Source organism: Malaya genurostris, chromosome 2 (genome assembly GCF_030247185.1).
Source record: "Malaya genurostris strain Urasoe2022 chromosome 2, Malgen_1.1, whole genome shotgun sequence".
NCBI lineage: Eukaryota > Metazoa > Arthropoda > Insecta > Diptera > Culicidae > Malaya > Malaya genurostris.
Window position 1 is genome coordinate 192,385,702 of NC_080571.1, and position 123,042 is coordinate 192,508,743.

The 123,042-nt window shown below is 36.3% G+C and overlaps 3 protein-coding genes across 7 annotated transcripts; 1 reads left to right on the forward strand and 2 right to left on the reverse strand.

Annotated features, from left to right (window-relative positions):
• Positions 1 to 2,566: 2,566 nt before the first annotated feature.
• LOC131432927 (pyruvate dehydrogenase (acetyl-transferring) kinase, mitochondrial) lies at positions 2,567 to 92,576 on the reverse strand. Of its 5 annotated transcripts, none has more exons than XM_058599526.1 (9): positions 92,431 to 92,568; positions 92,220 to 92,340; positions 40,021 to 40,228; positions 39,747 to 39,937; positions 39,491 to 39,652; positions 24,091 to 24,387; positions 23,889 to 23,998; positions 23,736 to 23,834; positions 2,567 to 2,762 (listed from the first exon to the last, which is right to left on the reverse strand). In XM_058599526.1, exons 2-9 carry the CDS (start codon positions 92,320 to 92,322, stop codon positions 2,691 to 2,693), a joined length of 1,242 nt encoding a protein of 413 aa, XP_058455509.1. In that variant the 5' UTR covers positions 92,323 to 92,340; positions 92,431 to 92,568; the 3' UTR covers positions 2,567 to 2,690. The 5 variants fall into 5 exon arrangements, with proteins under 5 accessions (XP_058455509.1, XP_058455508.1, XP_058455507.1 ...); XM_058599525.1 differs by having other exon boundaries at positions 2,568 to 2,762; positions 92,220 to 92,415; positions 92,496 to 92,565; XM_058599524.1 differs by having other exon boundaries at positions 2,568 to 2,762; positions 92,220 to 92,576.
• A 10,639-nt stretch (positions 92,577 to 103,215) lies between these two features.
• Positions 103,216 to 103,932, forward strand: LOC131432929 (dihydrofolate reductase). Its single transcript, XM_058599529.1, has 2 exons — positions 103,216 to 103,398; positions 103,452 to 103,932. The coding sequence occupies exons 1-2, from the start codon at positions 103,319 to 103,321 to the stop codon at positions 103,930 to 103,932; spliced, it is 561 nt and encodes a 186-aa protein (XP_058455512.1). The 5' UTR covers positions 103,216 to 103,318.
• Positions 103,922 to 104,880, reverse strand: LOC131432931 (succinate dehydrogenase assembly factor 3, mitochondrial). Its single transcript, XM_058599531.1, has 3 exons — positions 104,395 to 104,880; positions 104,223 to 104,332; positions 103,922 to 104,163 (listed from the first exon to the last, which is right to left on the reverse strand). The coding sequence occupies exons 1-3, from the start codon at positions 104,456 to 104,458 to the stop codon at positions 103,999 to 104,001; spliced, it is 339 nt and encodes a 112-aa protein (XP_058455514.1). The 5' UTR covers positions 104,459 to 104,880; the 3' UTR covers positions 103,922 to 103,998.
• Positions 104,881 to 123,042: the final 18,162 nt, after the last annotated feature.

The following is a 123,042-nucleotide window of genomic DNA, read 5'->3' on the forward strand; positions in this document are numbered from 1 at the left end:
AGTCTGGGAAAATTTGGAAAATCTGGCAAAAGATCTGGTTAGTTAGAGTATCTGGCGAAACGAGGAAAATCTGGCATTTGCCAACAAATCTGGCAACCTGGCAACGCTGCTCGCAAACAAATAAAAAATACAAGCAGTGCTAAAATTTTTGTTATGTATTGACTTCTATGACAGCTCACTTACAACCAGAGATGCCAGATATTTTCATAAAAAATCTGTATTGCTTTGTATAAAAAATATGTATCTGTATATTTATCTGTATTCACTAATGAAAGGAAATTTCGGAAATAAAATGATGTTTAAAGATGTTATTCCATTAGATTATTGTTATAGAATGGCAGATGCAAGGAGCATTCCTTTATATCGTAAGTCCTTGCCGCACTGACAAGAACATTCAACGACGAAATTTAATTGTTTTTGTTATCAACCACAATTGAATTGTATATCCATATACTTTTTTCGTTTGAAAATGATGATTTGGAATTCAAACGCCCAATACGCAACGTCAAGTCAGGTCATACAACTTTTCAATCTGACAATAAAGTTTCATGACGCCATGACTTCCTCGAACATCAGTTCAAATTGATTTCAGATTATGATATAAATTTATTTCAGCGTTCATCATTAAACAGCTGCACGAAAAAATTTTCATTTTAATATGGTCAATCAAACACGCTCAGACGGAAAAGTTTCATTATTTCTTTCTTACTTTTTGTGATATCTGTATAAATCTGTATTTAATTTGAGAAATCTGTATAAAATCTGTACTCTGTATTAAATCTGTATGCGCATGTAAAAATCTGTATAATACAGATAAATCTGTATAAATGGCATCTCTGCTTACAACCACAAATCTCGGTTGATTTTTCATTAGGGCGTATAAGCAAGCGACAGTTTCTCTTTAATCACTCTCTCTTTCGATTATTGTGATGTGATAAAAAGATTTTCTTTGATATCACTATTCTGTTTGAAAGTCGAAAGTTTCGAGTATCATTTCCTGCAAAGAGTTGAGTGATAAACGTGGAAACCGCTCGGTAATTAATAGAAGCGAAAGTAAACAAAGAGAAACTGTCACTTGCTTATACGCCCTTTTGAAAAATCAACCGAGAAATGCAAATGAGATAGTTTTTTTTTCATCAAGAACAGGGATGTCAGGTTGACAGATTAATCTGTGTTTCATAGATTTTGAGTTTTGTGCACAGATTTTAAAACTGACACAGATTTTCACAGATTTCTGAAAATGATCACAGATTCTTGAATAAATCACAGATTTTCACAGATTTTGGAAATCGAGTACAGTTTAGCACCAAAAATTACAGAGCGTGTTGGTATTAAAACTTTTTTTTTGTTTGCTCACTAAATTAAATTCGATCACCTGCAATGGTACGGAAAACGGGTGGTGAGACCTTTTTTTTTTGCTTACTAAATTTGATTTTGAACTGCTATTGGAGTACGGAAAACGATCACAGATTTTCATAGGCAGGTTTTGGGTTTGATCACAGATTTTTGAAAAAATTACCTGGCATCTCTGATCAGGAATACAGATTCCAGAGATGCCGGATATGTTCATAGAAAATATGTATTAAGCTGAATGAAAAAATTGTATACATCTGTATTCTCCAAAAAAAAACGAATTTTGTGTAATGAAAATAAGGTGAGGTAATATTATTTCAACATTTTTTGGTGTTATAATGAGAAATTCAATAATATACGACGAAATTGAATGTTCTCAAATTTTCATCAACAATCAGAATCAACAAAACACAATTTCGAGTTCATATACTTACATATACTCATAATGGTGTCTTGGTAACAGAGATGTCCATCTCTTCAGTGTGACGAAGAGCTAATATAATACAGATAAATCTGTATAAATGGCATCTCTAACAGACTCTCATAGTAGCAGACTGGTGAATACTTCTTAAGGCTGCAGACAGAGTGAACGCGGGAAGCTGGGCTGAGCTGATGACTGACATTAGTTGGTCAAAAGGGGGAAACATACTTGCAGCAAATCAAAGTGATCTGGGCAGAGTACAAGCGCTTTCTGCTCAGCTTTCACTCTGACTCCCTTTGATTTACTGTAAGTACATTTAACGCTTCGGTCAGCGCCAAGCTCGGCTCAGTTTCCGGCCTCCACTCTGTCTGCAGCCTAAGGAGCCAAACGAACACTCAAATTCTTATGTTTGAGAAAGGGAATTTGGGAATGGTTCGTTTGGCTAGGAAGTATTCGCCAGTCTGTTACTATGAGAGTCTGTAATCAAGAAACGCCTGCATGAAACGGATAAAACGACATCCATGCGAAATAGAACAAATATAAAATCATAGACCGTAACAAAACTATCTATTGAGATAAATTCACCATTTCGTATCTACGGGGGTAAGTATCATAACGGGAGTAAGGCTATCATCATCAAGAACAATGGGTCCAAATGTCCAAGGTGATGTTGGTTTTCATAAATAGAAAACTTATTGACTTGCGAATCAGTACACTTTTTTTTAATACTTAGACACATTTCACCATATTATATGTTCATCTTGTTTATTGGCAAATACAGAAGATTTAGTAATAAAACTTGATATGACATTACTTAGTTTTAATCTGTGTATATTATTATACAAAGTTTTCAGTTTTCACTGTTTCTGCATGTAATTTAATTAACAATTAAATGAACTAATATTGAGTTTACAGTTTAAAGTCCATTTGCACTTGTTGTACTACGTCTCGTTTGCGCATTAATTTGTTTGGAGTTCATATCAGAGTTCTGCAATGAAGAAAATAATTATTCAATTAATTCTGGTATGTTTGTTATGTTATTTATTTGTTAAATAAGCAACAAAAGTGGCATTGTCGAACTATTGATGTGGAACAAGGCAACCATTCGTGATTACGCTATTTTAGCAGTCTCCGAATTTGACACAAACGATTAGAGTTTTCTGAATATAGGGTAACAGAGGTATTTTGGCCACTTCATATATTTTAGCCCACCTAACAAACTATATGGATTCAATCGATCTTAGGTAATCCATGTTGCATCAGTTTGAAGCTAATCACATTAAATTACCTATTGCGGAAGGATTTTTCAAAGATATTAAAATATTTGGTGGATATTTTTACAAAGTGGGCCAAAATAAAATATATCCTAAAGCGGGCCAAAATACCTCTGTTACCCTAACATGAGTTCTCGAATTAAAATTGAAGTTCTTAGTTGGAGTCAATCAAAACAAATTTTGAATTCCTCCCGATTCTAAAACTTAACAGTTTGTCATGCAAAACTGTAGCATTAGCAAACATATCTAGATTATCACACGTTGGTTTGTTTCGAGAATCCAATCAGAGTGCTGCATTCGAAAATCTTGATAATACTTTGAAAAAATCCACTTTAAATTCGTATACTATCGATTCAATATTTAAGTACGTTCAGAATGACATTACTTGGAGAATTGTAAAGCATTGAGGCTACCAGTACCTCATAAGTCGAAGTTTGACTATTTTCTCGAATGTTTGTATATTATATTCTCGAAATTTTATTCCCAGATATCTAGATATATTTTCGGCTCGGTACTTTCTGTGATTTTGTCTCTCAATCGAGTACTTAAAACTGAAAACCAGGATCTTGGCAAGGTTATGAACTGGGCGATGCTGTGAATCAGGTTTTGATTGAAAGAAGATAAAATACCGAAGAGAACTTCGAATTTTTTTTTTTGCAAAAACACCCCCTTCCTCCCACAGCGACTGTGAAAAGTATCCATCTTGATTTACTAATGGGCGACTTTTCAAAATTTGCCATCAATGTTGCAGAGTGATAAGTTTTTAATTCTAATATATTTAGAATTTTACCAAAGGTAACAACATCATCCTTCCTTCATGCCATCTGAAATGTGATCAGTAATTTATAATTCATATTTTAGAAGTAAGAAATATTGAAAATGGCTTAAAAATTAAGATTCCTCAAATTCAAACTTGACTGCCGTTGATAAACACTAAGGCTTGGAAAACGAATGAATTGAATAAAAATAAGCATCAATCACACAAGATTGCTACGGTGCGAAAAACTCGGTGAGGAATATCGTTACCAAAGACATGAATTTTATGTCGGGTCCATACATGAGCACGCCGGCAGCTCAGTCATAACCGAAGAGCAAAAAAAGATCGGCGATGTCGACTTCGGTCATGTGCGGTTTGACCTTAACACCCACACTTCTTCATTCGTTTCTCTTCCACTCGAAGCTCAGTTTAACCACTGTCAGTTGATGTCTTGAAGTAACAAAATATCTTTCAATAGTATGAGAGCGGTCTTCAGATGAGGATCATGCAAACATTCTAATTGGTTTAATATAATAGATGGAAGGTAAACCAGACATTAGAACTGAAATATCAATTACAATACTTTGGAGCACATCTCATTACATTTTTTTCGATTTTACCTTTTTTATAAATTTTTTCGGTTTTTTAACGATATCAAACTAACTGGAAATTATAAGAGGAGAAAGAATATGAAATCATAGAGCCATACTACTCAAGGAAGAGCAAGGATGTGAAGAATAAAGTGCGGAAAAGTGAGACGTGACAAGGGTCATTTAAGTAAGCAGAAGGCTTCTCGTATCTAAACTTTTACCTTCTACCAGAGGAGTCGAACTTAGGCATCTTAGCGATACGAGTTATCCGAGTCTCTGATATGTCAGAAAGTAAAGGCAAAGGTCATTTGCCATTTACTGTCCGAACCGGCAAAAGTAAAGTTAGTTGTCACATTCTGCCCACGACGGTTTCTCAAACAATGTGTTTTCATTGTGTTGATATTTTCTCATACAGTTAGTTATAACACCGGAATGGAAGATTTGTCCGAAACTATTGCTTGAGTGCCTGGAGTTGTAGCGTATGGCTATGCGTCCCAGGGTGCAAGCGGCGCATGGACAGCGCTCCACTCATCGCTGTGTGTGATGGAATCTCATCAAATCTTTTTACTTTTTACTTTTTTATTTATGACTTCTGGTCAGTCAGTAATTTTTACTTTTTTCGGTTTTTTAACGATATCAAACTAACTGGAGATTATAAGAGGAGAAAGAATATGAAATCATAGAGCCATAGTACTCAAGGAAGAGCAAGGATGTGAAGAATAAAGTGCGGAAAAGTGAGACGTGACAAGGGTCATTTATTTTTATAAACGTGACAAGGGTCATTTATTTTTATAAATATAAAAAATAGGTACAGAATTCGCTCAAATTTTAGAGAAATTTTCCGAGGCCCGGAAGGCCGAATGTCATATACCAATCGATTCAGCTCGACGAACTGAGCAAATGTCCGTGTGTGTATGTGTGTTGTCAACTAAGAGGTCGAGATCTCAGAGATGGCTGGCGATTTTGATCAAACTAGTCGCAAATGCAAGGTCTTCCGGTCACCCTGAACGCTATTGAATGGTTTGAGATCGGATGTTTACTTTTTGAGTTATGCGAAGTTTGATGTCAAAATCTGTCACAATTGACCTTGCAAACAGAATATATTTTCAGACTTAGATTCCGCACGGTAATACCTATCCAACAAGCCACAGATTGTTAAAATCCGTCCATTTTTAACGGAGATATCGAACTTTTTGTGTAAGCGACTTCTTCCCCTATTCCAGCAGTAGAAATTTTGAGCGCTGTCTGTCAAAGAAATGCTTGGGAGCAACATAAAACACGATTTTTTATACTATTACATACGTTTGTTCCTAAGTACCAAGAAAGATTGTTATGAGTGAATTTACTACCGTAAAATCATTTTCTCCTATTTGATTCACCATTTTTCATCAAGAACTTGAATTATGGAAATTACTAAAAATTTATATACTCTATGTTTCAGCCCGTCAACTCAGGTTGGTGGCTTACAAGCCAGTTGTTGTATATTCGAGCCCCGACCTAGAAGGATTCTTAGTGTCAGTAATATCGTAGTACTAACAATGCAAATGCCAAATTCCACAAAATTAATTAAAGATTTTGACTTATGTTTCGTCTTCGACTCGTCAATGCATAACAGTTTATGTTAAACTGTTAAGCCACTCAGCAGCTGAACATAAACCGCTAAGCAGACGTAAATTTTCTGCTATTTGCAGAATACTTTTTCAATTTGCATCGAAGTGCAATGTCTTGACTAACATGCTGGTTTCATACCCCCCACCCCCTTCTATGGAAAATTTTTCAACATGAAGTTCCATTAACAATAGAGTACTTATTATATAAAAGTGTAAATAACTTTACTTTTCTTCCAAGTTTTTGGGCCTTCCCCACCTTTTGAACTCCCTTGAATCCCCCCTCCTTTTGAACACTCCTTCGAACCCTCTCTTGAACCCTCCTTGTAGGATTTCTGCGTACGGGCCCGGTTATATAGAACGGTGATGTAAAACGCGCAAAACTGTGTTGAAATCAATTCCAATTTATACTAGTTGACGGATAAAATAAATAACTTCAGCTATACCGGTCCCCGACTACCGGATACATTAGAAATAGTCGTCATAAACTCTGAAATGGAACACATTCACTTTTTTCATACGGAATTCCTAAATTTCATTCGGATCCAGCTTCTAAACTAAATTTCGGTTTTGGAATCACAGAGGGACGAATGTTACAAATTTTATACTGTTACTTAAAGTGGCGAAGCCAAAAACGCAAAGTTTTCAAATCTGATTACAAAACTATTCTAATCTGTAGTTATTATCAGTTGACGACCAAACAAACCGATTCCGGTTATACTGGTTCCAGATTTCCGATTACCGAAGCACCATAAAGAGTGGTCATATACTCCAAAATGGAATAAATTTTGCTCTGGGCCGACTTCCAGCTTCGAAATTACAGGGTGATGAGTGCTTAAAACTTCACGTCGTCTAGAGCAACGATACCTTAAAGGGAAAAATTGTTCCTAATTGGGCTCGAAGCTATTCCAATTTGTAGAATATATTTGTTGTTGGCAATTCGAATCGACTTTGGCTCTTGCGGCCTCCGGAGTTCGGTTGCTAAAAGGTTCTCACTCACTTTTCCCCGGGGTAAATAAATCGATCTTTAAAAGCTTAACCCAAGTGCTACTAAACTTTATCCAGATCCGAATTTCGACTCCGGAACTACAGGGTGTTTCGATTTGAAGGTTATGCTAGTCTACGACCAAAAAAAGTTTTCTGTTTCTAGTCAATGATCAGTTTTTCTAAGAATTCATCAGTAATATTTATGATAGTATGAGTAATATGAGAAAGGCATCATTACATCACTAGGTGGATTAAAACAGTTTGAATTCATAATTTTTGAATTACTGAGCCATCTTGCTTAGATTCAAGGAAAACTATGTAGATATGATAACGTTGGAGTTTTGTTTGAAAACGCCAAATGTATATCTTTTGTACTTCGAATACCAAGGGATATAAAAGACATTTTCAACTGAGAAATACTCCGTTACCATTTCCGGCTGTTAAGCGAAACTCTGGCACAGTGGACGATTTCATTCTTCGCAACTCGTGGGATTCAAATGATTAAAGCACTTAAAAAATCCTTCCATGCAGGCCCGTACCCAGGAATTCATTTCGGGAGGGGGTAAAAAATAAAAAAAAATAATGTTACTGACGATTGCCTATGTACCTAATTCTCGGTGTGCCTTTTACGGACATACACTTTGAACTTTTCCACTTAAACTGGTATTGCACGTCATTACATTACGTTTACTGACTTGTTATTTCTGTAACACATGTCTGAGGCCTTCTAAATAATTATATGTTTTTGATTTCTGGAGGGGCCAGGACCTTGGCCCTCCCTCTGGTTACATGACTGCTTCCATGGTTCGCTATAGGTGGTTATAAGCCAATATGTTTGGTTTCTTCCAGTTGTTGTACGATAAATGCTGGAGATGGAGTGTTCGTTACTTATTGATAATGGTTAGAGTAGCACAAATCAATCTCCTGCATAAATGCCTCGAGCATGCATACTTGCATTAAGTGCTCCCGATGTTTTTCTCATATCAGAGCTAAGAACTCGAGATATTTGGCGGTCACAGTTGCTATGACTATTGATGGCATAGACAGGCAATATGTCTATTGTTCGGCATATTTACCGCATAACCAACCTCCGTCAAGCAATGACTTCAAAAAGGTTGTATCATACTGCTGCAAAAGTGATTTACCACTTATAATCGTCAGTGACATCAATGCTCACCATAACATTTGGTGCAGCACAGATATAAATTCTAGAGATACAAATCTCCAAATATCAAGGGGAACGTGCCATTTGAGCCAATTTGTTCTGAACCTGCACATAGTCAATTCAGGAATTCGTTCAACTTTTGCGAGAACTGGAAGAGAGGAGGTTTTGGACATAACTCTCTGCTCTGATAGAATTGCGCATGAGTTGGTAAATTGGCTCGTCTCCGATGAACTCGAACCTTCGTTATCTGATCAATGAACAGGGTTTGGCTACTAGATCGACGAGACAAACTCACTCATAGTTGCAGCATATGAAGAGGCTTGGCCACTTCGGATTGTGCAAGCTACTAGAGGAACTCGTTGGTGGAATGCTGAACTTGCTAGACTAAGAAATCTATGCAGAAGAGCTTGGAACCACCGACGCAGAGATGGGTCGGAGGCATTCGTGTCGGTTCGAAGGGCTTACAAAATGCTCTTCGATCGTCTGAGCGAAGTGGTTTGAAAATCCTTTGCACAAATGTCTCTAATCTTAACGGGGCTAGCAGATTAAATAAGTTACTTCCGAAATCTAAAGACTTTAATGTCGGTTTCTTAAGAACTTCAGATGGTGAGTATTTGTTTGATGAAGGTGATGTACTTCACTATCTTTTTAACACTCACTTTCCAGGATATATGGAGCCATCACTGACAGCTGTTCCCGAGACTTTTTCGGGTAGTTACGATTCTTGGACCCTTGCTCGAAGAATTGTGACGATTAAATCAATCAAATGGGCAGTTGGGAGCTTCGCTCCGTACAAATCTCCTGGAAAGGATGGAGTTATCTCAGTTTTACTGCATAAAAGGGTATGAACATTTCAAACATGTTTTGAAAAAAATACTTACTTTTAGCCTTGCGACAGGATATATTCCACTTACGAGAAAGTGTGCATCCGCTACATGAAATGCAACATGCTTACCAGCGTGGAAAGTCCACTATAACCCTGTTACATGATGTTGTGTACAACTTTGAAACAGCTTTCTCACAAAAGCAATGTTGCTTTGAAGTTTTTCTAGATATTGAAGGTGCCTTTGATAACGTGTCTTTCAATTCAATTCTGGAAGCAGCCCGTGGTCATGGCATACCTTCAAGTATCACAAATTGGATACACGCAATGCTTAGCAATCGACTTCTTTGTTCATCGCTTCGGCAAGCAGAGATTAGAAATCTGAGTGTCTGTGGGTGTCCTCAAGGTGGTATACTATCCCCACTTTTATGGAACCTAGCTGATGGTTTGTTAAGTGAACTTAATAACCTTGGAATTTCGACTTATGGTTTTGCTGACGGTTATCATATATTGATGACCGGTATAGGCATTAACACTCTCTTTGATTTAATGCAGCAAGCCCTGAGGTCATTGTGATTGATCAAGTCAAATACGTCGGGGTTATTCTTGATTCAAAACTGAATTGGTATGCTAACATTGAATTCAGGATTAAAAGAGCTTGCATGTCTTTCGGCCAATGTAGACGAGCTTTTGGGAAATCATGGGGACTCAAACCCAGATACATTCATTGGATCTACACAACTATTGTGAGTCCAATTTTAGCATATGGATGTCTTGTATGGCGGCAGAAAGGAGAAGTTGCGACAGTTCAGTCAAAGCTAAATCATCTCCAAAGGATGGTCCTAATGGCGATGACAGTAGCATTCACGACAACTCTACTGCTGCTCTAGAGGCGCTACTGTGCATTAAACCACTACACTACTAGGTTACCGGGGTTTGGAACAGTAACCCATATACTAGCATGAAAAACTTGCACTCAGACAAAAACATTTTTACCAGATTTGAATCTGAAAATATCAAGGTGAATTTTCCCAAGCATTTTGTAGTATTCTGGTCAGAGCTCTGATTGGACATTGCAATTTCAATTATCACATGGCTACTATTCAGCATGCTGAGTATTACTCGTGTGATTTGTGTGAATGCGATTACGGTACTTCATATCATCTGATATGTAACTTCCCGCATTGACGCAACTACGTCTCCGGGTTTTGGTTCTCCATACATGGTTGAGTCTGTGTATGCGGAGCTAAAATTAAGGGATATTATATCGTTTCTCATCCAATGTGGTAAGGAGCTATAGTCAGAAGGGTTCATCGTTCTTCCTGGAGTGAATGAATTCTTCCTGTATCCACCTTAAATAGGCTTTTAGCATATTGTTTGGCATCCTTTATGGGGTGCCGAATTTACTTCTGTTCGTACATACTGCGAATCTCTAAATCCTCTCAGGGGTTGGAGGGTTTCTTTACTGTGTATTTTGGCACCTGTAGATCGTTTAGCATCCTTTCAGGGATGCAGAACGACTTGTTTCTTTATGTTTTGTGCTGTTTTCCCACCTCATACATTTCACAATTCCCTTCCATGTTCCTTTTATCCTTCCCTTCACATCAGTAAATTGATGAGAAGCTCCGGCAAGGCACAAATCTCCAAATAACTAGGTGAACGTGCAACTTGAGCCAATTAGTTATGATTCCTGATTCCAGGGGATGTATTTTTCTAATAGTTATAAAATTTTTATAATTGGACTACTGGACACATAGCCAGCTAAAGCAAGGTTCAAACTTTTTTTCAAAAGACCTCTTAAGATAACTTTGAATAGACAACACAGAAAGAAATTATGAATTTTACAGCTGACATAATTCTACAAACGATACAATTTATAACTACTTAACTTCTCAAATGATGTAATATTCCATTCGTACAGAAATTTACTGGCTCCGAGTGTAATTTGCAAGTCGCGTTGCGATGTTTTGATTTTTTTATTCATTCGATTTAAAGCCACGTAATTTTCAAATCACAACACAATTTTACATGTTCTTGAATATAAATTTGTGTGAAATATGACGCTCCATTTATGTGCATCTGATAAGATGTAAAATCACAAGAATTTTTCGAACTGTGAACTATATTATCCATTACTCTGAGTACATTTTATTTTTAATAAATTTATCTTTCTATTGGTGAAAAAAATGTTGAAATCGGTCGATAAATAGCTAAGATATAGTCAGTCGAAATTACTGTTCCAACTTTTTTTGTTCCCTTGGTAGTGCGTAACTTTTTACCCCTTGAGATTCGGAGTATTGAATTTTTTGCACCTTATTCTTTGAACCGAATAACATTTGAACAGAGGTGGCTGATCTCTCTTTAACTAATGGTTTTCTTGAATGGTGAGCTGAAATTATTGAGAGAGCAGTTACCCTATACAATAAAATTGGAACTTAGTGATCGAAAACGCTAAATGTACATATTATTCCAGTTTCCATGGTTTGTAGATAGATGGCGTTATATGTTTTCATATTTTCTTTTTAAAGTTTTAATTTATTTACATAACAATTCATTTTTTGTTTGTTTTCGAGTTATAATTTTTTAAACATTAACATATACGTTCTGCTTTAATGACTGTGCGCTTTCAAAAATATAGGATGGCTTGCTCCACTGCCGTAACATTTTGTTCCGTCTAACGCAGAAGAAGCAATGGTTGAACTACGACCAAGCTTTGTGATTTATATTCGTCAAGTGAAACATCAGGAATTAAATGTCGTTTACTGTCCAAACCGTCATCGGATACCAAAGTATTCGAGCAAACTTTAAATTGCAGATATTTGTGATTATCTCATATTACTGAGAGTTTCATTATAAATGTCTGATGATATTTTCGATGGCATGAATCCTAAACTATGTTGTTTCGTTAAGCTTTGCAAGAGATATTTACAATCAAAAATTCATCACTTAGAGAACAATTTTTTTGGGCGCCCAAAGCCTCTTTCATTGGGAAAGCAATTAGTCATGTAGCAACATGCATGGAGCTAACAATTCTTTCTTTTTCGAGAAGATCTGCATTCGGATGTGACCGGCGTCTCATTGCTCCCAAAAATGATCTTTGGATCCTCAATTGATTATTGCATCTTCAATTGTACGAATAAATGCAAAAACCGGATGAGTGTAAAACCCGGGTTTAAAGGTTTTTCGCATTGTAAAATCAGTGACAAGTTTTTACACTCAATGTTTTGATCCGGGGTTTTCAAACTAAGTTACACTTATCCGATTCTTGCATTCAGCTATTCAATTGGACTTGATAAATAACGGGGAAGCAAGGCACGGACAGTTATTAATATATATACTTTTAATAGGTATGTAAACTGAAAACAGTAAAATGATAGTTAAATTATTCAACTAAAAGAAAACACAACTTAAAGTTCAAAAAAATTTATTTATGCTTGAGTACACTGTATGTACAAATATAGAAGAAAGAAGACACATCTTTTTTTTTGATAGCCCAGTAGCCAGGAAATCTAAGAACGCTATATATGTCAATAGCATGATTTAGATTTTTGTTGGAGAATAGTATTTCTGGTTCTGAAAGGATACAAATTAAATGCATAAGAATTTTGACAAAAAGTTTTCCACCAAAAAACCATAGGCTGTTATTGAAAAGCAAACCCCACAATATGAACACATACGTAAATTCTGCACACGACACACAAACATGGTCACAAAATCTATCCTGTCTATATAGTGTAGGGCAGTGGTTCCCAACATTTTTATAACCTCGATCCCATTGAAATAACAACAGTTCCCCATGGACCCCCACTTTGAAATTAATTTTGTGCGGTGGAAATATATTTACACTCAACTTCGAACATTACTTAGTATCAACGGAAAATGATATACAAATATTTTACGAGGTACCGATTGTAGTAGTTTTGAGGCCAGCTTATTTTTTTTTCCTTTTTTTTTTGTTTCGCCGCTTCGAGTGACGGTGTTTAATACACTTTACTATAATTCCGGAGCCAGAAGTTGGATCCGGATGAAATTCAAAAATTACGTATGGGCTCGCAAGGCCTTTCATTTGAACCTGAGTTTGTCAAATTTGGTTTAGCAATCTCTAAGAAAAACCTAGTGAGATTATTTGACACATACACACATACAGACATTGTCAGTTCGACGAAATGAGTCGAATGGTATCTGACACGGTAGTCCGGTCCAATTTTAACAAGCCAATTTTTCAAGTGATTACATAACCTTTCTAATAAGAAAGGCAAAAAGAGCAACTAAAATTTAAAATCATGAAATCATGAATAATGTCTATCATGAATAATAAGTAATGATTTCATGAGCAAAATGATTGATATGAACAAAATTACATCTTTTTATTTGTGTTTCTGTCGATCTCCAAAAACAGTCTGCGTCATTACTTCTGAAAATTTCCAAAGATGAATTAAGTGTACTCAAGAAAAATATGTAATATGACAATTATTTTGTTTGAACGATTTTTTGAAAAAGATCTGTAAACAGGCTTAAAAATGGTAGTCATCCCCTTAATGGACAATTTACAATCTTAGGAAAAGTTGGAAGGAAATTATAAAAAATCATCAGTTTATTTAATTTTTCTGAATAAAATGATGTTTTACCTTTTTTATACATATAAAAATAGATATAGATTTCGTTCAAGCTTTGGAACATTTTTTCGAGGCCAGGAGGGCCGAGTGTCATATACCAATCGATTCAGCTCGACGAAATAAGCAAAGGTCTGTGTGTGTGTGGCTATATGTCAGGCATGGCAAAAACACGGATCCGTTCTGCACGGTACTCACCATCACTCGTGAGCACACCACCAGGAGTATTGACTGCTACGCTTCGTGCCCGTGTTGAAAAACACACACCGAACGCAGTAGAAAAAGCACCCGTACCGGTGGTCGTGTAATTGCCAAGCAACGGTGTTCGGATTTTCGGGCAGCACTGAAGTTGATTGTTCCTGACTTCGGCAAACACCGAAGCCGAGTGTTTCCGATTTTGCCATATACGTTGCTTGTACTATAAGCACCTATAGCGCCACGGTATGACGAAAAATGCGTTTGAATGATTAATTCTTTTTTCATCAATACGCGTCTGATTGAATTCAATTGATTGACAATATAACCAACGCATGGGTGCTCTTCGGTGCCTTCACGAAATTGAAAACACTCGGCTCCGGTGTTTAACGAAACTGAAAACACGCAGTTTCGGTGTATGCCGAAGCTTGAAACACCAGCACCGAAAATAAAACAGCGCCACGAGCACCGTGGCTTCGGATATTGCGTTTCGTGTTTCTCTTTGTGCACTGGCACGCAATGGCATTCTCAATACACGCGGTGGCGGTGGTTATATGAAGCACGCAGTGCAGTGCAGTGTTTGGACATGCCTGCTATATGTGTGTACAGAAGAAAAAGGCGTAGATCTCAGAGATGGTTGGACCGATTTTGATCGGACTACTTGCAAATGGACGATCTTCCTGTCAGCCAGAACGCTATTGTTTTCGATTATTGATCCGTTTTTTGATTTTTCATTTATAAGTTTTATGTAAAATTTGCCGTTTTTTGAAAATATATGTCTCAATTGATTTCAAAAACAAAATTGATTCTAAAAATTAGCCATCTCGTTGTAATATCATTTTTTCGTCTATTTTCAACGGAGATATTGACATTTTTTGTAAAAAAGTTATGAGCGTTTCATTATAAAGCGATGCTGGGAAGTGAAATGAAAAACTATTTACATTCATTTGAAAATCTGTGTGCAGCATCCTTTTCCATGTCATTTTGTGCAGCGAGATGAAACTTTTTTGTCTTCATATATATAAAGATTATGCAATCACTGAGAAAATCAACTTTCGAGTCGATCGTCATAAAGTATTCGAGTGAATTCTTCAAGATAACCAAATGTCAGTTTGTAGGTATGTGTATGTTCCAAAAACATGTTATCGCCTCTCTCAGAGTTGACTAGACAAATTTTCACAAACTTAGATTCAAATGGAAAATCTCTTGGTCTTATAGACTGCTATTGAATTCCAGCTGCATAAAACTTCTCAATGTTCTCATAGCCCTCTTAACCGATTAAATTCAAATGAAAGTCCCATCTACAAAATTAGATTCATATGAAAAGTCTAATGCTGCAAGACAAGGTTCTTGAATTTTATTTGCATCCGACTTCTGGTTCCGGAATGATATGTGTAACGAAATTAAAATAATGACACTCATTTTTTCTGTAGCTCGCTGAACCGATTTTCTCCATCTAACATTCAAAAGAAAGGTCTTAAGATTCCATGAAACCGGTTCAGGAGATGCAGGGTAATTAGTGTAAAAATTTCAATTTCACATAAATTAATTGGGTTTATCGGGTTTGCAGATTTTGATGATAAAATGAACTTCGGTTTTCGATCCTGGAAAGTACCCGAAAATTTAATTTGGATCGCACTACGATTTCCCAGAGATGGTTACACTTGTTTCCAAAAATATCGAGTCAAATGAAATGTTCCCTTAGGTGGATAGGGATTTGGTATGGAGGGTCCGTATGACATAATGATATATCCCACGCACAAACTGCGCGGAGATAGGATGAAGCGTTCCCTGAAGTAACACTCCAAGCGTTCCTTCACCGAGATGCTTAAGCGTCCCCTCCTAAACAGACAACGAATGCCTGCTTGTCAACTGTCAAGAGCGATTCTGATGACTCTATGAAAGATTCAAGCGTTCTTGAAAACCCACCTGAGAACCAAGTTGTTGTGTGCAAGTTCTCTGATGTTGTGGAGTGCAAGTTCTCTGATGTTGTGGACTGGATTTTTAAAAATTTCAATATTTCTGACCCACTTAAAAGCCTTTTTTATTCCTTTCATGCTTACATTGAAAACGTATTCGAAAAAGTTGACTGAAAATTGGCCCTTCTCTCAGTTCTTGGTTTCGGCAGGGGCAACATGTTTTCTTTGATATTAAGGGGGCTTTTGAATCAGTTTTCATAAAAAATCCTATCGACAGTTTGGAACTACTTTTTGTATAATGTATCGAGAAACACATGCATTTTGCACAAAGTGTGTTGACGACATTACGATTCAGTTACATGGGTCTTCCTCAGGGCTCATGCTTAAGCCCCCTTTTATACATTTTTTTTGCGTAAACAACAATGACGAATGTATCAACACATCTTGCCCGCTAAGACAACTTGCCAGCGACAGCATTGTGTCTATTATAGAACCCAAAGCTGCCGATCTCCAAGGACAATTACAAGATACTTTGGACAACTGATCTACACTGGGCCCTTCAAATGGGTATCAAGTTCTCTACAAAGAAAACTCAACAGGTTTTATTTTCATGAAAGCTAGAACCAGCATAACTACAGCTTCAACTAAGGGGTGAAACCATAGCTCAGGTTTTAATTAAAACATTTAAATATTTCGGGGTCTGGTTCGACTCCTGAGGCACCTGGGGATGTCACATTAGATATCTGAAATAAAGATGCCAACAGAGAATCAACTTTCTTCGTACATTAACCGGATCATGGTGGGGTGCTCAACCAGGAGACCTGATCAGGTTGTACCAAACAACGATATTGTCCGTGATGAAATACGGATGCTTCTGCTTCCTATCCGCGACGAACACCCATTTCATCAAGCTGGAAAGGATTCAGTATCGGCGTTTTGCCTTGAGTTGCATGCAAGTTTCATTTTAATCGACTCGTTTCACGACTCAGAACCAGCATCAATCAGTTCCTCCTATCCAGCATCAATCAGTTCCTCAAGAACTGACCGTTTTATTATCGTGCGTATTTGAATTTCCTTTACTACCAAGTGCGAATCTTCTTGTTTGGTAACCCTTGGTGCATAAATCGGGAAATTTTTTTGAATTTATATAAACCAATAATCTAATAATCCTATATGCAAAAGAATTTTTGACGATGGCCAGCATATCGTGACCCGGGGTGCTTCTTGGATAAGTTCCAACCTATCAACCATTACCGACTACCATCTGGACGCACGATCTCCCAGAGTGAATAACCGTAACCCCATTGCGACATCACCATAATGATTGAAATTATCCTAGTTTTAAGTAAATGGTTTATTAAGTTATCCTAGTTCTAAGTAAATAGTTTAAGTAAATAGTTTATTAAGTTTATTAAGTAATCCGAATATCGATAATTGCACGTACTAGTTTATTGATTGTGTGAATTTTGCAAACTGCGTCGCTTGCATAATTGTAACGGTACAATTATATGGCGGAACACACAAGAGCAAAAAATGAACACACGAGAGCAAAAAATGTGTAGGGAGCAAGACCGATTGAATTGAAAATGCAATTTTATAAATCATTCATATATTGAAAAAACCACAACAAATCTTTTTTTGCCATCTAGGATCTCTAAATCTAAGTTGGGAATTACTATGACATTAATTTCAATAACTTACTCGTCAAACCCGTCTCGAAAATCTTAATTTTATAGTGATTTAAAGAAATATCCACAAACCGAATTCAAGAATTCTAATTTATAAATTATTCGAATTCACTCGCCAAACGTGAACAAAAAGTATCTTTAATTGCTTCATAAGTTCATGCGAAATGGTAAAATATTATTCACTAATATACTGATATAATGTGCACTTCACATATTAGATATCTTTAGTAAACATCTTACACAGAGAACAGACATTCAATTAGAGATTTCAATTTGTGTAAGAAATACGGTTGTTTTAAAAAGCATCAATCAAGTAATAATTCTCCTGAATAGGCGTTTCGAGCAGCCCAGCCAACCCTTATGGGCTCTGGCATTCGAGGTTCCTACAATCGGTAGTAACATGTGATTAGGGCATATCGCACGATAGGCCCTTGCGAATGTTACAAAATATAATGCTCATTGCTCGGCTCTACAACCTTCATTAACACAATAATCGATATAATCTCGTAGATAGAAGCCCAATCTACGAAATTGTGCGAAATATGCTTGAATTTCATGTTTAAAACTTGAGTAATGAGCATTATTTTTCGTAGCTTTCAAAAGGGCATATCGCACGATATGCCCTAATCACATGTTAGTACCGCAATAGTAATTCATGCATGCGAAGTCGTGCGCAACGATGATTTTTAAAGGATTTTTACTTATATGCTTTACACAGCTTTTTTGAAGAAGTTTGTACTAGCTTGGATGTCTGTTCTCTGTGCATCTTACAAGCCAGTTGTAATTCCATATAAAAAGATTTTGTTTGGATATTATTCAGTTCTTCCATAGATTTACAGTTGGAATCAGTTAGGCGAAGTATTATCAAAATGCCAAATATTTTCATCTGTAACAGAAAATAAACAACTTCACTATAGGCGAGAAATAAATTATACCAGAATGTCGATAAAAATACTCAATAATATATAATAATAATAATTTATAAGCATACTTAGCAGAGCCATAGTGAGCATTTCTGGCGCCCACGGCGAACTCAAAAATAGTCGTCCCGCCAGTTGGACCATGAAGACGACCACACATTATTTCATTTTTCGTTAAGGTTATCAAGAAACAAACTGTTAACTCCACAAAAGCCTTCTTCATAAGGTTTATAAAGCAAAATGAAGAACAGGCATAAACCTGCGTTAAATTTATTTCAAAATGATTCAAAATTCAAGAAAGTTTTTAAGCCTACTTTACGATCAACATTACAATTATTCGAATGTACCACTTTAATCACACACAGTGATACGAAAGTAGTTTTGTGAGAGAATTGAATTAACAATGTTGAATTGTTCAATTTCCGCTCTAATTATTAGATTTTGATGAGTTGTTCAAAAACGACATGAAGAGATAGCTTCTAAAACGACATAAAAACTATTATATTACTTGTAAAAAGAGGAATTGATTGGAGCTGTCATGAAAACATAGGAGAAAATGCAGGAAATTTCCGAAACCGAAAAAAAATTCTTTGTCGAATATCGTAGAAATACATGAAGCTTCGAGAACTGAAATTTAAAAAAAAAAACATGTTTTGTTCAAGTCGAATTTCAAGTGAGATTTCCGAAATAATTTTTTAGATTTTCGAAACGAACAATTTTTTTTGATGAAAAAATGTCTTAGAATTTAAAACTTCGGAATATAAAATTTCAAAAATAAATTTTTTTTAGAACTTGAAAATATTTTGAGATTTCCGAAACCGAAAACACTGTTTTTATGCCAAATGTCTTAGAATTGCATAGAATATCTAGATGTGTCATCACGAAAATAATTTAAAAAAATCGACACACGTTCATAGAAAAATTTTCAGCACTCGATGATCGAGGTCGTTCAGCATATCGAATAAGAAAAATCAGCAGAACTCTAACAAAAACCATTGCCTTTCATGCAAGGCGAACGGCGCTTTAAAATCCACAGAAAACTGACGAGCATGGAATCCTTTTACACGGCACAAACGAACCACTCATAATGCAAGTCGATTCAATACTAATTTCGATTGTGTGAAGAGGATTAGTTTAAATAGTCGCGAAATACAGAGATTTAATATAAACGAAATTGTCGTCTCCATTAAGGGAAGCGATGAATACGGCTTGGTACACATGGAAAATTATACATTGTTCGTTATTTAATTAAGTTTCGTTTTTTTCGTATTTTGAATTCGCATACCTATATAGAATTCAACGAGTAGTCCTACGTCTAAGCTTGCGATATCAGTGCAGTGAATAATATTACAGATATCTACGCACTTGCACATTTGATTAAATTTGGATCTCCCAATAGTCAATTTTTGGGAATGGTAATTTCAGGGATCAAGGGGAACCTTCCTAATGGGTTCAAGAAAATCTAATTTTTGCTCTTTAAGAAGTTTGCAGGTTTGCTCTTCAAAAATTACATCTTAGGTAGGTCTAAGTGTACAACCACAATCGATAAGAGAGCGTCTCTTGCTCATGAAAAATAATTGTTACGGTCATCGCTAAATGGTGGTTCTGCATTCTAAATAATTGAAGAATTGCAATTTCATGTATATCAATGATAATGATTACGGCGACATCTCATCGGATGTTTGTAGTAGAATAATACTAATCTGGAACTTGATGTTTTCATAAACTAATTGTACAACAAATATTTACCAATTCCATCATGTTTTGGCGCCCCATGGATGTTGGCGCCCGAGGCGGTCGCCTCACTAGCCTCGCCCTCACTACGGCACTGATACATAGTTAAAGTCTGTTTCACTTGCGAACAAAACATGTCATAAGCCTACAGCACTCAACCACTGAAAATATTCCGTATTTCTATGTGTCCGTTTTGCACGATACGCTTTGTGTAACTATTCGTTCAAATCATGCGGTTGAGATTTTACTGAATTTCACCTTAATGCTAGTTCATACCAAACATTCCAGAAAACTTAAATTTTGGGTAATTTTGTGGTCATCTAAGTTGTAGGCCATTTTTCCGATCATATGGAGAAAAAATTATGTTGCTTCATTAAATACGACAAGAGATATTCGCGAATGAGTTCTACCCATTTTTGTACAGAGTAAATTTTGAAAAGGCACGCCAGAGTAAAGTAAATTGTATTCACAACAAAAATAAATACTTTCACTCGGATATTCCATCGTCGAAGTCGGGTAAAGAACTGGGCGAAAAAACTTTGGATAGAACCTAGATAAAAGTTTTATAAACTCTGCCAGCGAAAAAGTGTTGTAAAAATCTAAGACATGGGAGGCAGACGTTGTTCGTGTTTTTTTAATTCTAAGTCGTGACGTATGTATTAAATTCTCTCATCTAGCAGTTGGTTCAGACGCTTATTATTAGGTATTTCATGTTGAATAATGAATGGCTGAAGAAGTTAAAATATGGTAAAGTTTATTGGGTTTCGGCCAAGTGTTGGATCGGTTCAAATGGTCGTTAGTGAGTTGTTTGCTTTTGTGTCTCATCCGAGACATTTTGTAAATTGTGCTGCTTACGGGTGGGATGACCGAAACTAAGAACAATATTGTGCAGTGAACTATAAGCCCAGTTCGATGTTGTGATCAATTGTAGTCGAATTCGATCTTCTGAAAATAAACTAATTTAGCCTAAGGAGCACATGTATCTCGATATAAAATGAGATATGCATGAAATTCTTTACAAAACTAATAGTGTAATCTATATTCAATACTCCTGTGCGTGGGAGATGTGTTATAGAAGTGCGATTGCCAGATCATTCTTCATCCGCTATTGAAGATCATGTTTGAACAGCCATGTCGCAGTACGGAGAGATTATATCCATCGAAAGGGAGCTATAGATTTTTTTCTCGTCGTTCTTTGGCCCTTTACCGGTATCACACGGTAAAAACCAAGTGAAAAGATTGTGACCCTTATTATCAGTATCACTTGACATTGAAGTGAAGTGAGAACAGTAATAAAGGGCCTATACAGCGTGTGTTGCGCATTAGCCAATTCATTCTTCTGCACTTATTCGCCCTTATTCTGAATAACGATGTATTGGTTTTTCGATCGAATATGGTTCGGTCGAATCCTAGCTACCTTTGATTTTGCTAGCGTTATTAGGAATACGAATGAAATGCGATGGAAAAAACGATACGTCGTTATTCAGAATAAGGGTGATTGCCAGAATACGTTTATGACCATCAGCTGTTCACATGTCAATATAGCCAGCAATCCGTTCACTGCGTTAAACCTTCCGAAAAACTGAGTTAGAAGACAACTGCAATAAAAGTCAATCAAATCTTCAATTGTAACCAGTATACAATAAGGTACATCTGCAACAGCTAACAACGACACAAATAATCGGAAAAATAATAACTGAAACAAAAACCCACAACGCTGTTCTCAACAACAAAAAAAAAAAGGATGCGGAAAAGTAACCATTGTCCATAGAGTTCACACGGCAACTCTGGATTCTATGAATTCTTTATTACAAATGTTGCTGCCGTTAATACAAGTCGAGATATTCACGATTAAGTTCTGCCTATTCTTCCATATTACTAATTTTGAAAAGGCACCCCATAGTAAAGTAAGTCGTATTCACGACAAAACATATTTTTAGAAATTTCAAAATGCAAAAGCTCAAAAGATATGATGAGTCTAATAATAACTATAAATAAAAGGTTATTGATGCCCAACAGTAGATCCATTGGTCAAATTTCATTCAGACTTAAGTTCTGGCTAGTACAAGTAGTATAGGACTGCAATTCACATTCACTACACCCCTGGAATGGTAGTGAAAACTTTCTCATGCATAATATACGTTGATTTGATGGCTCAACAACTATTTTTTACAAATTTAGGTTCAACTGGTCGGTTTTTATGACCTACTAGTATGTGGTATTGAGTAGTTTTACTGTTTTGTTTTCAAAATAACTATTGTACAGTCGGATAAATGTTAACTTGACATAGAACAATGGATAGATATAAAAAATGCTCCCGGCATCTTAGAGCTAGTATCTTAATAAATATATTAATAAATGATTAGATATTAGCGAGCCAAAAAAGGTCATCTCTGAACTTTTAAAGCGGTGCTGAAATGATTTGAAAAATTAGAAAATGTTTTTGAATGATAGATATCATAGAAATGCAAGAAACGTCGTGCGACTTTAATTTTAGTTGGAAACGTTATGTTCGTGTAATTGGTCCAGCAACGTCTGAGAAATCGACGCGAGTTCTAGTATTTAATCACTACATCCAAAATTCAAGCCATCTGAAATATATGTTACACCTCGGACTCTTTAGCGCTATTTGTTGGGCTTCAAGAATAGAAAAACAGTGTTACCCTACAGCTTTGAGTGGACATATAACGATAAAATCAGGTAATCAAGGAAAATTGGTATAAATTAGTTTAGGTTATTCATTTCTTTTGCACCTTAATTGAAGAGTAGATTTGTCCTCCGGCTACATTCAACATGCCGTAAAAATGGAACCGGAAAACAGATCTAGTAGGAAGATCTTCAATTTGTACTTAAAAAAATCGGTTGTAGAACGGGTATCGGAATCAATGTTTTCATAGGATTTCCTTGGTGTCAGTTATACCCATGCCCTGTCAATTGAAGCGATTTGACGCTCATTATTCAGGATTCTCTCTATCACACACACAGACACAGACACACACACCTGATCCTAATAAACTAAATCGAATAGTAAATAGCACTCGTCACTGCGGACATCGGTTTTCATAATCTTTCTGTATATGAGAGAGACTGAAGATGATGACATATGCCAAATACACTGAGTTATGCTTAACATGTTCTTATGTGGTATTACATATTCACAGTTAAACATGAAGTTGAGAGTGGCTCTATTTATTGCATGAACTACTAAACAACAGGTGAAATATTAACTTTTTCGTAAAAAGCAGCATCGTGTGTACGACAAAATCATGTTGAATGTTTGGATGAATTAATTGTAAAAATTGACATTAAAAGCAAGCAAAAGCGCAATCTGAACACTTTTCGAATCTTTCAGTGTATGAATAGTAAAGCAAAAGCGAATTTCTGCACACACTCCGTTTATATACGGCGCTAAACAAGAAGTCATTGAACTAGTTTTTGGATAGAAGCAAAAGTGAACGATTAATATTTCGTATATTTTCAAGAACTGTATTGTCATTAACAAATTATATAAAATATGATGATATTGTAAACAAACAGCCAACATGTGATAACATTATTAACCTAACAATTGATGCACAGAAGAGTAACTTTAAATAAAGATATTGTCAAGGTGTTGGTGATTAGAATAGTATTAGATAGTTCTTGGCTCCACGTCAAATAACAATTGGTTTCACTTTCTTTGGTTTTACCTGATTGGACCAGTCACCAGTCGGAACAGTAGCTTTGTAAAAACGAGAGCTAGTTTTGTTGAAAATGGGCAGCAACTCGTTTGCCTCGTCAGAAAGAGCCTAAAATAAACGTAACTTATATATTCTCCTCAAAGAATTGGTAATAGGTTTAACCTTCAAATATATTACTGCGTCTGAGCCGTAACCCTCACAAGAAAAAAGAACTAAGTCGCCATGAAAATAACGCGCATAAAGCCTTGAAATTGGCAAACCATAGCCATAACCTATAGTAAAAATAAAGTTAATTTGTTGAACTGAACTATTGAGATAGATTGTATTTGAGTAAACATATTTTTACATACAACTTATACCTTACCGGCTAAAGGAACAAGCGGTAGATCAGATTTTGACTTTGGTGGTTGTGGAGCAGTGCTGTACATGTATTTGAATAGTTGATCAACCTGCGATCTAGGAATTCCTCCGCCACGGTCGGACATTTTCACGCAGATGTCTTCTTTTCCCTTCACAATGGTGACTTTGATGGCAGGAATATCGTCTTCAGCTCCATGGTATTCCATTACAGCCCGCATGGCATTTTTGAACAGTTCGAAAAGCATGTGGTATAAATGTGATGGAACATACACGATTTTAATTGGTTTCCCTTTTTCTAAATCTGTAAACAGAATTGTAATACTGTAAAATGCATACATATATATATATATATATATATATATATATATATATATATATATATATATATATATATATATATATATATATATATATATATATATATATATATATATATATATATATATATATATATATATATATATATATATATATATATATATAATTTAAAATATCTACCCTCGCAAAGGGGTTTTTAAAAAGAGAGAACACTTTTCACTTCTAAGGTTAAACTGAAACTAAACTTTATTTTTGTTCTAACTTTACTCTAAGCCTAACCTAGCTAGCTGCCGATCGTGAGAACCCTGTCGATTTACTATTCCCTAGCGCCGGTAACGCGATACAAGATTTGTTTACCGTGTACGTGACTGATGCTGGGGCGACGATTGTTGTTGATGCTGCGGTCTTCATTCTGTGGGAATCTCGATCGTCTGCTATTGGTGACGTTCTTGGGAAACGCTGGCTGTTAACTCCTCCATCCCTTAAAGAAGCACGACCCGTGCGTTCGACTAATGCTGTTGAAGATATTTTGGTTTTATGATAAACGATGCCTAGAATTGTTGTAATCAGGATAACTGCGCATATGAAGGAACCAATTGATAAATGTTGTTTCAATTCCAAAGATTGAAGGTTCTTCCTGTTTTCGATATGTAGGTCATGTAACTGGGTTATGTTGACGTATTTTTCCAAATGTGTTTCTGCGATTTGGTTTGACCTTAGAGGTGCGATAATAGGGTGACGGAATTGAATTTCATAGTTTTCGAATAATTTGTTTCCAATAATGATGGTACAATTGTGGAATGAGACGAGAAAAATGCCTTTCAATTCTTTTTGATTAATTCCACACGTGCTGCTCAATGTAATTTTGTTGGTGAGCGCTTTGACTATTATGGTACCAGGTGCGGGTAATTCATATTCGATGGTTTGTGGCAATTCTGAGAAGGGACATTTTCCGTTCAAACCTCTAATCAATGGTGCGATGCAATCATCTGCACTGATGTTTGTCAATAGTTCTCGTTTACAGATAGTAATTTTGGGCGTTTCTTGGCATCCTGTAGAAACGGCTAACGTCTCGTTTACATGTTTGAAGATTACTTTGTGGTCAATGTTCACTGTTTTGTTGTTCACAGGTAGCGGTAACAAAAGCATTTTGTCAAACACAATAGGCTGTACGTTAGGGATATTGATGCTGATAATGATGTTATCTCCTTGATAAAACGCTGTAGTTGTCAGGTACACGCAAACTTCGTCTAAACTATCAATCTTGAATCCTTGCTTGGTTAGCTTTGCTGCTATGACCTCTAGTTCACTATTTGATAAAATTTGTTTGTTTATTATGTTGACCTTGACGAGTGATAAGCTATTTTCTATAGAATGTAATGAGTTTAAGAGCATATCTAATTGAAATAAGATTGAAATTTTAGTGGATTCAGTTATGATATAATCTTCTTTAAGTAAAATTTTAGCTAAACTGTTCTCATGATCCTTGATCTGATTGTTTACAATATTAATTCGTTCTTGAAAATTTGCATTGATAGATATTTGTTTGTTATTTTCATTTAATAAGCTATTTTCATTGTTTTTCAGTGCATATAGATCTGCATTAATATTTCTCAAATCCTGGGCATCTAAATTTCCGGTGATTAGTTTGATAGTGCTTCCTAACACTTCTATTGATCTTTTTACCTTTCTGTTTCTTGGGAGAAGGCTCATGAATGTATCATTTATCATTGAAAGCTTTAATTCGATTAAATTTGAAAAATCTCCTGTTTTATTGTTGATTCGATTCAACACATTTTTAATTGTAGTAATTGAATTCTGGAACTGGTTTAATTCTATAATGTGCAAAACCTTATCATAGCCTAAACTAATTCTTCCTTCTCCAACTTTCATAATTAACGCACCCGGATTATTCGAAATGTCATGTATTTGAATGAATTGAGGATAGGAAAAGGGAATGAGAGAAATGAGTGCGATGATCCGAAAGTCCATCCTGAAAGAAAGACAAATATTAATTTCAAAGTCTTTTTATGTTTTCTTTGTGAATTTCCCGGCCGGACCTATCGAGGATCGTTCTTTGTTTGTCCTCCATAGCTTCAGTCGGTGAAAATCTTTCTTTAGTTTTCTTTTTGATTCCTTGAATCCTTTTGAAAACTATTTCTTCGTCTGCTATGTGAGGTGCTTCTTCTCTTCCTTTATTGTGGAAGGATAAATTTTTTGATCGTGTCTTATCGTTTGCCAAAATTACCTCATCATAGAAGTTGTCTCTTTTTTCTATCATTTTCTGAATGTCAAGAGGCCGTTCGTGTTCGTCCTTTACCCCAAAGAAAATCTCTCTCGGTTTGAAACCGGTGGCTGAATGAATCGTGTTGTTGTACAAAGTACAAGCAATTAAGAAAATTTCTTTGTGCGTAAGGTCATTGTACTGGGGCTTTATACATCGAAAGATTTCTGCAACTGTTGAATGAAATCTTTCGACCAAACCATTACTTTCACTGTGATTAGCAGGCACGAAATGCATCTGTACATTCAAATTATTTACCATACCTCTTATGTCGGCTGATCGAAATGCAGGTTCGTTATCACTTACGATAAGCTCCGGTGTACCATAGGTCGAGAAAAGTTTCAGCAGGCCTCTTCTAACATCGACTATATTCCTGGATTTTATTGGGATCAATACTCCGAATCTAGAGAACTTATCTACTGCAGATAAAAAGATGTACGGTTGAGTTAAAAATATGTCAATATGAATTATTTCTAATGGTTTTTTCGTGTTCGGTGTTGAGCCAAGTTTAATTTTGTATGGGTGTCGGTCATATTTGTTTCGATTACATATTTCGCAAATTTTGATGAACTGTTGAATTTTATGCTTCATTTTTGGAAAGTAGAACCGATTGGATATTTGTTTTTCGTTTTCCCAAACTCCTCGGTGGGCTGATTCATGAGTTTGTTCAATGGTGGCACTTTGTTCCTCGAGGGTTTTTAAGTCAACCAAAAGTTTCTGCGTGATGAAAATTTTGAAAGTCTTACATCGACTAAAGTAATTTTTGTATACTATTTGAATCGTATTTATCAAACTTTCGGGACACAATATGCAATTATTGCGTTTCAAGTCCATAAAATCTTTAAATATTGTTATCAATTGGGGGATACCAAATATTAATTTTGTAATGGTTCTTCTATGAACTCTCGGAAAAACCTCTTCGTGAATATTATCTTCTTCGGGGCCAACTTGAAGGATTATTTGATTACTGAAATAATTTAAAGGTTTTTCTGTACACGGAATGTATTCGGAATCATCCGTGTCTGCGGAATGTACTGTTGCGTTATCTGATGATAGTTCATTTTCGTTAACGTTAATTTCTTGAACAACTCTAGACAATCCGTCTGCTACGACGTTTTGTTTTCCAGGTTTGTATTGAACATCGTAATCGAATTCTGCTAAGCTTAAACGCCAGTGGATCAATCTTTGATTCGGTTCTTTTAAATTCAAACTGTAAGTTAACGGTTTATGATCGGTGTAGAGCGTAAATTTTCTTCCATAGAGGTACGGTCGAAAATGTTTACAACTCCAAACGATCGCCAAGAGTTCTTTTTCGATCGTTGAATAATTCTCTTCAGATTTATTCAATGTGCGTGAAGCAAACGCGATGGGTTTGTCTTTACCCAAAGGTCCTTGTGAAAGAACAGCGCCAATTGCATGATTAGAGGCGTCCGTAGTTAAAATGAAGGGTTTATCAAAATCTGGGTATTGGAGTATGTCATTACTAGTGAGGATTGCTTTACATTTTTGAAATGATTTAATGAACTCTTCAGAATGAATGATGGTTTCGCCTTTCCTAAGTGAATTTGTTAAAGGTTTCGCTATTTTCGCAAAATCTTTTATAAATTTTCGATAGTAACCCAAAATTCCAAGAAAGCTTCTAAGTTCTTTTTCGCTCTTTGGCAATGGCCAATTTTTGATAATATTAATTTTGTCTGGGTTTGGCTTAACTCCTTCAGTAGTAACGATGTGTCCTAAAAATGCAACTTCTTTACATAGAAACTCGCACTTATCTAATTGTACTTTCATATTGCATCTAGATAGTGTATCGAAAATTTTTCCCAAATTATCCAGATGTTCTTGAAGACTACTTGAAAAAACGATGATATCATCCATATAGATGAAACATCTTAGGCCAATGTGTTCTCTTAGAACGTTGTCCATCACTCTCTGAAACGTAGAGGGGGCGTTCTTTAGTCCAAAGGGCATTCTCAAAAACTCATAGTGTCCATTCTCGACATTAAAAGCCGTTTTGGGAATGTCTGATGCTTCAACTTCGATCTGGTGGAAACCGGATGCTAAGTCTAGCGTAGAAAAATAATTGCATCTCCCGAGTTTATCGAGGATGTCGGTTATGTTCGGGATTGGGTATCGATCATCGATAGTCTTTTCATTTAACTTCCGATAGTCGATTACCAATCGCCATTTCTTTTGACCGGAAGCGTCCATCTTTTTCGGGACGATCCAAACCGGAGAAGTCCAAGGGCTGACAGAGTGTCTTATAATACCCTGTTCAAGCATTTTGAGAATTTGTTTTTGTACTTCCTCCTTATGACAAAAGGGGTACCGATACGATTTGGAGTAAATAGGCAAATCATCTTTTGTTTTGATGCTATGTTTTATTGCGTTAGTAAAGGTAAGGTGTTCTCCTTCTAACAAAAATACACCCTGATTTCTACTGATGACGTTCAACAATTTCGATTTTTCGTCCGAGTTAAGGTGATTCAATCGCAATTGATCGAATAAACGCTGGTTTATCGGCTTGGCAAATTTTGGTGAAGGTTGGGTTTCAAAATTATTTAATTCAAATTCCATGGGTTGACTAATATCGATTCGCGATAACTCGTTCGAACTATTAGTTATGGCTAAACAAGCTCGACTATTCACTGCGCTATACAAGCCTGAGTGCAGGAGTATATTGTTGCAAATAAAAGTATCTTCTGATACTAGGAAATCGCCGTTATTGATATTAACAGGAAAGCTTACGAATTTCGTCTCGTTAGAGTTTAATTGTATTCGTTGAGAATGAGGATATTTTCGTTGCATTTGAATTTTTCCAGAAGCAAATTGAAGTTCGTTACTAGCAGTAAGAATATTGGCTTTAAGCAATTGTAACGCCTCGTATCCAATTAATCCATCAAAATAAGGATGAAAATCAAAGATATAAAATTTCAATTTTTGTGTGCCAGGAATCTGAATAAAGGGGTTAAATTCAACAAATTGATTTATTTTATGACAACCATTGATATTTTGAACAGAGGTTGGCTCGGTAAATCTGCATTTTTGAAGGTTTACGTGCTTGGTACTAATGTAATTCTTGTTTGCACCTGTGTCTATGAGAAATTTTAGTAAGCCTTTGGAAGTGTTTATTTCGATGTAAGGGATGAAATTATTTACGTCGGATGAAAGTCTGCCGCCACTTGATGAAAATTTAGATCATCAATTTCGGCTTCCTTGCTATCGGTTTCTTGATTGGATTCTAAATGTTGGGGGTTTGTTTCGACTGGTGGAGGTTCGTTAGTGTTTTCATACGCAGTTTGATATTGTTGGTTATAATTATCGTAATAATAATATTCATTGGGATCATAGAAATAGGAATCATCACAATTTGTTGGAAATTCCTCTATTTGAAAATGTGGACGGTTCATATAATTTATCTGCCTACTTCTAATGGAGCTATCCACTTCCATTGGAGTTGGCTTTGGTTGTGGGTTTTGAGTCACTCTTTGAGAAAACGGAAATGGTCGTTGTTGGGGATTTTGAAATTGTCCTTGCGGTGAGAAGGAAAATGGTCGTTGTTGCGGGAATTGGAATCGTGGTTGTTGGAAGGGAAAAGGTCTTTGTTGTGTGAATTGAATTGGTCGTTGTGGTGGAAATTGAATGGGTTTTTGTGAAAATGGTGGAAATTGTAATCTATTGTTAAACGGTTTAATGGGCCATTGTGGAGATGAATTTGGCTTTTGTGGAATTGGTGGAGGTGTGCCAAATGGTTTATTTCGTGTGTGAGAGTAATTGCCTTCTTCGATGCATAATCGAAGAGCATCCTTTAAATTTGTTGGGGCCTGAGCCCGGATTATTGGTCCTAACGGATCCTTTAATCCTCCCAAAAATACTTTTAGTCCTAGCTGCTGATAAAAATTGTTCTTCGCTGCTTTCACAGCTGTGTGCTCTTCACTGATGTTTAGCAAATTCACTAACAGAGACACCACATGCGAGATTTTGCTGTAGAATTCTTCTACAGTGTTCACTTGGTGAATAGCGAAGAGGTCGCGTGTCAAAGACACCTCATCCCGTCGGTCGCTATAATGTGTGATTAAATTTTGCTTTATGTCGGTCCAATTCAAATTTGTACCGTACAATTCTAGAATATTGTCTGCTTCTCCCACTATTTTGGTTCGAATTGCTTGAATCCAAACTTGGTGGCAATCTGTTCCAACAGCTCTATTGATAGTTGGCATTAAACTATCAATGGCTCTAATAAAAGAATGCAATTTTATTGGGTTTCCATCGAAACTGGGAAGGTCTCGAATGATCTGGGGAGTCTGGAGAGATTTTAAAATACTCTCGGGATCTCCTGCAGCTCGAGGTAGCATATTTGTTCTAGCCTCGGCAGCTGCTACTTGAGCCGCTTGGGCAGCTTCTGACGCATCTAGAAGCTCCATTCTTAATTGTTGAATTTCGTCCTCCTGTGAGGCGATCTGTTGATTGAGAGCAGCGATGTGCTGTTCCATTTTCACTGATTTGTTTAACTAAAATTAATTTCACTTCACTACAATGTCAATAGCTCACTTTTAGGCAATAGCTAAGAAATGTTAAATGCGTTAAACTTATGTGATAATAGTTAATTAAAAGATTAAAATTACTTACGGTTAGGTTGCGATATTCTCTCGCTGTTAACTAGATGATGGGTCCGGTGCAGCTTCTTCTGGATCTCTTCACTAATCACCGATGTACATTCGGGGATGGCTCTTCGTGCCGAAAGAAATCACTTGAAAAAAAACCGCACTACAATCCGAACGACTGCGCCATTTAAAATATCTACCCTCGCAAAGGGGTTTTTAAAAAGAGAGAACACTTTTCACTTCTAAGGTTAAACTGAAACTAAACTTTATTTTTGTTCTAACTTTACTCTAAGCCTAACCTAGCTAGCTGCCGATCGTGAGAACCCTGTCGATTTACTATTCCCTAGCGCCGGTAACGCGATACAAGATTTGTTTACCGTGTACGTGACTGATGCTGGGGCGACGATTGTTGTTGATGCTGCGGTCTTCATTGTGTGGGAATCTCGATCGTCTGCTATTGGTGACGTTCTTGGGAAACGCTGGCTGTTAACTTATATATATATATATATATATATATATATATATATATATATATATATATATATATATATATATATATATATAAATATATATATATTTATATATGTATATATATATATATATATATATATATATATATATATATATATATATATATATATATATATATATATATATATATATATATATATATATATATATATATATATATATATATATATATATATATATATATATATATATATATATATATATATATATATATATATATATATATATATATATATATATATATATATATATATATATATATATATATATATATATATATATATATATATATATATATATATATATATATATATATATATATATATATATATATATATATATATATATATATATATATATATATATATATATATATATATATATATATATATATATATATATATATATATATATATATATATATATATATATATATATATATATATATATATATATATATATATATATATATATATATATATATATATATATATATATATATATATATATATATATATATATATATATATATATATATATATATATATATATATATATATATATATATATATATATATATATATATATATATATATATATATATATTATATATATATATATATATATATATATATATATATATATATGCACACTTCGTAACGCAATAATATTAGATTAGATGTAGAAAATCAAAACTACTTTTCAATTTCAATGACAATTGAAAAAAAAAATCATATAATGCTCTATGATAGTGGCCCCAACCTTTTTATATCGCGGACAACAGGACAAAATATATAAAATCGATGGTTTGCCGAAACGCGTTCAGGCAACATACAATTTTAATTCTGAAAAAACTTCAATTTCTGTAAACTGCCTTAAGAAATAAACGTATTTATGTAAAAAAAAAAACTTCAATTTCACGCTACAGACTCATAACGATTATTGACGGTAACGGAAAATTTAAACGGATGAGAAATTGACGTTCAAATTCAACATATCACATATCAGTGGGCATCATTGGAAAGCGAGGAATGAAAACTTTCTCTTCTTCTAATTTGCCATTCAAAATTGCTGCCTCGACATTTGCGATTACCTTTTGAACTTTAAACTTTTTTCTGTAAGTTGTGTGTTTGTTCCTGTACTTTCTGTGCTTGTTTCAAAATTAGTTGCTGTACTTTTTGTACCTGCTCCAGTATTTTCTGTATTTGGTCCTGTAACTTATGTACTTATATCTGTATCATCTGCACAATCTGTACCCTTTTCTGCACTCTCTGCACTTGTGCCAGTACTTCTTGCACTTGTTTCTCTCATATCTGTACTTGGTTTTGTACTTTCTACACTTATTCCTGTATCTTCTTTATTTTCTCCTGAACTTACCTTATGTACTTATTCCTTTTAGCTGTCCCGATGAATTTCTCACAGCTCAAATATTATATTTGGATGAAAATTTTTTCGAATACTCTAAAGTCAGAATAATTGAACGACCCTCATTATTGTTCTGGATGAGTGAAGTTGAATAGTATTTTTCTCGCACAGTGAGAAGTATCATCCTTAATGTTCCGTAAAAATGAAATAAAAGACGTTTGGACTCAAATAAATAACCGGACTTGCAATTTCAAGCGAATGACGAAATTTGGAGGTCGTTTCTAGAGAAATTTACAAAATATTTCGTCCAAAGAATCCTTCAAAGGTATAGCATGGGAAATGCTTATGAAAAATTTAAGCCGAAAAACAAACAGAAAACATCTTTCTAATTCGAATGGAATTTTTCCAAAAAGTAATGAATCGAATAGTTTTGGTGTTTGAGTTAACGGTGTTAATTAAAAGTGACAGCACATCTCAATCCTGTTGTCTCTGAATAAAATTTCAGCGCATTGTGATAGCAATAATTATATCTATCGTGAAGAGAGGATTCTTTTCTCAGAAGTTTTAGGAGCAACGAATCATAAAAAAAAACATTATTCACTTTCTTTTCTTATAGTCGTTCTATAATTTTACTTGACCGCATTGAACCCAAATTTATATATCGGAAAATGGAAACCTGTATGCTGTTTATTTGGCGCCCTTACTTAATCGAACATGTGATTCGAAATAAAGAAACTAGTAGGCTCAGTAAAATTTTTGCGCAAATCAGCTCGTTCGGCGTCAAATAAACTATTTCAATAATAATCTAGTATTCATATTTTGCTCTACTTTTTGTCTGCTAGCATAAATCAAATAAACATAGATTTCTCAGTGTAATAGTAATGTAGTTGTGCAACCCGTGACACCAAAAGCGCCGTCTGGTGGAGAATGGCTGCGTAAATGCTCGTAAAATGCATGCATAAAGTTGCCTGCGCATTTAACCCAACCACAGTAGCTAATGGAAAATAGTACACCCGTTACTCACTAGAGGTGCTGTTAGTGTCACCGTACAGTGGGAAATCTATGTTTATTTAATTTATGCTGCTAGCATTTCAACAGCTCCATACACGTCAAACTATCATCGGAGATCTAGCATGCATTGAGCGGAAAATTTCCAATTCCAAATGAACCAATTTTCTAGTTTTTCTCTACTTTCCCGAAGGATTTTTGTTGAAGAACAGTAACCTGTGACTTAACACTTATTATGGTAGGCATAGATAATAAGATCTCATTGAATAAAATTATTATACTTCTAAACGTCAATCAGAACAGTTCAGTTTCTTTTCGCTCTCTCAATAGGTTATGGGCCTATACGTTTTTTTTTTAAATTGAACATTCAAGAATTTATTGAAGCAAAATGACTTCAAGGGGCAGCGGTTCAAGCGCAGCTGGTAGTCAATCTATTTCAAGTCTTCCCGGAATTGAGCGTCTCATCGGTCGTGAGAATTGGGCCACTTGGAAGTTTGCAGTGCAGACGTATCTGGAGCTCGAAGAACTGTGGGATGCAGTGAAACCGAAATTGAAGGCGGACGGTACCTATGAAGCTATCGATGCTGGAAAAAACTGCAAGGCGCGTGCGAAGATCATTCTGCTTCTTGACCCGGTTAACTACGTCCACGTCAGGGAAGCACAAACCGCTCAGGAAGTTTGGTCAAAATTGGAGAAAGCTTTCGAGGACACGGGCCTCACCAGGCGAGTCGGGCTTTTGCACAAGTTGATCAAGACAGAGCTATCATCGTGTGAATCAATGACTGACTACGTTAATCAAATCGTGACGACAGCGCACCAGCTGGACGGAATTGGGTTTGCTATTTCTGCGGAATGGGTCGGTACTCTACTGCTAGCTGGACTTCCTGATGAGTATCGTCCGATGATCATGGCACTTGAAAATTCTGGCATACCTATTACTGGAGATGCCATTAAAACGAAGCTTCTTCAAGAACTACAAGTATCATCAATGGAGTCGGCGCTTGCGGCAGGCAAGAGAGGAAACCACAGTGGAATGCGAACCAAGAAATCTGATTCTTCAAAAGGACCGAAGTGTCGAAAATGTCAGAAGTTCGGGCACATAGCGAAAGAATGCAAAATGCCGCAACAAAAAAGTAATGCGTTTTGTGTAGTTCTTTCAACATTCAGTTCCCCTCAAGATGATGACTGGTTTTTTGATTCGGGTGCAAGCATGCATATGACCCGGAATCAGAATCTCTTGAAGAATATGAAGCAATTCTCTGGAACAGTTGTAGCTGCTAACGGAGGTAATATGAAAGTGTTGGCAACTGGCTCGTCAGTTCTGAAACCACGTTGTCGCGAAGTCATACCGGTAGAGAAGATTCAACTGTTACCAGAGCTCAGTGTAAACCTACTGTCTGTGAGTCAAATTGTGAAGAAAGGACATACTGTTATTTTCACCAACCATGGATGTAGAGTGGTTGATAAGGATGGCGACGTAATAGCGACCGGAATCCATGAAAACAATCTCTTTAAACTGGATCAGGATCGGCAGGATACAAAAAGCGCGTTAGCTTGTTTGTCTGCTGTAAGCTTGGAGGTTCGGCATAAGAGATTGGGCCACTTGAATATCAAAAGCATTCGACAACTAGCCAATGGCTTGGTGGATGGCGTGAAAATCAAAGGCGGCAGCAAGGAAAACTGCAGAGTTTGTCCAATGGGGAAGCAATGTCGACATCCTTTCAGTAAACAAGGATCTCGTGCTACCGAAATGCTCGAGATAGTTCACTCCGATATTTGCGGCCCGATGGAGCTAAAGTCACTTGGAGGTAATAGATACTACATTGTCTTCGTAGATGATAGATCTCGTCGTATGTGGGTGTACTTCCTCAAGTCGAAATCCGAGAGAGATGTTCTGGATGCGTTCAAAGAATTTCATGCGATGGCGGAGCGTCAATCGGGTTCGAAACTCAAGGTAATTCGAACCGACAACGGGAAAGAGTATGTAAACCGAGGATTCGAATGCTATTTGAAACAACACGGAATTCGACATCAGACCACTAACGATTACACTCCAGAGCAGAATGGCATGGCAGAGCGAGCCAATCGATCGATTGTGGAACGAGCTAGGTGTATACTGTTTGAGGCAGGACTATTTTGGGCAGAAGCTGTTTCGACGGCCGTGTATCTGCTAAATCGATCTCCTACCCACGGGCACGACGTCACGCCTAAAGAAGCATGGAGCGGAAGAAAACCGAATCTTTCTCACGTTCGAGTGTTCGGGACCAAAGCGATGGTGTTCATACCGAAGCAAAAACGCAAAAAGTGGGATCCAAAATCCCATGAATGCATTTTAACTGGTTTCGACGAAGCTACAAAGGGATATAGGCTGTATGATGAAAAATCTAGGCGCATCATCAAAAGTCGAGAAGTGACTTTCATTGACGAAATGGTTCGCGAAAATATGCAAGTAAAAAACGAATCCACAAGAGATCGTACACTGATTCAGTTAGATTTCGAGGAAGTTGTGTCCTTGTCACCCGAAGAAGACCCAATGCAGTCTCAAGAAGATCGACCTGATGAAGACGAAGATGAATTTTTCACCGACGATGAAACTAACGCGGCGAACGAAGATAGTAGCGGTGAGAATAATACATCCATAGAATCTGTGAATGATGTGACTTCAGTGCTCTCACCGCGACAATCTTCAAATCCACCTCAGTCACAGGTGTTGAGGCGCAGCGGTCGGGAGCACAAACTACCAGGCAAGTATGACGGTTTTCACCTATCGAGCAAATGTCTGCCGCATATCAATTCTTTACAGCCTGATGATGCACACACCGATGCCAGTGGACCACATATTGCCGTCCAAGGTCATTTAAGTGCGGTTGTTCAACCCTCACCCCAAGCCGATGTCAGAAATGATGATGATCCGGTCACACATCAAGAAGCGTTATCCAGGAACGATTCTAGACAATGGAAGGCTGCCATGAAGGAAGAATACGAGGCACTAATGAACAACGACACTTGGCAGCTAACAAAGCTACCGGAAGGTAGAGCAGCCATTAAATGCAAGTGGGTCTACAAGACGAAGCATGATGCCAATGGAAACATCTGTCGCTATAAAGCACGGTTAGTCATAAAAGGATACTCGCAGCGAAAGGGGGTTGACTACGACGAAACCTATTCTCCTGTTGTTCGTCACAGTTCACTGCGGTATCTGTTTGCACTAGCTGCCAAGTACAATCTGCAAATAGACCAGATGGATGCCATAACGGCGTTTTTACAAGGAGATTTGGAAGAAGAAATCTACACCCCCAGTTTCGTAAAATCAGGAGAGCCCCGCCTGGTTTGCCGCTTAAACAAGGCGTTGTATGGACTCAAACAGTCAAGCAGAGTCTGGAACATTAAGCTCGATACTGCATTGAAGAGTTTCGGAATAATGGCTTCAGAATACGATCCATGCCTGTACTACTGGATCCAAGATGATAAGATTCTTTTTATTGCCGTGTATGTTGACGATGTGCTGATATTCTCCAACGACGACCAATTGAAGAATAATGTCAAGAACAAGCTAAGCAGTAGATTTCGCATGAAAGATTTGGGACCTGCTGCAAGCTGTTTGGGTATTCGGATCGTTCGCAAGAAGAATTCTGTTATGCTGGATCAAGAAACTTACATCAATTCCATCTTGCGTCGTTTCAACATGCAAGATGCGAAAGCTGTTACCACACCAATGAATGCCGCAGACAAGCTAACGAAGGAAATGTCACCAAAGACACCTGAGGAAACTGAGAGGATGAAGAACATTCCATACCAAGAAGCTGTTGGATGCCTTATGTATCTTTCACAATGCACTAGACCAGATATCCTGTTTGCTGTTAACCTTTTGAGTAGGTTCAACAATAATCCTGGACCGAAGCACTGGGAAGCAGTCAAGCATCTCTTACGTTACCTGAGAGGAACATCGGCGCTATGCTATTTTACGAATGCCAACTCAAAACTCATTGGATATTCCGATGCAGACTGGGCATCAGATCTAGATGACAGATCAACGAGCGGCTACATATTCTTGCTGCAAGGAGGAGCAATATCCTGGAGCTGTAAACGGCAGACTACTGTTTCGCTATCGACCTGTGAGTCCGAGTATATGGCTCTGTCTGCTGCTGTACAAGAAGCATCCTGGTGGCAAGGACTGATGTAACAACTGAGAGAAAAAGACCCAATCGAATTGCGATGCGACAACCAAAGCATAATTTGTATTGCTCGCAACGGCGGATACACACCACGAACGAAGCATATTGACATCCGTCACCACTTCATCCGAGATGCACTGGATCGAAGAATTGTCAACCTTTCTTACGTTCAAGCGAGTGAGCAAGTAGCAGATGGTTTAACTAAACCACTTCAACGAATAAAGCTTGAAAATAATCGAAAGGCGATGGGATTGTTGATTTAAAGTCAACAGCTTAAGGAGGAGTGTTGAAGAACAGTAACCTGTGACTTAACACTTATTATGGTAGGCATAGATAATAAGATCTCATTGGATAAAATTATTATACTTCTAAACGTCAATCAGAACAGTTCAGTTTCTTTTCGCTCTCTCAATAATTTTCCTTATGTACTATATCCTAAAACCTACGCATAAACGTCAAAAAAATCTTTTTCCGCTATTATATATATATATATATATATATATATATATATATATATATATATATATATATATATATATATATATATATATATAAATATATATATATATATATATATATATATATATATATATATATATATATAAATATATATATAAATATATAATATATATATATATATATATATATATATATATATATATATATATATATATATATATATATATATATATATATATATATATATATATATATATATATATATATATATATATATTAATTGTACCAATTTATGTGTTCGAAGAGCATTATTTTTACGTTTCGTCTTTAACTCATCAGTGCAGAGCAGTTCAAAGTTCAATTTGAACTGCTCTGCGCTGATGAGTCAAAGACGAAACGTAAAACTAATATCTTTAAATTGCCAAAAACGTCGAGATAACAGCAGCTCTCGAAGGTGCAAAGGTTTTGGTACTTCTAAAACATTTGGCATCAAAAATATATTTTCGATTTTGTTAAAACGATCCCGTTTCGATTGAAAAAAAATAATTTCAAAACGACACTAGATCATTGGCATAAGGAGTATTGTTTACACTACCGCTTTACGAAATTAGAGAGAAATATATATAATTTATAAGTTGAATCGTAGAGTTGAGGTAAACTAACCGTTGTGCTCTATCACTTCTAATTCAGGGCTAGCCAGGTAGTATTGGTCACATAAAAATCGAGCATTATCATACGCATCCCGTACAACCATGTGCGGATCACAAAGCGGATCTATACATCCTACGTGTCTACCCGATTGAGGTATTTCGCCAAACAGAATTGCTGTGGAAATAGAGAAAAAAAGTTTAAGATTTATGTTAGCACGCTATCTTGTGTTGTATTTGTTTGATTTTGAAGCAACAAGTGTCAAACATACTGTGCTGATTGATTAGCATACGAATGCTAACGCGGGACATATAGAGTCGATCCAGAAAGTACTGCATGGAAAGTTCAGTGGATGGCTCAATATAACCATTACGACTTTCCTTCAGTTCCAGAATACCCTGGGCCATGGTTTGTACAACATCCGAATGCCTGTCACGAATTCTGGATAAGGATTTGCAGAATCTGTTATTTAAGATAATAAAAAGAGAGAAAAAATTCGTTATGTTATGATAATTTCAAGTCGGAATTTTAGTTAGAGTATTTACTTTTCCAAGTTATCATCAGAGGGATCGGTTTTCTCAAACGCTAGCATTTCTTCGAAACTTTTCACATACCATGCACTAACCAAACCCACTGAAGGCATCCGTAGCAGACTATCTGGAAGCAACGTTATCTCTTTCATAATATTAGCCAGTCGCACCGGTAGCTCTTTGCGAAGAAAAATAAACGATTTTGTTGGGCACGCATTAAGACCTGTAAATAGAAAATAATGATTTTCATATTAAATTATTGAGTGAATACAGTTCTTGAAAATTTTATGCCGTCGACTTTCACCGATTTCAAACGAATTCTTGGGACAATATCAGGTAGGATTCATGGAAAAGTGTGCTACTACGGACCAAGTGTTCGCCATCTGCCGGTGTTGCGAAAGTGCCGCTAATACAATGTGATGATGTGATGTGTGGGCACCTATTCATCGACACCTATTCAGCCTACGACACAATCGATCGAGATCAGCTATAGCAAAACATGCAGGACAATGGATTTCCGGACAAATTGATACGGTTGATTAAGACTACGATGGATCGAGTGATGTGCGTTGTTCGAGAATCGGAGATATACTTAAGTCCCTTCGAAACTCGCGGAGGGTTACTGTTCAACATTGCTTTGGAGGGTGTAATAAGAAGAGCGGGGATAGATACGCTGATGATATTAGCATTAAAAAGCTGAAACCAGGTGGATCGGGCTTGATATCAATGTGTCAAAGACAAAGTACATGAAAGTTAGGGGCTCGAGAGAAGCTAATGTCAGCTACCCATTACGAGTTCTGATTGGCGGTGATGAAATCGTAATGATCGACTAGTTCGTGTACTTGGACTCACTCATGCCAACTGACTGCCAACAATGATACCAGTGAAGAAATTCAGAGACGCGTCTTGTCAGGAAGTTGTGCTCGTACTTTGGACTTCGAAGGAATTCGCCGTCGTACGAAGTCAACTATCTACAAAACTGTGATTAGACCGGTTATACTCTACGGGCACGAGTCCTGGACGCGAGTTGTGGAAGATCAACGTGCACTGGGTGTTTTTATGGTGGAGTGCGGATGGAATACGCTACGTAGAGAAGACGAATGAACCATGAACCATGAACTGTTCATTTTTATCGATACTAACTTTAAAATGTTGTATTTCTTCAACTTCAACTTTAACAGTCATCTGTAAAAGAACTAGGGATATCGGTAAATCCCATATAAACAATACTGAACATTTAATGACATGGTCTGTAATCTGTAAACCAAACTCAGTAAACGTTATGCCAACTTTCAACTAATCAATATTAATGAACGATTTCAGTAACCAAAACATCTCGTAGTAACTCAAATCGAGAAAACTACTTGGTAAAAATTGATTACTGCAAAAATAAAAATGAATAAGACTTATTCCTCATGATATGGTTTTTTGTGTTCTAACCAGTGTTGGTGATTGCCGAAAATTTGACAGAAGCTGCTATATTGCTATCTATATTGTAAACAACATTTTTAATCCGGTAGAAGATGCTACAAGAACTCGAGTCTCTCAATGCATGAACCGCGAGAGAATTTTGCTACATTTCTTCGCTCCACTTCATACTCTGAGTATTTCACGCCCTTAAAAAAAAATTACAGTCTGATAATGATCGTTGCTGTGTGGAATTTCCAAGAGAGAATCGCAAGTTGCCAATTATCGCAGAAAAACGAATCGATGATTCAACTTGATGGTTCTCATACTAGGTAGCAATATTTCAAAACCCTTGTGTGGAGCATTCACAGACATTTTCATAGACACAACTTATACAAAGTTATATGCACATAGTTAGAATAAGCGGCAATAGTAAAATGATTTCTTGTATGTTACAGAGTGCAGTAAGCAAGACCGGAGGGAAACAATTAAAAGCAATTTATTTCTGAACTGTTCTGATCGGTGGTTAGGTTTGTACTGATGAAAAGTTTTGTCGTGAATACGACTTACTTTACTATGGGGTGCCTTTTCAAAATTAGCCATATGGAAGAATGGGCAGAACTTAATCGTGAATATCTCGACTTGTATTAAAGGCAGCAACATAATTCTTTCACCATTTCTTCAAAAATATGATCAGGAATTTAGGATAATATTTTGAACAGTGTGAGATAACCACAAACAACTCAAATATTAAGTTTTCTCAAATTTTTAAAACAACGCGGAAAACTCTTTACTTTTGCTTGGCTTTTTCGCGCAAGGACGACGATTTTGAGGTAGTCAGACACATACCTTCAACTGACTGCGTATAAAAGGGGAACCGTGGTCGAAATTCGATCATTTCTTCTTGTGCGTTGGATGCAAGCAGACGTCGTGGGACCAGCAGCTTCGGAGAGTGCACCTTCTGCGTGGTTAAAAACCTCAAACGGTCAGGTCGCAACTCTCATTTGGACTTAAGTCGTCAGGTGGAGCAGTCGGCAATGAAAGCAGACTTTTTGCGTGGTATAAAGCCTCACACGCTTAGGTCGTGCTTTCATTTGGACTTCAATCGTCGGGAGCAGCGGTCGTCAATAATGAGAGCAGACCTTTAGCGTGGTGCCAAACCTCAAACGCTCAGGTCGTTGAACTTCAGTCGTCAGGTGGAGCAGTCGTCAATGAAAGCAGAACTTCTGTTCTAGTTCTAAATTTAGTTCTTGAACTCAGGTCCAATTCGTTATTCTACAATTCTGTTCGGTTCTTTTTAGAACCATAATAATACTCTCAAAGAATTATGCGAAATTTTGCTTTACTGTACTCTATACGGCCCATTTTTATTATAAAGAACTATCTAGTTATTTCATTATATTTAATTGCGTTTCAGAATGATTAATGTAACTAATCTGTAATTTAGTCTAGGCGCGTCGTTTGAAATTCAAGTAGTGAAAAAGGGGAAAGTTCCACAATTCACACAATCGATCAACTACCAATTCGAATTCGGAAGTATAAAGAAAGTGTGTCAGTTTTATTCGTATTCACGACATCCAGTTATGTCTCTGACATTACACACCCGTACTTTTTTTTTCTTCTATAACAGCTACGGTTGTTATAGCTGTTACTGTTGACGACAGTTGGAGTCGTAGTAACTTGTCAGCTACTGCGTTAACACCCCCTCTCAATCCGACAATCCGAGATGAGACCTAAGTTTTCGAAACTGAGTGGCTTCTAGTGGTTTCGTGAAAAGATCCGCTAACTGGTCCCGTGTTCCAATTGGCTTGATATTCAGTTTTCCATTTGCAACTAGATCCCGGATGAAGTGGTGCTTTACATCTATATGCTTGGTTCTTTTATTTTCCAAGTTTTTCGCCATACACACGCATCCTTGATTATCTTCATAGATCGTTACAGCATCGTCACGAACTACCTGAAGATCCTTCAAAATACCAGTTATCCACACAGACTCTGCTGTTGCAGCACTAAGAGCAACATACTCGGCTTCACTTGACGACAATGACACCGTGGATTGCTTCTTGCTACTCCATGATACAGTACATCCAAAAACTTTGAAAATGTATCCACTGATCGATTTTCGGTCCTCGAGATCAGCAGCCCAATCCGCATCTGCATACCCGACTAAAGCTTCAGACTCGTTGTTCTTTTTATATACGAGACACATTTTTGTACTTCCACACAAATATCTCAATACTCGTTTCAATGCACCGATGACACAAAGCATGATGTACATCAGGCTTCCAAGGTAAGGTTCGCCCGCACTTTCACCACCACGAGACAATTGAAGTCCTTTTTCCATAGGAGTCTTGGTCGGATTGCAATTGTTCATGCCAAAACGATTAAGCACCTTCACGATACTGGATTTTTGTGAGAGCTTCAGGATACCTTCACTGTGATTATACTCAATCGTTATCCCGAGAAAATGGCGCATTTTTCCACAATCGGTCATAGCGAATACAGACGCAAGCTGCACCTTCAGCTTGTTAATCGACTCTAAGTTTCCTCCAGCTATGATTAGATCATCGACGTACAGGACAACATAAAGCTCGTCAGCTTCACGAATTCTAATGTACAGACAGTAGTCGTGCATTGATCGAACGAATCCCGTTCCTGGTGGAGCTTTGACTCCGTCTGGAACCGAGATGTAAATCGTCTCTTTCAGCTCGCCATGGAGAAAAGCCGTCTTCACATCCATTTGATGAAAGTAGAAGCCTTTGTGTACACCAACCGCAAGTACGATCCTGATCGTTGCAAGTTTGGCTACTGGTGCATACGTTTCCTCGAAATCCAATCCTGGTTTCTGCTGAAATCCCTTGGCGACAAGTCTCGCCTTGTATTTCAATATCCTTCCAGTCTCGTCCTTCTTTAGCCGGAACACCCACTTGGTTTTTAGTGGATTTACATTAACAGGACATTGAACCAATTTCCATACTTGATTGGTCTCCATTGATTTCAGTTCGTCACGCACAGCCTCCAGCCACTGTTCTTGATCATCACGAGCGTAAATTTGCTGATAGCTTTCAGGAACATCTACGACAGAGGAGTTTACGGCAGAAGTTGCTCGGTAACTAGTAAAAAAATCAAGCAACTTACCAGGTAGCCTGCGCTCCCGTTCGCTATGCCTTGACGATGAGTCCATGTTAATCTCGTGTCTTTCTGATTGCGAAGGGAGCGCGCGGGCAGCTGAAGATTCAATTGATTCATCCTCTTGATCACTGACTTCTTCGTTAACTTGCTCTTCTTCTAGATCATCTGATACTGGTTCAGCATCCCCCTCTTGCTCGAGTGGCGGTAATACTACTAATGGTTTTTCGTCTTCTTTGGACTCAGCTGAGTACGGAAAACAGTCTTCGTCGAAACGAACATCTCGAGCAATTACCATCTTTTTGGTTTCCTTGTTCCAAAGGCGGTATCCGTTAGGAGCGTAGCCGATCATTACCATGCTTTGACTCTTGGCATCCAACTTTTTGCGAAGCTGCGATGGAATCCATGCATAAGCCTTACATCCAAACACACGAAGCTTTGCTAGATCTGGTTTGGAACCTATCCAGCTTTCAGCTGGCGTAACACTTTCAGAGAAAGGACTGCGATTGATCAGGAACACTGCGGTTAAGGCAGCTTCATTCCACATCGACTTCGGCATTGACGCATCAATCAACATAGTCCTTACTTTTTCAACAAGCGTTCTGTTGAACCGCTCAGCCACACCATTCTGTTGGGGTGTATAAGCCACTGTAGTTTCTACTTGGATACCTTTTTCTTTGTAGAATGATTTTTGCGCCGTAGAGCCATACTCTCGACCTTGATCTACGGTTAGTTTCGAGATCCGCATACCGAACTTAGCGGTCACCAGCGCTTCATATTCTCGAAATTTCTCAAAGACCTCCGACTTCCGCTTCATGAGATAAATCATTGCAAAATGTGTCTTGTCATCGATGAATGACACGAAGTATCTTGAGCCATCCCAGGCAGAGGGATCAATCGGGCCGCACACATCAGAATGGATACGTTCCAAAATTCGCTTTGCTCTATCACGTGATCCATTGAAATGGTCCCGATAATGCTTACCTTGAGCGCAAGCATCGCAGAACTGAAGTTTCCCAGGTTTGAAATTTACACCAGTTGCTAGCTCTTTCCGATCCATTGAAATGATCCCGACATGCTCTATCACGTGATCCATTGAAATGATCCCGACAATGCTTACCTTGAGCGCAAGCATCGCAGAACTGAAGTTTCCCAGGTTTGAAATTTACACCAGTTGCTAGCTCTTTCCGAACGATCGTAGCCATACCACTTTGACTGAGATGTCCCAAGCGTCGGTGCCAAAGCTCATTACGATCAACTTGACAAATGTTCGCAGCAGCTACCATTACCTTGATGTCGAGCTCGTAAAGATTTCCTTTCTTCGGGGCAGTGGCGACAACATTACCATCTTTTTTCAATACCGCTTTATTCTTCAGGAACAGTACTTCCATACCAACGTTCGCGAGCTTTTGTTGCTGTCGGTTATCTCGTAGATTCGGTACATACAGCACCTTCCGAACGTTGAGATGTATGCCTTGGTTACTTAAACCATTTATTTCACCTTCTTCCCTTGCAACTAGATTCTGCCCATCCTTCGCAACATTTATCACCACGGGAGTCGTCAAGGTTTCAACCTTATCAAAGAAACTCTTCACGTTCACTAAATGATCACTCGCTCTCGAATCCAGTTTGAAGCGGATAGTCTTTTCACTCGGTTACGTAGCTACGTCGCGACTCACCATAAAACTGACAGCCTTTTCTTCTGTGACTGCATGTGCTTCTCTCTGCTTACAGTCCTTGTTCATGTGACCAAGTTTTCCACATTAATGGCATTTTCCCTTGAACTTGATAACATACTTCTTTTGCTGGTTACCTGCAAACGCTGCTGGTCTTGCTTCAGAAGTTTCATCCATGCGATCGGTACGCTTTTGCTCTTCCGCTAACAGTCTTTGCTTGACAAAATCCAGGTTCAAATCTTCTTCCCTGATATTTTCAAGTGCCGTAACCAACGGATCATACGTATCCGGTAAACTCAGAAACAACTGAGAGACGAGATCTCCATCGGATAAAACCGCACCAGCCGTTCTCAGTTGTCTTACCAAATCTTCGAACATCAGAAAGTGTGACCGCATTGAGGTCCCCTCCTCCATACGCAAACGACCCAGTCGCTTCCTTAGGAGAGTTTGACTCGCCACCGACTTCTTGGCATAAACTTCGCCCAAGCTCGTCCACATATCCTTTGCGCTTTGTTTGTTCCATACCACTTCCAGAACTTCATCAGCCAGGAATCCAACGATTAAGCTTTTTGCCTTCCGGTCAGCTTCCTCGAACTTCTTCCTCTCCGCTTCCACAGATGGAACATCGGTTGTCAAGGCCTTCAGCACGTCCACTGAATCCAGAAACAACTTGACGCGGAAACTCCAATTTTCGAATCCTGGTCCACCGGAATATTGTGGAATTCCGTGAATTTGCGGGGTGCCCATAACCTCTTGTATGTTACAGAGTGCAGTAAGCAAGACCGGAGGGAAACAATTAAAAGCAGTTTATTTCTTAACTGTTCTGATCGGTGGTTAGGTTTGTACTGATGAAAAGTTTTTCTTCTCTAACAGCTACGGTTGTTATAGCTGTTACTGTTGACGACAGTTGGGGTCGTAGTAACTTGTCAGCTACTGCGTTAACATGATTCTATCGCAATTATCCACTGCCCATACAGAATCGGATCGCGAAACGAGAATAAGCGAGCGTTTGTTGCTTCAGAGAGGATCCCCACAGCAGCGTGCTAACCTTTGATTCTCAGAAATGTCATCGAGAGAAATTCGCGCTCGCACTGGTGTCGATTCTATGTTAAATGAGCCATGACAGGTTTTTGATGTTGCGATGATTTCAGTTTCTCTTTGATGGCACTGATTCAATCGTTGAAGAGTTGCCAGTGAATGTTCTTTGATACGATAAAAGCCATCCTTGGTTCTAACTGTTTCTAAGAGTTTTTCCTTACAGTTAATTCATGCTAATAAAATGACCACTAAATTTAAACTGAGCTCAAAATAGCTTTTTTGTGTGCTTTTTTTTAAATCAGCGATCTTGGTTTTACCGGCCCCCTGGAGTACTATAATAACACTATAAACTTATATCTATCATCAGTCTTGACAATACTATATATCAGGTGTACAACTTTGCTTCCGCCGTTTTCCGATACGTGGCTGTACCGACTGAGGCTGGTTAAAATACATAGATGATAATGCCTTTAAAGTGAGTGTGTATAGTGCCTAACGAATTGTCATCGCCGTTTCAGTGATAGTTGTTCTTGTTTTCGTATTATTCACGCTCGAAAATGTCTTTTTTTATGTGCCCAATTCTCGCCATTTGCGGGAAGTTTTACTTTTCTGTTACAATTCGAAAAAAATGCAACTGAAGTGCATCGAATGCTTTCAGAAACTTACGGTGATGCTGCTCTGAGTAAAAGAACGTGTCGGGAGTGGTTTCAACGTTTTAAAAATGGCGATTTCGATGTCGAAGACAAACATGATGGTGGAAGAGAAAAAACATTCAAAGATGAATAACAATTTACTACGAGCTCTTAAAACCGGGTGAAACCATCACAGGAGATCGCTACCGAACGCAACTGATGCGCCTTAGTCACGCGCTAAAAGAAAAGCGGCCACAGTATCAAGAGCGACATGACAAAGTCATCCTCCAACACGACAATGTTCGGCCTCACGTCGCAAAAGTGGTCAAAAAGTACCTGGAAACGCTGAAATGGGAAGTCTTGCCCCACCCGCCGTATTCCCCAGATGTCGCACCTTCTGACTTCCACCTATTCCGTTCGATGGCACACGGCCTGGCAGATCAACATTTTCAATCCATCGCAGAATGGATTGCTTCATGGATAGCGCCAAAAAAGGACTCCTTTTTTCGAGCCGGGATCCGAAAATTTCCGGAAAGATGGGAGAAAGTTGTCGCTAGCGACAGACAATACTTTGAATAATACATCTGTGAGCACTTTTTCGCAATAAAGCTTTAAATTTTGGAAAAAAACGGCGGAAGCAAAGTTGTACACCTAATACTATTTTGTTTTGATGTTTTAAAGTAGCTGTGGTAGTTAAATGATATTTTTATTTGGCTCTAGATGAATATTATTCACTATTTGTGATAGACGACATTTTCTTAGGAATGCATAGTGACCGCAGTCCCTTGATTCAGTTCTACACTGGACCCTTGATAAGATTTGCTTTTATGAGCTTTTATTTTAAATCAACACACAGACGTTCCTAGGCTATGGTGCACACTTGGTCACTGTTTTTTATGCTGATTTAAACAGATTTTATAGAATTTGTTGCTATATACACACATACATACATACATACAGGGATTTTTGTGGAAGCACACGAGGATACGCAGTGCCCCTAACGAAAATTTGGCATTTTTAAGCTTATCATACTTATCAATTCGTAAATGATTTTGTTCATCAACTAACCAGACCAACAAATCGAAACAATGTTGATATCAATCTTTATGATAACGTCTATGTTTTTGTGTCATCAACCATATGGAAGTTGGGATATTTAACACATAAATTTGGAAGCTGCTTTAAAATTTGTTACGTATATTGTAAACAAAAGTTACTATTTTATAGCAATAAAACCTGAAAAAAAGTTCTGCTATCATATTTGACTGAAATATCATCACTCGAAAAACGTATCTGTATTATAACGTTTGATACACTTTCGTGAAAATAGTGACTGTGAGAGTGTAATGATGTGACATAGTGGAATTAAACGGCACAACAACAGTACTATTAGTGACAATATTATGTTTTTAGGGTATGAAACAAGAAATGATAACAATATTTTATCCATAAAACATTTCTATTATTTTCTTAATTAAATATTTCTATTCTAATCTAATTCCATTCTAATGAGTAGAGTCACTATGTTCTTTTGCAGACTACTCGACTCAATCAATGAATTGTGATTAAATCGAATACAATATCTTTGCTTCGGCTCTGTAAAGCAATATCGCAGAAAAAGTAAATCAGATGTGCAGGACATTCAATAGCTGCTCCAATGTTTTCGACTTTCATCTATTCCGAAAAATGATCAAACGATTGTTTCATTGCCACTTGTCAGATTAACTTTGGATCAGGATTTGTCTGTAACCGTTTGTATTTTTGTTCAACCTAGTGATGGTTGAACAAAAATACCAAAAGTTCTCCTAACACCGTTGGAAACTAATCAGATTCACTCGATTATACTAACCCTTTCGCTTCCCTTTTCATTTTATTCGTCTTCTTTATTTCTATTGGAAACTAATCAGATTAGCTTGCAAATACTAACCCGCTCGCACTTCCTTCTTTCCTCCGTCTTCCACCATCTTTTCGATTACTAATTAGATCTACTTGCCGATTCTAACCCCGTCTTTCTCTTCGTCTTCCACCATCTTTTCGATCACTAATTAGATCTACATGCCGATTCTAACCCCGTTGTTCGACCATGCTTACTTTCCACCCCCTCCACCTACCTTCATCATCCATTTACCTATCCCTTTTTCTCCGCCAGTTGAAGCAAGAACACTATTGCTGCCCTGTAGTGCTTGGTGTCATCAACTAGATATAGGGTTATAGGTTTAGTTTTAATTATTAGTTTTTATCGTTAGTATTAAGCCTTATTGTATCTGTTGGATCATTGTAAACTGTTGATACGAAAGATGAGAAGGTTTTATGCCTGCTGGAGAGAGAGATTGCCAAATTTCATCTCCATCGGGCTTTTCCCTGCTCCCAAAAAATAAACAAAATAAACAAAATAAACGAATGATGTAATAAATGTTTATAGTGGCAGCACTGTAATTAAAATCAGCATCAAGCCGTTTTTCTTTTCAGTGAATTAAAGTGTAAACTCGTAAGTGTGTTTAGTTTTACGAGAAGAATGAACTGTTGTGTTCCACACTGTGGTCGTACTAAGCATTTCTATCTAAACTTAACTTTTCCGGTTTCCAAAAGATCCGTTAATACGTCAACAATGGATTCGATTTTGCGTTCAACATGAGATATTTCGTGTTTTGCCATCAAAGCTCAATTAATTGTTTTTAAGTGTTGATATATAATAAAAATGCATTCATCGAAACATTTTTATGTTTATTGCAGATCAAAAACCGAGGCTAAAAATTTAAATTAAATAAATATTTTTTCCTTAGCATAAAGTTATAAAAAAATTGTAAATATGGCTACACTGCCGATACGTTGGTATTTATCCCACAGGGCCAAAATGACGAGAAGGATGATCCGGAAGGAAGAATAAGAAGCCAGTTGTCGAGGGGTTCGATGACAGCGATCTTTGGCAGAATCACGTTAGTGTTTTAGTGAAGAAACGCGGAGCAGGAGACTCTGCACGCGCGTACAGGCCGATAAGCTTATTCAACTATGATTGCAAAATTCTCGCTCGGATTCAGAAATAGCGCCGCGAATATATACACTGAGCAAAATACCATAGTAACCGTAGCCTGTTTTCCATTGTCATTTCAACTATACGCTTAAATAGTAGCAACAATCATGATATATGACTATTCATAATCTGTATTGTTTAAATTACTAGACAACAAAGACTACGACTTGACTAAACTATTTGTATTTATGACTTTTCTGGCATGGTCATCCTGACAATGGTAGTCATCTCAAATATAAGAACAAATAGTTAAAATCACAATTTATAGTAAGGTGAAATTGCTCTCGAGCCTTGATATATATGAGGAGCTAAAAAGTTATTGCTACCATGTAAATATGTCCACAGTATAATAATGTTACCATAAATAGATACATGGTTTAAAAGAAATTATAAAGTTTGAAAACACTATTCATGTAGTCCATATCAACAGAATGTATGTAGTAAGCACATTATCGTATCGTTTTTAACCGACTATGTTTTTCATTTGTGCTGACTATACAAATTGTCAATAAACGGATGTACTCTGTTATTGTCACATAAAGTTACAATACAGCAGACAATTTCGTAACACATCAGTGATTGATTTGAAAAAAATGTATATTGTGACTTATATTGTGCAATTTGGAAGGTCTTGCAAGTGAGTAAATTTTGTAGCCTTACTAGTTTCCGTCGTTGAAATTAAATTTTTCAACAATTTTACCGGTAACGGTTGTTTTCTAGTGAAATCGACGTCCTGTATAATTTTTATTATTCGTTATCGGTCGCTGTAGAAACAACATCAAGCGATTGATGAAAACGACGAACATCATCCGATTCCCGGATTCAAATCGCTCGAATCCGACGGAAAAAATAACAATATATGGCAGGTGGGTGTTGAGGTTTGCATATAGACTTGGCTATTAATTTCTTCCATGCTGCCCATTCCTGCTTCAGGAAAAACTTCACCGAACTGAGCCTGGGATCAACAATTGCAACCAAGCAATGCTGCTCCGTGTCTACGTTGATAGTCAACCAGGCACATCATCATTTGATTTGATGCAAAAATAAAATAGAATTCAATGAAACTGTTTTGTTGTTCTTGTTCTAGAATTCAAATTCATAAAACTTTTTAACATTAGCTCATGTTTTGCTGATCTTCAGCATTGTTGAATCAACCACTGCCTTTAGTTTCGAAATAACTAGAAGTGAGATGTCAAAAATACCATGGCTCTGGTTATAGCGAAAACTACAATGTAAATAAAGATTCGGTCATGGTTAGCCTAACCATCTCAATTGTATTAGTTATTCATACAATATACTGTTCAATATTCTAGAACCGATATCATTTATAGTAAACATGAACTTAACAATTGTTGAAATCATCTGATTTAATAGTCGGCTGAAAACCACTATACTCGCATGGTCACGTTGGCCCTCTATATAGTAACTGTTACCATAATATTTTTCTGAGTGTACTTTAATCTCATAGTGTGATATCAAATTCGCAAAAATGCACTAACTCTAAAAGAAATATATTTCAGGCCACACTGGCTCTGAAGAATAAAATTTCTCAGCTAATAACTAGCAAACGAAGAGACTAGTTGTTATCGTTTGGTCTCGATCACGCATTCGATAGAGTGAATCACGATTTTTTGTTTCGTATCATGCATTCATTGGATTTCAACACGGCTCTGGTAGAGTTACTTAGTCGTAAAGCTTCAGCATCTACATCAAGATTACTATTATAGGGACATCTCTCCGCCCCCTTCTCCACCCAACGATCGGTGAGCAGGGCTACCCTCTATCGATGTTATTGTTCACCATACAACTTAATCCACTACTGGGGAGGTGGAGAATGGCGCAGACGCATGAATCATGAGCTGTATCAAGTAACAAAGATGCGGACATTGGAAGGCTAATAAAACACGACAGACTACAGTGGGCTGGAATTGTAGCAAAATGCCGGAAGAGAGAATGGCCTACGTGATGCTCAGCAGAGAACCTGGAAGAGGTCGTCGACTGCGGGATAGACGTCGCACTCGCTGGCTGTGCGCAATCGAAGAGGATACACGTAGCGACTAGAGATTGGCGGCTACAGATCGAGTATCCTGGAAAGCTATAATTCGTTCGGTCATGTTCCGAAGACGGGATGTGCACCATTAAAATAAGTAAAGTAATGTGGAGGCTAGAACAAGTGTGCGGAACCGACCGTCGCATATGCAGACGACATTACCGTCGTTGCCAGCAGTGCGAACCAATTGGATGAAATAAGGATTTTATTTAGGCGATTTGAGTGTGTGGCAGGCGCCCGTCTAAATGAAGCCAAAATAATAGCGATTGGCGTAGGTCATACGCCAAATCCAATAACACTACCATGGATTCGCACGAAAAATTGTGTCAAAGTACTTGGTGTAACATTCTCTAACTCTCTGCGACAAATGGTGTCGCTAAACTGGGATAATATCGTATTAAAGTTTTCTCGCACTCCTTGTGCAGTTTAGCCATGCATCAAAAGATAATATTGCTAAATACATTCATTTAATCGAAAATGTGGTACATGGCTTCAAACGTTCCCCCAACTACTGTACGCGTGGCTAAGTTGACTGTTCCGTGGCGCATGTGCGATAGTACTGATGCAGCAATTAACTTGCAGTATCGAACAATTGAAACTGCAACTACCAGCGATTAAATGCAAGGCTTTGTTAATGAATTGTCATCTTCTGAAAAATCGTTTATTTTTTTCTTTGTATTTTCTTATAGTAAAATATTTCAAGAATATTCCGTGAAATTTTCAAGCCTATCGAAACAAAACACAGCAAGTTATGAGCCTTGATCTTTGCTTATCTCATACTGCGAAGAAGTAAGAGCATGGCGGACAGGCCCAAGATTTCTGCTTTGATTGAGTTAAAAATTTGACAAAACATGAATGTTTCATTTTAACAAAATACAAAAGAAAAAATATGATTTTTTGAAAATGTTTGACCCTACGGGCACCCTAGAGTTGTTTCCTTCGATTTCATATACAAAAAACTTTGAACGCGATTTTCTCGAAAGCAGGTTTTGAAAGTCCGTGTCCATCGTCATTCAAAAAATACTGTTTTAAATCGTAGTTTTCACTTTGAACCACCAAAAATTTAAAAAAAATCAAACAGAAACTAGAAAAACTTTTACTCTAATTATGCTGCTTTGATTTGTTCACCTCTGATTAGTCTGCGCTGAGATACAGTAGACACAGCAAATCATGATTTTTCAGAAGCGTCCTCAAAATACCTCTTCTCCGACTTATTTCTCAATATTTTTCCACGAAAAAAAAACAAAATGTTGTTCGAATGATGCTTTTTATCATGCAAAACATTTGTTCGACGATAATTCTGAAAAAAATCGCAAAAATGATTTTGTTCATAAAAAAAAAAGAATTTAGAAAAGAACAATTCAGAAAATTGTTCAAAAACATAATCGTTGTTTGTAACTGTGAAAGCTCCTTCAAAAACATAATTTTCTAAATCGTCTTCAAAACTACACTAATCGGTAGTCATTATCAGTAGACGGCCTAACAAACCGATTCCGGTTATTTTTTCAAGAATCGAAGAAAATTATTTTAAAGAATACCATAGTAATATATATATATATATATATATATATATATATATATATATATATATATATATATATATATATATATATATATATATATATATATATATATATATATATATATATATATATATATATATATATATATATATATATATATATATATATATATATATATATATATATATATATATATATATATATATATATATATATATATATATATATATATATATATATATATATATATATATATATATATATATATATATATATATATATATATATATATATATATATATATATATATATATATATATATATATATATATATATATATATATGATAGTATGATCGCCGGTTTAAGTGACGGTATGATATTTTTTAAACTTTTCACCCTGTAATTCCTGAACCAGTAGTTGGATCCGGATGAAATTCAGGATTTCCGTAAAGGACTTCGTCCTTTCATTTGAGCCTAGGTTTGTAAAAATCGATCAAGCCATCTCCGAAAAAGTGAAAGAGTTCCCATCGGGCCTCTGTTCAAAAGTCGTCTTTCACCGTGATTGTATAACTTTTCTTCGTGAGATAGGCAGAAATGATTTTTGTTGTTATATCGATCATAACCTTGTGATCTATTTCCTGACCCTATGTGCGGGCTTAGAAATCGAATCCAGGTAGGTTCAACTGCGGACATTATCGTATAAACGAGAAGTCGATACAAAGTTTCGATAGCATTGGGGAACTTCTTTCAGCTGTCGTTGCTATTTATTCCTCCGTCAGCGTACGTACGGTTTTATATTTATCCTTCTTTAATGCTGCTTCTATTGGGGAATCGATCAAAGTTTGGATAAATCGGCATTCACTACTTGAACGCTCCTTTGTGACAAATCCTACCAGAAACTTTGAATACTAGAAGGTTTGATGGCATTTAATTCATTAAATCTTGTAATCATCTTTACTATCAACAATTTCTAACTTTTAATGGTTCTAATTTTACGAAAAGTCATGATTTACAAAAACAATAGTATAAAGTAACACTGGAAACCCTTATATCATTTTGTAAGGTTTTTAATAGCCTTTTCAACGAACCCCGTTTTCGGGAATGTGAGTTGATTCGTGTTACGTAATTACGAAGTTTCGCCGGTATATGGGCGACCTAAAACCACAACAGATAATTTTCATAAAAGACACTCGGCCAACTTGCCTCTTCGGTCAACTAGGCCCGGTGCCTCCTACTTCAAAAGGAATGTTACCTGCCTTTTCGTGGTTCTGTACATTAAAATAAAGAAAACGGAAATTTTTTTCCACCGCTTCGTAGGGTGCTCCTCTTTAGACGTCAATATATTTAAGAACTATTTTTAAATTTCGCCGAACGTCGGTATTGAGTGATGAACAAGTCAGTATAATTATAACAGATAGACGTTCTGCCCATCATGTGACTGCAGTTAGAGTCGGAACAGGGTTAGGAAAACAAAATTGGTCATTTTTATTTGGTTTTCGAATAAAAGCTGACAAAAAGAAAATCAGCATGCATTCATGGTTGCTTTACAGTACTTTTATTAAATCTCCGAAAATAAAAAATTAGATGATTATGTTTCTCCAGTACAACGAAATGCTAAAGACTCTAAAACAATATATGTAATCGAAGATAGATGATTATATTATGTAGGTGTTATTTTTGTATGTCCTGGTTTTGTGTTCTTCTATTGTACTCTCGTCAAACGTCAAACAATATTGTGTCACTGTGTTCTTTTGTATACCCTGTTTGCTCGTACTCTTGTAACCAGTTGTTATTAATTTACTTCTATTGTAAGTGCATTTTCTGTAGTTAAATTGTTGATCCTATTTTTCATTCATTCATTCGTTCATTCATACATTTCATTCATTCACTCACTCATTTAACCTATTCATTGCTTTTGATACGGAAAGAAGCGGAGGTTTTTGTGACCTTTTGATTAAGTGCTGTTGTAACGGTCAGTCCAAGATGGTATTTTTTGATCCAGTAGATCCAAATAAATAGCATTTGTTGTAGTATTTTTTTTTTACAAAGCTAATGCCTGTATAGGCCTGCAATCAGCTCCGAATGAGAGCGTTTTAATGCGAAGCCAATACAACAAAAAATAGCAAATTATATCAATTTTGTCTACATTTGCTGAATGTCATTGACTGTTCCGTCGCTTCGTCGAAGTCGTTGTCCAGTATTTTCCGATTGGTAAAAACTCAGGGCAATTTGACGGTTCCACTAGCTTGGGGCCAAAATCGATCTTTGTGGCAGCATACCACCCCAGAACCACCTTGGAGCAGTGGCAGCTGACCAAATCGTGCCAATAGACGACTTGGCCCATACGCTTGCAGATGAACGACAACACTCACTTCTTCAGACATTATTCGATGTAAACTTGTCATGTCATCGTCATGAACTTGAATCTTCTCGCAGTGGCGTACCGAGGTAATCTGGCTCCCGGGGTGATATAAGATTTGCTGCCCCCATCGTTGGCATAGTGAGCAAAAAATCTCCGAAGAGATTGCTTGGACGAGCAAAAAAAAGCTCCCAAGGATTGATTTGTCCCCCCCCCCCCTAAAAACGTTGCGCCCTGGGCGAATGCCTCCTTGCCCTCCAGTGGTTATGTCACTGTCTTCCCGGCATGTTCCAACGTAAAGTCGCGATGTAAAATTTTTGACCGAGAAGCTGCTTGAAATAGAGTTTGATGTTGTTGTTTCGTCATCGATCAAAGTACGGCCGTTGTGTTTCGTCAAAACTCGCCGAGCCTTGCACGCTTTGTGGTCACAGAATTCTGTTTCATGTGCTGGTTCGGATGTTTACTGTTATGGTTATTTACACTTGGTTTTGGTTATTTACACTAAAAACTGAACTAGTTGTTCTCTACAGAAGTGTAATCAAACCCATTGCCAGGGATTTTCCATTCCTGACACTATCATTTCATCTCTAAGAAAATAAAGCAAAATTCATTTTATAGTTGTTCGGGCCAAGAAAATTTCTTCGAATGAATACACTCAAAGCTGCAAGATAACATATCGGCTGAAAAGTTCGTATAATTTCTATGAGAGGGAGCCACTAGAATTAAATCTATACCATTTTCAGTTAGTACCAACCTTCAAAAGATACGTGTATAAATTTGACAGCTGTCTGATTATTAGTTTGTGAGATATTGCATTTTGAGTGAAGCTACTTTTGTTATTGTGAAAAAAATGGAAAAAAAGGAATTTCGTGTGTTGAAACACTACTTTTTGATGAAAAAAAGTGCCGCCGATACCAGAAAATGGCTTGATGAATGTTATCCAGACTCTGCACAGCAACAATTCGTAAGTGGTTTGCAAAATTTCGTACTGGTCATATGAGCACCGAAGACGATGAACGCAGTGGACGTCCAAAAGAGGCTGTTACCGATGAAAACGTGAAAAAAATCCACAAAATGATTTTCAATGACCGTAAAGTGAAGTTGATCGAGATAGCTAACACCCTAAAGATATTAAAGGAACGTGTTGGACATATTATTCTCGAATATTTGGATATGAGAAAGCTTTGTGCAAAATGGGTGCCGCGTGAGCTCACAATCGATCAAAAACAACAACGAATTGATGATTCTGAGCAGTGTTTGGAGCTGTTATATCGAAATAAAACCGATTTTTTCGTCGATATATAACAATGGACGAAACATGGCTCCATCACTTCACTCCGGAGTCCAATCGACAGTCAGCTGAGTGGAAGGTTATGGCGTCTGTATTTTGGGATTCGCATGGTATAATTTTCATCGACTACCTTGAAAAGGGAAAAACCTTCAACAGTGACTATTATGTAGCGTTATTAGAGCGTTTGAAAGACGAAATTTCAAAAAAACGGCCTCATTTAAAGAAGAAAAAAGTTTTGTTTCATCAAGACAATGCACCGTGTCACAAGTCGATGAAAAGCATGCTGAAATTGGACGAATTGGGCTTCGAATTGCTCCCTCATCCACCGTATTCTCCAGATTTGGCCCCCAGAGATTTTTCCTGTTCTCAGACCTCAAGAGAATGCTGCTGGTAAAAAATTTAGAAGCAATGAAGAGGTAATCGCTGAAACTGAGGCCTATTTTGAGGCAAAGGACAAATCGTACTACAAAAATGGTATCGAAAAGTTGGAAGATCGCTATAATCGCTGTATCGCCTCTGATGGCAATTATGTTGAATAATAAAAACGAATTTTGGCAAAAAAATGTGTGTTTCTATTAAACGATACGAACTTTTCAGCCGAACTGTTATTTATTTTAGTAACCGGAGTATTTGAGATTATAATGTTGCTTACAGTTATAGTTTTCTTATAGCGGGTTGGAATGTGAATCTCAACATGGCCAGCCTGTTCGGTGTTTCTATAATGCGAGTAAGCTTAGCAGCTATGCATTAAGGTTATTTACATCATACACATGAATAATTCATTTAACCGTTCTTTTAGCGCTCGTGTTATCTAAATGCAAATTCTGTCTCCTACAAATCCTAATATAATATAAAATTCGTGTCAGCCCTAATCGTTGAACTTTAAATGTGTAACTTACTCGGAATTTCATATAATTCACACAATAATTTCAAAGAATAAAAAAAGGACAATAATATTTGTAACGATTCTATACACTAAATATTTTAACACACAGATTCTATCGTTTATCGAAGATCATATACTCCAATTAAATATTTTTACTAGATATACTCCACTAATTAACAGGGTCTGAGTGGCCTACAAATTCGAACAGTTTTCAGTCCAATTAAGATTTTTTTCCCACTAGTATCATCGCATCGGATCAATCGATCGATATCAGCTATGGTAGATAATGCACGAATACGATTTTCCGGATAACATGACGCGATTAGTCAAAGCAACAATGGAGTATCTTGGACGTTCCCTTCGAATTTCGGAGAGGGAAACAGCAAGGTGGTGAACTCTCTTGTCTCTTGATTTATTCGGATGGTGTGATTCGAAGAGCGAAGGTCGACACGACGAAGAACGGAATATTACCAATAGAAAAAATGTTAATCAAAATTTTGCTATATGCTACCATTTTCGAGATACACCGGTTTGAAAAACTCGGGAAAGGTTATTTTTGTAACAATTTTTGGATAGTATTTTGAATTTATAAAAAAAAATTTCTTATTATTTCATTTATTTATTTATCTATTTCTTTCCATCTGACCTGGATTGATCTCAATGGAGTTTTTGGTGAAGTGGGAAAAGCCCATTTGGAATTCATAAAATGCGCGTAAAAACCCATCATCTTTTAACCATTTCACATAATTACAATTCAAAAACATTAGCCTAACGAATAAAGGTACAAACATTGTCCAGTGCTAAAAAATAATTAAGTTCTACTCATAATCTATCTGAGTCTCTTAAGTCTATTCTTGAAAACAACACTAGATACACAAAAGTCAAAAAGGTTGTACACACTATTGAAAATATTGCACATTGCCCTAATCGGTTCGTTCTGACAGTATTCCGTTCTTCGTAAGTCGAGTCGCAAGAAATTCCGCGCTCTTAGCGTTCTTGGAGGGACATTAATACATATTTGCGAGAGAATCTCAGGAGCATCAATTTGTCCATTCAGCAATTTCGCTATAAATACTGCTCTTAGAATATTTCGTCGTTTATCTAGTGTGTCCATGTCGAGCAAACGACAGCGCTCAATGTATGGTGGAAGCTCTGACGGATTACGCCATGGCTGAGATCTAAGAGCAAATCGCAGAAATCGTGATTGTACTGCTTTAATTCTATTGATCCAAACACTGGCTTAATGACACCAAATATGCACTGCGGCTTCAAGGGTAGACCGTACTAACGCGTAATATAACGCTCGCAAGCAGTATGGATCAGTAAACTCTTTGGCGATCCTCATAATGAAACCTAAGTTTCTATTTGCCTGAGCGATATGCGAGTAGTGATGTCTGAAGGAGAGCTGAGAAACAAGAAGCACACCCAAATCTTTGAAAACAGTTACTTTTTCAAGTGTTTCCCAAGAAATAGTGTAGTTCCAGTCAATCGGGCTTTTCTTGCGTGTGAAAGAAATCACAGAGCATTTGGACACACTTATAGTTAAGAGGTTGAGATTGTACCATTCATAAAAATTGTTCAGGTGCTCCTGAAGTTCCATGCAATCAGCTGTCGATTGTACAACAAGAAACAGTTTCAAATCGTCTGCATACATAAGTCTGCTTCCTGGTGGAATGACAAAAGAAATGTCATTAAAAAATAATGAAAACAGCAATGGTCCGAGATTACTTCCTTGAGGAACACCTGATTCGTTAATGAAGTTTTGTGACTCGACATTTCCTAGCTTCACTGATAAAACTCGGTCTACGAGATATGTTTTAAGCCACTGAGAGAAACTAGACGATGCACCTAGACGCTCCAGTTTCGCAATCAAGAGCGTATCTACACGGTCAAACACGGTTTTCAGGTCGGTATATTTTGTATCTATCTGTGATCCAGTTTCAATGTTCTTAATACAAAGGGAACAAAATTGTGTCAAGTTAGTGATTATAGTCTTTGTTTCACGGAATAAAACGTTCCCCACTAAAATCTCCAACGGCGTTGATCGAGCACAGAGAGAAGTTATACCTCGGTAATTTGTAACATTTTGTTTGTGTCCTTTTTGATGATCGGGAACATGTACGATTTTTTCCAGCATGCAGGAAACTGTGACTGCGACAATGATTGGTTGAAAATTAATTTGAGGGGCGCACACAATGCTCTTGAATATCTTTTCAATACTATAGACGGAATTCCATCTGGCCCAGCTGATGTTGAGGATTTTAACTTACTTATTGCCGCCATAATATCCTCATCAGAAAATCGAATGTTTGCAATATTTATCACATTACATGGAACGTTTTGAAGGCATCGTTCCACCTGAGTTGAATTAGTCGAGTCTGTATTGAATACTCTCGAGAAATGTTGTGCGAATAAGTTGCAGGTGCCTCTTAGAGTGTTCGATGTTTCATTTTCAAGGAACATGCTGGAAGGAAGTCCGTTTTCTTTGCGTTTGTCATTAACAAAAGACCAAAATTGCTTCGGATTTCGTTTCAGATTGGATTGAGTTTTTTGTACGTGCTTAGAGTAGAGATAGCGGTTGTACGACCGATGATTGTTACTAGCTTGAGCAAAATCCCTCCTTGTTTTTAGGTTTCGTCGATTGGAATAGTGCCGTAGTGCAGCTGCTCGTAACCTTTTAAGCTCACGTAGGTTTCTATTGCCCCAAGGTGGCTTTGGACGAGTGCGGGAACATGTACTAAGAAAAGGTCCCGCAAAACACAGGAAAATTTGTCTACAGCTGTATCCACGTCAGCAACATTATCCAGTAGAGAATCCCAATCGATAACACACAGTGCATTATTGAGTCCGGAAAAGTCAGTCTTCGAAAAGTTGAACAGCGTATCTTCAGACACATCGTCAAACCGCACAAGCCGAGGACAAGTCAAAGTGACAGAAAGCGGAGGATGATTTGCGTCAACGGCTACTAAAGGCTCAATTGCTTCAGTAGTGATGCAGTTCCTTGAATTTTCCTCGTTTACGAAAAGCAGGTCTAGCGTACGGTTTCGCAAGTTAGTAACAGTGTTTTTTTGCACCATGTTCAGTAGCGACATTCCATCCAGCAAAGAAACGTTCGGCCTTGTCCAGGTTGATCCAGATGGATCAGGGAAAGCAGAATCGGAATAAGTTTCCATCCAAACTAAACCTGGTTGGTTATAGTCCCCAAACAGTAAATGCACTGTGCTAGGATCTATAGATTGAGCGATGTCAAGTGCGGAATCAATATGACTTTGAATAACTTCCACGTTATCGGCAGAATCGGGGGAATATATACCACACCTACACATATGTCAGTATTATGGCTGCGAATGTTTACCCAAAGCTGTTCAAGAGCATGATTCAGAACAGATTTACGTTTGGACGAAAGCCGGTTGGAGAAAGCAATAAGCACACCACCGCCGCGTTTTTTCCAGCATTTACTGGATCCCTATCGTTACGGTACATCAAGCCAAATAATTGAAGTGAATTAATTTCACTATTCAGCCACGTTTCAGTTAACACAATTACATCATATTCCACATCAGAAGCTGCAGTAAACAAATCGTCAATCTTCGTACGTAGCCCTCTAACATTCTAATAATACAATAAGATGTTTGATAAAACTGGCTGAGAGCGCGAACGAGAACAATTTGTGCTGGAATCAGGAAGGTAGTGAATGCTTGAACTGTACAAGGTACTATTGTACTTGCCGGCAGTGGCTGATTGGAAGACCTCATTTCCGCTCTCGAACTCAGGGCCGGGACGGCTGTCGAACGCTGGCTGCAGTGGCACGACTGGGGCGTGGGGGTCAGAGGCTTCCATTATACCAACTTCGGTGCGCCCCAGCTGCCGGAGGATTGATGACAACAAACTGGGACTAGAACACGATTCAGCGCGTGAAATACTGGAAACGAATGGATACGTGCCCAGGCTAGTGGTTTGGAAGCCCCCTTCTCCGCATTTGCCCTCAGGACCGGGACGGCTGTCGATCGCAGGCTGCAGTGGCACGACTGAGGCAGGAGAGTCAGAGGCTTCCATAGTATAATTTACGGTGCGTCCCAGTGTGCTGCATTCAGTCAATGCTGAGATATTCCTGGTGCGGGCGTTAGAGACGAACTCACCAAAGGTTTCCAAAATTTTTGGGTCGATTTTTCCTCAAATTGGCGAAAATATATTCCTTGCGGCCAAGTTGAAGGATCCAAAGCGATAGATTGCAATACAGGGTCAAGGCCAACTTTGAAAGACACAAAGGTCATGTTCCTAATATCAGAACCTTTTGCAACCAGTTTAACTACCACTGGGTCCTGGCTCAGCTCAAGGTTGGCTCGCACCATAGCAGAAATCTCGTCGTTGGTGACATCCGGTCGTATACGAGACAAATACAGCCAAAATTTGTCTGCTGGTCTACGATTCTTTTCGATCCAGCTATACACTCAGAAGCGTCCAAATCAGGCCCGCGATGCCTTTTGGCCGGACGACGATGCTCGATAGAAGGCCAGCGAAGATTTAATTGTGATGGTGTCGGTTTTGATAACGACTTGATTTCTTTTTGTAGAGCATTGATAGCTTCCGTAAGTGACACAAGTGGCGAATTTTCGTCTGCCGATTTGGTGATAGATCGGAGATGCGTTCTCAAACAATTTGGCACATTCATCACACATTCAAAATAGATTTTGCTGATGCTAAAGTACCCCAACAGAGTGTGGGAAACACTCGAGCATGCCAAATGGAACATGCATACACAACATCCGCGACAAGCAACGGAATCAATGCCAGTGATAATCTGACTGCAAAGTCCACAGATTTTTTCCATACTCATAATAAATGCAATAGAACGCCTTCAGTTAGGCTTTATATAAAGCACAGTGTTAAACGATATTGTTTGTTATCAAGACAACAACACGACGGCGGCAAACAGACTAACCGTAGGCACAACACAACTGAACCTGATTCACTGTGCGATCAGCAGTCAAATGTTAAGAATAACACTCCACACAGGCTCGGGCAGCAAATAGTCACTAACTGATAAAAACTTTAGTGAAGAACTAACGTGTAAACGGTTTAAAACCGCAAATAATACGGACTGCAAAAACACAAGCTCTATTTGAACAGTGATGCCAAAAAATAGTATCTTGTTCAATAATATCTACAATTTTCATACTAGCATTACAATTTGAAAATCGTCTAATCGTCTAATTTTGTCTACAAAAGCTGTAATAAATAAATGGTATTTTTGTGTTCCTTGAATAGTAATTGCTTTGGAATATTGTTAACTAAGATGTTGCTTTGTATCTTCATACTCTATTGTAAATGCAAAGAAAAAGAAAATTAGTGTTAGTGCATAGGAAAAGAAAATTAGTGTTAGTCCCTCTTTCGCTTTATAACCCAATTGAATAGTTCCTTTTGCATTTTTAATGGGATGTTCTCGTTACATAGCAAAACTTAACCTTGTAACCATGCGTTTTTTGTTCGTCCATGATGTTGTTAAAAAATGCCATTAAACAACTATCTCGTAGTTATTCTTATATTGGCAAAGACTGGGAAAGTTCTTTCTATTTTTATATTGTGATGCAACTCCGTCAAAAATGAAATAAATTTTGTTCGCATGTAACTGTTTCCTTATCGTATAAAACTAATCCTTTTTGGGATAAATAAATTAAGTATAGCATCGTGACGCGAATCTTGGAGAATAACTACAAAACTTAAATGATTGAGCATGTCGTTTCGCTTAAAGTGAACCGCAAATAGATGAATAATGGCTTGATGCGCATTCTAGTGATTACTTTGAACTTCATCTTGCAGTACAAAAAATCAGTTTTCTGAAAAATCAGATATAACTAAAAACTCTCCTTCCTGCAAGTTATTTTTTGTGCTTTTCAAAAAAGTGGACTGCTCTCTTTTAATTGAATCATGTGGTATCAATTTTTCTAACTTTTGAGCAAAATAGGAAACAAACTCTTCCTATTTTCCATTGTTTAAAAATAATTTCGTCAATATATTTTTCATCTATTTCTTCTAATAAACTTTTTTTCCAATGAGGTTGAATCAATGCAATTTGATGTAAAAACCCAACCTACTGTTACATTTTCACATGCTAAACTATTTGTATACACTTTCACTTTCATTGGATAAGCCATATATTTTAAACTATGGATGATGTGATTCACATTTTCGTGAATGGTACATACATACACGTTGTGACTTTCTAAGCCTGTTAATAGCCATGTCTCTATTGATGTTGTTGAAGTCGCTTCTAATGTTTCCCGACTGAGAACAACCATGTTGGAATTTGTTGACTCTATTGGTGTTTCTGTTGTTGTTTATTGGTTCTTAACTTTGAACATCCATGAAAACATATTTATCTTTACTACTCGATAAGTCATCGCTACTCGATAGAGCAGTTTGTTTGTTCAAGTCAAAACGACATGAAATGAAAATTTTAAAGTTTTTTTTAAGCCTACAAATTCAACAAATCCTAGTTCAACTAATTTGGCAATATCACTTTCCGTGAGATTTCGACAATTTTTGGAACACTTTTTAGAAAACACGTTTACGCAATGCAGAAGAAGCTATTCATTTTGTACTACATTCTTCAATTTGAGCTGTTTTCACTTATCTCTTGCCTATCACTTGTTCCTCACTAGCTTGTTTATTCGCAGTACCAGATTGTTTTATTTACATGGGTAAGGGCACCTGCCACAACCAACAGGTACATTTTTGTAAGTTTGGGAAAAATATAACAACAGGTTTACCATAAGAAAATAATAGGTATATTTATATCAGAAAACAGGGAAACATATTTTCTGATTTTTTTACAAAAAATATTTATTGCCTTTTATGCATTCTAATATTAGGAAAAAAAAATTAATGGCTTTTGCTTAACAATTTATCTACTGTTTCAAGAAAATTTGCATCTATGTTAACAAGATTCAAAGATCATTTAAAATCGTCACAAATATTTTTTTTTTTCAAAACCGTTGTATCTCGAGAACGGTAGAATGTAGAAAAAATTGATTAACATATTTTTTTTAACTTAGCGTTCTTCTGCTACAGCATATCAAAATATAAAAAAAATCAAAAATACATATTTTGAGATATTTGTATTTTAAGTGCATTTTTTTAAATTAAAATCAACAATAAAGTTTTTCAACAGTACTAAATATTTTTACATATAATTACCTAAAATTAAATTTTTATAAAACCAATGCACTGAAGAAGGATGTAAATAGCATTCCGAAATACGTATTTGTATTATAACGTTTGATACACTTTCGGAAAAATAGTGACTGTGAAAATAGTGACTTTGTGAGAGTGTAATGACGTGATATAGTGGAATTCAACGGTATAATAATAGTACTATTAGTTTTTTAAAGAATTTTTCTTAGTTCCTTCTCAAAAGTAAGGTAAGAGATATAATTGCAAACTAATGATAGAAATTGTTTCGTTTGGCCATAAATAACTCTTATGTAAAATTTGAGCCAAATAAAAAATACATAAATAAATTTAAAAAAAAATCTGGCATTTGCGGTGGAATCGCTCTCCACCAGTACAGTAATACCTTTCATTTGAATCTATACGTTTAGGAGCTCGTTTGAAAGGTACTTTCGGACTGGGAATTAGGGTGAAATGTAGCGTCATAAAATGCGCACAAAATTTTATCCGCTTCAGTTGAACGAATCGTCGCACAAAGCGTACCAAGAAAAACGGACACATAGAAAAAAGAACTTTTTTCAATGATTGAGCGCAGTGGCTTACCTCTCGTTGGCTTGTAAAAAAGACTGGACGTAATGGATTTTTGAATCCCTCACACTTTGAATATATTCCAATTCAATCATTATTGTTAGTGATTACTCTTACACTAGAGTTATAAATCATGAGTAATTATGAATGATTAACATGAGGTTATATGTATATGTATTGACTAACTTGCTAACCATGTATATGCCTGAGTTTAGTAGCAAGCATGGATTCTCCTTCAAAAGAACGATTGAAGACAAGAGAACATTCAAGTATTTTCGATATTTCTGCCAGTCGTTCACCAGGCTTCAGCAACATCAATGCATTGAACTGAACAGAGTTGGACATTATTAGCATTATAAATGACAGCTACTTAGAAAATAAACGATTTCTTACAATACTCATTTTATTGTATTCAACTTGCTTTTATTTCAACACAAAACCCAATACTGAATAATTTCGCGTCATTATTCGATATGTAATTTTTGCTCACAATATAATGCCACCGTGTCCACCGTGCATTTCTCACACCACCTCAATACGAAACAGCAGTGCGCAAGCAATAAAAAAATGCAGAAAAGTTTATGTAAACTTTTTCAATTTTCGGTTGTTTTAGCTAAAATTTAATGATTTTGAGTTGCTTTTTCAGATTCTTTGTGAAATTCTGCTACAACCACTACTTTTCAGTTCTAAAATCATCCCCGTGGGACGGAACAGTGACAGTTCATACATTTCAAAAGTCAATTACGGATCGGCAAAGCAAAATTTCAAAATTCTAAGAATACTTAGTTATGATAAATTTGATTTCGAAAACTTAAGTGTTTTTGGTTTTTCGAAAATCGGTCTAGGTTTTGAATAATTGATCAAAAACGCGATTTTCACATTCCGCTACATTTCACCTTAAGTTTGAAGATCAATCGGCTGTCACTTCCGATTCCGGGGATTTAAAGACATAAGTGACGTAACAGACAAACGCATTTATTTTTTCTGTTCTTCGAGATATCTGAACTGATATCTGCAAGCTTGAGTTCGTTGGAAAGTTACCGTTGGATTATGAATCAAGTTCGAAGATCAATTTGCTGTCACTTCCGAATATATACCCGAGTAAAGTCTAACATCAAAATGAGAACAAATTGAAATCTGATTATGATAGCAACACCAGATTGAAATCCTAATATGATATCGACTCAGCAAATTTTCAATTAATATCACATTATGTTATCATTTTGCTGTTTAAAGGCAAAAGTTTCGTGAAACTCAAAAAATGAAAATATTAAAATCAACAACTTACTGAATCCACTGAAATTGAGCAAATTTCAAATGACAACACAAAAATACAAAGTTAAGTTTCAATGGAATAATTATTCCTTCAATCCTATGTTGCCTTTTACAAAAATGCTTTGACATCCTGCCGAGATCCTGCAGTTGACCGCAACCATAACCGCGAAGAAACGATTTTTTTCAACATTTTTTCAACTTTTACGCAAATAATGCTCCTTCTTTTTAACCACGAGAATATTGGTGTCAAACCACACGTCTGGAAGGCATTAGATAAATTGGCGATCATCGGTACCACGTTTGTGTGAAGCAGGTCAATCGAAATAGTGGCTTTGGCATTCCCATCTTGCTGATGGTCTGCCGTAGAAGGAGCTTATTTCAGAATGTGATATGAGAAATATATTTGACGTCATCAATTTCCTTCTAGATACGTTAAGTATCCGATCCTGTAACAATTTTTAAGGTTTTAAGGCCATTATTTTCAGTGCATCCAGAAATCAGGGACCTGGATGACGAAAATAATGTACTCGCCAAACCCGTTCTCAAAATACCCATAGTATGAAAAAAATCATTGTTTACGAAGTTCGAACATCGAATATTGAATGTCTCAGATTTCAGAACTTAAAGTTAATTCTTAATAATACTTTAGTAGCTTAGAGGAGCCACCAAGAAAATATATGTTTAATTTGTATATTCCTAAGTAGTCCACAAACTGTGTCGAAGACACTCTTCAAAACAATTCTCATTCCTAGTTATAAATGCTTAGAGCTTCATATACTCACTAACGCTAGATACTATGTGAAGTATTTTATCAATAATCTAATAGATCTTGGAACTTTAATACACATTTATAAAGAAACCGTCTAACTGAATCTTCATAATTTTGAGTCACAGGACTAATACTGCTTCAAATGAAAGTAAATTATAAGTCTACACAAGAACTAAAAATTTACTGAAGAGATTCTGGTTCTATTTGTGGTCAGAAGCAAGATAATCGTTCATTGTCTCAATTAGTCGATCATGTTTTATCTGGGATATTTAATGCCTAATTCCTAATTCACGTTCCCTGGGTTGTAGGACACTTCACTGTAAAACGCTCGGTCTTCAGAGCCTCTAAATTAGCATTTCAAAGTGATTACATGTGCGAGTTGTGTGAGATCGAGTAGATAACTCAGTTTGATTTTATAATGTTCGAATGCTACAGCTTTAGATATGAGAAGGACAAAGAGAACATTTTTATACTGTGCTCAAATAGCCACACTGCTATTCACGGTGGATGCGGGATGGAAGTGACGCAACGAATGTGCATTGACAGAAACTACCCGTATACAACTTTGTTAAACAACATTGCTTGTCATATAACCGAACATTTTCGTCCCCTTATAGGCACTTACAGTCCATAGCAATCGTAAAAAGTTCGCATTCCAAATCACCTAAGTTCGAAACCGGATTCTCTCCGCAGTGTGGTGTGGAGATTTCATGACATTTTTTTTTTCTTGCTTGCAACTAATATGGAGATGCATAAAATCTTTTTTCTTGCTTGCGAGTAATATCGCCTAAATGTATACTATCCCGGACCTTTTTTGGCTGTTCTATTTTAAGCTTATGCTCGCGACGTGTCATTTCGAGAAAATCTACATCATATAAAGTTTTCAATGTGCTTTCACTGAGAGCAAACCTAGTTTTCAGATTGATGTCACAAAGCATTTTGTTTTTATTTCGTTTTTGATCTTTTAACCGTTAAAACGACCAAAACGATTGCAAATTAAGTAATCGATATATACGAACAGCACAACATCAAATTGAGTTTTCTTTTTGATCTAACACTCTACTCGGGTAATAGTATAAGTAACGTAACCGGCAAAACACGTTTTTTCCAACCGCACTTTCTTTTCAAAAAGTAACCAATGATCAAGATCAAATGTATTATTGCTGATGCTATTGGTTTCGAGAATTTGTGGTATTTGCGAAGCCGGAGTACGAGAATCGGAAGACGGTTTGTATGGCCAGCAACAAATATGATCTACGGATTGGAACAATTAGAAAGAAGTTTTCCTTTTTTTGCATCATCACTCTTAACGAGGGCTAGAAATTTTAAACACTCATCATACTGACTTCCGGAATCAGGTCAGATCAGGACAAAATTGTGGAATTATGTATGGAATCGTAAGACCTTTTATTAAAATCTACGTTTTTGAAAATCGGCCAAGCCATCTCTGAGAAAAGTGAGAAACTTCCATTTTTTTACCTATATCTATAATATTGTTAAACGCAAAACGTTCAAGAGTATCTTTAGATGGTACATTGAATGGTTTACTATGTAGGTTTGGTGGTACGTTTACATATGGCGTCTATTCGTGGCACTCTATGAAACGGTAGAAAATACGGTCCATTTTCATTTTTTTTTAATTCCTTGGAGCACCTTTGAGGATAAGAGGAATAATTTTTATTTATTACAACTATTCAAAATGGCGAACATATCTAGCATCTCTCGACACTGGTTTTAAATAAGTCGACTTCCCATTTACACGATATCTTCCGAAGTTTCGAAGTCTGATACATCCAAATAATTCATCAAATTGATCAGAAAACTTGTCTCAAGTGCATGAGCCTACGAATACAAGAAAAACAAAGCGTTTGCTTGTTATTTTTTTATAGTATTAAAAGCATTTTTTTTACATATTAGAGACTCACGCACATCTCTATACTTCGTCTTACAAAATAAAAAAGTTTCGTGTCGATTGAAACAGTGGTTTTATTTTTATCGTGTAGACGGACGGTTCTGAGAAACGCGATTCAAATTTTAAGTTTCAAAGGAATTGCATGCCACGAGGTGATGATGAGCTTACTTCGTCCGCGCCTCTAGTCGCATTTACTTTTCAAAAAGCGATTCGTAATCATTTTTCGATAATTTCAAATATCATTGCAAACTTAAATTGGGTTATGATTTGGTCATCAGCTGCATATTTTATGACGTATGTCTGCGAAAGTGGTGGCATTGTAAGGGAACACGCAACCACCGGGTGACGAAAATCGAGCACACACATTTTCTTACTAAACTAGCTGTTTTGCTGCTGAGTTTATTTTTTATATGTATATACATGAATATATTGAAGGCATTGTAATGAATTGTGTTACAGCATATTATATTGTATTATATATTATATTATTGTTCTAATATATTTTTATAATATTATAATATATTTTATTATGTTATGTTATATTTTATTGTATTATATTACGTTATGTCATATTACTTTACTTTATATTGTTTTATATTATATTGCGTTATCGGGGTGATTCCTGGTATTCCTGGTTTTTTTCCCGGACAGAAATTCCGGTTTTTTTTTATTTTTAAATTATTTTATTAGTCATCCAGGGGTTTTGTTTAAACGTAACCGGTTTGTACTGAACGCACATGAGTGTTTTTGTTATTTTTGGTATACCTAAGGTTGAAAATGATTCTATGAGGAACAACATGAACATGTACATTTAATGATTTCAAATTTCAAATAACGCAAAACCGTTCTACTGCCACACCTGACTCTTCTACAACACCCTTTTTCTTCTAATGTACCTGTAAATCACTAAACGATAGGTACATCCGTCATGTCATCTCATTTTTAAAATGTGCTATGCTTACAAATTCAAAATGAAATTTACGAAAACAAAATAAATAAATAAATAAAAACGCACAAGATGTCTGGTTGTAGAAGATCAATGTAACATTTATAGTGAACTTTGAGTGACTTTGATTCATATCATCTATCAATAATATTCAGGATTTCAGATCTAGCAATGTTATATATTCTTCCACCTTAGAATCGGAAGCAATATGAACGATGATATTGTTTTGGTAAAATCGGCTGATATCGATACAGAAATATATTTTTTAAAATCATTACATGATTGAAGATTGAAAGTTCAAACTAAATTTAAATCTCCTATCATGGACAATCTTCAGTTGTTCCTTCGCCGACATCAATATCAATATTCTTGTGATACTAAAGCTTGGTTCAGATAGAATTGGAACAAAGACAATTGCCTGTATTTCAGTTATTTATTATTAAATTCAAGATCTTTTTTTATACAAATGTAGCGTTTTCTTCATACTTTTAAGAAAAAATACGAATAAAATTATTCGCCACGGTTTCGAAGGAATTCTCTAATTTTTCCTGTAACACGGCGCACACCTTCTTCGTTCATTGTTTTAGCTATCTTATTCCACCAGGTCGTCATCTGATTGATGTCTTTAACAACCTTTCCCTTTGCCTTGAGTCTCCTCTTCATGATTGCCGAGTATTTCTCAATAGGGCGGAACTGGGGGCAATTGGGTGGGTTATGGTTTTTCGGAACAAACTGGACCCCTTTCTCTGCATACCATTCTTGAACGACTTTGCTGTAATGACAGCTTGCCAAATCTACCCAAAACATTACGGGATGCTTCGTCTTTGTAAAAATAATAAAAACGGTTATGTGCCCTAGCACAAAATTTGGCTAACCCCTAAATGATTACGGGATGGTTGTGGGATTGAATGAACGACAAAATTCGTTTTTGGAGACACTCTTTTTGGTATAGTTCCGATGTCATTGTCCTATTTGTAACGAAAACTTTCGTCGTCATTCAGTAAAAACCATTCAAGCGAAGAGGTTGTGTTTCGATTGTACTGGCTCGTGAGTTAACGGCTGCTACCGAGACAATTCTAAGCTTCAGGTAGTTAAACTGCCCATAGCAAACGCAATATTCGGGGCGTTTCCCGACTGGAAAGCTAGCAACGAAGGCCATCCCGTTCATACGCACAGAGGTGTAGAGACACAGAGGTGCGAGAGCATAGAAGTGACGAGTCACAGAGGTGCCATCGCATAAAGGTGCGAAGACGAAGGGGTGCAAAGGCACAGAGGTGCTAAAGCAACCCAGTGCTGATCTACCAGGTACCAGAATTTGTACGCTGCGTAGGATCAAAAGAGACGGCATATATCGCGAGGTGCTACACTGCAAGCATCGCATTTGATCGCCACCAAGAGCAAAAGCACTGTACCTGGGGTCAGGTACAGCAAGTGCAGTGGTGTTCACAACGACGGCAGAGCAACTGAGATAGCAGTAAACGACAGAAGACTGCCAATTGGAAACAGCAAAAGACTGCCAATTGGAAATCGTTGGAAGAGCTTCACGTCGTTCTTCACGATAAAGGAACAGAGACATCAGCTACAAGGTAGATTTAATTTAATTTATTTTTTATTTCTTATATCTGAAATTTTACTAAACATAAGTTTTTATTTTGGTATTATTAATTTACAAAAAAAATTTAATGTAATGGATGATCTCATGGAAGATCATCCGAATCCGATTCCGGATACTAGTAAAAGTTTAAATACTCCGAGGGCTAAACATTATCCACAGGGTACCACTGGGCCATGGATAGTCTATCTTCGAAAAAAAGAAAAGATTTTAAACTTGATGCAAATTACAAAGGATTTGACATCACATTTCTCTGAAGTTAAAGAAATCTGTAAGGTTAATAGAGATAAAATTCGAGTTGTAGTTAACGACTTGAAACAGGCAAACGATATTGTAACCTGTAAATTATTTGCTATTGAATATCGAGTTTACATTCCATCGAAGGAGGTAGAAATTGACGGTGTTGTGACTGAAGCAAGTCTGACAGCAGATGATTTACTTAAAAATGGAGTTGGCCGTTTTAAAAACTCCATGCTTGAGGGAGTTAAGATACTCGAGTGCAAACAATTGTACTCAGCATCTATTGTCGATGGAAAAAAGTCTTATCGTCCCTCAGATTCGTTTCGCGTAACATTTGCCGGATCTGCATTGCCTAGCCATGTCTATATCGATAAAATTCGTCTTCCTGTTCGGCTTTTCGTACCGCATGTTATGAATTGCACGAACTGTAAAAAATTCGGACATACAGCTACTTACTGTAGTAATAAGTCCAAATGTATCAAATGTCAAGGGCCTCATAAGGATAATCTTTGCGATAAAGATGTTGAAAAATGTGTTTATTGTGGGGAAAGCCCTCATGATGATCTTTCAGTGTGCGCTGCATTTAAGCTGCGTAAAGACAAAATGAAGCTTTCTTTAAAAGCACGGTCTAAGCGCACATATGCAGAAATGCTCAAAACGGTCATACATGTCTCCCCTTTGGAAACCGAAAACGGTTTTTCAAATCTTGCGGAGCCAGAGGAATCTGACTCTGACGGAAATAGTGAAGATACCTCGTTTGTCACTCCTCAAGGGTCTGTTAAGAGGAGATTAACAAACCACAAAATACCAAAAAAGACACCTAAAATTATACCTTCAAAAAAAGATCCCCGTGTTAAAGCTAAAAAGCCAAATTTAAAACCAAAAACTGTGCCTCCTGGTTTGTCAAATTCACAAACCAATCCAGGAACTAGCTCAAGAAAAGACAATAATCCAGTGGGCTCCATTTCACATTCACCAACAGGATTACTGAAATTTTCGGAAATTGTAGAATGGATTTTCGCTGCATTCAATATTTCTGAACCTCTAAAGACCATCATAACAGCATTCCTTCCAATAGCTAGAACTTTTTTGAAACAGTTATCAGCTCAATGGCCAGCTCTTTCAGGTTTTGTATCATTTGATGGATAATTTATCATCCGCCGCAAATGATTCAATCACTGTCCTGCAGTGGAATTGTCGAAGCATCATGCCAAAACTTGATTCATTTAAAGTTTTGTTGCATAGTCAAAAATGTGATGTATTTGCTTTGTGCGAAACATGGCTTACATCAAACATAGCCTTAAATTTTAATGACTTTAACATTATACGTCTCGACAGAGACTCCCCGTATGGTGGAGTGCTTTTAGGAATTAAGAAATGTTATTCCTTTTATAGATTAAACATTCCTTCGACTTCTAGTATAGAAGTTGTTGCTTGTCAAATAAACATTAAAGGAAAGGACATTTGCATTGCTTCGGTATATATTCCTCCAAGAGCTCAAGTTGGACAACGACAGCTTAATGAAATTGTCGAAGCCCTTCCTGCTCCACGTTTGATTTTAGGAGATTTCAATTCGCACGGAATGATGTGGGGTTCCGTTTACAATGATAGCAGATCATCTCTAATATATAATATTTGCGACAATTTTAGCATGACGGTACTAAATATGGGTAGCATGACACGGATCCCAAGACCTCCTGCACGTCCAAGTGCATTAGAATTATCTCTTTGTTCGACTTCAATTCGACTAGATTGCACCTGGAAAGTATTTCCTGATTTACATGGTAGCGATCATTTACCAATCATCATCTCAATTAGCAGTAACAAAGGCATTGCTAATTCAGTTAATATTCCATATGATTTGACAAAAAATATTGACTGGATTAAATACCAAAGTAATATTTCAAGTGTCTTAACTTCAATGGAAGAGCTTCCCCCACTTGAAGAATATGACTTCCTCGTTTGTTCGATTCTGGAGGCCGCAGAACAAGCCCAAACCAAACGATTTCTTGGTCCATCGTCTAACAGAAGACCTCCAAATCCTTGGTGGGACAAAGAGTGCTCAGATGCTAAACACGCGAAACAAAATGCTTTCAAGACGTTTTTAAAACGAGGAGGAGGAACTCCTCAGAATTTTGAAAAATTCTTGGTTTTAGAAACCAAGTACAAGAACATACTTCGGGTTAAGAAATGCAGCTATTGGAGACATTTTGTGGAAGGTTTGTCAAGAGAAACCTCAATGAGCACTCTTTGGAATACGGCCAGACGAATGAGGAATCGTAACGTAGGAAATGAGAGTGAGGAGTACTCGAATCGATGGATATTTGATTTTGCGAGGAAAGTTTGTCCAGATTCCGTTCCTACGCATAGCATTGTTAGGGAGTCTTCTTCAAATGATGATTCCATTGATAGCCCCTTTTCAATGATGGAATTTTCCATAGCACTCATGTCTTGTAACAATAACGCTCCTGGATTGGACAGAATTAAATTCAACTTGGTGAAGAATCTGCCCGACCTCGCAAAAAGACGTTTGTTGGAATGGTTCAACAAGTTTCTTGAGCAAAATATTGTTCCACCTGACTGGAGACAAGTGAAAGTTATCGCCATTCAAAAGCCGGGGAAACCAGCTTCCAATCACAACTCATATAGACCCATTGCGATGTTGTCCTGCATCAGAAAATTGTTCGAAAAAATTATTCTACGACGTCTCGACACTTGGGTCGAGACGAACGGTTTGTTGTCAGATACTCAGTTTGGCTTCCGTAGAAATAAAGGGACGAATGATTGCCTTGCATTACTTTCGTCTGACATCCAAATTGCCTTCGCTCAAAAGCAACAAATGGCATCTGTATTTTTAAACATTAAAGGAGCATTTGATTCAGTTTCCATTGATGTTCTTTCAGACAAGCTCCATCAACATGGACTCCCAGCGGTTATAAATAATTATTTGCACAACCTTTTGTCAGAGAAACGCATGCATTTTTCACATGGCGATTTGGCAACAATCAGAATTAGCTACATGGGTCTCCCGCAAGGCTCATGCCTCAGTCCGCTCCTCTATAATTTTTACGTGAATGACATTGACAGCTGTCTAGTAACCCCATGTACACTAAGACAATTGGCAGATGATGGCGTGGTTTCAGTTACTGGATCCAAAGCTATTGATCTGCAAAAACCATTGCAAGATACCTTAGATAAATTGTCCGTTTGGGCTGTTCATCTTGGTATCGAATTCTCTGCGGAGAAAACAGAGCTGGTCGTCTTTTCAAAAAAGCATGATCCCGCGCAACTTCAGCTTCATATGATGGGAAGAATAATCGAACAGGTTTTGACTTTCAAATACCTCGGGGTGTGGTTTGATTCCAAATGCACGTGGGGAGGACACATTAGGTATCTGATAACGAAATGCCAACAAAGAGTAAATTTTCTTCGAACAATAACAGGGTCTTGGTGGGGTGCTCATCCGCAAGATCTAATAAAATTGTATCAGACAACGATACTTTCAGTGATGGAATATGGATGCGTTTGTTTTCGTTCCGCTGCAAATTCTCATATTATCAAACTTGAGCGAATTCAGTACCGTTGTTTGCGAATTGCTTTAGGCTGCATGCATTCGACACATACAATGAGTCTTGAAGTTCTGGCGGGAGTTCTTCCATTAAAAGATCGATTTTGGGAGCTTTCATCACGCCTGCTAATAAGATGTGATGTGCTGAATCCCATGGTAATTAATAATTTCGAACGACTAGTCGAGCTTCGATCTCAAACAAAATTCATGACAGTATATTTTAACCATATGTCACAGGAAATCAACCCTTCAAGATATATTCCTATCCGTGTCAGCCTCCTAAATGTACCTGACTCAACTTTATTTTTCGACACATCCATGCAGCGCGAAGTGCGTGGAATCCCGGACCACCTACGCTCTATGGAAATCCCAAAAATATTTTCAAGTAAGTTCAGGCATATTAACTCTGAGAAAATGTTTTACACGGACGGATCGCGAATGGAAGAAGCGACAGGGTTTGGTATGTTCAACAATAATGTTTCGGCCTCATTCAAGCTTCAAGAACCTGCATCTGTTTATATAGCAGAGTTAGCAGCAGTTCATTATAGCTTGAATGTAATCGTCACATTATCTCCAAACCATTATTTCCTCTTCACAGATAGTCTGAGTGCAATTGAAGCCATTCGCTCAAACGCTGCTGGCAAAAATGAACCGTTTTTCTTGGGTAAAATAAAACAGTGTCTGAACGACATATTGAATAATAATTATCTAATCACAATAGTTTGGGTTCCGGCTCATTGCTCCATTCCAGGCAATGAAAGAGCCGATATTTTAGCCAAACGTGGTGCTATTGAGGGTGAAATTTATGAGAGACCGATTGCTTTCAACGAATTCTATAGCGCGTCTCGCCAAAGAACACTTGCCAGCTGGCAAGCTTCTTGGGATAAAGATGATCTGGGTCGGTGGATGCACTCAATTATTCCTAAAATATCGACAAAGGCATGGTTCAGGGGACTGGATGTGAGTAGAGATTTCATTCGTGTGATGTCCAGACTCATGTCCAATCACTACACGTTAGATGCACATCTCCTTCGAATTGGACTTTCCGAGACTAATCATTGTGCTTGCGGCGAAGGTTACCGCGATATTGACCATGTTGTTTGGACATGCGTGGAGTTTCGTGATGTCAGATCCCAACTAATAAATTCCTTGCGTACCCAAGGTAGACTATCCAATGTCCCAGTTCGCGACATTCTTGCTTGTCGTGACCTTCCATACATGAAACTTCTTTATCATTTCATTAAATCCATTGGAGTTCCAATTTAAATTTTATTTTATGTTAAACTGTTTTCTCTTCCATGAGTTCAACCAATAGCCAACTATAGGATATTGAATATAAGTGGTGAACTGATACAAACAATCCTGAAATAGTTATAAGATCATGTACAAAATAAATGTATTTTATTTAATGTAATTTAAAATAGCAACTCGCTTGATAAAAACAGTGTTTAGATTAACTAATGAGTACCAACATACTAATATGATATTCGAAATGTATTAGGTTTAAACTACTATGTATTGTGGATGCCACGGCGAAGAAAAACTTATGTATATTGCCTATGAAATAAACGTATTTATGAAAAAAAAAAAAAAAAAACTTTCGTTTTTTTCGCCACAGCTGCAAATGCCCTGTCAAATCATAAATTTTCTTGCAAATTTGTCGGCAAAAACAAATTTAAATTTGAATGGAACATCCCCCGAGCCGTTGCCAATTAAAATTTGACCTGGGATTTGCCCAAAGTCAGCTATAGGTTTCATCGTCCATCAGGTGACATAGATTTTATCGTCCATCAGAAGACACCCGTCGAATTGGTCAGCACCTGGTCATATAGTTTCCGAGCACGAATTTTGACCACACTATTCTGTTTTATGGTCCGAGCTGTTTGCTAGCTCGATACGACTTGATTCCTTCCCGGAGTCGAGTTCTCCTCACGGTATTATGGGCAGCAGCCAAATCACGGTCCGTCAGATTAGGATTCCTCTCAATCGTTTTCAATATCTTACCACGCAGTTTCGTCCGAATCGTCGTCAATGTTTCCTCATACCGTTTGATAACGCGCCATACGGTATTTCTGGGCAATTTCAGCTGTTTAGCTAGCCTAGATGCAGACCACAATGGATTTTCCAAATAACTGTACATTTTTTCCCTTCTTTTGGCTTCCATGTTGATTGTTTACAAAGTACAGTCGATTTGCGTAATGTTAAAATGTTTATTATGGAATCCATGAATGATGAGGACTTTCAAAAGAACAGACTCACTGAACAAACCTAGCTAAGATTCATTAGACTAGAATGAGGGGGTTTTGAAAATCAATTTTCATCTCAAATTGTTTGTAAAACAAGAGAGAATTTCAATTCGCTATTGTTAATATGAATGCAAAGCAAACATTTTTAAATTATTTCAAAATATGTGGTTCTATTTTGCCGGAGAATTAAAAAAACTAAGGGAAAATAATCTTTATCCGTCTATGAATGCAAGTGTATGTAAGTTTCAGCAAAGCTACGAAACAAATGAACGAATCGTGACCAAGTTTGGCCAAAGGTAAGAAAAGATACATTTTAAAAGCACACATATACTTTCTACACTACTCAGAGGTGGTCATAAGGGTAACCAAGGAGATGAGCAGTAGTCAGTTCATTAAAAACCCTTCTTAATCCACCTAGTAGTGTGATAATGCCTTTCTCTTTCTTCAAAGCAGTCTCATGAATTTTTTATCATTCCACGAAAAAAATTCTGACACTAATTTTGGCTCATTCTTGACACCAATTAATTCAGATTGATTCGAGTGGGTCACAAAAGCATGCTTCAGTGTTTATGTCACATACTCGGTATCGTTTTTCCAATCAAGCGCTTGGCATTTACGTTGCCTTTTTATATGAGAAGAATGATGCTAATCTAAAAAAAAAAACCCTTCTTAGTCCACTTAGTGGAATTTTCATAGATCTTGAAAAATCACCAAAGGGAGGGTAATTCAGCTAGTATGAATATAAAACATTGAAATTAACAGATCGGCTGAAAAGTTCGTATCGATTCTATGAGAGGGCGCCACTAGAATTAAAACCATGCCATTTTCAGTTAGTACCAACCTTCAAAAGATACGTGTATAAATTTGACAGCTGTTTGATTATTAGTTTATGAGATATTGCATTTTGAGGGAAGCTACTTTTGTTATTGTGAAAAAAATGGAAAAAAAGGAATTTCGTGTGTTGATGAAACACTACTTTTTGATGAAAAAAAGAGCCGCCGATACCAAAAAATGGCTTGATGAGTGTTATCCAGACTCTGCACCGGGCGAAGCAACAATTCGTAAGTGGTTTGCAAAATTTCGTACTGGTCATATGAGCACCGAAGACGATGAACGCAGTGGACGTCCAAAGGAGGCTGTTACCGATGAAAACGTAAAATAATCCACAAAATGATTTTCAATGACCGTAAAGTGAAGTTGATCGAGATAGCTGACACCCTAAAGATATCAAAGGAACGTGTTGGACATATCATTCACGAATATTTGGATATGAGAAAGCTTTGTGCAAAATGGGTGCTGCGTGAGCTCACAATCGATCAAAAACAACAACGAATTGATGATTCTGAGCAGTGTTTGGAGCTGTTATATCGAAATAAAACCGATTTTTTCGTCGATATATAACACTGGACGAAACATGGCTCCATCACTTCACTCCGGAGTCCAATCGACAGTCAGCTGAGTGGACTGCACGCGATGTACCGAACCCAAAGCGTGGAAAGACTCAACAATCGGCCGGTAAGGTTATGGCGTCTGTATTTTGGGATTCGCATGGTATAATTTTCATCGACTACCTTGAAAAGGGAAAAACCTTCAACAGTGACTATTATATAGCGTTATTAGAGCGTTTGAAAGACGAAATTTTAAAAAAAAAAACGGCCTCATTTGAAGAAGAAAAAAGTTTTGTTTCATCAAGACAATGCACCGTGTCACAAGTCGATGGAGAGCATGCTGAAATTGAACGAATTGGGCTTCGAATTGCTCCCTCGTCCACCGTATTCTCCAGATTTGGTCCCTAGTGACTTTTTACTGTTCTCAGACCTCAAGAGAATGCTCGCTGGTAAAAAAATTAGAAGCAATGAAGAGATAATCGCTGAAACTGAGGCATATTTTGAGGCAAAGGACAAATCGTACTACAAAAATGGTATCGAAAAGTTGGAAGATCGCTATAATCGCTGTATCGCCTCTGATGGCAATTATGTTGAATAATAAAAACGAATTTTGGCAAAAAATGTGTGTTTCTATTAAACGATACGAACTTTTCAGCCGAACTGTTATGTTCTCAGACAGTGTATCTATCGATTAAAACAATAAATGAAAAATCAATTTTCCACAGTGCCTCCCTCAAAGAGACGTTTGTTTTGTTTCAATGTTTTGAATTACTTGAGTAATGCTATTTACATTCGTTGCGAAGTACGATTAAAGTTGTATTTGCTGCTAGGTGCTAATACGTTACATTGCTACGGGTATGTCATTATCTTATTGCTAAGTGTTCGATGTTTTCCAATGAATTTGTTTGAAACGGATAGCATCGGTAACTCATCAATTTCATTAACGCATTTAGCATATGAACAACAAATGAGTAAGTCACTGCAACAGCTAGAGATATACAATTTTAAATGTGACGAATGTGACGCTTCAGTAACAAGATCGCTTTATCGAAAAATCAGTATCGATTCTCAGAATGAAGGGATGCCGAGTGCTAAACCTAAAATCGATTCATTGCAGAAATTGAGTTTGGTCAAACCTGGGAATATCTGTACTAACAAAAAAGTCCCATTAGTTCCTTTGAGTGCCTAGCGAATTGTCATTTCTTTATGTGCCCAATTCTCGCCATTGGCGGGAAGTTTTACTTGTCTGTTACAATTTGGAAAAAGATGCAGCTGAAGCGCATCGAATGCTCTCAGAACCTTACGGTGATTCTGCTCTGAGTAAAAGAACGTGTCGGAAGTGGTTTCAACGTTTTAAAAATGGTGATTTCGATGTCGAAGACAAACATGGTGGTGGAAGAGAAAACATAAAAAAATGAACAACTGGAATGAAGATGTCGCCCCTTCTGACTTCCACCTATTCCGTTCGATGGCACACGGCCTGGCAGATCAACATTTTCAATCCTTCTAAGAGTTGGAAAAATGGAGTGCTTCATGGATAGCGTAAAAAGGACTCCTTTTTTCGAGCCGGGATCCGAAAATTGCCGGAAAGATGGGAGAAAGTTGTCGCTAGCGACGGACAATACTGTGAATAATACATCTGTAAGAGCTTTTTCGCAATAAAGCTTTTAATTTTGGAAAAAAGGGCGGAAGCAAAGTTCTACACCTGATATATTATAGTATATTGTTAGAATATATTGTATTATCTTACATTATGTTATATTATATTATATAATATTATTTTATATCATGTTATATCACAGAGAACAGTTATCCAACAAACATTCATGCGTGCAAAGTCGTGTGCAACTATGATTTTTAACGGATTTTCACTTGTATGTTTTACACAGCTTTTTGAATTGCACTAGCTTGCATGTCTGTTCTCTGTAGTTATATTACATCATGTTATATTGAATTATTTTATATTATATTGTAGTATACTGTATTGCATTATATTATGTTATATTATATTATATTATACAGGGTGATTTTTTAAGAGCTTGAGAACTTTTTTAAACAATAAAACGCATAAAATTTGCAAAATCTCATCGGTTCTTTATTTTAAACGTTAGATTGGTACATGACATTTACGTTTTGAAGATAATTTCATTTAAATGTTGACCGCGGCTGCGTCTTAGGTGGTCCATTCGGAAAGTCCGCTTTTTTATCGACAAATTTTGTTCAGCGATGAGGCTCATTTCTGGTTGAATGGCTACGTAAATAAGCAAAATTGCCGCATTTGGAGTGAAGAGCAACCAGAAGCCGTTCAAGAACTGCCCATGCATCCCGAAAAATGCACTGTTTGGTGTGGTTTGTACGCTGGTGGAATCATTGGACCGTATTTTTTCAAAGATGCTGTTGGACGCAACGTTACAGTGAATGGCGATCGCTATCGTTCGATGCTAACAAACTTTTTGTTGCCAAAAATGGAAGAACTGAACTTGGTTGACATGTGGTTTCAATAAGATGGCGCTACATGCCACACAGCTCGCGATTCTATGGCCATTTTGAGGGAAAACTTCGGAGAACAATTCATCTCAAGAAATGGACCGGTAAGTTGGCCACCAAGATCATGCGATTTGACGCCTTTAGACTATTTTTTGTGGGGCTACGTCAAGTCTAAAGTCTACAGAAATAAGCCAGTAACTATTCCAGCTTTGGAAGACAACATTTCCGAAGAAATTCGGACTATTCCGGCCGAAATGCTCGAAAAAGTTGCCCAAAATTGGACTTTCCGAATGGACCACCTAAGACGCAGCCGCGGTCAACATTTAAATGAAATTATCTTCAAAAAGTAAATGTCATGTACCAATCTAACGTTTAAAATAAAGAACCGATGAGATTTTGCAAATTTTATGCGTTTTATTGTTTAAAAAAGTTCTCAAGCTCTTAAAAAATCACCCTGTATTATGTTATATTGTATTGTATTATATTATTGCGGTTTTTTATGCGAATTTTCAGAGTTATGCGGTTTTTTTTATGCGAAGTTTCAGAATTATGCGGTTTTTGAATGCGAATTTTCAGAGTTATGCGGTTTCCTTTCTGCGGTTTTTTTATGCGAAGTTTCAGAGTTATGCAGTTTTTATGCGAAGTTTCAGAGTTATGCGGTTTTTTATGCGAATTTTCAGAGTTATGCGGTACGTAAATTCGCATAAAAAAGACTTCAGTGTATTCTATTATATTATATTATGTTTATTGAATTATATCATATTATATTGTTTTGAATTGCAATAGGATGTGATATATTGTATTGTTTATTTGGATCAGGGAAAAGCCCACTGGAGCTGAGCATCACCAAATTTTAGCTCTCTCTCCAGCAGGCATAAAACCTCTCATCTTTTGTACCAACAGATTATAATTATCCAAATGATACATTTCCTTTTTTTTTTTTTTGTTTCGATTATAGAGGTTTTAACCATAAGGTCATTCGCCTCTTCGGGCCAGAAAAATTTTCTGACCCTATGTGCGGGGTTGGGAATCGAACCCAGGTGGGCTGCGTGAAAGGGTATCGACTTACCCATCACGCTATACCCGTCCCCATACATTTCCTTAAATTACATTGGTTACTACTACACACAGCATCATTCTTATCTCTAATAGTGATACAATACTAATAGCTAGCGAGACAAAAATTTTAGAAACAAATTCTTTATGGTGTTATGAGTTAAGTGAAAATCGAAAACATCAAATGTATTGCAACGATTAAATAGACGGCACAAACTAACGAAAGGCTCGTTGTGACCGTAATTGGTTCTAGCGGAAGGAAGACGGAGAAAAGTATGAGTTCGATTAACACGACGGCGAATATTGAAGTCTAGTGAGCGTAAGAGTTCAGAACAATCGATTCGAGATTGAAGCAGATCTGCGACGAAAGTTGCCTTAAACACGTCTCTACGAACAGACAGGCGGGTTGAAGTTGGTGTAGTGAAATTCTTTATTATATGGCTGGATGTTCTTGCTGAAAGGCGCCGGATCCTCAAAACCCATTTTGGACTTCTTAACAGCATTTATATAGTAGCTATCTAATAACCAAATTCGGATCTACTGTAAGTCCACCCGCATACACTGGTAATGTGTTGAACTGATGGTGGCTTTACACATACCTACATACATACATACATCTTTGATGTCTCTCTACTCCTCATGAGAATCGATATAAAACGAATTTCAACGTTGAGCCTTGTTTCTCGAAAGTTGTTGAATTGGGAAGAAGCAACTGTTTATTACGACTAGTCTTTCTCAGATTGAAAAGAGTAGAACAGCTACCGATGAGAGCAAACGGCGACATTCACGAGTGAAAGTGTCATGAGACCTATGAGATTTTTCATCAGCTACAATCACGTCGAAATACAGTAGGTAACTGCTGCCATTTGTGCGGTTTGAATAACTGCTGTTTTGTGTCTCCAATACCGTTCGCAACCCTGATTGAGATCTAGGATCATATCGAATGTTCCTTTTCGATGATTTTTAAACACTACTTGCGGGGCAGCAGTCTGATAATCACAAAAATGTAACTATAGTGTGAGGTAACATCCGCCCATCGACAAATCATCAACTAAACGAACGAACTAATTCGAATGTTATATGTTATTATATTGTTATTTGGTACAAAAAGGAAAAAAACTGAAAAGATACAACACCACCAGAAATTTCTATTATTCAATTTAGTCATTTCCGTTAAGTCATTTTCCGTTATTCTTCAGCACTCAAAACAAAAAGCTTGCTCATAGCTCTAAATCGTTGAAGCGACGAAAAAGGTGGGGGCAATAAAGGTCATTCCCGCAGCGATAGAGGTATACACTAGTTATTATATATTATATTAACACATGGATCAATAAGTCTCGAGACTAAAGCAGAGATGGCGCTCGTAGTAAACCAGTAACCACTAGAGTACTAACCTTTGCTTGAAACGGGTCAAAATTTTAAGTCGATCCGACCAGAAACAGCTGAGTTATCGAGGTTGGAGTAAAGTTGTTTTGTAGTTTGTTTAAAAAATGAAAAAAAAAAACGAGTTTCGTGTTTTGATAAAACATTGTTTTTTAATGGGTAAAAACACCGTGCAAGCGAAACAATAGATTAAAAAATGTTATCCGGACTCTTGTTCATCAAAAGCAACGATTTGTCGGTGGTTCGCCGAGTTTAAACGTGGTCGTACCGACACAAATGACGCGGAACGCTTGGGTAGACCTGTGGAAGTCGTTACACCGGAAAATGTGAGTGAAGTGACAAAAATTATAATGAAAGATCGTAAAGTGAAGCTTCGTGAGATTGCTGAGATGACACAGATATCATATGGAAGTGTATTTACTATCCTTCATGAAAAATTGAGCATGAAAAAGGTTTTTTTTTTCCAAGTGGGTGCCGCGATTGCTTTCGATGGAACAAAAATAGCAACGAGTCGATGATTCAGAAAGCAGTTTAAATTGAACGAATTGGTCTTTGATCTGCTTCCCCACCCCCCATACTCGCTAGATTTAGCCCCCAGTGACTACTGGCTCTTTGCTGATCTTAAAAAACTGCTCCAGGGAAAAAGATTTGGCTTAAATGAGGAGGTCATCGCTGAAACTGAAGCTTATTTTGAAGCGAAAGATAATTTTTTTTATAAACATGGTATTGAAAAAATGGAAAAACGTTGGAACCATTGCATCACCCTAAAAGGTGATATGTTGAAGAATAAAAAATATTTTTGCCAAAAAAATGTCGTTTCCATTGTTAGTCTCGGGACTTATTGATCCATGTGTTATGTTAGTTGGTACTCATGCTCTGATGCAAACGCAGCGTATGCTAGCGATTCAAGACTACCAGGGTTCGAAACCAGTTGTCGTAGCTGCATGACTTTTTTATGGCACGTCAAATCACCTAAATGTATGCAATATCTTTTTTCTATATTAGATTACACGGCAAAACCATTCTTCCCAAAAAATTGGTAATAACAGTTGAAAAGTTTGTTACCTCCAAGTTCGGTAACACTTGATAAAATATGCACAATGTGATTAATATTTGTGAATAGGTGAAATAATAGGTCCTGAATTTAACAATTCATATAATCAGTTACAAAATGCATTTTGTAACTCATTTCGTGCAGCGCGTGTCACTTTTGATTCTTTTATTTACGTTAGATCAAGTTTCACTTTCTTACCTTTTTCTCTAACCTGCTCGGCTCGGGTCGATTTTACCCGGGAGAATGCGAACTAACTTCCCTTGCATTTAATTAAAAAAAAATAAAATAATATCAAATAAGAAGCAATATTTTAACATAAAAAACCCTAATTTATATGCACAATGAGAACGAATCATTTATTTAAGTCTTTCATTTTATAAAGTTTAACTATTAGGAATTTAAAGAAAAATGAATAAAGTAGCATCCGCTTACGATTTTGATGCGATGTCTTCTAGCGACGATCTCCAGCGGCCGCCTCTGCGATGCTTGAAGTCCACCAGGCGGAATTGTAGTCGTCCACCATCAACGGCAGCAGAAACAATGGCTATCGTTTCGCAACCGTTTTGCTTACACTATATCTAGGCGGATTTCTTCCGTCGAATTCTACACTTTTCCTGCGGTGAATGTCGGGGGACCTTCGTTAGGCACATTAGGTTCCACCCGATGCAGGGTTACTCACAATCACTTATTTTCAACACTTTTATTACTGGAAGAATAATGCGTACTTATTAATAACGCCAGACTTTTGTTTCCAGAAAAGAGCGCGAATGATCATTCGCTGGTATACCCGGCGGCGTCCTGACAGAGAAATCGAACGGGCCGAATGACATTTCATTTTTGGTTGGTATCGGGTAATGCCAAATGATAGGGATTTTATGGTGTCAGGGAGTTCGGGAAGTTTTCATAGCAAACTTTAAATTAAAATTGTTGATAATATAACAAGGTGTTTGTTTCACATTAAATTATGTATAGAATTGCAATTCATTTGTGTTTATTTTTTTAGGGGAAATCACACCGTATATGGACAAGGATGTAAAATTGAATATTAAAGAATAATTTAAAGTAAATATTTAACAAAAGAATTTAAAATTAATTCAAAGGTGATCTAAATTCATAATGAGGATACAAATTTAAGAAAATGGTAGTAATAATAAATGAACAATAATAATAATAATAATATAACTACTTATAAAAAAACATAATTATAAAAAAATATGAATAATATATTTGTTAAATTCAGGAGCTATTATTTATAAAGTATTTATTTAGAAATATTAATCACATTGTGCATATTTTATCAAGTGTTACCGAACTTGGAGGTAACAAGTTGTACAAGAATCGTAACAAATTTGAATATCATATTGCTATTTACATATCAATATTTGTTACATATATATTGATCATGTATAGGTATCGTCTTCGACTCCTCAGTGCATCAGTAGATTATCAGTTTCAGTTCAGTACATCAGCAGATATGAAGTTTCTAACCGTGCCGATATTTCTTGCGACCTTGCTTAACAAGGACGTATGTAAATATATTTCAGACTGCAAGGAGGATCGGTTCGTTTCTATTATTAGTTTGGTTAGGGAATAGATATCGACATTACTTCGTATCGCGTAAGGCGTTATGTTTGAAGCACATATTAATGCAAAACACGATAACATTGCAACGTATTCTCGGTAGCCGGCTACCCAGGGCAATGAACACAAGATAATATTATTCGAGATTTTACTAACAAGCAACCCCTTCCTGTGATGCATGTAGAAATGCAGATAATTCCTCGGTTTGTAGTAGCAACATGCACAGAATTTACAATCCTTCCTTTCCAAGTAGATCTTTTAAAATGAATGTTTTAAAATGATTTTTCAAGCTATTGTCACACTTTCTCATTGTAAGAAATGGATTTAAAACCTTCGGTGATTGTTTTTTGCCTTTCTCATATAGAAAGGTTATGCAATCACTTGAAAAACCGACTAGTAAATATTGGCCCGGAGGGAGGGCTCACAGTCCCATACGGAATTCCTGAATTTCATCCGGATCCGACTTCCGGTTCCGGAGTTATAGGGTAAGGTGTGTTCAATATTGTACACCGTCACTAAAACCGGCGAAACAAAACACGTAAAAAAATTCCTAAACTGATCTCAAAACTACACAAATCGATAGTCATTATCAGTAGGCAACTAAACAAACCGACTCTGGCCATCCTGGTTCCCGGTATCCGATTCCAGAAGCACCGGAAATAGTGGTCATATATACCAAAATGGATCTCATTCACTTTTCTCAGAGATGGTTTGACCGATTTCCACAAATTTAGATTCACGGTCCCATACGGAATTCCTGAATTTCATACGGATCCGACTTCCGGTTCAATATTGTACACCGTCACTTAAACCGGCGGAACCAAAACGTAAAAAATATTGTAAACTGGACTCAAAACCGTTATTCCCAATCTTAGGGTCAAATGAAAGGTTTCATGGTTCTACCAAAAATTACTGCATATTTTCGGATACAACAAATATTTAAATCGTCGTTTAGAGTGCGATGGCGAAATTGTATAAAATCTTATAATAAAATGTGAATAAAAAACTAGTAGAGTTTGTACGTCATGTTAGTTGGTGGCCGTACGAACCGACTTCGATTATACCGGTTCTCGGGTTCCGGTGCCAGAGGTGCATATAATAGTGAACCCACTTCGTTTTCCTAAGGATGACCTACGCGAGACAAGCACTGTTTCATTATGTATGTTATACTAGTTAATGCACAAGCAATCCCTTGGTTTCTTTCAAAAATCGAAGAGAAAATTTTTGAATATAATACCACAATATTATACATGAGAAAGGCATAATTACACCACAAGGTGTATTAAAACAGGTTTTTCATTTAAAACAAACTCACTTTTCAATTTAGGACACATTTTCGTCTCAAGATTTACAGTTCGTCATGTTTCTGAATATGTACTAATCGATTCGGTTCAAAACATGATCACTTTTTCGCAGGCCCGTGCGCAGGAATCATCCATGGGGGGGGGGGGGGGGGGGGGGGTCTCAAGGGGAGAGGGGGGTGTCCAAAAGGCGAAAAGGCGGCTCATCCACTATATTGATAATGTAAAACGAATTCTGACAGGCTCGTGTGCAGAAATCATTGAAATCAATGTTCTATGCTTTTTGATGATTACTATGTAATATAATTATAGTCTTTAATAATATAAAATGATTAAATGCAATTGGCTTTTTAGACCGGAATTCTGAGAATGGTCGTGGCAGTCAACGTGTTAATATAATAAGTACTCCATTGTTCATGAAACTTAATTTAAAAAAAAATCTTCATGGGGGGGTTAAAACCCCCAAAACCCCCCCCCCCCCCTGCGCACGGGCCTGCTTTTTCGCACAATTACACTACTATTGAATGCTGAATGACTTCATAATTAATAATGTTCACTTGCCACTTGTTTAATTAACGATCAAAAACTTCAAAAATTACTCGACATGCAATTAAATTCTTCAAGAATATGAGATGAAAGTTTATTTCACTTAATTGCGCTTTGTTTTCATCTCATTGTCATGTTTTCCTTCTTCATATGATCATCAACATGTAGCACAACAAAGTGTGTGTGTTTCATCGCTTGTCCACAGAGATGCCTGATATTTTCATAGAAAATATGTATCTGCTCGATCTGTTTTCACTAATAAAATGAATCAGTTTAAATTGGTTTAAAATTTTAATATAGATATTTATCAGTGTTCATCATCAAATATTTGCACAAAAGATTTCCATTTTAACATGTGATTTGTCTGTTTATTAATAAACTTTTAAAGAAGCACTACAATCAATTACTAACAGATACTCAGAGAGAAAAGTCTAACTTTCTCACTTTTAATGAACCTTTACAAATTTGTATTAAATTTAGAAAATCTGTATAAAATCTGTAATCTGATTTATATCAGTACGCAAAAATCTATGCAATACAGATAAATCTGTATAGATGGCATCTCTGGTTCTGCATTTTGTTTTTATAAGGGCTAATGCCTAAATAGTAACAATTCTAGTTTTTTTTTAAGTTCTCCAAATAAACTGCACAGTAAAATTTTAAATTTTAAAGAAAAAGGTAACGGAAATGATCCAAAAAAATTTTAACGTCGAAATGACTCCAAACTGTTTCTAAAAATATCGTGTGTTTTCCAACAGTTGGCATTAGGCCTTTTTTAATGAAAATTTTGACATTTTGAACCTGAGTGTAATAGTGCAAAATTTGGTTTTGATTGCTGACGCCATTGCTAATTTATGGGATGAATAACGGACCAACGATGGGATTAAAATAAAAAGCCTTTGAGATGAAATTAGGAGCACAGTAGTGAACATATCAGCAGTGTTTTTAGCTGATTTCTTAATATTATTTTAATTTCCAAGGAATGTGAATCAATTACCAATGTGGGGCAAGTCGAATTAAGCAGAAATATGAAAAAATCGTAGTGATTTTAGTGGCTGAATCAGGTTTTTAAGGTAACGTCCTTACAAATGAGATGAAATAGGGAGCCCTTACCCTAGTAGCTTTCAAACGAGCTTAAGCACACTAACATTATCCGATCTAGCCGGACTGAGTCGAATGGTATATAATTGTGTTTCGGAGTTTCGATCAAAAGTCGGTTTCTCTAGCAATTCTATTACCTTTCTATAGAGAAAGGCAAAACGTTGGGTGATTCGACCGACGGAACTGCATATTTACGTTGTTGTTGATGTATTAATCAAATGATTCCGTGTATTCGAATCGAGGAACCGATTTAATACACAAAAAGATCAAATAATGAAATCCGGTTCAATCGATAGTTTGTGAATTATTTCGGAGTTGATAGTAGTTTATGTTAAACTCACTAAACTTCGTCTTTTCTAAAGTCGGTAGATTCACTCGTACCCGACCCGATTTAGTCCGAGGAATAATCAGAGGGATTTTCTATTGGATGCACTCTTTTGACGAAATCTTATGCTTTGAGTTCGACCGGCGTTATTACCGATTAAATCTAGCTGCGTTGTGGTATATGTATTAATCAACTGATTACGTATATTTGAATCGAGAAATCGAAGAAAACATCGAACAATGATAGATTTCATTGATAGTTGCTGTCACATAAGAGTACGTGCAACAATTTATAAATTCCGCTGTTTTAATATCGTTATATTCGCTCGAAAAACCCCGATTTATTCTGCGAGATAATTGGAAGGAGGTATTGTTTAGAATTATACTACGTGTTCCTTATTTTTTACAAACTGTTGAATATTGAACTCGAACCGGCAACGGGAGAATACACAGAAAATAAAACATTAGTATAATGTGTATATAGTATAGATAATAATCTCAAAGCAAAAATAGTGTAAGTGTTAAAATGATCTTTGTAATATTAATCTGGGCTGCACTGTAATTACGTCATTTTGTTTACATAATGAATAAGAATGATCGGTTTCATTTACTTATCCAATTTGAAATAATAAAACGAAACTCACCGAAATCTATAAACTGCTTGATGCTCAAGGGCGATGGATTAAACTGAGAGTAAAAATCCAACATCTTGTTGATATTTGATAGTCGCACCGGAAACAGACGCATTTTGTTTGACCTTCGTTGCTGATTTTACCAACAGAATAAAAACCGCATATGAATATCGTCCGGTTCAATTGAGCGCACAACAGATTTTGTAACCTAAATATATCTTACGAAATAAATGCAAAAGTTTTGGATAACAATCAGCAGGTTTCAGACACACGCTCTACAATACTAACGCGAATAGAAATTTGATCGATTCCAAAATAGCTACAAGCAACTTTTAGAATTTGCCATTACTGAAATTTCAATGCTGACCAGAGATGCCAGATTGAATTTACAAATGTTATCAGGCCGGTGTTGATGTCGTCACACGCAGAGTGCTCCGAAGTGCTTATCATTGTTGGTTTGATGAGTGAAACTAAGATCAACGTATTTACTAATTGCAATTACAATTTCACTTTGAGCTAAAACTAACCCAATCCCAATCTTAACTATTGTCAAATCCATACATTTTACACATTTTACAGCGGTTGAAACGAAGTTGGATTGTGCTTCAAGCGAAAACACTATAAATTCATACAATTTTGTCAAATTTCAAAATAATATAATGGAGATCTATTTCGGAAACTAGAATATCACGCGTTTTTCTTAGAACGGCCAATAAGCCACCTATCAACTTCCACTTTCGAAAGAAATTGCAAGCGAACTATGAAAGATAGAGTATTAAATATAACACCAGACGAAAGAGAAAACTTTTCTCTGCCGTTTACTATTATGACTTATTCTCAGCGAGTGCCGAGTCATTCGAAATTACTCTTCAAAGTGAATGTTGATGGATGGCTTATTGGCCGTTCTCAAAAAAGGCGTGATATATAGCAGATTGATAGTAAACATAACAATGCTGCAAATCTGGCATCTCTGTCGAAGACTTACTTCAATGACATTTCAAAAACACCTACACTCTTAAATTAATATGTTTTATTGGTAATATAATACAAACCTAATTTTACATGGCGCGCCAGCTGAGTTTCATTGTTTGAACCTTTCTTAGGCGGATGTCAGAGTGGAGGCTGGAAGCTGAGCTGGATTTGAAGCTAAACGTGTTTAAGCTTGATTTGAAGTGGGAGTTTGTTTATAAGCTTACAATCATGAATAAGCATGGATTCGTCGGATGATGAATTTTTCGTTTCTCCACCCGTTTACAATTATTTTTTCGGAAAAAGAAATTTTTTGGAATTCATTACGAAAATATCCTAATAGGTTCTAGGCCCACACTAGAATATCAACTGAAACTTTTGACTATGTTTTCACACAGACTAACTGACAGGACACTCAAATTAGATTCTTGAATCATTTTAACGGTCATTTCGAATATTCCTTTATTTGGGACAGTACTCAAGGGTGTCATGATGGCGCCACGTTACCCTATCAAAAACATCCTGTCTGTCATCTATACTGTGTTTATTTTTTTCATTTACCAACAGAGTTGCCATTCATGCAGAATTACCTGTAATGTATTGATTTGTATATGTCCATGCGAATTTCATGCAGGATCCAGATTTAATACATATTGCCAAAACTATATACAGAATTATGCCTACTTCTCATCCTCCAACGCAATAAAAAATCGAACCCGTTTTGTTACAATATATACTTGCTTCTGGTCTGCCGCCACTTAATTTCGGGTGAAAACTACCAACACAATAAAAAATAGTCTAGATGAACAACGTTGAGTCAAATAAATGGTTACCTTCCAACATCGCGAAAAAGTTAAATATATTATCAACGTAATCCAATAATTTATTGTGACGATTCATTTTCATAAATTTTGATGAAATCAGGCATCCCTGCAAGCAGCTGAACGGTGTTTACAAACGAGGGGAAACCAACTAGTAAAAAAACTTTTACGTAACACAAGGGGTGTACCGATAGTAAATAATTCGCGCAGTACAATATAGGTGGAACTAGTGCATCACGAAAAATTATTTTTATAAGAATTTACTCATACTGTCATGTCTGTTAGTCTGTGGTTTCAGTCGAGTTGAAAATTATTAAGGAATGGACAAATTTTATAAAAACTTCTTTATTTACATGTGAAAAACTGATAATAGCTCTCAGGTAAGAATGATTTTTTCCATAAACCCAAGACCTAGCTTTCCCGAAAATCTTCAAGATATTTTTCAATTTTCTTTGCCTAAGTTCATCATAGATAGTGACTTTTCTCGTCAGCGTTTTGGTCATGTAATCATATAGATTCCCAAGTAACCATATGCATTATATCACTGCACATTCACAACTCTATTTTTACAATGTTAATGTATAATTACACTAATCCTACATACTTTGAAGCAATGTGCATTAAATTTGCATTCAAAATGTAACTGAGCATTATCTTACAACAACCTTCCGCCGTGCTATATATCGACATTCAATTCTATATTTTGAAGCAACGAAACTTTAATAATACCAGTGCAAGGAAATTGAATAACTGCATTAAATCAATGTTATGGTATTGGTAAAAAGTGGTTCAGTTCTATGATTTTAAGCTAGTCTAAGTTTACCTTTATTCACCAATTTGTGTCGGTGGTACAGAAGTAAAATGGATTCCGAGGAAAATATGCCCTTTACTTACATCGGAACATTCGAAAACAACACTGTTAACATTGTGCAGCGTTATGCATTGATAAAATATATAAATGTTATGTAAAATTGTTAAAAGACTATAATCAAATATACTATATATCAATATGGATCACTCTTGCGATTCACGAGGGACATCACAGTAAAGTGCGGTGGCAAAAAAGGTTACTAATACACTACACATTTTTTAATGCACATATGATAGTTTCCTCAATCAGTACACTTAACCAGGGATGTCAGGTTCACAGATAAATCTGTGTTTCACAGAGTTTCAATTTTCTGCACAGATTTTTGAAATGACACAGATTTTTAGATTTCTGAAAATGATCACAGATTTTCACAGATTCTTGAATGAATAAATCACAGATTTTCACAGAATTTGGAAATCGAGCACAGTTTAGAATCAAAAAGTACAGAGGAAAAGGAAAACGGTACAGAGTGTGTGGATACACACTTAAATTTTTTAGCTGAGTCACGGCAAAAAAATGCCGAGATTCGCACAGCCGAGTAATCAGCAATCATCTCGGCAAAAATAAAATTACTGAGCGTCTCGGCACCCTCAAATTTGACAAACGTCAAATATTGCCGAAATCGTCAGCATAAGATTTACTGTTTGCTAAGTGAAACGTGCACTGAATATTCGGCAATCCAAAATAAACGAAAAAGTGAAAAAAATAAATTACCGAATCATCAGTAATTAAAAATCTAGTCAATTAATTTTGTTTGTAATTTCTCAACATTATAAACTTATTAATTAACATTATTATTCATTTTATTAACACTTAAAGAGGCTTACAAATTTGTTGCCAGAAGTGCTTAAAGCCTCTACCTGAAAACATGTAGCATAAGAAAAATTAAAAAAAGTTTATCGGAAGACTCGCATTTGATACCGAATACTGTAAAAACCATGCAAAGAGTTTTAAATGCTGACAGTATTTCCGGTCCATCCGGATGCGGCCACCTTGAGTCGAGCTGGAAATATTAGAGTGCCTATAACCAGAGTGACGACATCTCATCCATAAGTTTGGCAACAATTCAAAACATTCCATTAGTTTTACATTGAATTGACAGGTCGTTTGCTCGTTTGGAACTGGGAGCTGTCATTCCAAACGAACAGCTATCGCCACTCTGATTATAGTCACTCTAGGAAATATGAAAATAAAAATAAATTTTTTATATATATATATATATATATATATATATATATATATATATATATATATATATATATATATATATATATATATATATATATATATATATATATATATATATATATATATATATATATATATATATACATTGATTTTTGGCTTACAAAAATTTTCAATATTTAATGATGCATATACGGTATTGTTCAAATAAACTTTCTTTGATCTATTGAATTATTCCATGCATTGGGTTATTTTTTCGCATATCCCCCAAAGTGTTGTCTCGAGCAGGCTTCCCAGCAGTACTGCTTTTCAATGACATCCGCCACGAGATAGCATGAACTGTCGGAGCGCAAAGTCGAAAGCCCAGTCTACAATATGTGTGCAAGCATATGCCGAACTGTAATGGCAACAGCGCTCGCATGCCTAAATGAGTGCTGTCACTGAGACAGTTTGAATTCGCCAGTTTGATGAGAGTATTCTATCCGGAGAGTAGTCAAACCGAACGGGCTGTTTGTATCCTGTTTCTTTCTGTTCGCTCATTCGCATAAAATGTTACGGGGACAGCCTTAGAAAATCGAAGACATCCTTTGATTTTTAGGGAATTACTGTTACGAAGGGCTGTCGCCAGCCGGCTGTCTCATCAATGTCTCTTGAAGCAATAAACCGGCTGTTTCTGGAGACGAGCTGTGGTTCATAGTGCGCTCGCACTATTTCGGCGGCCTCAATGAAATGGTACTAGTACATACGATTGCGTTGTTGGGATTACCTTTGCAGGAAATTTTAGGGTTTCATTACATTACCATTGTGAAATAAAGAATTTGTTTTAGATTTATATATACTGTTGGCGAAGGCAATGAATTTTAATAACTAACGAATATTAAAAGATAAACACTGAGTTTTGTGTAACGGCTCATATATATGAATTTCTAAAGTATTGATCCTTACTGCTTCCTTCTTATTCCTAAAGAAACAGATACACTTCCATTCATTAACAATACTCCGAAAATGTCTTATGCACCCTTATTCTGAATAATGACGTTTGATTTTTGGATCGAATCGTAGCTACTATGCACAACTAATTAATTATTTAGTGTATTTAACGTTACTCCACCAATTGTCGGCACACTTTGGTACCCGTGCCTTACCGATTTCGTTGAAACTATAGAATATGATACTCTGAACCCAAATAAGATGTTTGGTGCACTTTGAATAGTTTTCGACCATAAAATTGAATGGGCAACTTTTATGTTTATATGTGAACATGTGCTTTCAGATTTTCGATAAAAGTGTTTTAAAAAGAAAAATATAATGAAACCATTATTTTTCCCAAAAGCATGAAATTTTTTGGTTTACCCCAAACTTTGTTACAAATATAGTATTCTCAATTGTTCTTTTCCACATAGGAATCAATCAACTAATAGCTTAAATTTATTTAAAATAGCCTAAATTTAGTTGTTCATTTAACATTCACATAGGTTTTGCCAGCAGTTGAAGGAATGAGAATATAAAAACGTTGAGTTCTTAATTTGTTACTACCTTTGAGAACAGATCTTCAATAAACCTCTTTTGTTTTCATAAATATCACAAAACTAGAAAAATAAGTTTATAAGTTTTTTTTTATGGAACTCAGTGCCTATTAATATAGCTTCATTGCGGCTTAAATTGACTTTCCCTTTGCTTTCATTGCAAGTTTCTATGTTTTTGCAGTTTCTTTTTTCGTTGAGGTGGTAGATCTTTTAGTACCATCTACACAAATACAAGGTCCGCAACCATGAAGTTGATTGGTGGAGCTCTCAGATAAAAAGTAGTTCAACAGATGGTTGTTTATGTGAAGAAAAGTTAAGAAGAAATTTTCAAATCGCAAATCATTTAATTAAAAGCCTTCCATTTAGTTTAATCCATATCCAACTTCTTGTTTCGAAATTAAGGGATGATCAGTACCAAAACTGGGAATTTAAAAATTTAATTTTTGAATTTTAAATAAATGAAAGACAAATTCGTGTCATATACAGCTCTTAAATTCTGTTTCTCCTAGGATAACTAAAACAATGAGTTTCTTAGGGTCGGAAATGACTGCTACAATATTATTATTATTATTATTATTATTATTATTATTATTATTATTATTATTATTATTATTATTATTATTATTATTATTATTATTATTATTATTATTATAATTTTTATTATATCTTTTATTTATTCCCGGTTTCAAATTTAATTGTTCACCGGGGATTTACACCTACATTTTTCAGAACATAATTTCTTTTCAGAAAGAAAACTGTTAAATATGTGCAAAGAACTCGGCTCTCAGAAAGTTTGACTATTTAGTTACAATATTTATAGTTCCAAACGTTTGATTTTTTTAAATGCAGACACAAGCTACTAAGCCAATTAGATTTTAGAAAATTTTCGACATTATTAGACTTGTAACTGCGGAAGTCGGATCCGAATTAAATTCAATAGTTCGCTTTGCTATTCACGAATAACTTTCCTTTTCCGTGAGGGCGTGAGAGCCGACTCAAACAGAAAACCAAAAATGTGTACGAGAATTGTAGCGAGCGCATATAAACTGGATGTGCTGTTTGAAATTTCAATGCACCGTATTTTCTTCTGCGTGCGGCTCGTGATTGCAACATCTACATTTCCAAAATTGGATTGAGCGTAAAAGCACATAAAGGAAATGATTGAGATACTTCTATAAGTTTACATGAAATTGTCCTTTTAACTGTAGATATAAATTTGGGCCTCAGTTACTTTTATAGCAAGTTTTGTGGCAAACAACGACATTAAGTTAAAGAATTCAAAATATACTGAACACTAGTGCGGCAATGCTTTGCCCGAGCGGCGAGAGGGGTAGCGTTTTTCGAAGCAATTTATAACACACAAACTCCCTTTTTTTCCCTTTATTTCCTTCTAATAATTTTTTTTTTACTTTACTGCTTTAACTTGCCTACAGCACATAATTTTGTGCCTGACCTAACCTCTGCGGTAATCACTTCTAACTATTCTTTTCTTAACTACTGTTTTGGCCTGAGTAATGGTATCCAAGTTTGATTACGGTGTTACCCGGTCGCACAAGGAGCATTACTCTACAGTAAGGTTAAAGAAAAAAGCCTTGCCTAAACCAAAAACCGACCCTTTTATACTCCAACCTATGTAACTACCAAAAACCTATACTTATATATATATATATATATATATATATATATATATATATATATATATATATATATATATATATATATATATATATATATATACATATATATATATATATATATATATATATCTGGTAGACTAACTACCACCTATAACCACAGACTAACAGACAGGACACTCAAATTTGATTCTTCAATCATTTTAACGGTCATTTCGAATATTCCATTATTTGGGACAGTACTCACATGTGTCATGATGGCGCCACGTTACCCTATCAAAAACATCATGTCTGTCATCTAGACTGTCTTTATTTTTTTCATTTACCAACAGAGTTGCCATTCATACAGAATTACCTGTAATGTATTGATTTGTATACGTCCATGCGAATTTCATGCAGGATACAGATTTAATACATATTGCCAAAGATAAACTGAAGATTACAATGTTCCATACGTTTCATTGAAAAATGTTGGGTCAGTAATCGTGAACCAGTTGGTTCAGTAATAATGTAATTTTATTGACCCTCCGTTAACAAGCGTCGACTAGTTCCGACAAAATGCCATGGAAACAATACAAGTTAGAAAGGAAGCACACATATGTTTACATTCAGCATATAATGATTTCTTGCCACAACTGATGCTTCATGGGATGAGGCTATAACAAACTAAATAAATTCTAGACAATGGTTCTAAGTAGTTTTCACTTTCTTATTCTAAGAATCACTGATATAAAGCGAAATTTCTCAATATCGTTCATACTGTAACTTGATATTTTTCCAAACATAAACAATCATTGTCATAGTTACGACGCATCTAGTGATCAGACACTTGTTGTTTTGCTTCAAAATACTCAAATTGACAGTGAACCGAGCTCATCGAGGGGTCCTATTCAAATGATACCTAAGAAATCGCAGACTACTCTATCTTGAGTTTATCTTTGATATTGCCTAAACTATATACATAATTGCGCCTACTTCTCATCCTCCAACTCAATAAAAAATCGAACCCGTTTTGTTACAATATTTACTTGCTTCTGGTCTACCGCCACTTAATTTCGGGTGAAAACTACCAACACAATAAAAAATAGTCTAGATGAACAAATTTGAGTCGAATAAATGGTTACCCTCCAACATCAAGAAAAAGTTAAATATATTATCAACGTAATCCAATAAATCATTGTGACGATTCATTTTCAAATATTTTGATGAAATCAGGCATCCCTGCAAGCAGCTGATCGGTGTTGACAAACGAGGGGAAACCAACTAGTAAAAAAAACTTTTACATAACACAAGGGGTGTACAGATAGTAAATAGTTCGCGCAGTACAATATAGGTGGAACTAGTGCATCACGAAAAATAATTTTTATTAGAATTTACTCATACTGTCATGTCTGTTAGTCTGTGCTATAACTACCTACATGAATTCCCTGCGATCGCGTCGCATATGTACATAATCAATTAATTCGATCGGTTTCTTCTGGCTGATGCAATATATTGAAATAGCCAGCCGTGGGCATTACAATGACTCAACTGGTCTACTGCCTGTACTAGCTAGATAAAGATTTTTATGGAAAAATTAGGGCTGCTACAGTTACAATGTAAGTGAATGTAAGAATTACTTCTGTATAGTTGATGAATAGCGATACATTGGCATCATCGTTATTGTTATTGCTCTACTGGTCTACTGCTAAGGTAAAGATTTCTTTGGAAAAATTAGGGCTGCTGCACTAGCTTCTACTTGATGAAAGATACGCTTTAACCGAGTTTTAAATTTTACAATGTAAAGTGACAGTTTCAACGTGTGTAAAAGTCGCGAACTTCTGATAGCTATGACCAAAATAATGTAATAGTTCATATGTTGTTTCTGGAAATAAGATAATTCTATGCATAACAGGAAGAAAATGATTCAGCAGATTATCAGCACAACCCTATATCATATAAGTAACCGTACTATATCCGATATGTATTTTGGAATATATTCCAGGGTAATAGAAACACTATACTATTCATATATAGAAGAGAACTTGATATGTCTGGAAAGCTTGAGACCACATTACTCAAGAAAGACATTATTACATAACTTGGGGAATTAAAACTTTTTTTCTAAATAAAACAAAATAAACATTCGAATCTGTTACGGGCAACCATGCTGCATTCCACGCTTGGAAACATATTTTTTGGAAGAACCGGAATTTTTCATTCAGTTTTTGCATTCAAAGCTTTGTTGTACGGTACCTGAAAATAAGATGTTTCTGAATGATTTTTACCTTGCAAATTCCGACTCCAAATTTTTCACTCAAGGTTTTTATTCGATTGGTGGTTCAATGTATAACGAACTTAACGAGCCAGGTTTTGTATGTTTCATTCCTGACTTGAAAGAATTCTTAGTGTCCGTAGTATTGCAGCACTGGCCATGCAAAAATCCCGTAGACTTACAAGTCGACTGTAAAGCTAACGCTAACGAGTATCGAATACGGAATCTTTGATTTGAATATATCTTTCACTACGAACATTTATTTACCGTTAACATATAAATCTAAAATCTGATTCAATTGGCTTTTACACTCTTATATAAGGAACGATTGCGCCTTTACTATCCTGAAGGAAGAGATAAAGAGGATGAGAATAATGCTCCACGCACATCATTACGCGCATACACTATGAATGTTACAGCCCACAAACCGACCGCAAACTGCCTGAAAGGAGCACGCCGAACTGACTCAGCTATTGAAATACATTGCTCTTTAATTAATCGATCGATCAATTCATAGAAGATCGACCAAAATATAAAAATTAACTTTCATTAAAACCAAAGTCCGTTCTTCAATCCGTTTCGTATTAGTAGTTTCGTATATTATTAATTATCAATTATATTGTTATCAATGCCCTACCAACGGTGATTGCTATGCGCAATGATCAACCGCTGCGCAAAGGAATCACCAAAGGCAAAACTAAAACCCACATGCTTGCCTCGAATCTTCATAGCAAACCAAGAGCAACAAATTTGAACCGCACCGGCTACTGTCGCAGACCTGGTCAAGGGAGAGTAATATTTTGCTCTCGATAGAAACAACGCAGTGACTGATACCCGAAGTTTATTGTCTCAACAGCGAGAACTTCATGCTTCTTCGGCTGTCGTGGACCACGACAAAATGTCTTAAGATGGAATGAACTGTCGAACGAAGTGAATGACGGCAACGTTGGCTGTACAGAACTATTTGTCTAAGGGCTGTCGTGATGAAACCTATCACAAGGCTGTCATGGAAAGAGTAGCATGACATCCTCAATAATAATGTCGCGCGGCGGTACATTTGGGAAGCCTGGTCTCGAGGACGCTTTGAGCACCGTGCTGGGTGATTTTCCCTTATGATCGCGAGTGCTCTGATAAAGTCGCTTTTTATAAAGCGAAACATGTCACTATATTTATTCAATATTTTTACTTGCAAGTGGTTCCACGCTTCTTCGATGATTATCCATTTTTTCACCCGAGAATTTCAACAGAAAATAATCGCACAATGCGAAGCGAAAATGTAACGCGGCAATAAATGACAGCTGTCGTGCTGATTCTGGGCAACAGCTAGCGCATATTCCGAAATTTCGGCAAACGTCTCTGCTGAATTCAGCAAGCAATTATGCCAAATTTCGGCAAAGTGAAGCATTTTACCGAAATATCAGTGAATGCATTTAACGAAGTTCAGAAACATGCGTATTGATTACTGAGCAATCAGCAAATTTACGTGTTGCTGATCAGTTTCGGCATTTTATTATGCCGAGCTCAAGAAATGGTTTTAAGTGTGTAGTGAGACCTTTTTTTTTGCTCCCTAAATAGAATTTGATCTGTTATGATGGTACGGAAAATGAGTAGTGAGACCTTTTTTTTTGCTCAAATTGATTTTGAACTGCTATTGGAGTACGGAAAACGTTCACAGATTTTCACAGTCAGGTTTTGGGTTTGATCACAGATTTTTGAAAAAATGACCTGGCATCCCTGCTTGGCATTGACAATAATATTATCCCGTGTAAGAACTTCTACAGATGACTGATAGTCTGACCTACTTCAGCTTGAATTAAGTGAATTTGTAAACTTTGAGAACTTTAAATAATAATGAAAAAGTTTTCTTTGATTGTAGCCGTTTGTGAAAACGGTGGAATTGGTATCAAAGGTGATTTGCCTTGGAAACTAAAGTAAGTTTTAATGAATCATTTATTCATGTTTATTTCTTTACTATTTTTTTTAGACAAGAGCTCAAGCATTTCTCTAGAATTACAAAACGTATAGCAAATTCTAATAAAAGAAACGCAATCATTATGGGTCGTAAAACCTACTTTGGTGTTCCAGCAACGAAACGTCCTCTGCCGGAAAGACTAAATATAATTTTAACACGCAATCCATGTTCTAATGATTATCCTAGTGAAGTAGTAGTTTGTACCAGTATGCAAGAAGCATTGAGTAAACTTGGAGAGCCGCCATTAGTGGACGAAATAGAAAATATATGGATTGTAGGAGGTACCGCCGTGTATAAAGAAGCTATGTGTTCCCCACAATGCCATCGCATTTATTTAACAGAAATTAAACAAAAATTTGAATGTGATGCTTTCTTCCCAGAAATAACCAATGATTTCAAGTTGGTAACGAATGATACCGATATCCCGACAGAAGTTCAAGAAGAAAATGGTATCAAATATCAGTACAAAATATACGAAAAGGTTTTAAGATAATTTATCATCAATTTAATAATCTAGCATTCCATTTGTAATAAAAAATCAAACGTCCGGTACTGCATTTTATACATCTTTTCCTTTAGCTGCTAGCAATAGCTCGTGAAGTTGTGCAATTTGCTCATCTCTAAAATCGTCTAATTTGGGTAGATCAATGTTACCCCCTATGGATTGTAGAGGATTAGGTTTACCTTTAATACCTAACTGATTAGCTAGAGTAATTGCGTAATCCTAGAAATGACATCAATATTTGAGCGTAAGTATATATAAAATTGCGAGCTGGGCCTTACTGTCCACTCATGCATAAACAATGAGGCTTCTTCAGTAGAACAAGTTTTATGGCGCCGAAATTCATCCTTTACGTAAAGATTACCCAATGAATGTAATTCCTCAGGTAATCCTGAAATGAGAATTGTCCATGACAATAACGAACAGTTTTTAGAAACAGTGTGCTTTACAAACCTCTATGAAGCCTAAGAATGGTTTTATATAAAATTCGAACTCGTTGAACATGCCCAATACACATACTCCTAAGAAGCACCTACGATAGAATCGCACAAGCCGAAGAAAATTACGCTTCTTCCCGTTTACTCTTTACTCAGTGCTCTCTGTTATGGATTGGTTTCAGAGATGTTAGCAGAGTTGCCATTGTTCCACAAATTTATCTGGTATATGCGGGGTATATTAGGTTTTTTACCGTCATTGCTAACCTCAATCGGATGAACACATTTTGACAGTTCAGCAGTACTGTTTGTAAACAGAAATTTCTTTTGTTTGTTTATTGACAAGTTGGATCAGACGGTTACGGTTCGTATCGCCTAAATAAAGTTTTAAAACATTTGTTCACGATTGAGTACGGTTCGTTTTTGATATTTATTAAATAATAGTGACTAGTTACAAAGTGTAAAGATGATCGTTTTAGATATGCTCTTCGATTTTTGTTTAAACTTGTTTGTAAACAGCTAGGACAGGACCAGACCTAAGACCCAGACAACTGGCTTCTTTTTCCAGAAAAATATTTCTCTTCTTATTCCGGTTGCTCCCTGCTGTAAATAAAAAAGCCTCGGGATCACTGTTGCCAGTAGAGATAATTATTCATTCTGAAAACTTTCTCCCCTTATACCATGCAATTATTTATCATTTGAAAACTCTTAGACAAATGTTATATCGGTCAAAAATATAGCTCTGGATTCATTTTGATCAGATGTTTGTTTTGAAGAAAACGTTTAGTTGAAACAGCTTAATAGAATTTTTCTAAAACACTAAATTTTGGGTAATTAATTTTTGCAGCTTTATTAACTAAATTATTCAACATATTCTATTTGAGAAAAATAATAACATACAGAAGTGTCCAAAGATTCGGTGCTATTCTCAACCAACATAATCAATATTCTCGTCCATATCACACTTCGTGATTTCAGGCTTTCTCTTTGTATCATCCAGTGATTGTTAAATGTACTCGTATACTTTCCGCATTGACAGGACTTGAAATTGAACTCAAATCCTATTGAACAATCCAATCAGCGTGGTCACCACGAGATAGCGTTATGGTGATTGTTTTGACATATCCCATGTATTTAGAAATTTTTTTGACGATTTTTTCAATTTACTTGAGTTTGAAAGAATGCAGATGGCAAAACCTTACAAATATGAGTAATAAAAACGATTAGTCACGTCTTGTCATCAAACATATGATTTCAAATTGTCCTATACTCTTGACAATCTAGGATGAAATTTGAAATTTTCAGTTCACATACAGATTTGATTTAGATGATAAAACAAGAGTAAATAGACTAGCCATATAGCTTTTGATCATAGTTTATTAATTAATCCCAAAATCCAACCCAAAAAACAAAGAATATCCCAGATATGAAAACAGTACCCAACCTCACTTCTTCGAATTTGGTATTTCATGTTACGATTTCTCCATAAATATTAATCAAACATACCACGGAAAGTTACTGAATCATTATTGATCGATTTTTTTACCAAATTTTCACACGTTTATGTATGTTAGTATTCGATTCATAAGAAAAAATAATAAAAACCCTGCATTTTGTTCGAATCTTCAAGCAAAATCTGAAAATTATCACCATCGCTTAGTTCAAAGCTCGCCACTCGGGCAGCGCTGCGATCGCAGAAGAATTGTTTGGATTCTTCAATTGAAATTAATAATTTTGAAAAGATGACCCGAAAAATAAAATATCCAATATCAAGCTACATTGTTACCGACGATACTGACAACACTTTTTCTACCACCCTGCAGCTAAGACAAGACCTGACAACTGGAGGGGCTGCTTTTGTTCCAAAAATGGACCAGTTTCTGATTGGCTGATTTTGATGTTGCTTCCCGCACAATGTGAAAAGAAAAAAACTTTTGCAGGGTACGCGAGCAATGATGCCAAGTATAAAGAAAATTAGAAAACAAGTTTATTAAAATGTATAATTTTAGCTCACCAATGCAAATGAAAATTTTCAGAGAATGTTTCACTTTTTTTCAATCTCATTTGTAATAAATGTTTATAGTGGCAGCACTATGTAATTAAAATCGTTTTTCTTTTTAGTGAATTAAAGTGTAACCAAAAAAGATTTGTTCAATTAGTGTAAACTCGAAAGTGCGTTTCGTTTTACGAGAAGAATGAACTGTTGTGTTCCACACTGTGGTCGCACTAAGCATTTCTATCCAAACTTGACTTTTTCCGGTTTCCAAAAAATCCGGTAATACGTCAACAATGGATTCGATTTTGCATTCAACATGAGATATTCCGTGTTTTGTCATCAAAGCCCAATTAATTGTTTTAAGCATTAATATATAATACAAAAATGCATCCACAAAATATTTTTCATGTTTATTTCAAATCAAAAACCGAGTTTAAAAATTTAAATTTAATAAAAAATTTTCTCTTACCATAGAGTTATTAAAAAATCTGTAAATATGGCTACACTGTAGCCGATATTTTTGTATTTATTCCACAGGGCGAAAATGACGAGAAGGATAATTCGGAAGGAAGAATAAGAAGCCAGTTGTCAGGTCTTGTCTTAGCCCTGCAGTAATATTGATTTCAACAACTTGTACTTGCTTATGTCAATTTCAGCCAATCACGAGCTGGTCCGAAACTAAGACAAGACCTGACATCTGGGGGGGGGGGGGCTGCTTTTGTTCCAAAATGGACCAGTTTGTGATTGGCTGATTTTGATGTTACCACCTGCACATTGTTAAAAGAAAAAACTTTTGCAGGGTACGCGAGCAATGATGCCAAGTATAAAGAAAATCAGAAAACATATTTATTAAAATGTATAATTTTAGCTCATCAATGAAAATGAAAATTTTCGGAGAATGTTTCACATTTTTTTCAATCTCATTGGTAATAAATGTTTATAGTGGCAGGACTGTGTAATTAAAATAGACATCAAGCCGTTTTTCTTTTTAGTGAATTAAAGGTAACCAAAAAATATTTGTTAAATTAGTGTAAACTCGAAAGTGAGTTTAGTTTCACGAGAAGAATGAACTGTTGTGTTCCACACTGTGATCGCATTAAGCATTTCTATCCAAACCTGACTTCTTCCGGTTTCCAAAAGATCCGGTAATACGTCAACAAAGGATTCGATTTTGCGTTCAACAAGAGATATTTCGTGTTTTGTCATCAAAGCTCAATTAATTGTTTTTAAGCATTAATATATAATAAAGAAATGCTTTCACCAAAACATGTTTTATGTTTATTTCAAATCAAAAACCTAAATTCTAAAAATTTATATGTAATATTTTTTTCCTAGCATAGTTATTAAAAAATCTGTAAATATGGCTACACTGTAGCCGATACGTTGGTATTTATTCCACAGGGTGAAAATGACGAGAAGGATGATTCGGAAGGAAGAATAAGAAGCCAGTTGTCAGGTCTTGTCTTAGGTCCGAAATTGGTCCTAAAGGTGGATTATCAATTGTCAGGTCCTGTCCTAGGCTAAGACAAGACCTGACATCTGGGGGGGCTGCTTTTGTTCCAAAATGGACCAGTTTCTGATTGGCTGATTTTGATGTTACCACCTGCACATTGTGAAAAGAAAAAACTTTTGCAGGGTACGCGAGCAATGATGCCAAGTATAAAGAAAATCAGAAAACATATTTATTAAAATATATTATTTTAGCTCACCAATGAAAATGAAAATTTTTGGAGAATGTTTCACATTTTTTTCAATCTCACTTGTAATAAATGTTTATAGTGGCAGGACTGTGTAATTAAAAAAGGCATCAAGCCGGTTTTCTTTTTAGTGAATTAAAGGTAACCAAAAAATATTTGTTAAATTACTGTAAACTCGAAAGTGTGTTTAGTTTCACGAGAAGAATGAACTGTTGTGTTCCACACTGTGATCGCATTAAGCATTTCTATCCAAACCTGACTTCTTCCGGTTTCCAAAAGATCCGGTAATACGTCAACAAAGGATTCGATTTTGCGTTCAACAAGAGATATTTCGTGTTTTGTCATCAAAGCTCAATTATATGTTTTTAAGCATTAATATATAATAAAGAAATGCTTTCACCAAAACATGTTTTATGTTTATTCCAAATCAAAAACCTAAATTCTAAAAATTTATATGTAATATTTTTTTCCTAGCATAGTTATTAAAAAATCTGTAAATATGGCTACACTGTAGCCGATACGTTGGTATTTATTCCACAGGGTGAAAATGACGAGAAGGATGATTCGGAAGGAAGAATAAGAAGCCAGTTGTCAGGTCTTGTCTTAGGTCCTAGGTAAACAGTACCGCTGAACTGTCAAGGATGAATACTTGTTGATTTGTGTCGTCACGATAAAAAACCTAATGACAGATTTTTCTCATTTCGACCAGAGATGCCAGGTCTGCAGATGTGTCTGTAAATCTGCAGATTTGGGGTATAGTGCTGCAGACATTTTTTGTTGTGCAGACTTTTGCAGACTTTCGTCTATATTTACAGACTTTTGAAATTTCCGCGACCTTTGTTTTTTTTTTGCTCGCCAAGTCAGTTTTGTGTGATACTTTATAGAGAAATTGCTGCCAGCAAGACATACTTGCTGACTGCAGATTTTTTTTTCTGATTTACAGACCCTGTCTGCAGATATATGAAATTTTTACCTGGCCTCTCTGATTTCGACAGACACTCCAACAAATCAGATGTTTTGCCAGATTTTGTGGGTTCTATCTAATTCTCAGTTTCTCAGTTTTTCTGCATACCAGTTTTCTTAGATTTATTTTAAAAAATACGGAATAAATGGTTTAAAATCGTTTCATTGTTTCATTTTATTAACGACTTCAACCGTTTCTGGTCATTCGCCGGGTTTAAAATCGTCAAATAAGTGGAAATTGAAGACATTGCGTCACAGCAAATATATTATACACTCAGCGAAAAATATTGTAAAAGTCACTAAATTTTATTAAAATAGTAACTAAAAAAAAGTTGGTTTAAGAGAGCAAATATTGTTCCTTGAAACTAAAAAGCAAAATATTACATTTTTCTCAGTTGATTAGTTTGTTTCAATAAACATTTGGTTAAAAATAACAAATATTTTACTTTGGCTTTCCATGACGAGCAAAATTGGCTTTACACACATCAATAATAGATTCGGGCGATAAATCTTTTAATATGTCGACTTCCAAGAAATCCGAATAGTGGTCTACCGTCGCCAAGAATTTTCGTGTAAAACCCCGATACTCGGCTTGAAAAACATCCATTCACACTAATTGGAAAGGATAGATGGGAATACAATGACTCATCATCAGTGGATTTGGTTGTGAAGCAGCATACTTTGCCCACGTCTGGCACTCCTTGACTACGTTCTTGATGGCTAGCTTCAAAGTCGATTTCACTCCATTGTGGCTAACGTTGCAGCTGTCAATTAATTTTCTTCGAAGAACATAAGGCACTACAATGCGTTCAACACGGAAAACTAATCCATCTTGGGTAGATAGTTCGCTGCGATAACCGTAATAAACTTTCATTGTGTCTGGTACTCTGTCGACTGTAGGAGGCCAACCTTGCTGGATATAACTGATAATTAGCTGAAGCGGTTGATCATTACTTGTTTCCTTTTTTATCTCAGTCAAGCGATTATCACAAAACCAATAGAAACTTACTTAACTGAAGCACTTGAACCTCCTTCCAAATTTTGCAGATATTTAACTTTTTGAAACAATTACTGGGCAGCTTTTCATCTACTGGTGCTCGGGACAGAGGGGCAATGATCTTCATTCAACACTTGTAGTATGAGCATAAATTCACGATTCTTTCGGCGACATGGAATTTTCACTTCACCGATAACTTTAATAAGATTTTCTCCAAAGCTTTGCAGACGAAGTTTCGAAGGAAGCAAAGGTTGGTTATCACAAAGCTTGGTCAAGTACTCATTACCAATTAAGCTGGTATTAGCCCCAGTGTCTTGCTCACATTTAACCGATTTCCAACCATCGGAGAACTTATAATCGAGTTTGGCTAAAACATTCCCACCCTTGGCAGTGTTAGGGGCTGTCCATAAAAATTGTCACGCCAAAAGGGGGAGGGGGGGTGTTTCATAAAACGTGACCTTTTGTGACAGGGGGAAGGAGGGGAGGTTTTTGGTATGTGACGTCCAATATTTTCAATGAGCGCATTTTTGATTACCTAATTATATTACTGCTTTGCCCTATTTCCTGAAAAAATCTCCACAATAAACGTTTACATTCTAAAGGAAAACGTGTATTTGTTGATGTAAAAGCTTCTTCTTGTAAATTCGCAAAAGTGCACGGAGGTGTGAGTAAATTAGCGAAATTAATAAATGTTGCCTAATATGAGTAAAAAAAAAGATGCCTTTAAACGGTTTAACTTAAGTTATGCACTGACAATTTTTTCAGTAATTTGATTTTCTAGCATTGATAGTATATCATAAGAATTTCTCTTATCTGATTCTGATGCCGTTTATTCAATTGTACTCCATTTGAAAAGGGAACGTGTGACGGAAGATCTGTACCGATAATGATCGATGTGATTTAAAATTCACTAATCAACTGATCATGAAAAGATTCTCCGGCAGTGATCTCGTTTTGATGAGGTTTTGGTCTTTATTTTCTCAGCCCTGTATGCTACACTAAGAAAATATTATTCTTTACCTAAAACAATAATATATCTGTGTACCCCTAGGAGGAATGAAACATATGATTTAAATGTTTCATCAATTCTAACCAAATACTTTTGTTAATTTATATAATTGATATTAATAAAATAATTCCGATGATTTGGTGTTTTAGGGATATTTTTTAATCTAATGACAGCATGTAATAAATCGATTTTCCCCTCATATTTGTATGATTTGTCATACATATTGAGAATGTATTGAGATGAATTTTATTTATTTTAAATTCGTGACATGTGACATAAGGGGGGTGGGGGGTCTTTGCTTCTGTGACAATTTGTGACAAAGGGGGGATGGGGAGTCAAACATCGTCAAAAAAAAGTGACGTCTTTAATGAACAGCCCCTTATCGTAAATTGTTCCGATTTCGTACTCTCCTTCGCTTTCTCCGGAGGATGTTTCGTTTGATGACTCTTCGGATTCGCTCGATTCTTCAGTGATTTCCTTTACTCGCTTTGGGTGTTTCGATGACTTTTGATAGCGTTTGTGACAAACTTTTTCAAAGTTGTTTTTTCTGTTGCAACGATGGCACCGTTTTCCTAAAGCTGGGCATACTCCTTTCGAAAACTCATGGCGATCACCACAAAACTTGCAGTGAAGGTTTTTAGATTTGGGCTTGATAATTTTCTTTACTTCTGAACTTGAAGCGATTGACATATCTATTGAGCGTTTTGCTGCAATTTCCTCTGCACGACACATATCGATGGCTTTAAGCAATGTTATATCAGAAACAGTAAGCATCTTGGTACGTAAGTGTGACTCTGTTTCCAAAGCACCGAACTTTGCAGATTTAGCAAGTACCTTTAAGTGGGAGGCGTAGTCATCGATAGTTTCACTGGAATATTGGGAGGCAGAAAAGAAATCCAAACGGTCAACAATTATGTTACGTCTCGCTGTAACCTTCTCACAAATCGCTTGTAAAGCGTTCTGCACAGTAGCTTTTTGTGCATCAGTCAATTCGAAGTTGAAGTATTTTCTTCGTGCAGGTTCACCAGGTTACTGACATAAGAAAACTAACTTTCTGAGAATCTCCCACATCTGGTCAATGGTCCATTCCGACAGCTTTTGAATAATCAAACCAGCTTTTATCGAAAAATTCGAAATTTTGCTCCATATCACCATTTAGTGCGAGTGGTGATGTTTGGGGAACAGCCACGTTTGGTCTCATTACAGCTGGTACTGGCTGATGTTGTGGAGGGGTGAATTTGGTTAAAAGCTGACCAAACATTTTTGTTTGGTGATCCAGAAACTTAGCAAACTGCTCGAGATCCATATTGATGAGGATCGAATGACTTTGATTCCAATAACACTTTGCCGTTTGCAAAAGTAAAATGCAATATGCCGCCTATACCTAGCGACTAGCTCAGTCCGACAAAAAATTTCCGTGTAATTTTATTTCCGCACTTTTCCCGTGATTTAACTGACACCAAGAAAATATACTTAGAGGCACACATCAACTTCTGACATTCTCAAATAAATACTCTGGCTATTCGTTATAAATCTTTTATTTACGAGTTCTTAACATAACTGTATTCAAGCATAGCTTCAATTTAACTGACCAAAATCCGTGGGTAAAAATACAAGGGGCACACAAGGAGTCGTTGTAATGGCGATAACAAGGGCGACGACACGACCAGGCACTCCGAAGAAAAATCGAAATAAAAAGTGTCTGTGAGGTTCAGGTTTTTTCATAATAAATGATTCTATCCTTTCCAGAAATTCATATTCTTATTTGACAAACGACTTTTCATTTCTATTATCTACTTGATTTGGTTATAATCATTAAGAATTCAATTAGTTCTGCGATACTGTGATTTTTGTTGTAGACAAAATTGTAAACCTACTTGTCTTTTGATCAGGAATATGGGAACGCGTAAACCTATAAATTTTAAAAATAGTGAATCGATTCAATAGAAGCTTAAATATATTTTGGTCGGATTCTACTTATAATGCTATGGTAAATTAGATCTGATGATTCTGTACACGCGAGTGTGTTCAAGTGATTTATATTAATCCTGGGAGGCCGTTTAAAGATAACTCTAATACTTCAGAATCGTTTCGAAGCGATTTATTCCAGGTAGTCTAAATTTGTTCTTGAAAGTAAGATTTTTATCAAACATTAGACCAAAATATTTTGCTTGCTCAGACCATGTCAGTTAGGTTACATGATTATGGTGTAGTTTATTAATAGTATGCTGAAAGATAGGTAATTGTGTTTTTGTCACAGTTGACGAAAAAGAAATATCTATAATTATCTTTCTAACCCAATCATGAATTGAATCTATTCACGAAACAGAGTTTCTATCATAAATGGATGACATCAACAGATCACCAAGATTCAAATTATGCCCAAAAACTCTATTGCAAATAGTTTGAAATAAGCCAAGAAAATCAAAATTAAAAAGTTGATATTTAGAAAATATATGCAATGCAACACACAGAATTCGTTCATTAGACTGTATTGTTATTCGACAATTTTTTGCATTCGACCATTCGTTATATTCGAGGTTTTGTTATTTCGACTTTTTGTCGTATTCGACCATTTGACCTTTTATTCCTTTGACCTTTTAGTGTTTCGAACTTTGGTTTTCGACGTTTTATCATTCCACCTTCAGTCATTCTACATTACAGTTTATATTCGATTCTAACTATCCTATATTCAAACAAGAACTTTTTTATATGGAATTACAACTGGCTTGCAAGATGTTCACTAGAAACATCTAATTTGTGAAGTGCATATTATATCAATATATAAGTGAATAACATTTTACTATTTCTCATGAATTTTTGAAGGAATTATGGACACTTTTTGTTCATGTTTAATGAGTCGATTCCAATATTTTATATTACACAATTCCTTCGATTTGTGGAAAGAATATCCGCTATACAATTTGTGTTTTCGAGACGGGTTTGACAAGTGAGTGACAATGTCATATCAATTCACAATCAGATGTAGAAATCCTAGAAGGCTGAAAACGATTTGTTGTGGATCTTTTAATTTATGGATGAATTTGAATATTGCATTTATGATTTATTTGGTCTTGTCCCCAACACAATCCCGTAATTTTCTACTTTTGTGTGTTCCGCCTTATAATTGTACCGCGACATGTATGTAAGTGACACATTGAAAGTTTGCAAAATTCACACAATCACTCAACTAGTACGTGCGATTATTAATATTTGGATGTGTGGAAAAATCATGTCAGTTTTATTCGTATTCACGTCATGCAGTTATATCTCTGACATGACCGTCCCGCAATTTTGGATGACGAAGCGGATCTATCGTTGCTCGAGAGTTACCTGATGAACCAACTGGGCATTGATGGCTGGGTGACGCCTCTGTGTTTGAAGTGAACAGGTAATGTAACCCTAAGACAAGACCTGACAACTGGCTTCTTATTCTTCCTTCCGAATCATCCTTCTCGTCATTTTCGCCCTGTGGAATAAATGTCAACGTATCGGCTACAGTGTAGCCATATTTATAATAGGAAAATAAAAATTACATTTAATTTTTAGACTTTAGGTTTTTGATTTGAAATAAACATGAAAAATGTTTTATTGAATGCATTTCTTTATTATATGTTAATGCTTAAAAACAATTAATTGAGCTTTGATGACAAAACACGAAATATCTAATGTTGAACGCAAAATCGAATCCATTGTTGACGTATTACCGGATCTTTTGGAAACCGGAAAAAGTCAGGTTTGGATAGAATTGCTTAGTGCGACCACAGTGTGGAACACAACAGTTCATTCTTCTCGTAAAACTAAACACACTTTCGAGTTTACACTAATTTAACAAATATTTTTTGGTTACACTTTAATTCACTAAAAAGAAAAACGGCTTGATGCCTATTTTAATTACACAGTGCTGCCACTATAAACATTTATTACCAATGAAATTAAAAAAAAGTGAAACATTCTCCGAAAATTTTCATTGTCGTTTGTGAGCTAAAATTATACATTTTAATAAACTTGTTTTCTGATTTTCTTTATACTTGGCATCATTGCTCGCGTACCCTGCAAAAGTTTTTTCCTTTCACAAAGTGCGGGCAGCAACATCAAAATCAGCCAATCAGAAACTGGTCCATTTTGGAACAAAAGCAGCCCCCCCAGATGTCAGGTCTTGTCTTAGATGTAACCCGTGTCGAATCGGAATCGAAACAAGTTTACTCTACCGGAACAGACTATACATTAGGAAGAACTGTCACAACGCCACAGACTAACAGACAGGACACTCAAATTAGATTCTTCAATCAATTTAACATACATTTTGAATATTCCTTTAGTTGGGACAGTACTCGCATATGTCATGATGGCGTCACGTTACCCTATCAAAAACATCCTGTCTGTCATCGAGACTGTTTATTTTTTTCATTTAACAACAGAGTTGCCAATTATACAGAATTACCTGTAATGTATTGATTTGTATACGTCCATGCGAATTTCATGCAGGATACAGATTTAATACATATTGCCAAGAGGCAAATCACTCTAAACTCTAGACAATCTCATACTAATAAACTCAGGTCATTCCAAAACAATTTTCTCTAATCTCTTTTAATCCCAACTAGTCTAGATAAATTTGGGTAATTTAAAACTAATCCAACCTAGTTTTGCCTAATCTTTTTTGAAGTGTATCTGTCATTCGAGCTCCCACGCAGAGATGCCATTTATACAGATTTATCTGTATTATACAGATTTTTACATGCGCATACAGATTTAATACAGAGTACAGATTTTATACAAATTTCTCAAATTAAATACAGATTTATACAGATACCACAAAAAGTAAGAAAGAAATAATGAAACTTTTCCGTCTGAGCGTGTTTGATTACCCATATTCAAATGAAAATTTTTTCGTGCAGCGTCATGAAACTTTATTGTCAGACTGAAAAGTTGTATGACCTGACTTGACGTTGCGTAATGGGCGTTTGAATTCCATGTTTGAATTCCAAGTCATCATTTTCAAACGAAAAAAGTATATGGATTTACAATTCAATTGTGGTTGATAACAAAAATAATTAAATTTCGTCGTTGAATGTTCATGTCCGTGCGGCAAGGACTTACGATATAAAGGTCTTTGCATCTGCCATTCTATAACAATAATCTAATGGAATAACATCTTCAAACATCATTTTATTTCCGAAATTTCCTTTCTGAATACAGATAAATACAGATTTTTTATATAAAACAATACAGGTTTCCTATGAAAAATATCTGGCATCTCTGCTCTCACGTTCACAGCAGAGATGCCAGGTCTGCAGATTTGTCTGTAAATCTGCAAATTTGGGGTATAGTGCTGCAGACATTTTTTTGTTGTGCAGACTTTTACAGACTTTTGAAATTCTAGCAGACTTTTGCAGAGTTTTGAATTTCTCGCAGCTCGCAGACTTTCGTCTATATTAACAGACATTTGAAATTTCCGCGACCTTTTTTTTTTGCTCGCCAAATCAGTTTTGCGTGTCATACTTTATAGAGAAATTGCTCCCAGCAAAACATACTGGCTGACTGCAGATTTTTTTCTGATTTACAGACCCTGTCTGCAGATATTTGAAATTTTTACCTGGCATCTCTGGTTCACAGCTTCTTATGTCAAAATAATGCTTTTCCAGATCTCGGCTAAACTTCTCTAATCCCATTCTAATCCAGCGAGATTCCTGCTAAACTTTTTTACTCCCGGTAAAACTTGTTTGAGTTCAGACAAAGTTTAGAGTGATTCGCCCCTTGCATATTGCCAAAACTATATACAGAATTGTGCCAACTTCTCATCCTCAAACGCAATACAAAACCGAACACGTTTTGTTAAAATATTTACTTGCCTCTGGTCTGCCACCCCTAAATTTCGGGTGAAAATTACCAACACAATCAAAAATAGTCTAGATGAACAATGTTGAGCAAAATAAATGGTTACTTTCCAAAATAGCACAAAAAAGTTAAATGTATTATCAACGTAATCCAATAGTTTATTGTGACGGTTCGTTTTCAAATATTATGATGAAATCAGGCATCCCTGCAAGCAGCTGATCGGTGTTGACAAACGAGAGGAAACCTACTAGTAAAAAAACTTTTACATAACACAAGGGGTGTACCGATAGTAAATAGTTCCCGCAGTACAATATAGGTGGAACTAGTGCATCACGAAAAATTATTTTTATAAGAATTTACAAATACTGTCATGTCTGTTAGTCTGTGACAACGCTATCAGTATATCCAAGGCTTACCGATCGTCAGTTACACTAAAGCGGTCTCGCATACTTCAGATAGGAGTGAACAACGTGACGATGTATTTTTGGTGATAGCTGGAAGCAAGGTACAAACGCAATAAATTACCATACCTGTGAGTGTTCCAATGATCAGTTATTGCACAACACAGTGAACGATTACTTCGCGGTGGAAGGTGCGAGAGTGACATTCCAAGAGAATATAGAATCTGACGAAGTCAAACGTGCTAGGAGAATCATGGAACAGCACGGAACGACCGAAATTAGCTCTGCGCCTAATTCGTATTACTGTTTTTGAATTAGTTGATTTTAACAACAAAATTTCCAAAATAACTATAAAATTAGTTAAAATTTAGAATTTACTGTGCTGAAAAAAACTCTTATTTTTAGAGAATGTGTTTAGTTGGCGAATATTCTGGACACAAACCAACAGTATTTCAATCCAACACGAAATTCTCATTGACAACTAATTTCGTTATTAAAATCAGAAAATTTGATTCTATTTATCTATCACCGTCATTACTGAAGGACAGCAGTGTCAAAGCAAAACAATCCATTAAAAAGCTAAAAGGGACAGTCTTGTTGAAACTGCTCGCAAATTGTTTAGATGTTTTTCGCATGTGTTACGATATATCCCTATATAAATTTCTGAACCGATATGTAAAAATGACGTAAACTGTTAGTGGAAAGTGTATTTATTCAGAATTTGTGCGCAGTTAAAGCGATTGTGGGTAATAATGTTTTTACGCGAAACAGTGAAATGAGTTTCGAATGTTGCACTCTAATTGTACACGTCAAATGATGTTTTTTGTATCTTCTCATTCTGGGCTACGCCGTCCGATGTACTACTTATATTCGGTTTTTGTTTTCCGAGTGCTCAAAGTTTTCAGTGAGAGAGTCGATTTCGCGAAGTCGAATGAAGAAAACAGCGATTTAGAAGTAAAATTTTCAAAAAGAAGTTTATGTTTCGCTTATGTCTTTTTCTCCAATACAACATCGTATTTATACCTGCCAATATAGAAAAGATAACCGCGACTGAAATTTTTTTCGATAGTAGTGTGCCATCTAGTGGCTAGTAGTCATTACGGTGTTAACGATTTTTCGGTGACAGAGCGCCATATAGCTGCGAATTGCAGAAATCAATTCAACCATTTATGTTAGTTGAAAACAACTTTTTAATTCTCTAATTCAACTAAAAAATTAGTTGAATGGATATGAAGTGTGCCTTAGCTAAGAAATGACACCACGTTTATTTGGTGAATTCAACTAAAAAAATAGCCATTTCAACAAATATTTTATTATTATTATGGGAACTAGAATTAGAAAATCTAAATTAGCAAAAGTAAGATTTTTTTAGTTGTCTCAAAAAATAACTAACCAAAATCAGAAAATCAACTAATTTTTTCGCCAAAATGCTAATTTCGGTCTTTCCGTGAGGTAACCTTCCGTGTAGGTGAGCAGCTCGAAACGTAACTGATATGTTGATACGATAACATGGATCTTCCAGTAGTACATAATGGCGGAAAAACGGTTGGAATACCTCGAGCGCAAAATGTGAGATCCATAGCTAGTAGCGAACGTGAAAACACAAATAGCAGAATATCAGCTGAAGGGTTATGCGCATTAAGTAAATGAGGACGAGCTAGCACGAACTGATCGAAACAATTTACCACTAGGAACTGTAACAAATCATCGGAAACGCGGTAAAATCTGAATAATATGGGATGCCGTTGCAAAAGTACACGGAACGACCGAAATTAGCTCTGCGCCTAATTCGTATTACTGTTTTTGAAGTAGTTGATTTTAACAACAAATTTTCCAAAATAACTATGAAATTAGTTAGGATTGAGAATTTACTTTGCTGAAAAAACTCTTTTTTTTAAAGAATGTGTTTAGTTGGAGAATATCTTGAACACAAACCAGCTATATTTCAATCCAACACGAAATTCTCATTGACAACTAATTTTGTATTAAAATCAGAAAATTCGTTTCTATTTATCTATCACCATCATTGCAGAAGGGCAGCACAAACAGAACAAAAATTAAATTGGTTTTATTAACAAGTTTATTAGCCAAAAACCCATGAGAAGTGTCAAAGCAAAACAATCCATTAAAAGGCTAAAAGTCTTGTTGAAACTGCTTGCCAATTGTTTTGATGTTTTTCGCATGTGTTACAATATATCCATATTTAAATCTGCAAACCAATGTGTAAAAATGTCGTAAACTCTTAGTGGAAAGTGTATTCATTCAGAATTTGTGCGCATTTGAAGCAATTGTGCGTAGTAATGTTTTTACGTGGAACAGTGAAGTGAGTTTCGAATGTTGTACTCTAATTGTATATGTCAAACGAAGTATTTTGTTTGTTCCCACCTTCCAGGTTACGCCGCCCGGTGTACTACTTGTATTCGGTTTTTGTTTTCCGAGTGCTCATAGTTTTCAGTGAAAGAGTCGTTTTTGCGAAGTCGAATGAACGAAACAGCTATTTAGAAGAACAATTTTCAAGAAGAAGTTTACGTTTCGTTCTTGTCTTTTTCTCCAATACAACATCGTATAAATATAATATAGAAAAGGCAAACGCGACTGAAATTTTTTTCGGTAGTAGTGTGCCATCTAGTGGCTAGTAGCCATTACGGTGTTAACGTTTTTTCGGTGACAGTGCGCTATATAGCTGAAAATGGCAGAAGCCAATTCAATCATTTATATTGGTTGAAAACAACGTTTTATTTCACTAATTCTACTAAAACATCAGTTGAATGGAAATAATGTGTGCTTTAGCTAAGAAATGACAGCACGTTGAATTGGTGAATTCAACTAAAAAAATAGCCATTTCAACAAATATTTTATTATTATTAAGGGCATGAGATTTAAAACATCTAAATTAGCAAGAGTAAGATTTTTTTAGTTGTCTCAAAAAATAACTAACTAAAATCAGATAATCAACTAATTTTTTCGGAAAAATGCTGATTTCGGTCTTTCCGTGTAGAAGATATATTTCTGGATTCTATGCTACTAAAGGAACCTGATCAACTTACATCACTACAAGCAGTTCTGTCTCGGTTTTGGCAATGCAAAGTAGCAGTTTCAGTTGATATTCGGAAGATGTTCTATCAACTGTTGAGTCGAGAGCCGCACCGAAATTCTTAACGTTCCTTGTTCCGGAATTATCCATCTATGCCAGTTGAAGCCTATCTGCTGCATATGGCTACTTCCGGATATACGTGTTTGCAGGTCAATTCCCACGAACAGTTGAAGGAATCTTGAAAAATCACGACGTAGGAGGGTAGGGTCTAAACGATGGAAAAAATCATCATTTTTGCGAATTTTTTCCAGAATTATTGTTCAACAAAATAAATCCAAATGTTTTGCATGATAAAAAGCATCATTCGAACAACATTTTGTAATTTTTTCGTGGAAAAATATTGAGAAATAAATCGGTGAAGAAGTATTTTTGAAGACGCTTCTTAAAAATCATGATTTGCGGTGTCAACTGTACCTCATAGCAGACTACTCAAAAGTGAACAAATCAAATCTTCATAGTTAGAGTAGAAGTTTTTCTAGACCCCAACGTTTCTGTTTGATTTTTATTTTTTTTTAAATTTTTGGTGGTTGTTAAAACCGAGAAAAATGCGTTTAAAGTTTTTTGTCTATAAAATCAAGGGAAACAATTAATTACTCCAGGGAGCCCGTAGAGTCAAACATTTTCAAAAAAATATATTTTTTCTTTTATAATTTATTATAACGAAACATTTCAAGAATGTTTGTCAAGTTTTGAAGTCAATCGAAGTAGAAATCTTGGACCTGTGCGCCGAGCTCTTGCTTCTTCGTAGAATGAGATAGCCATAGATAAAGGGCCATAACTTCCAGAGTTTCATTCCAATAGGCTTGAAAATTTCACAGAAAATTCTTGAAATGTTTCACTATGAGAGAATATAAAGAAAATAATAAATGATTTTTCAAAAGTGTTAGACCCTACCCGCCCCTTAAGAGATGTTCTACGATTAAGGCCATCGACCAAGTACCATGCGCGCGGGTGGTTTTAGAAATTTTTTGATGGAAATTTTGAAAAATTTGCCAAAACTAAAAACATACAGACCTTTGAAATACTTTTATCTATCTACAGGGTGAAAATGGCTGGAAAATTCGGAGGATTTTCCTAATCTTATCAAAAATAGCTCTGAAAAATGAGTGTTTTTGTGATCTTTCACAATTATCTGGAAAAATAATGTGATGACATACATTTTTTTTAAATAAACCTTATGCTGGCAACAAGGATCACATTCAGACACATTTTTGGAAAACCTTTTCACGCTTTACATAGAAAATCCTCGAATTTCAAAAATTTCCACGAAATCGGTTATATGAAATTCGTTGATTTTCCATGAAAAGCGTGAAAAGGTTTTTCAAAAATGTGTCCGAATGTGATCCTTGTTGCCAGCATAAGGTTTTTTTTGAAAAAAAATTTCATTCCATCGAATTATTTTTTCAGTGCTATTTTTGATAAGACTCGGAAAATCCTTCGAATTTTCCAGCCATTTTTGCCCTGCAGATAGATAAAAGCTTTTCAAAGATCTGTATGTTTTTGGTTTTGGCAAATTTTTCAAAATTTCCTAAAACCACCCGCGCGCATGGTACTTGGACGATGGCCTTAAAGAACTACTTGGATTGGGGACGGGCATAGCGTGATGGGATAGTCGATGCCTTTCAGGCAGCCCGCCTGGGTTCGATTCCCAACCCCACACATAGGGTCAGAAAGATTTTCTGGTCCGAAGAGGAGAATGACCTAAGATGTTAAAGCCTCTATAATTGAAACACAAAAAAAAAAAAGAAAACTGCTTGGAGTATTGTCCTTAGGGACTACACTGTGTCACAGCAAGAACTACAACGGCTAATACATTTTTTGTTTGTGGTTCATACTTTTAGAGCTACACATTGCTTACTTGTCTATTTTATAGCTGTTCCAGGTAGGTTCCCAGTCATCCAAGAACTTCAGTGAATACAGGTCTTAAGATTTTTACGAGCATTCAACAGTCCATGTATAGTTTTTGAATGCTACTCATATTCGTAGAGCAACAGACTTCAGTGAAAACTGATCTTAAGATCTATACGAGCATTCAGCAGTCTATGTATAGTTTTTCTAGTCATCCAAGAACTTCAGTGAATACAGGTCTTAAGATCTATGCGAGCATTCAGCAATCTATGTATAGTTTTTGAATGGTTCTCATAGTCGTAGAGCTACATACTGCTTACGTGTTTATTTTGATCTTTTCTTGATATATTCTCAGTAGTTCAAGAACTACAGTGAAAATAGGTCTTAAGATTTACACGAGCATTCATTAGTTTATGTAAAATTTTCCAATGCTGTTCATAATCGTACAGCTACATATTGCTCACCTGTCTATATTCGACTGTTCCTGGAACATTCCCACGCGCTCAAGAACTTCAGTGAAAACAGGTCTTAAGATCTACTCGAGCATTTATGTACAGTTTTTCAATTCTGTTCATAACCGTAGAGCTATATACTGCTTACTTGGGTATTTTGATCTTTTCTCGCATGTGGCAACACGAATATGGACCGAGAACGATAAGTTCGTTACTGCCCTTATTCTTAAGGCCTGAAGTCCAGGTAGTTTTTGGATGGCCTAGAACAATCCTAATTATTCTATTGACCGCAAGTGGTATCACGAATGTCGACCGAGAACGATAAGTTCGTCACTGCACTGGGTTACACAGATAGATCTTAAGGTCTGA

Bases quoted from the DNA above. Each gene is read 5' to 3' on its own strand.
- LOC131432929 (XM_058599529.1), top strand. From the start codon at position 103,319: ATGAAAAAGTTTTCTTTGATTGTAGCCGTTTGTGAAAACGGTGGAATT. The intron at 103,399-103,451 runs GTAAGTTTTAAT...TATTTTTTTTAG, and splicing joins GATTTGCCTTGGAAACTAAA to ACAAGAGCTCAAGCATTTCT.
- LOC131432927 (XM_058599526.1), bottom strand. From the start codon at position 92,322: ATGCGTCTGTTTCCGGTGCGACTATCAAATATCAACAAGATGTTGGAT. The intron at 39,938-40,020 runs GTAAATACTCTA...CTTAAATAACAG, and splicing joins TCTGATGATAACTTGGAAAA to ATTCTGCAAATCCTTATCCA. The intron at 2,763-23,735 runs GTAAAACCAAAG...TCTTCATTGCAG, and splicing joins CTGGTGACTGGTCCAATCAG to AACTCTGATATGAACTCCAA.
- LOC131432931 (XM_058599531.1), bottom strand. From the start codon at position 104,458: ATGTGTATTGGGCATGTTCAACGAGTTCGAATTTTATATAAAACCATT. The intron at 104,333-104,394 runs GTTTGTAAAGCA...TTCTCATTTCAG, and splicing joins CATTCTTAGGCTTCATAGAG to GATTACCTGAGGAATTACAT. The intron at 104,164-104,222 runs GTAAGGCCCAGC...TGTCATTTCTAG, and splicing joins TGTTTATGCATGAGTGGACA to GATTACGCAATTACTCTAGC.